Here is a 136,812-nt window from a genome sequence, read left to right on the forward strand (position 1 = left end):
ATATGTGTGAGTGTGTGAGTGTGGTGTGTGTGTCTGTGTGTGTATATGTGTGAGTGTGTGAGTGTGGTGTGTGTGTGTCTGTGTGTGTGGTGTGTGTGTCTGTGTGTATATGTGTGAGTGTGTGAATGTGGTGTGTCTGTGTGTGTGCTCGAGTGCTAGAATCTGGAGCAGCTACGAGAGGGGGCTGGATTCCCTAGAGCTGGAGTTACAGGCAGTTGAGATCCACGTGTTATGTGTCCGGGGAACCAGTGAGTGTGTGTGACTCTGTGTGCTGGATAAACAATTTACTGCTGAGCCACACATGCCCACATGCCCTAACCCTAACCCCATCACCAGTGAGAAAACTGTACCACGACCCGAGCCCTCGAGGTCAGGAGACGGAAGAACCAGGTGGTGTAGCTCACTCACCATGCTGCAGACTTCCTCCGGGCAGCGACTTCTTGGTCACCTCAGCCAGCGCTCCCAGGCCCAAGCCCACAGCCAGCCCTGAGGAGCAGGAAAGGAAGCTCTGAGCCTGCTCACCCAGGACCTTCTCTCAGCCCCTCACTCCTGCCTCTCAGACCGGCATCTAGAGACCTTTTGGTTTCTCATCTAGTAGGCGAGCACCTCCTAGCCACACTGCATCCCCAGCTTTTCTTCTGGAACCTTTGACTGAACACAGGGTCTCACGGATGCTACCAAATGCTCTACATCCTAGCATCTTAAAAAAATAAAAACATGAAGCGGGGGTATTATTAAGTTGGCTGGTCTGGCCTGCAACTGGCTTTTTAGTCCAGGCTGGCCTTGAACTGGAAATCCTGCTGAAGTCTCCTTAATACTAGGGGCTACTATCAGAAATGACTCACACTTAACCTTTCTTCTGACACTCTCATGTAGCCCAGGCTAGCCTTAAGCATTATGTTTCCTTGAATTTCTGATTCTCCTACTTTGACCTCTCAGCGCTGAGATTTTAGGCATAGGCCACTGTACTTGGCCTTACTTTCACATTCATTATACACACACATTTATTTTACTTGCAGTTCTGGGAATAGAACCTGGTACCTCATGGATGTCGACTCCAAGCTCTGTCTTGCTTCTGAGTCCTTCTCTTTATGCCTGAGTCACTTATTTCCCACGTCTCCTCTCCCTGCAATGTGGTGGAACCACCAGGCCTCTTCTCCATCCTCTCCTTTAACATTCTCTTTCTCTTCCCCTCTCCTCCGGTGAATTGGTTGGAGACAAGCTCTCGGTATGCAACCCTGGCTGACCTGGAACTGGCTGTACAGACCAGGCTGGTCTAGAACTTACAGAGACCTGCCTGCCTCTGCCCACCTGTTGGGATTAAAGTCATATACTTCCATTCCAGACTTTGGCTCTTGTTCTTCTTGGATTTTTATTTATTTTATGTTTATGCTACACTTTATGCCAGAAGAAGGCATCAGATCCCACTATGGAGAGTTGTGAGTCACCATGTAGGGTGGGAATTGAACTCAGGACCTCTGGAAGAGCGGCCCGTGCTCTTAACCTCTGAGCCATCTCTCCAGCCCTTGACTCTTGTTCTTAAAGTTATGTTATGTCCCATGCACCATCTCTAGCTTGCCAATGATGGTACGTCCTCCTTTTCTATCTCCAAGCTGTACTCATGCCAGTGTGTGCTATGTATTAACTGGTTTTGTTCTCAGACCTCTGGGAAATGTGTTTGACAGAAAAACTCCTATTTTGCAGAGAGAGAAATTTAGGCTTGGAGAAGTAAATTGCCCAGTCATAATAGGAGGATATTCCTCTCCTCTGAAACCCTGGGCATGCCGTTGCCCAGGTCCTACCCAGAGCACTCAACTGAGCCTTAACGTCTGAGCTATGACCTGTGATGGAGAGATAACCTGTAGAGATTGGGGAGTGTTATCTGAACTCTTGGAAGGTAGAATAGGGAGGCTTGAGGGGTCAAGGCCAGACTAGGTTAAAGGAGATATTATCAGAAAAAGCACTGGGAGTGTGGTGGTGTACACCTGTAATGCTAGCACTTGGGAGGCAGAGGCAGGGGGATCTCTGGGAGTTCCAGACCAGCCTGCTTTCAGGCCAGCTGAGGTTGTATATTCAATATTTCTTTATATTTTCTTGTTATTTTCTCTTTCCTCCTTTATTTTTTTCTCTTCCTTCCTTCCTTTTTTGAGACAAGGTCCATGATGCCCAGGTTCGCCTTAGTTTGTGTGTTCAAGCAGTCCTGCATTAACCTGTCAGGCACAGGGTCTGCTTTCTCAGTCTCCCGGCCTCGGCCCGTTGAGAACAGGGATCACAGGGAAAAGCCTGTGTTACCAAGCCAGGCCCTCCTTTCCCTCTTCCTCTCTCCCTTTCTCTCCTTTAGACAGGGTCTGGTGCGGCCCAGACTGGCCTCAGGCTCACTACCTAGCCAGGGATGACCTTGCACAATTGATCTTCCTGTTTCTACCTACATTCCCAACTGCTGAAATTACACATGGGTATCCTGGCTAACTCCTCTCCTTTTCTTCAACACTGGTTACAACGCATTCCTTTATTTCATACAGGTTTGAACAATCCTGCTACAGGACCTGAAGTCACACAGCTGACCCCCACCCGGGCCTCCACCCCTCCATCAATAGAAGAGTCTTAAGTACACACTGTACAAGGCCTTACTCATTACAGGTGCTCAATAAACGTTAAGGTTTACATTCTTTTTTTTTTTTTTTTTTTTTGGTTTTACGAGACAGGGTTTCTCTGTATTGTTTTGGAGGCTGTCGGTCCAGCCCGGCCTCGAACTCACAGAGATCCGCCTGCCTCTGCCTCCCGAGTGCTGGGATTAAAGGCGTGCTCCACCACCGCCCGGCAAAGGTTTACATTCTTATTTTTCCGGGGCTTGCAGGTCTATCTCTCTTCCCCCCACACTGTCTCCGATTCGTCCTTTTCCTTGCTTCACCCTGCAAACGTTACCTCTGAGCTAGGTCACGGGAAGACCCCCCCCAAGCCACACCTACCCCCAAAGCTGGCCAAGCGACTGATGCGGGAGGCAGGTACCTTGCGTTCCCGAGAGCGATCGCTGAGCTGCGAAAGGGGAGAAGGTGTGGGGTAGGGACAGCGGCCAGAGAGGCGCAAGACCCTGCCAGCCTGCCTCGAGACCGGGGTCCAGGGGCCTCCCAGGGCATTCCGACACGCGGGGAGCAGTGATACCTGGGGCCGGGGTGCCTTCCTGAGCCGGGCCTCCCGTGCCCTGCGAATGTCCTCCTCACTTAGGCCTCTTCCAGGCCGGTCTTGGTGAACATTTTGGGCCCGACAACCCCTACATGGCGCCTGCGGAGAAGTGGATTTTAGGCGAGCGGAGAGCAAGCCCTCCTTTAGGATGCCTCTATCGTTTTACCCGCGCAAGCTTCCCTCAGCCTCTTCTCCTCGGGGGCTCCCCCCCAGCCTCTTACCCACCAGTGGGGCCTAGGCCCCAGGGCCCCACGGGGCAGAATGGCAGTCCTGCCCAGCGGTCCACGGGTCCCCCGCAGCACGGTCCCTAGCTCCGGCCACATTGCCTAAGGGATAGTAAGGGTTACAGCCTGGGCCTCCTTGCTTCGCCCCCTTCTTTGAAACGCCCCCTCCCCGTTACTCGACTTCCAAATTTCTCCTAGTTACCCCCACGTTGCTATGAACTCAGCTTTTCCCTAAGCGCCTCCCCAATCCGCGCCCCCCTCCATACGCCTGGAGGTTGCTGGGACTCTCCCCCGTTGCTAGACACCCACAAGTCCTCCAGGACTACTCCCTACTCCTCAGAACCCCCCTTGTTGCTAGGCACCGCCTTACCCTGGGCTGCTAAGTATCCACAATTCCTCTCCTGTGGCCCCACAAACACTCCGTTACGGGGCACCTCCCCCGTTGCTAAGCACCGGGTCCACCAGGCTCAGGCTCCCGGTGTAGCACACGCCGGGCCTCTTGCACTTCCGGGAGCATGTGTATGCCCGCCCCCCTCCACCAGCTAGCCAGTGGTAGCGCAGCAACTCGCTGACGTGCACAAAATACGCCCCGCTGAGCCAGGAGGCGTGGCAAGGGGGTGGGACCTAAGCATGGGCTCTGTGCCTCTTCTGAGTCAGCCTCGTGGAGGCACGTGAGTCCCAGATATACCCACGGTCCTTCTGAAAACACCGAGGGGAGGAGGGATGCTTTCGAGAAAACATTCCTCCTCCTTCCTGTCCCCCTTATTTTTCCTCTCTTAACCTCCTCCCTCTCTTGTAGCCAATGATGGATGCCCTTGAACTCCTGATCTTCTTCCCTCCACTTCCGCCTGCTGAAATTGCATCCATATCCAGTATGTTTCCCCCCGGCAAGCTCGAAAGCTATCCTATGTGTTTGGATCTCCCCCTCCTTCCCCCACCCCCTCCCCCGTGGATGCACAAACCCAGGGCCGGGGGCACGTGCATGCTAAGCAAGCTTCTCTACCACTGAGGCGCACCTCCAGCAATCTGGACACACACTCCTCCACGGAAACATTTTCCTTGCACGTGGAGCCTCTCCAGTTTGCACCAACACCCGCATCCTGACACCCAGCCTCCCTCCTTGAACATTTCAATCCAATTCCTTGCTTCTGAACTGGTTCCCGGCTCCGGCCTTCAACATAACAACCTCTGTGCCTGCGCTCCCCGCTGCCCACTACTCTCTACTCCCGCCCACTCAAGAGGCGGCCCGTCAGTGGGAGCCCTCTGTTTCCTGAGGGCCTGACATTTCCCAGAACACACTCAGTCAAGATTCCCGGCGCTGAGTCAGGAGCCTTGGCAATTGGTAGAAAACTGACTCACTCTTCTTGTCTGGAATAGAAACAGCTGGTGGTTGGGACATCTTTCCCACCACTGAAGAGGGAGAACGCCAGATGTGCTCCCCACAGCACCCTGCTCTCGGTCGAGCCCCACCCTGTGTCGGGAATTAGGCCTCCCCGTGTCTGTGCCTTGGCTGTGTGACCTCAGAAGAGCCCTCCTCCGCCTCTGGACCTAATGTTCTCAAATGTGTATGATGTGAGTCCCCCTCCGTGACGTGTCAGCCTGTGAAGGGATGACTCATCCTGGAACCTAGGGCCTGTACTCAGAGTCCCTCTTATGGGTGACTCAATTCCAAGACCGAAAGTACCCCCTGTTCTCCTCCAAAGGTGAGGGTCTGCCTCGGGAGCTGCAGGCCATGTCACTGTAAGGGACAGGCTGAAAAACTGCCTCAGACAATAATCCTACAGGGCATGGCTCACAGTGGCCTTATATCACATACCTGAACTCATGGCACACATTACAAACCAAGACTAAGGAAGGGCAGAAGTCTCAAAAGTCCGGGTAAACTGGGACCATGAAGCCTACTATGGTGGCCCATGACTATAATCCCAGCATTTGGGAGACAGTGGCAGGCAGATAAGGAATTTGAGGTCATCCTTGGGTTTGAGGCCAACTTGACCTACATGAGGCCCTGTCTCAAAATAAATGAGAGGGGGGAAAAAAAGGAGCTGGAGGTATAGGTCAGTGACAGAGTCAAAGGAAGTAGGGGGAGGGGAGGAGGGATGGCCCAGCAGTTAAGAGGTTACAGCCATCTGTAACCCCAACTCCAGGTCCAACACCCCCTTCTGGCCTCTAAAGGCACCTAAATGCACCTGCACAGATACACCCATATGTAAGGGAACCTAACTAGCAAACCAATCTGAGCTGTATCGACCCTTACTGCAGAGTGATTGACAGATAGCAACCTACTGTCAGGGTCTGGTACATATGTCCTCTGGACAAAGGATCATCTTTATTTAGTTATTTAAGAATCCAAGGCCTGGTACACGCGCTCTGCACAAAGGTAAATCCCCAGTCTCGAGTTTTTGAGGCAGGCTCTCACCACATAGTCCAGACTGGTGTTGAGGTAGTGAACTTCCTGTGTGCTGTGATTACAGGAGTGCCCACCACCACTCATGGTTTAGACATGGGATTTCTTTGTTGTTTTAACATCGGAATTCCTGTTTTTTTTTCTTCAAGATTTATTTTATTTTTAAGTAGCAATGGGTACATCTGTGTGAGGTCGTCAGATCCTCCAGAACTGGAGTTACAGACAGTTGGGAGCTGCCATGTGGGTGCTGGGAATTAAGCCAGGGTCCTCTGGAAGAACAGGCAGGGCTCTTAACCACTGAGCCATCTCTCCAGCCCCTAGAGTTCCTTAAGAAAGAAGAACCCACCTATTTATTTTATCATTATTTTTATTTTGAGATAGAGTTTTTATATGTAGCTCTGGCTGCCCTGGAATGGGCATAAACTCACAAAGTTCTGTGCGCCTCTGACTGGGCTACCACGCCAGGTTTAAGAAATTCAATTTTTATTCATTTGGTTTCTGAGACACGGTTTCTCTGTGAAGCACTGGCTGCCCTGGAATTTGATCTGTAGACCAGGCTGGCCTGAGTGTTGGGATCAAAGGCGTGCGCCGCCGCCGCCGCCACCGCCACCACCACCACCACCACCACCATCACCCTGGCTTATTTTTATTTTATGTGTATGGGTGTTTGCCTGCATGTATGTCTGTGCAGCCTGTGCATGCCCTGAGGTAGGCAGAAGAGGGTATTCAATCCTCTGGAATTGTAGTCACAGATGACTGTGAGTCCTACATAGGGAGCTGAAAAACAAACTAATCCTCTGCAAGAGCAACGTGCTCTTAACTGCTGAGCCATCTCTCCAGCCCTGAATTCAAAAACGAAAAACCAACGACAAACATTTATTTATCCTGTGTGGTGGGAGCACAAATTTCCTTCTGCCATGTGATCCTGGACTCGAACTCAGGTCATCAGGCTTGATGGACCTGTGTGTGTGTGTGTGTGTGTGTTGATAGGGTCTCTCTGTGTAGTCCTGGCTGGCCTAGAACTCACATAGATCCACCTCCCTCTAGCTCCAGAGTGCTGGGATTAAAAGCAGTACCAACGTGTTCTCCCCGCTCCCCGAGTGTGTGTGCGCGCGTCTGTGTTTTAAGACAAGGAGGGTCTCTTGTAGCCCAGACTTGGACCTGACTACGTAGCTAAAGATGACCTTGGACCCTCGAGCCCCCTAGGTCCGCCCCGGGAGGGCTGGGTTTACAGGCTCGTCCCACCGAGCCCTCCGAGACACTCAGACTTCAGGGTCATTTCAGTTGAGGGTAGACACTCGCTCAGGGGAATGGCTGGGGGACTCTAAGTCTTTGCAAGGCCCACCTTGTCCCTGAATGACGGGTCAGCGCGTGGCTGCACTTGTCACTGGCTGGAGTAAGGCTGGCGAGACGCAGGGGAAAGGGTCCAGCTGCTGCGCGACCCACACCGGGACCAGCAACCCGGAGCCGCTCTTTCCCAGTGAGACCTGCGGTGCCAAGCCGAGGCCCCGCCCCGCGCCCGTCACATCCGGCGGCGGGCGGGAGGCGGTGTGGGCTTTCCCTGGGAGGTGGAGTATCGGTTAACCCCTTCGTGTCCAGTGCGGCCCGGAGCCTCTGCGGGGCCGGAACCCGCGAGTTGGGGCTCCCCAGCCACACCCCTCGTGGGATTTAAAGCGGGGAAGGTGGGGCCGGACGGGCCGAAGCCCGAGCCGAGGGAGCGGGCATGAGGCGCTGCCCGTGCCGGGGGAGTCTGAGCGAGGCGGAGGCCGGCGCGCTGCCCGCCGGGGCCCGCATGGGGCTGGAGGCGCTGCGAGGTGGGCGGCGGCGACAGCCGGGACTGCAGCGACCTGGGCCGGGAGCGGGTGGCCCGACGGGACGGCCCGAGGGGGGCGGGCCTCAGGCCTGGACTGAGGGGTCCAGCCTGCAGTCCGAGGCGGAGAGGACCGACCTCGGGCCTGTGCGGGGTCCCGACGGCCCGCAGGCTGAAGCCCGTGGAGGCGGGCACGCGGTGTGCGAGGCAGCCGGCCCGGGAGCGGAGTCAGAGAAGCCCAGCCGACGCCGGGAGCCAGACGGCTCCAACCTGCAGACGCATCCAGAAGGGAGCAGCCCCCGGGCAGAGATGGAGATGGCCGGTTCCTGGACAGATGGCTTTCGAACTGACCCCCCCAGACCCGACCTCCAGTCTCAGCCGAAGAGAGCCAGCCTCTGTAGCCAGCCAGCGTTTGATGAGTCCTGGGCTGGACCGGAGAGGCTCGAGCCGTGGCAGACTCTGCCAGACAGGGACAAGCCCTGGGTGGATCACCTCCGGACCCACCACAGCACGTCCAAGCTCCAAACTCACCCAGACGGAGTCTGCCCCTCACCCGAACCAAGGGCTGATGGCCCCTGTAAGGGGTCGCCCGCGGATGGTTCCAGGACACCACAGGACACCGACGGCTCCGGGACAGAGTCCCAAACTCATGGCTCCCTCACACGACAGAGTACTCAGACAGCCTGGAAACAGCCTGGAAGGGGTGATTCTCAAGACACTGACGGTGCCTGGATTCAACCTGGCACTGATGGTCCCTGGGCTGCCGGCGTTTTGGGGCAATCCAATGGAGATGATCCATTAGAGGAACAAGAGGCGGGGGAGTTGGTGACTAAGCTGTGCTCCCACCTGGAGTGCAGCGCCCTGAGTCCTGTGCCCCGCCTCATCATCACCCCTGAGACTCCCGAGCCTGAGGCCCAACCGGTGGGACCCCCGTCCCGGATTGAGGGCGGCACTGGCGGCTTCTCCTCTGCCTCCTCTTTCGATGAATCTGAGGATGACTTGGTGTCTGGGGGCGGAGGTACCAGCGACCCGGAGGACAGATCTGGAGTGAGTAGGACCCCATTCATCCCCAGAGCGTGCCCTCCGTCCCACATCCATCCTCTCTGCCCTAGCTTAGAGAGTGGTCTTCCAGCTTCCTCTTAGCTACCCGCCCGCAATTGCATCTCTACATAGCTTTTCCATCCATTGGCCCCCTCCTTCTGACAACCAGGTTACTAACCATTTCTTGAACCCTCTACTCTTTCCTATTCCGTCTCTCCCTCTCCCCCTCGGGTTACTTGTTCTTGGGAAGAGTCTGCAGTGGAGAACTCTGTCCGAACCCATCTTGCCTAGGAACCTCTGACATTGTACCATTATCGTGTGAGTCTATGTCCACAGGTAATGTTACGTGAAGGGTCTGTGACTTCCGTTGAGTCCTCTGGAGGGGTCTAACACCCAGCTCTGAAGGACACCAATAAGGTGGAAGGATGCAACTCGTTCTCAGATGTCTTGGCCTGTTTGTCCTTTTTTTCTTTAATCTCTCTCTCTCTCTCTCGTTTTTTGAGACAAGGTTTCTCTGTGTAACCACCCTGGCTGTCCAGGAACTCTCTCTCTGTAGACCAGGCTGGTCTTGAACTCACAGAGATCCGCCTGCCTCTGCCTCCCGAGTGCTGGGGTTAAAGGCGTGCGCCACCAACGCCCGGCTCCTTTTTTTCTCTTCTTTAGACATTCTCCTGTACCCCGACCTGGCCTCAGATTTCCTACATAACTGGGGCTGGCTTTGAACTCTTGATAATTACGTCTCTGCTGCCCTAAATGCGGGGATTATGGACAAGTTCCTCTGTGCTGCCCCTCCCTCCATCGAGATAGAGTTTGCTGTGTGGACCAGGCTTGCATGCAGCCTGGACTCCAGCTTGCTACTTACTGCCCCTGCCTTTCGGGAATCAAGGACAGGGGCGTGCCACCACACTTGTACGTACATATTCATTGTGAAGCAAGGCTGGCCTCGAACTTGTGGCCATCCTGGTGCCTTAAGCCCTTTCTTTACTTAAATATATTTATGTGTGTGAGTGTTTTGCTTGCATGTATGTACACATGCTGTGTGCATGCATGTGCTGCCTGGGAAGGTTGTGTGGGGTGGGGTTAGATCCCCTGGAACTGGAGTTACAGATGGTTATGAGCCACCATGTCAGCGCTGGGAATCGAACCCCAGCCCTCTGCAAGAGCACAAGTATTTTCAGCCATCTCTTCGGTGCCCCCGTAAGCCTTTCCAAGGCTGTGCTTACAGGCATGAGCCAACACAACCTCTAGCTGTCACTGGCTGTGCAAAGGGCCAACAAAATAGTCGGGAATAGCCAGGCATCCAACATGTGTCTAGGGTAGCCTTGAACTTACGACAGTTTAGCTAACTTGCTTCCTAAAGGCTGGGATGACAGGTGTGAGCCAGCAAGCCCGCCTCCTCCAGCTTTCATTAACTATTCACAGGGGGGCTGCAGAGTTAAGAGCACGTTCTACTTTTGCAGAAGACTTCAGAGTTCCATTTCCAGCACGGTGGGGCAGCTCAAACCACCCATAAATCCTCTTCCAGCGGGATCCAACGCCTCTGACCTCTGGGTACCTGCAGTCACGTATACCTGCCCACACCCACATACCCATAATTAAAAGTACAATCTTTAAAAAAAAATGTTCAAAGGGCAAAAGGCTCACGGATCCTCAGCCTAGTCAGGGATCCACCATGTATCCGGGCCGGCCTTGAACTTGTGATAACGATCTGGCTGCCTCAGTCCTCCAGAGTGCTGGAATTACAGGCATGAGCGACAAGACTGGTTATCTCTGGCTTTTCATTAGATGTTCAAAGGGCAAAATGCTCGGGATCCTCACCCTACCCAGGCATCCGCCCGTCCCCCTGTAATCCTCGGCTCCCCAAGGGCCCCTTCAGACTCTTATTTACATCTTTCACCCTTGCCCCCGGCCTGGGTGTGGCTCTCTTCTGATGAATCAGATGAGCGTGCAGGGCAGGTTCAGGGAGGCAGAGGCAGAGCAGGTGTGGAGCCGAGCCCCAGGTGGGGTTCAGAGTCCATGCGCTTGCCAGCTTCTCTGAGGCGTCCTCCTACTGGGCTGGAGTCCACCTTGACCCCCCTTTGGCTAGTGCACCTCCTGGGGGAGGGATGTGTTGGCACACGTGGCCCCAGCTGTGGGAAGCAGACCTGCCTCGACATGCTGAGGCCCACACATCAGAGCTCGTCCCTGTCTCCCTCTAATCCCCTGACATCTCGGCACAGCTGAGCTGGGACCGGGTGACTAATAACCACAGCGACGGGGATGGCTGCAGCCGTCCCGCTCACGCATGCTCCGCTATCTCATCACGCCTCGGCAGCCCGTGACACATACGCTGTTGTTAGCCCTTCTTCATAGATGAAGAAAGACACTGAGGTGCAAGAGATGAAATCACTCCTCCCAGGAGCACACACACACACACACACACACACACACACACACACACACACACACACACACACACGAGATTTAACCCCCTAGAAGCCACGCGGTGGTGCACGCCTTTAATCCCATAGGCAGAGGTGGGTAGATCTGGTCTACATAGTGAATTCCAGGCCAGCCAGGGCTGTGACATAGGGAGACCTTATCTATAAACAAACAAAGTTTTTTGCCCCTAGGCTTGGTGCTGTGGCTCACACCTGGAATCCCAGCGTTTGAGAGCCTGAAGCAAAAGATTAGCCTACATTTGAAATGTGCCTGAGCTGCTTAGCTGCATAATGAAACTCTCCCCTCCCCTACCCCCAAGTTTATATATTAGAAACTGTAAGTGCCCCCCCCATTTGTCTTGCTATGTAGTCTTGTTTTTGTTTTTTCAAGACAGGGTTTCTCTGTATTGTTTTGGAGGCTGTCCTGGAACTCACTCTGTAGACCAGGCTGGCCTCGAACTCACAGAGATCCGCCTGCCTCTGCCTCCAGAGTGCTGGGGTTAATTAAAGGCATGAGTCACTTTAGTACAGACAGGTCTGGAACTTGCTCTATAGATACAGCCCTGCCTGGTCTTGAACTTAAGTCGGTACTCTTGCCTTAGCCTCTTGAATGCTCTACCGTGCCCAGCTCAAAGTACTTTATGCCTCTTTGCTTTGGTGTTTTGTTTCATTTATTTATTATTTATCTGTGTCTGTTTAGTGTGCAGATACTTGTGTGCTACAGCATGCACATGAAGGTCACCAGACACCTTGGGGAAGTTATTTCTCCTTTTACTGCATGGGACCCAGGGATCGAACTCAGGCCGTCTGGCTTGGCAGCAAGGACATTTTTATCTGCTGAGCCATCTCCTGGTCCCTGGTGTGTGTGAGTGAGTGTGTGAGAGTGACCCTGAGGAATTGAATGACCCTAGGACCTTGTGCGTGCTAGGCAGGCACTATCCCACTGAGCTAAGTTCTTAGTCCTCTTTTCAGTCTTTATTTTGAGGCAGGGTTTTCGCATGTTACCAGGCCTTGAACTTGGTGTGTGTCCCTGGTAGGCCTGAATTTACCATCCTCCTACCTCTGTCAGCCTCCCGAGTCGCTGGGATTACGAGCTGTACACAGTGCTTCCTTGCCTGTTCTCCCTCCCCCCCCCCCCTTCTATTCCCATTTGTTTTGACACTGGGTCTCACTGTGCAGCCTAGGATAGCCTGGAACTCTTAGTCCTCCCCCCCCTTCTGCAGCCCTAGTGGTGTGTGCCGCTGGGTCCCAGCCGTCCTGGGAGGTGAGCATTCTTCTCTCTGTTTTGTAGATGGGGAAACTGAGGCACAGAAAGGCATCTTGTGTTTAGCATTGTCTAAGTCAAGTCAAAACCCACAAGTTCTTACTTATTTCTAGCTGAGTTCCGAGCTTTTCACGTTAGCCCCTTTGGCTGTCTCCATCTCGCCTTATTCCTAAGGCCTCTCAAATTCTTCGTCTTTCCAGAAGGTCCCTGACTCTGCCAATGAAGCCGTTGGGAGTTCAAGGCTATGTCAGAACCCCCTGTCTTCAGATGGTCACCCTCTGCTGTCCTAACGTCCTGCTGCTCACCCCAAGTGCACGCTGTCCCCCATCGTTGCCTTCCTGCTTCCTTCTCCTTAATTTTGAAATTACATCTGATCATAGTGTCCCAACTATGTTCCCCCACCCCCACCCACCCTTGTTTGTTTTTAAAACAAGGTCTCATAGCTCAGGCTGGCCTTGAACTCCACTGTGGAGCTGAAGGTGACCTTGAACTCCCAATCCTAACTAGCCTTCCTTTTCCCCATCCTGTTCTAAATAGATAATAATTATGCTGTGCTGCTGGGGACACTGATGATCAAAATAGCCCCCCCCCCTTTTGTTTTTAATCTTCTGAGACAAATGTGAGACCAAAACATTATCCTCATGACTCTCAGGTTTAACACAGTCACACACCATGTAATCTGGCCTGGAATGCCCACATAGACCAGAGTGACCTTGAATTCACAGGGAGCTGCCTCCCTCAAGACACAGATGGATCTCCAGACACTAGCAACAGGGCAGGATGAATCAGAAGAAGGCTCCCGGGAGGACAGGGCGTGCGATCCAATACCGTGATAAACTGTTTCTAAAGAGCCCTGATTAAGATGTACTTAAAAGAAAAAGGCCTGGGGGTGTGGCTCACTGGTAGAGCCCCTGCCTAGAATCTCCCAGTGAGGGGCTGGGGGCGTGGCTCGGTGGTAGAGCATCTGCCTAGAATCTCCCAGTGAGGGGCTGGGGGCGTGGCTCAGTGATGGAGCCCCAGCCTAGAATCCCCCAGTGGGGGTATGACGGTGGTACAGCACTTGTGGATGAGCTTGTGCCTAGCATGTAGGAGGTCTGGGATTCCATCTCCAGTACTAGTGAACAAGACAGAGAGAGAAACAGGATACCGCATGTTTATGATAATAAAAAGACAGACTCTTTTCCAAGCAGTGTTTCTGAGACACCTGCTGTGTCACACCAGGTGCTGGAGACACACTTGTAACCCAGCAGCCCTCCCTCCTCCCCTAAGCTTCTGTCCAGCTGGAGTGCAGCAGGTAAGCCCCAGGGCAATGGGGTCAGAGTGGAGCCAGAAACCCAGCTCTGTGCCGGGTGCGGGTGACGTTAGGCCAGTGGCTTCACCTCTGAGTCTGTTTCCTCCCCTGTGACACAGACAGCAAGCTTCCTGGGGCTGTTTTTAGGATTAAACAGGGTCTGGCACACAGAGTCTTTGTCATGGTGCCTGGAATGTTCCAGGTGCTCGGTAAACAGGAACCTTGATTAATCATCTCCTCCCCTGGGAGAAAATAGCCCTTCCTGGATCCCATGCTGTCCTACACCCTGACTCCCTGCTTAGCGCCGGGCTCCCTCCAGTTTGCGATCTGCTGGAGAGCTGGGAGAAAACATGCCCTTGACCCTGGGGGCGATGCAGGGTCGGCACACAGCTTCCTTCCCTGAGGAGGACCTCCTCTCCCAGTTCACGCTGAGGGCCACCTCGGGCCAGCACAGACATGTGTGCAAGCACACACACATCTGGGTCGGTTGTGAAGCACCATGGTCCCACTGACTGAAGCCTGCCCGCGTATGTTCCCTTTGAGCGGTGCTGGGGACAGGCCTGGAGCCCTGTGTTGCTGCGTGTCCTCACCCCTGCTCTGGTTTTCTCTCCCACTCCCTCCACCCCCGCCCGCCTCTTTCCCCTTCCTTCCGTCTGTGTTTTCTTTCCACCATTCTTCTGTAGTCTTTTTTTGTTCATTGCATTCATCGTGTGCAGGTTGGATTAAGGCTTCTGGGAGTTGGTTCTCCCTTCCACTGTGTGGGTTCTGGGGGTTGAACCGAAGTCTTCGGTTTGTCAGCAAGCACCCCCGCCCCAGCTCTTTTGCTGGGCCTAGTTTTTGTTATTCTGAACCAGGGTCTCAGGTTGGTGTAGTGGTGCACGCCTGTAATCCCAACACTGAGAATACGGAGGTGAGCAATCGTCATGAGTTCAAGGCCAGCCTGGTCTACATAGATCTAGGACACTGCACAGAGAAGCCCTGCCTTAAAAAATAAAACAAAATAAATTAATATTTTACATTTATTTATTTTGAGGCAGGGTCTCGCTATGTCACTCTGGACAGCTTGGATATGCAGACCAGGCTGGCCTTGAATTCAGAAAATTTGACTGCCAAGTGCCCTGCATGAGATTTTATTTTTTTCAATCGTGTATCTAGGGGTGGAGGTTGCGCATGAGTTTAGTGCCTATGGAGACCAGAAAAGGGTGTCAGATCCTCTGGAGGAGTTACAGGCGGCTGTGAACTGCCCTAGGGGGTATCCAGTGTGGGTAATTGGGGTCCTTTGTAAGAACAGTACACATTCAATGTCTGAGCCATCTCTCTAGCCCCCTGTACTTAAGGTCAAAGTAGACAAAGGTCTTCTGTATTGGGGTTCAGAGGACCTGAGTTCAGTCCCCAGCTGTCACACGGTGGTGTACAACCATCCATAAACTCCAGCTTCAGGCCAGTGTCTTCTTCTGACCTCCATGGATGGGCCCCAGGCATGCATATGGTTCACACACGTACATGTAGGTAAAACTCTGATGAATATAAATAAGTCTAGATATTTTTATAAAGATCTGCTCTAGTAACAAATTGCCCCCAAGTCTGAATGACTTAGAGCAACAGCCAAAGTTTACTCTTGTCCATACTACGTGAGTTAGCTGTGGTTGTGGGCTGGGGCTTCTGCTCTGTGCCGTCCCCCTTAGGGGCCGTGGCCCGTTCCCTTGCCCAGCTCCTGCCTCCAGTATGGAGCTGAGCATGGAGCATCTGAGTGGGCTCTGCGCTCCCCCTGGAAGTCACACTTGCAGTCACACTTCACTGGCACCACGAGCCAGTAACCTCAGTTCAGGAGGACCAGGGGCTGGGGAGATGGCTCAGAGGTTAAGAGCTCTGACTGCTCTTCCAGAGGATCCAGGTTCAGTTCCCAGCACCCACGTGGCAGCTCACACCTGTGTGTAACTCCAGGACCCAACACCCTCACACATACATACAGACAGGCAAGACACTAATAAAATAAAAGTAAAGGAAAAGAAAAAAACTAAACAGAAGACAAGGATCTGTCAGGAAGGGGACAAGCCAGAGCCCTTGGTGACCAGCACTCTGATGGCCTCCTCCATTTTTGTCATCTGTCTCTCTCTGTGATTGGCCTCCATCACGTTCGTCATCTCTCTCTCTCTCTCTCTCTCTCTCTCTCTCTCTCTCTCTCTCTCTCTCTCTCTCTCTCTCTCTCTCTCTCTCTCTCTCTCTCCATTCCTCCACTCCTGCCTCTGTGGTTTGTTCCAGATCTGACTTTATTTAGAGGCAGAGAGGCTTGGCTTCCCATTTGGTGATTAGGTTTTAGGGTGCATGAATTGTGGTGGTTGCATCAGTAACCAAACCTAGCCTCGCCTATCCTTCCTCATGTGACAAAGACACAGAGACAACAAAGAAAGTAATAGAGGCAGACTCTTCCCACCGGGTGGTCTCATGATCGCTGGACTAAGTAGTGAGGTTTGATAACCCCGATAAGCTTGGGGACCATGATCCCATGAAGCCCCAGGACAGTAACCCTGTCTGACCCTGCTCACCCTCATGCTCACCCTCCCTACAGAGCAAGCCCTGGAAGAAGCTGAAGTCAGTTCTGAAGTACTCGCCCTTCGTGGTCTCCTTCCATAAGCACCACTACCCCTGGGTCCAGCTTTCCGGACATGCTGGTGAGGCTGGGGGAACACTGGACAGACAGACAGTGGGCTGGGGGAAACACAGGACAGACAGACACTGGTGAGGCTGGGGGAACACTGGACAGACAGACGCTGGGCTGGGGGAAACGCTGGACAGACAGACGCTGGTGATGCTGGGGGAACACTGGACAGACAGATGCTGGGCTGGCGGGAACACTGGACAGACAGACACTGGGCTGGGGGAAACGGTGGACAGACAGACACTGGTGAGGCTGGGGGAACACTGGACAGACAGACGCTGGGCTGGGGGAAACGCTGGACAGACAGACGCTGGTGATGCTGGGGGAACACTGGACAGACAGATGCTGGGCTGGCGGGAACCATGGACAGACAGACGCTGGGCTGGGGAAACGCTGGACAGACAGACAGTGGGCTGGGGGAACACTGGACAGACAGACGCTGGGCTGGGGAAACGCTGGACAGACAGACGCTGGTGATGCTGGGGGAACACTGGACAGACAGACGCTGGTGATGCTGGGGGAACACTGGACAGACAGACGCTGGGCTGGCAGGAACCATGGACAGACAGACAGTGGGCTGGGGGAACACTGGACAGACAGATGCTGGGCTGGGGAAACGCTGGACAGACAGACGCTGGTGAGACTGGGGGACACCATGGACAGACAGACACTGGTGAGGCCAGGGGACACCGTGGACAGACGGACACTGGTGAGATTGGGGGAACCATGGACAGTCAGGACTGGGCATGGGCGTGTAGTGGAATTGGTGGACGGACAGGAGTTGGCATGGGTGTGTGGACTAGGGAAAGCGCTGCTCTGTAAATTTCACTGCTCTTCCTAGAGGCTGGGTGATAGCCACTATGGGACTGCTATGAGAAACATTTGGCCTAGTAATTATTTTATTTATTTTGAGACAGGGTGTGTGTAGTCCTTGCTGGCCTAGAATTCATTCTATAGACCAGGCAGGCCTTGAACTCACAGAGGTCCACCTGTCTCTGCCTCTTGAGTGCTGGGATCAAAGGCGTGCAACCACGCTTGGCTAGCCTAGTAACTGTTAGGTCTGGTAGAAATGGTTCCTTAGCATTCATTCTGTTGGTTGGTTGAGGCTCAGTTTAGAGTGGACGGGTACTGATTAACGTCCTACTTCTGCTCCTTGTTTGGGGTGACCCTAGACAGGCTTGTGCTTTCCCTTCCGGCGACTCAGTTCCCCTCTTTAATACAGACCAAATCTTGCCACCTTTGCGGGGTTGACTGAAGTTAAGAGCACAACGTTGGGAGAGTAGAAACTGGGATGGGTCCCTGAACCCTCCTATGTCTCGTGCACAGCAGACCCTCAGACCAAAGCTGCATGGCCTCTGTGTGTCTAGGCACACAGCAAATACTTAGGTGGCACAGAAAACACTGCTGCCACCATCTTTGGAGAATAGAAGCTGACAGCTAAGCATGGTAGCACGCATTTATTTTGCTGTTATTTGCTTGTTCGAGACAGGATCTCACTGTATAGCTCTGGCTGGCCTGGAACTCGCTCTGTAGACCAGGCTGGCTTTACACTCACAGAGATCCGCCTGCTTCTGCCTCCCAAGTGCTGGGATTAAAAGATTGCACCACCGTGACTGGTTTGGCACATATTTATAATTCCAGCACTTGGGCAGCTGAGGAGGGGCATTGCCCAGTTAGAGGCCAGCCTGGGCTGCAGAGCAAGACCTTATGTCAACAAAGCAAAACAAAATATCACTTTTGCCTTAAAAACAAAAAGTAGCTTGGATTTCTACCTTAGCCATTTATGTACTCCAGATAATACCAGAATTGTGAAATTTATTTATTTATTTAAATCCTGGAGTCTTGCTGTGAAGCCCAGGCTTGCCTTGAATTCACCGTGTATTCTAAACTGGGCTCAAACTTGTGTCAGTCTTCCTGCCTAAACCTTCTTCTAATTTCTGGGATTGATGAGTTCAAGGCCAGCTGTCTCAGAACAAACAACACAGTGCCCCTGTCTCAAAGCAACACACCAGAAGGGGGGGGGGGAGAGGCCGCTGCTGGAGAGCCCATCAAGATGGCGGTGGCTGGTGTGGTGCGTACAGCGAGGTAGCGAGTGGCAGGTCTCGATCTGATGCGGTCTCTCCTCGGTCTTGTTTCCCCAGGAAACTTCCAGGCCGGCGAGGATGGCCGGATTCTGAAACGTTTCTGTCAATGTGAGCAGCGCAGCCTGGAGCAGCTGATGGAGGACCCCCTGCGGCCTTTCGTGCCTGCCTATTACGGCATGGTGCACCGGGATGGGCAGGCCTTCAACCAGATGGAAGACCTCCTGGCAGACTTTGAGGGCCCCTCTATCATGGACTGCAAGATGGGCAGCAGGTGGGACTGGGGCAGCCATGGGACAACCAGGGTAGGAGGGGGACGGTTTGAAAATATGGCCAAGTCAGCTCAAAGAACCTGCATCGTTGTGCGCCAGTGGTGCATGAGGGCTCGAGGTGTGCCACCGGCTCTGAGGGTCCCAGATGTGCCACCCGCTGTGAGGGTCCCGGGTGGCAGGCCTACTGTTCCTTCTTGGTATTCTTGTTCTGTCTTTGTATCACTTGTTTCATTAATTTATACTACTGAGTGTATAATGGAATTTCAATGTGTTTGCTTTTGTTTGTTTGTTTGTTGTTTTTGTTTCGTTTCTTTTTGCGAAGCTCCTGTAACCCAGGGTGGTCTCAACCTGGCTATGCAGTCAAGGGTAGCCTTGAGTGTCAGGTCCTCCAATCTTCACCTCCCTAGTGTGATGACTACAGACAAACTCTGAGGGCCTTATGCGTGCTAGGCTGTTAGTCTGCCAACTGAGCCACATTCCCAGCCCCTAAGCCAGTTTTACTTCCTTATTTAATTTCCAGTTCCTAGAGTTAAGGACTTGCTTTGGTGGTAGTGGCTACTCCGTCAGTACTGTTCTTTTTTATTTTATGTTGGTGCTGGGAGTTGAATGTAGACTTTGTACGTGCCAGGCAAGTCCTGGTCGCTGCATCACTGAGCTACATCTGCAGCTGGGTCTTGTTTGTTTTTCAGACAGGATCTGCTGTATAGCCGTGGCTGGTGTAGAATTCAGTATGTAGACCCAGCTAGTCTCAGACTTATGACAGTCCTCTTGCCTCTCCCTCATAAGTGTGGTGTTACCGCTGTAAATCTACACCAGCATCTCAGTTAGGTTTATACAAAGGAGAACATTTGATTGTGGCGGCTCACTTACAGTTTCAGGGTCCAGTCCATCATCATCATCATGGGGAGCCTGGCAGCATCCTGATCCACAGGCAACAGGAAGTCAGCTGTGGCACTGGGAGTAGCTTGAGCATAGGAGAACTCAAAGCCTGCCTTCACAGTGAGACACTTCCTCCAACAAGGCCACGCCTCCTAAAAGTGCCACTCCCTTTGGGGGCCATTTTCTTTCAAACCACCACAAGTCCCAGGCCCCATTCTTTCTCTCTCTCTCTCTCTCTCTCTCTCTCTCTCTCTCTCTCTCTCTCTCTCTCTCTCTCTCTCTCTCTCTCTCTCACACACACACACACACACACACACACACACACACATACACACACGGTGATATGTGTGTATTTTCTAACTTTCCCATTTCACTTTCTGTCTCTCTCTTCCCTGGAACTGAGGACCAAACCCACGTCCCTGCAATTGCTGTTTCACCCTCTTAATACCTTTAGACAACTCTAAATAACAACAACGACAACAAAAAGAACAGCTCTGTTATTCTTTCCTGGACCCTCTCCCGGTCTGCAGGTTTCCTCGCTTTCTCGTGATAAATCACCATTGTTTCCTCTTTAAAATGATTCTGTGGCTGGAGAGATGAGTCCCAAGGGAACCTAATGCCTGCTGCTGGCTTCCGAGGGCTCCTTTATGCACATGATGTCCATATATCCACACAGACTCACACATATGTATAACAAAGTAAATAAAGATAATAGTCTCACCTTTAATTCCAGCTCTCGGGAGGCAGAGGCAGTTGGATCTCTATGAATTTGAGGTCAGCCTGGTCCATTCAGTGAGTTCCAGGCCAGGAGGGCTACACATGAGACCCTGTCTTGAAATTAAACTAAATAAGAAAAATCTGGGGTCAGTGAGACAGCTTATTGGGTACATGCTACCCTCCCAACATGACAACCTGAGTTCTACCCCCATGAACTGTAGGTGAACAAACAGCCGGCCCCTGAAAACTGTCCCCTTACCGCTGCATAAGCCTGTTCCCTCTGTCAGTAAAAAAAATACATGTTTTTAAAAACCTGAAAACTTTAAAATCAGAAGCACTTTTGGTTCCAAGTATTTTTATTCATTTGAATTTTCCTTTTATTTATTTTTAACTTTATGTGTAGGGTGTTTTGCTGATACATGCCTGCACATGTGTGTACCTAGTGCCCAAGGAGTCCAAAGAGGGTATCACATCCTCTGGAACTGGAGTTACAGACAGTTGTAGACTGCCTTGTGGGCGCTGGGGATGTTTTTTAATTATGTGTGTGGATGTTGTGCCTTAAGTCCAAGGAGGCCAGGAGAAGGTGTTAGGTCCCCTGGGACTGGAGCTGCACACTCTTGCAAGCCACTTGTGGGGCTGGAACTTAGGTCATCCGAAAGGGCAGGGTGCGCTTAACCACCCAGCCACCTCTCCAGTCCCTGGTCCAAGTATTTTAGATTAAGTGGCAGCCAAGAACCAACAGGCAGACGTCCTTTCTGTTTTGTCAGACGTTGTTTTGGTATTGCCGTTGCTAATGGCCTTGTGTTTGGAAAAATCTTTGCCTGCTGTAATAGCATGAAACTATTCTTTTGTTTTCTTCTATAAGCTCTGTTGTTTTAACTCCTGTAGTTTACTGGGTTTTTTGTTTGTCCTGTTGTTTTGAGAGAGTCTCGCTATTTAGCTCTGTTTAACGCTCACAGATCCACCAGCCTCTGCCTCCAAGTGCTGGACTCAAAGGCCTACACCTCCGCCCCCATCAGGAAGTGTGAGCCTTCCAGCTCTGGGCTTAATGGTTCCCTTTGTCACATCCCCTGTGCTCAGGACCTACTTGGAAGAGGAGCTGGTGAAGGCACGAGAACGGCCCAGGCCCCGGAAGGATATGTATGAGAAGATGGTGGCCGTGGACCCCGGAGCCCCCACTCCTGAGGAGCACGCTCAGGGCGCCGTCACCAAGCCCCGATACATGCAGTGGAGGGAGACCCTGAGCTCAACTTCCACCCTGGGCTTCCGGATAGAAGGCATCAAGGTGAGGGCTAGGAGCCAGCCGGTGTGTTTGAGACGCAGAGGTCGGGGACTGGAACGGTGGACGGGCTTCTTGTGGAGCGGGGGTGACCCACATCTTCAGAGTCACACAGCCTGGTCTGGGGACGGCTCCACTCCCCACCCTGTGTCTGGCGGAGGCAAGCGTTCTTTGTCTACTGGGACATGGTCATACACCAGCTTCTCATTCCCCAAATCCAGCCTTTTCTCTGTCCCAGCCTCCCCGGCCTCCCAAACCTGATCCTCTCCCCTCCATCATGGAATGCGGTGACCGGAAGGATTTTTTTCAAGTTTTTATTTATTTGTTTGTTTTTTCGAGACAGGGTTTCTCTGTATTGTTTTGGAGGCTGTCCTGGAACAGCTCCGTATACCAGGCTGGTTTCGAACTCACAGAGACCTGCCAGCCTCTGCCTCTCAAGTGCTGGGGTTAAAGGTGTGCACCACCACCGCCCGCCTCTTTTTCAAGTTTTCATTTCATAAATTAAATGTACTTGGAAAGCTGAACGTGGTGGCTTACACCTTTCATCCCCATGGAGAGGTTAAGGCAGGAGGATCGCAGCTTCAATCTGAGTTACAGAGTAAGTTCAGGACCAGCCTGGGCAACTTAGAGACACTTTGTCATAAAAAGAAAAAACAGACCTGGGGGATGTAGCTCAGTGTTGGAAGACTTGTGAGCACGTGTGAGGCCCTAGGTTCAATTCTCAGTGGCGCTAAACAAACAAATAAAACAGCTAAGTAAAGCCTGGAGCTGTGGCCTAGTAATAGAGCACTTGCCTAGCATACATGCGGGAGACCCCTGGTTCAGGATCCCCACCCCACATCTGTTTGAATAATTGAGTGAGTAATCACATAGTCAATAAGTCAGAAGGCCAGGTGTGGTGGCTCATGTCTGTATTCCCAGCACTTGGGAAGTCGAAGCAAGGGATCAGGAGTGTGAAGTCAGCATAAAGAACGTTTGCTCGTTTAGTTTGTGGGCCCGAGTCCTCCGTGCCCCGTCTCAGGGAACCCTGGCACAGCTCTAGGAAGTAGGGACCCGCAGGTGAGGCGGCTGAGGCTGAGACTCAGAGTAGGGCTTGTTTAAGCTGAGTGGCATAGTACCCTGGGAGAAGGAGGCAGGAGGTTCAGGAGTTCAAGCCCAGCTTTAGCTATGTAGGGAGATTCTCAGTCAGCTTCAGAAACACAGGACCTGTCCCTAAAAGGGATGGACTCGCTTAAGCCCACTCTGCTAGACAGTAGCAGAAACGGCTTGTTTTGCAAGATGGGCTCAGCCATGACTGTGCTGTTAGGTGTGGCGGGGTGGGGTTGAGTTGGCCAGTCAGGGGGACCATGTCTCCTGAACAGGGGTCATCTAGGTTGGGGGTGAGGCAGCACGCGGGACAGCACTCTACATCTTGCTTTGCAGAAAGCCGATGGGACCTGCAACACCAACTTCAAGAAGACACAAGCGCTGGAGCAGGTGACGAAGGTGTTGGAAGACTTTGTAGATGGGGACCTTGGAATCCTGGTAAGTGGGAGTCCCAGTCCTAACACGCAGCCACGGAAGACAGCAGTGGTGGCTTGCTGCTGCTTCGGAGGCATGCTTCTTTGCTTTGGGCTGGGCTGAACCTGGCCGGCCTTTCTCACTGTCTGCCGTCACTGGTCCCAGCCAGCATGGCTTTTATGTCTGCAGCCTTGGTTCACAGCCTTGGGTCTGTTGAGTGTAGCGGCTAGCTCGCGCTGTTCTCACCAGGGGAACAGGAAGCTAAGATAGCAAGTGTTCCCTATGAGGCCCCCGGTGTCTTAACATGGCCACATTCTGGTGGGCAGGACGGGTCCTATCATGAGACCAAGCCCACCCAGCTCAGGGGGAGGGGGACCTGACTCCCCCTCTCATGGGGGAACTGTGGGGGTTGGTGGGGATCACTCTGTGTGCACACCTTCATGCCAGAGCTCCCTCACTCCTCCGCGTCCTTGGCTCCCCTTACCTCATCTTGACTGACTTCGCTGGATGACGGGGTGAGGTCTCATTTCAAGGCGGCTCACCAAGGCTTGCTGCATTTCTGTGCTAACGACCCACCCTCCCTCTCACACGCAGAGAAAGTACGTGGCGCGACTCGAGGATCTCCGAGAGGCCTTGGAAAACTCTCCCTTCTTCAAGACCCATGAGGTGCGAGCCCTGGGTGCCAGAGGTGTATGGGGGGGGGTCGGAAGGGAGGGAGGGAGTGAATGGGAGCGTGCATTCAAGCCAGGCAGTCTGGAGACAAGGACTTCGGATTCCCCTCCGTTTCCTTTTATTTCTAGGGCTGGGAGTCACAACCAGGGTGTCTCAATCACTGTGCTGAGCACACCCCCAATCCTTGTTGTTTTTTTCTTTGGGAGAGAGGCCTGGTTTTTTTTGATACACAGTCACATATAGCCCAGGGTGGCCTCACCCTCACAGTTTTCCTGCCTCAGCCTCCCACAGCAGGGATTGCAGGGACCATCATCATGCCCGGCCTGCCCCACCCAGACCCACCCAGGCAGTTTCCTGTGCTCCGACAAGGGCGGGGGTGGTAATACCACACTCCTAGGGCATTGCCGGTCACTGGACAGTGACCTCTGGGGCATACAGAGGCATTGTTACTCCGGGTTCTTAGAATCAATGTGTGACTGTAATGGTATGTCTCTAAGGGCCTCCCTTGGTGGGTGGGTAGAGTCTGTGGGTCCTAGAGAGCAAACTCAGGTCACCAAGCTTGGCAGCAAGTGCCCTAGCTCCCTGCACCATCTTGACAGACCACCGGGGGTTTCGATTTGTTTTGTAGGTTTCACATAACCCAGGTTGGCCTTGAACTTGCTGTGTTGCCTAGGCTGGCCTAGAACTCCTGATCTTACCTCAGCGGTCACCAGTGCTAGGGTCATATTATAGTGTGCCACTATGCTTGTTGTCACCGTGACTCTTAGGCGACTGGGTTCCTCAGAGACTGTTTGCGAGTCAGAGAAGTGATGTCTCTTCTCCACGCCCTTCCTTCTGCCCCTCGGCCCCTTCCCCTCTTCTCTGCAGCCCTGAGCTGGACGTCTTGCCTGTACACGTCTCAGTCGCAGCTCTGCTCCTCCTCAGCCCCCTAAACCCAGGTGGCCACCCCGGGGAGGCCGCAGGGTCCCTGGCACCTGGCGTGTGAGTGGCAGCAGCAGTCACTTGGGCACTGATGAAGGTTAAATAGGCTAATAGATTAGAGCCCCGCCCAGGGTAAGCCACATGAGTGCCAGCTGTCATCGTCATGTTTGTTTGGTCAAATGTCACCATTGTCCCTGCTACTATCTTCAGGCTTTATGTGGGAGGAGAGGCCTCTCCTCTCCTTGTGTCTGGATTTGCTGGCCTAGTGTCTTGCTTCCATTTGAGATACGAAATTTCACATAGAAAGCAGCATTTCCCATTTCCCTGACAGTTGAAGAGACATAGCAGTCCTGGACGCTAGGCATATGGCAAGAGCATCCAGGTACGCCTGGTGTCTGCCCCTCTTTCCTGTTTGGCACTGGGGATTTGAACCCAGGCTCTCATGTCTTCCAGGCAATTGCTCTACCATTGAGCTACAGTCCAGCCTCACCTGCACTGTTTTAGTGTAGCCAGGCTGACCTGGGTGTGCTGTGTAGCTGAGGATGGCCTGCACTTGTGATCTGTCTGCCTCCGCCTGCTGAGTGTGGGTGATGGGTGTGTGTCACCATGCCTGGGGGCGACACTACCAACTGGGATGTAGCCCCAACTTTTCATCTTTTTCTCTTTTTAAAGACAGGGTCTTTGGCTAGTCTGGAACTCTGTGTAGACTAGGTTAGCCTCTTTTAGGATTTAGATTGCCCAGGCTACCCTTGAGCTCACTGTGTAGTCGAAGCTACAACTTCCAGGCTTCCTGCCTCAGCTTCCCAAGTAGCTAAGATGAAGGCCTGGCAGCTTATGGTCCTTCATGCAGGCTCCTGTTCACCTGGTCAGGAACCGGGGTCTGGGAGCAGGGCGGAGTCGAAACCTGGCTTAAGACAGATGGAGGGGGCGTTGTAAAACCACAGTTTTTGTCAGAAAGAGTAGCTGCCTGATGTGTTATTTTCAGAATTGTATTTAGCGCACGTGAATGTTGGATGGGGCGTTTTTGTGACACGGTACTCTTGTGGAGGTCAGAACAGCCTGTGGGAGTCATTTCTCTCCTGCCATGTGGGTCCCAGGAACTGAAGTTAGGTCATCAGGGTTAGTGGCGAGTGCCTTTATTATTTGAGCCGTCTCACCAAGCCATTTGGTTTTGAGATTGAGTTTCATTTTGTAGCCCAGGCTGGCCTTAAACTCATAGACATCCACCTGCCTCTGCCTCCTGAGTGATGGGATTAAAGGCGTGTGTCACCGTGACTGACTTAGTGAGCCCCCCCCTCCCTTTGAGACAGGTTTACTCTGTAGCTTTGATAGGCCTGGAACTCACCACATAGCCCAGGTTTACCTCAGATTTGTGACTGTTCTTCTGTATCTGCCTCCCAAATGCTTAGATTGTGGACATGGTATCACCACACCTGCTCAGCAATAACTGTCTCTAAAACAAGAGACAGGAGGCAGAGGCAGGCGGATCTCTTTGAGTTCGAGACCAGCCTGGTCTACAGAGCGAGTTCCAGGACAGCCTCCAAAGCCACAGAGAAACCCTGTCTCAGAAAACCAACCAACGAGACAGACAAAAACAGTTAAACTGAAGTGCCACTGACAATACCCACTGAGGTGTCCTGAGGCAGACGCTGGGAGGCATTTTATGAGCCTGTGGCTTATAGGGTTCTGTGACCCCAGGAGGCAGAGTGCTACCAACTTCCCCATTCTACAGACAGGACACCAAGGCCAAAGGAAGGAAGCCACTTGCCTAACGTCATCAGCCACAGTCCACTAGGCTTAAGAAGCCACTGCCCTATTCTGGAGAAAGTTTTCCAGTTCTTGAGTCCGCTGACCCAGTCACAATTTTGACGACATTTGAGTTTGTGCTGTGACTTAAAAACCATGCCAGCAAATAGCCCAGTGTGCGGGCTCACATTGTTCTAGCACCTTAGAGGAGGAAGCAGTCGGGCTGGGAGTTCAGGCCAGCGCAAGGGAGGTGAAGGCAGGAGGTTCTGGAGTTCAGGGGCATTCCTGGCTGTGGAGATAGGGCAAGGCCATCTGGGACTACATAAGACCCTGGCAGCCAAACAAGAAAGAGAGAGGAAACACACACACACACACACACACACACACACACACGCACGCACGCACGCACGCACGCACGCGTGCGCACACGGTAACTGGTAACACTGTGTATTTGTTGTGTTCTGGGAACCACTTGAAATGCTTTATGTGAGTAAATTATACAATTATCCTCAGTTTGTGTATGTGGGAGCAGAGCCACAGAGAGGGTGAAACGCTTGCCTGAGGCTGCACAGCTCAGAAGTAGTTGGGAGAGGATTTGAACGTGGGCAGCCTCGTTGGGGTCTCTGCTCACTGGGGACTCACTGGCTCGTGCCTGCATCTCTCTAACCGTTTCTCTCTCTCACCGGCTGCTGCAGGTAGTGGGCAGTTCCCTTCTCTTTGTGCATGACCACACCGGCCTGGCCAAGGTCTGGATGATTGACTTCGGCAAGACAGTGGCCCTGCCTGACCACCAAATGCTCAGTCACAGGCTGCCTTGGGCTGAGGGCAACCGCGAGGATGGCTACCTCTGGGGTCTGGACAATCTGATCCGCCTCCTTCAGGGGCTGGCCCAGAGCTGATCTCATCTGCTGCTGCTGATGCTGCTAGGTAGCAGGCCTCTGGCTTGAGGAGCCCTAAGACGCCGTCGGGCCTGCCGCTGATGGAAGACGAGGTGCTTCAAGGGGCCATCCGACCAGTGTGGCCTGAGGAGCTCTGGGGACCTGGCAGCACTGGGCTCCCTTACTGATACGGGGAACAGACAGGTAGAGCTATAGAGTTGGCACAACACGAATGGGGCATCCTGATCAGCCAAGGGAGTGCCAGAGGCCATGCTGGAAGAACCCCTCCCTCCCCGAGCTGGCGTCCTGCACCCAGAGCCTCAGCAGGTTGGCTTCTGTCCCCCGGAGGATCAGGCATCGGTTGTGAAGACCTAAAGGAGCTACTTGTCCGCCTGGGGCAGTGACAGCCCCACTGGAGGCCACCTACGTGCCGAGAGAAGGGTGTGACGACACCGCCCAGGGCCTGCTGCCACTGTGGGAGCACAGCTCGCGCCCCCCCCCCCAGGCCTCTGTGTTCCTCCGTGGACTCTTCTAGCTGCTGCAGAGCCAGACCACAGGCAGCCACCTGTGCCAGCACTGTGACCACCTTCCTTCCTTCCTTGGTGCACCGGCTGCAGCCTCAGGACTTCCTCCTTCTGCCCCTGACACCAGGGCTCTCCTGTCTCAGTAGAGTCCAGTGGCAAGAAGGCGTTTCCGAGGCAGGGGAGGAGGCTTCTTGGGAACAGGAGCTGCCTCGCTCGCTCTGTAAGTGCCCCCCACCCACACGCAGAATGCACTGCCAGGTTGCCCGGAAGCACAAGTGGGTGGGGCTTCTGGCCCTAACCATGGACGGACCACCTAGTTCTAACCAAAGACTCTGGGACTCTGGAATGGGGCAGAAGCTGCTGTCCCCATGCTCCAGCACCTCTCTAGAACCTTGGCTTCCTGGTGAGGGCAGGAACCTACCTCTTCCCTAGGCCCTATGGTCTTCCAGGGCCCACGTCTTCCTTTTCTACTGACTGACTTTATATATATTTATATACGAGGTAGTTAGCTGGGGGTGGTGCCAGGGAAATCGAGGTAAAGTGGCTTTATTGTGCCTCCCGCCCACAGTGACACCCCAATAAACAGGACAAAGTCAATGCTGTGGGTATTTTCTTGGCATCTGGATATGTGGGCCGAGAGTCATACTCTGGGCCTTCACGCTGGGTGGGATAATGGGTTAGTGATCACCTTGGGAGAGTAAGGCAGGCTGAGGGGGTTCCCCACCCATTCAAGACTCAGAAATGCATTTATTTTTTTGTTTAGATTGAAAAAAAAAGATTTATCACGGGGCAGTGTTGGTGCACACATTTAATCCCAGCATTCAAGAGGCAGAGGCAGGCGGATCTCTGAGGCCAGCTTGGTCTACAGAGCGAGTTCCAGGACAGTCAGAGCTACACAGAGAAACCCTGCCATGAAGACACACATGCAAACAAAAAAGAAAAAAAGAGTTGTACTTGTGGCCGGGCGTTGGTGGCGCACGCCTTTAATCCCAGCACTCGGGAGGCAGTGGCAGGCGGATCTCTGTGAGTTCGAGGACAGCCTGGTCTACAGAGTAGGTTCCAGGACAGGCTCCAAAACAACATAGAGAAACCCTGTCTCGAAAAAAATTTTTTTTACTTGTATGTATGCGTATTTTAGTCACTTGTGTTCAGGTGCCTAAGGAGGCTGGAAGACAGCATTGAACCCCTGCCTCTAGAGCTGGCATTACAGGTGGTTTTGAGCTGCCTGGAGTGGGTCCTGGGATCTAAACTCCAGTCCTCTGCAAGAGCATCGAGTGGTCCTAATTGCTGAGCCATCTTCCCAACCCCCTTTCCTGTTTTGAGATTAGGCCTCACTGCAGCTTAGGTTGGTCTGGAACTTGAGGCCCTCTGGTGCTGGGTTACAGCGCCTCCACGCTCAGTTTCTTTTGGTTTTGAGACAGGGTCTTGCTCTGTAGCACAAACCTGCTTAGTACTCACAATGTAGCTCAGGCTTGCTTCAAACTCGCCGTGACGCGCCCACCTGACTCAGCCTCTTGAATACTGAGATGGTATGTGCCACCATGCTTAGCTTGAACTGCTGTTCTCCTGGGCCTGGCTCTATGGCTAGACCATGCAGAGATACAGGGCGCCCAGGCTCCTGTCCAGTGAACCACAACAGTGCCAATCAGATAGCAGGGTCAGGATTCAGACTGGCTGCTGCCCACCCCACTCACTGGTCACTGCATACAACACCACACATCTCTAAAATGTCATCTTTTCCTGGGTGCTGGGAACACTACAGTGACCTAGACTTGTTCTTCTGTGTGGGTCTATCAGATACCTATTATTTTCCGTATGGTTGATTCGTTAGGATGAATGAAGTAGGAGGCAACTGCTTCCTATGTGATTTAAGAGTCTTACATAGATAGCTCTCGCTGGCCCTGAACTTGTCATGTAGCAATGATGAACTTGATCTGATTCTCTGGCCTCTACCCTCCAAGTGCTGGGATTATAGACCTGCACCACTATCCCAGCCTTGGCCAGGATGTAGCATGTCAGGCTAACCTGGACTGCATAACATTACCAGACTTGTCTTAAAAAAAAACACACTAGAGAATTGGCTCAGAGGTTAAGGACATTGGCTGCTCTTCCAGAGGTCCTGAGTTCAATTCCCAGCACCCACACGGTGGCTCACAGCCATCTTAGTGAAATATGGCACCCTCTTCTGGTGTGCGGGAATACATGTAGACAAAACACTATACACAATAAATCTTTAAAAAAAATAACAAAACCCACATCACATTCCTCTCTTCTCGTGTGGAAGGAGAGCGGTCCTGGGGACTCTGAAGAGGGTGTGATACTGGAGCCAAGATGGAGAAGTTGGGGGAAATAAGCTTTAATATTTTTTTTTTTGTTTTCTTTTTGTTTTTCAAGACAGGGTTTCTCTGTATTGTTTTGGAGGCTGTCCTGGAACTCGCTCTGTAGACCAGGCTGGCCTGGAACTCACAGAGATCCGCCTGCCTCTGCCTCCCGAGTGCTGGGATTAAAGGCGTGCGCCACCAACGCCCGGCAAGCTTTAATTTTTTAAAATTATATTTGAGTTTGTGTTGAATGCACACACACCACAGCAACCACGTGGAGGGGACAACCTGTGGGACTCAGTTCTCCCCCGCTACAGGGGCCCTGGGTCACCAGGATTGGCAAGCATCTTTGCCCATCTTACCAGCTCAGGGAGAGTGACCACCACTCACAGGTCAGGGAGAGAGAGCACACTCAGGTCAGGGAGAGAGACCACACCCAGCTCAGGGAGAGAGACCACACCCAGCTCAGGGCTGCTGTTGGCACCTACAGTCTTGGTATCTGAAAGGCCGCCATGGCTGTCAGGCAGGTGAGGAATGGTCTAAGTAGGCCAAGGAGAAGGGAGATGGGTAACAGGGGTCCAGGCTCTTTAGATGTCCACTGAACTGAAAGTGGCCTGGAAGATGTCACATTCAGGTGGGAGGATCACCACTAGGATCTGAGTTACTATCAAGCCTTCCTCAGCAGGGCGGTGGTGGCACACACCTTTAACCCCAGCACCCAGGAGGCAGAGGCAGGCGGATCTCTGTGAGTTTGAGGCCAGCCTGGTTTACGGAGTGAGTTCCAAGATAGGCTTCAAAGTTACATAGAAACCCTGTCCTTAAAAAAAAAAGAGAGAGAGAGAGTGTCTTCCTCTAGGCTGGGGCATGGGGAACACACAGCATATGGGAAGCAAAGTCAGGCAGATCTCTGTGAGGTTAGGGTCAACCTGGTCTACTACATAGGGAGTTCTAGGTCATCAGTGCTACACAGCGAGACCTGTTTTTTGTTTTTGCTTTTTGAGACAGGGTCTCACTATACAGCCCTGGCTGGCATGGAGTTTGCTTTGTAGACCATGATGGTCCTGAACTCAGAGATTCCCCCTCGGTGAGTCCCAACCTTTCGAATGCGTTTCATGGTGTGGTGGCCACCAGCCATGCACTTATGTTTGCTGCTACTTCATGACTGTAATTTTGCTGTTGTGAATCATAATGTAAATCTCTGTGTTTTCCAATGGTCTTAGGAGACCCTGTGAAAGGGTCCCGATCCACAGGCTGTGACTCAGTCCCCAAGTATGAATTTAGACTTTGGTCAATGGTCACGCTTGTGACTCCACAGATGGGGTGATCTTATGATAGATTTCTAGCAGGAGGTCCTCGAGATACAGGCTGGACGACAGACGTCACACGGGATGAAGTGAGGCACGCTAACGGTGATGGAGATAACTTGGAGTCAGGTGCCCCAGCCCCAGCTAATGGCTCCACCCCTGCGGTCTAAGCAGCAGGATCTGGCCACAGAGGCCTGCCTGTACCCCACCGGCAGGTACCACGTACACCCGTCCATCGGCGGCCCTGGCAGGAGAGAAGTCTGTCAGCTGCAGGTTGCTATCCCGGACTTGGTTGTAGTCCCACAGCTGGTAATGCCAACTCTTGCCCTGCTTGGAGAGAAGGAAGATGGCACCTGGGGAGCTTTCCTCTGGGAAGGATGGCGGCTGGTGGGGTGCACCAGGCACTGGGTGGAAGAGGCCTGGCAACTCAGAGTCTTCCATGTAGCCCGGGTCTGGCACACTCCGCACACCTATGAGGACCCCTGGGGGACAGGAAGAGGATGTGAGTTGCCTGGGTTACAGCTAGATGCCAAGGCTCCTGAATCCCCTGTGCCACAAGGTTAGGACTCCGGGTACAGAGCAGGGGCCTCGGGCTCCAAAGTCTCAGGTATCCAAAGTCCTGTCTCTTCAGCACATTGAAAGTGGGAACAGCATTGAAATTAAGACCCCAACATCTGCTGGAGAGATGGCTCAGAGGTTAAGAGCACTGACTGCTCTTCCAGGGGTCCTGAGTTCAATTCCCAGCAACCACATGGTGACTCATAGTCATCTATTATTCAATCTGGTGCCCTCTTCCAGCATATAGGCAGAACACTGTATATGTAATAAATAAATAAATCTTAAAAAAAAAAAAGCCGGGCGTTGGTGGCGCACGCCTTTAATCCCAGCACTCGGGAGGCAGAGGCAGGCGGATCTCTGTGAGTTCGAGGCTGGGCTGGACTGACAGCCTCCAAAACAATACAGAGAAACCCTGTCTCGTAAAAACCAAAAAAAAAAAAAAAAAAAAAGACCCCAACATCTCCAGCTGCCCCCAGAAAGACCCCCACCCCCAGAGCCAGACACATCTGGAAGCCAGGCAGAGCCTCCGTCCTGGCCTGGTGTACAAATCCGCCCTTCTTACAGGCGGGCAGATGCGAATGAGTGCTGGTCACAGACACACGCAGTGTCAACCGTGTTCTGTAGAGTCACACGCCTGTCAGGCAGCTTGGATTACTGTTGGTGTGTGCGCCCCCCTTGGGGTTAAGCGTTCAGTTGGCAGCACTGTTTTGGGAGGGGGGAACCTTTAGGAGGGAGGGCCTTGCTGGAGGAGTGGGCCACGGGGGCGGGGCTGAAGCCAAGTGCAGGGTTACAGTCCACTCTCCGTTTCTGGGTGGAGCTCTCTGCTTCCGGGTCAACAGGAACAAACTGCACCGCAGCCTCCTCCATCACTAATGGACTCATCAGCTGCCCTGCTCTCCCTTCCAGAGGTATCCCTGACCCTCTCAAGGAGCTTCTGTGAGGAAAGCCAACACCTCTACCCCACCTCCTCAATTTCCACCTGGGCAACAGGCCCAGAGATGAGAGCCCCTCGCCCCGCCTGTCTGTGGGAACGCTAACTGGGAGATGCTTGAGGGGCCTGGTGCCTGCGGGCTTTCTGCTGAGTACAGCAGGGGAAAGAGGCGGCCCAGGCCTTGTTCACACCCTCAGGGCAGACACAGGACCACTGGGGTGAAGAGTGGGCGGGGCGCTCTAGGGAGCAGCTTGTGGGGACACAGGTGGGGTGGACCCACCTGCGCTCACTGCCCAGTGGGCCTTATGGCCTTTCTTTTGACACGGTTCATGGTTGAAATCCTCATCATAGCTGGAGCTTGTGTTAAGGTACAAACTGTGGTGTGGGCCTGGTTCCCACCCTTCACCATCCCCGCCCTGCTCCCTCCCGGTCCCTGGGATGCGGGAAGAGCAAGGGATGTCCAGTGATGAGGTGCTGCAGGATCCGATCTCTGTTGGGACCGCCCAGGCCACCACAGAGGAGTTCAGCTTGGCAGTCCAACGTCTCCTGGGCCAGTGTGGCCATGTCAGCCACTGGAGAAGGTGGGGAGGGAGAGAGAGGGAAAGTGCTGCTTGATTGAATGAATGAATGAGAACCATTTCAAAAGATTTGTCATTTGTACAAGTTCAGAATCTGAGGCTCACACTCGGCCTGATGGCATAGACCTGTAATCCCAGCTACTACAGAGATTGAGTCAGGAGGATCAAATATTCAAAGCCTGCCTGGGTTACCCAGTAAGTTCAAGACCAGGGTAAGCAATTTAGTGAGCTCATGTCTCAAAAGAAAAAAATGGCTGGAAATAGAGCTCAGTGGTAGAGCTCCTGCCTAGAATCCCCCAGTGAGGAGCTGGGGTGTGGCTCAGTGGTAGAGCCCCTGCCTAGAATCCCCCAGTGAGGGGCTGAGGGTGTGGCTCAGTGGTAGAGCCCCTGCCTAGAATCCCCCAGTGAGGGGCTGGAAAGTGGCTCAGTGGTAGAGCCCCTGCCTAGAATCCCCTGGTGAAAGGCTAGGGGTGTAGCTTTCTTGTAGAACACTTGCCTTACAGCCCTATGTTCAGTTCCCAGTGCTACAAAAAAAAACAAATACAAAAAAATAAGTGAGGCATAAAGGGTTAACTGTTTAACCACTCTGCCATAAAGATGGCTTGACTTCTCCTGGTAACAACTTTGGTCTACTACTGTAGGGGATGGACCGGGAGAAGGGAATGAGACCCCTCACGCATCTTCAGGGCCCCAGCTGGCCTAGAGAGGAGCCAGTGAGCTTAGCCAACTCACCCGAGAACATCTCTCCCTGCGCCGTGTAGCCTCTCTCCACGGCCACCCGCACCAGTCTTTCTAGAGAGACGCTGTCAGGGGCTGACAGAAGACGGCCTGCCATCCACAGGGCCACCAGTCCACACCTGGGAGAGACAGACAGCACATGTCACGTCTTTACTGAAATCCCGACCTCAGAGGAGGGGGGAGCTGTGCTGTCTGGGGGACCTGCCTCCCCGCCCATGCCAGGTGGGGAGAACAGGCTGAAGGTGGGGACAACCTGTGCTTCCTGGGAACAGGCACCCAAGTGGAGAGAAGATGGACCACGTCATCTGTGCTCTCATGGGAGTTATTCATTTAGCGTTTGAACGGTTCTTCTGTGACACTCTCTCTCTCTCTCTCTCTCTCTCTCTCTCTCTCTCTCTCTCTCTCTCTCTCTCTCTCTCTACACACACACACACACACACACACACACACACACACACACACACGATGTGGAAAATGCCCTGCTTTCTCTCCCTCCTCCCCAGGATGCCTGGGGAAATGCTTGCCCCTCAGTGCCAGCTTGGCCTCAGAGGGCTGGCCTGGCTCTTGCATCAGGGCGATGGGCACTTACTGAGGGCCTTCTTGGATGAGGGAGGGCAGGTCGGCACAGAAGAGGACCCATTGCAAGTCACTTCGAAACCTGAAGCAGAGCGATGACAAGTCAGCAGGGCGCAGCTCTGAGGACACACCCTGGGGACTGAGCAATCTGTCCTAAGGCCTCAGGGCTACTCGACTGCTGAGGCAGTGCTGACCCCGCCTCAGTTTTCCCAGGTGGCAGCGGAGGCCATCATTCTGCCTGTTTCCTGCTGCTTCTCACAGGCCTTGAAAGACAAAGAGCACATGCAGAACCCATGCAACCAGGAGTCACAAAGATTTATATGAGGAAATTTCTAGAAGGTATATGTTTTATACCCAAATGCTAAGATCTCTCTCTCTCTCTCTCTTTTGTACACATTATCTCCAAATGTAGCCTAGGCTAGCCTCCAACCAATGGCAATTTTTCTGCCTTATTTTCCCCGGTGTTGGGATTACAGGTGTGCCACCATGACCAGTGCCTGATCATTCTCCCCACCAGGTCTGGGGGGTGTGGGGTGTGGTGTGTTGGCTCGGTGGACAAAGGCGCCTGCTGCCAAACCTGACAACTTGAGTTCAAATCCCAGGACCCACATGTTGGAAGGAGAGAACTGACTCAGGCAAGGTGTTTTCTGACCCAAACACTGCAGCACACACATAGACATTAATTCAGCCTTGAGTAAAGCCAGCTGATTATATGCTTCAGGCCCAAGAGATCACCTCAAAGATGAATCTGAGCAGGCCCTGCCCTGGGGCACCCACGTGGTTCCTGTGATCTCAGTCCCTAGAGGCTCCTGGCCGGCTGCTTCCTTTTCCTATTCCAAGGCCAGTGGGAGCTAAGCCAGGGTGGTGGCGGGGATGCTCACACAGCACTCCAGCTTCTCAGATGGAGATAACTCCTGAGCACACCTGGTGCTTAGAGGTGCCCAGTCCCCTACTGGAGTTCAATGGAGACCTCTCCCTTCTCCCAGCCGGGGCAAAGTGACTGCCCCTGGGAGCTTCAGCGTTCCTTCATCTGAGACTCCCTTTGACTTACGTGTATCTGCATGAGTGTGTACCACAGGTGTGGGTGCCTGCAGGGATCACAGGAGGCGGCACGCCATGTGGGTGCTGGGAACCGAACTGAGGTCCTCTGCAAGAGCAGTGAGGGCTCCAGACCCCGAGTCGTCTTTCCAGCCCTCCAAGAGTCTCAGCTTGCGGTTGCTGAGAGCAACAAACACGTAGAAACTCGGCCACACGTGGTGGTTCATGCTTGTAATATCAGCACTTTGGAAGCATAAGCAGGACTGTCACTGAGTTTCTGGCTAGCCTGGGCTACACAGACTTTCCATCAGCTTGGCCTACAGAGTATGACACTGGGTCAAAAATTTTAAAAAACAGACCAGTATGGTGGCGCACACCTTTAATCCCAGCACTTTGGAGGGGCAGAGACAGGTGGATCTCTGAGTTCAAGGCCAGCCTGGTCTACAGAGTGAGCTCCAGGCCAGCCAGGGCCCCAAAGAGAAACCCTGTCTCGAACACCACTGAACAGCTGGTGATGGCAATATGTCGGTGTGCTCAGCTACATAGAGTTTGAGGTCAGCCTGGGCTACATGAGAGTCTATCTCAGACAAACAAATACCACCCCCCCAAAAAAAATAACTAGAAACAGCCTAAGAAACATAGCAAAGTAAGCAAACCCTTTTGATCCTTTTAATCACCTATATGGTATGATGGGCTGTCTGCATTCAACGTGCATATGGTGGCTGGGGCACTTGGTGTGCTTAGAAGTGTGGTTGGGGAGTTTAAGATTCCTCCCCCTCCCTCCCTCCCTCCCTCCCTCGATCCCTCTCTCCTCACCCCTCCCTCCCTCCCTCGATCCCTCTCTCCTCACCCCTCCCTCCCTCCCTCGATCCCTCTCTCCTCACCCCTCCCTCCAAGACAAGGTCTGGCCATGCAGCTCGGTGTGGTCCGGAACTCAGCTCTGGGATTACAGGCATGTGCCCTGTGCCAGGCACTGGGCGTCTCTGTACCGGTTTGGACAGGGCCTGTGGTGTCTTCTCTACCCTCCTCCCTGCCTGCCTGTGTCCCTGCTGCCTCACTTTCTTCTTGGGATCCGCATCCCTCACTGAAGTGCAGTTCTGAGCAAAGCCTTTCTCTAGCTCATCAGAGACCCCAGACAGTCCAGATTCCTCCACCCAGCCCGCCCCAGGCTGTGTGGGCTGCTGCTTGTCCTGCTCTGCTAGTCCTCTGAAAACAACACGTCTTTACTGTAGACCTGTGCGGGCGCTGTCGCCCTCGCGGCAGAGGCCTCCACAGCTCGCTCTCCAGCGCCTGTAGCAGCTGTGCTCTCAGGAGCCACCACTGAGACACACACTTCCTTTGGGCCCCGTTATCACCACCCTGGCTACCCTGGGAGTCACTGCCTTAGAACCAGGCACGAGCAGCAGCTGCTCTCTCTACTGCTAGAGGTCAAGCGGCGAAGAGCTAGGTAGGAGACCTAAGGCATCTGGCTGTTTGAGAGGAAGGAACCGGGAACCCTGAGATGGGGTGGCTGAAGTGGTCTGGAGACAGGTGTCTGGGTGAGACCTGGGGTGGTGTGGGGGTCTGGGAAGCCTACCTACCGGTCCTTGTGGAGCTTGAGGAGCCTCCGCACATCGTCCCTGCCTCTGGGGGCTGGGCCAGCCTTCTCCAAGGCCTCCTTCAGGAGCCGGCTCTTCTCCAGGCCGTAGACATGAGGGGAAGCAACCCCCACGGCACAGGGTGGGGGTGGGGGTGGCGGCGGTGGGACAGAAGCCTGGAGACCACAGGGAGGGGGTGGCAAAGCCACGTCCAGGGGACTTGGGGGTAACGGAGGCTGCATGTTGGGGTCTTGGGGTTCCGGGACCGTGGGCCTTAGGGGGAAGGAAGTCATGTGGGGTCTTCGGTAAGAGCTGATGAGAAAGGGGACCCTCTCAAATCTCTCGAGGGCGGAGACTTCAGCTTTTAGAGCAACTGGATGGGGTATTCAGGCCGGCACATAGAAATCTGGATTAGAAACAAGGTAAAAGTCAGCGTTGATTTGAGGGATACGGTGCCTGAGCAGTTGGCCTGGGAGGACCGGGGTTAGTACTTCAAACGGTGTCCACAGGAACTGGGCTGAGCCCAATGATGAAGGCTCCCCAGGGTGGGCTGCGCTACGGGGATGGGCTTCATTAGGAGGGATATGTTGTAGGCGACATCTCATCCACTAGAGCCATCTCGTTTCTCCATTTCTGTAACAAGGAGGCTCAGACCCGGGGTAAGTGTGGGGGTAACGTGCCTCATCTCACGTCCAGGGCTCGAGGTTGGAACCTTATAGATGACCCCAGGAGCTAGAGGTCAAGAGGTTAAAAAAGGGCACGCGGCCGGGAAACCAGCCCGGCGGTGGGCGGGGCCAGAGCTACAGACGCTCAGCGGTCAAGGGTGCCCGTCTGCGGAACGGAACGCGGGCACTTGTACACGTTTCCCGCCGGGAACTAACGGCGTCGGCCCCGCCAGCCTCCAGCGTCCTCTCTCAGGCCGCGGCTGGGCGACCACGTGACCCGAGGCTACTGGCGGAAGGGGAAGAGGCGTGGCTCCCGAAAGGCGGCGCTAGGGCTCCCGCAGCGTCCCGATTGGCCGAGAGCTCGGAGCCGTCTTTGATTGGTCCGGTCACCCTGGGGGAGGGGGCGGGGCTTAGCGCTGAGGCGGGAACCCCTGCGTGCGGGTCTTGGGCAGGCGCCGAGGCCGGGAGCAGCCGGGACTTACCGAGCTCGCGCGCGGAGGGCGTCTCGCGGCGGGGAGAAGCCGGGGACGGGACGCTGTGTGTCTGAGCGGAGTAGCGTGGCCGGCGCGGCGGTTCAGGTGGTGAGTTCCCGCGGTGTAGACGCCCGTCGGCGCTGCGGAGGCGGGTGGAGCGCTTGGCGTCGGGCCTTGGGCCGCTCTTGGAGAGGCCGGGATGTCCCAAGTCGGTCCCTACTTTCTTAACTGGCCCCGACATCCGGGTTCTTCTTTTTCCTCCTTGGCCGCCGTTCGAGCGCGTGGACTAATGGGAATCGCCGCTGGGTACGCCCCGCCCGCCGGGACTCGTGGAGCATTCTGGGATTCGTAGTTGCTCTCTAGATCCCCCCCCCCTTAGCACGCGGGCTGGAGGCGCGGAGTCCTACGCTGCGCTGGCTTTGTCGCCAAGCCGTGCCATCCCTCCCCAGTTCCCGTCTTAACCCAACTCCTCCTGCAAGGATCCCCGAGCAGAGCCCATTAGCCCTTTGAACAAAGAATTTTGGGAAACCGTAGAGCTGAAGTCGCCTCTTTCTCTCCCTTTAAGCCGTCCCTGAGCATCTGAGACCATGGCAGTTCCTGAGACCCGTCCCAACCACACTATTTATATCAACAATCTCAATGAGAAGATCAAGAAGGATGGTAAGTTCTCGGGAAAGCCTGGCCGCTAGGTGATCTCACATGAGCTGACCCCTCTACACCCAGCACCCACTCTCCTTTCTCAGCCTCCCCGTTCAGCCTGTTAAGAGTTAACTTTGGCCTCTGTACCTACTGAGCCCTTGGTTTCCAATACACCCTTAACCGTTTTACACTCTGCTGCTTAACCTGCACATTGCTGATAATTTTGAAGGTTTAAGCTCACCGGCCCCTCCTTTCTGTGAAGCCTTTTGGGATCATTCTATCAAGACCAGCGAGTCTGCTATCATGACGCTGTCTCTGGCCTCTGGCATTGGTCTTAGTGATTAGCCACAGAGCAAAGAACACACGGAAGTGATGGGTAATGAGTGCCGTGTAACAGGATTCTGTACTCTTAGATGTATTTAATTCTCACAAGTCTCTCAGATTAAGACGTTAGAATTCTGGGTGGCATAACTTCCCTGAGATCAAATACCAAGAAAAGTGGTTGGGACATAAGTGTGGGATTCTAGTTAGTTAAGCAAACTCTTGGACTGCTTGAACGGCAGACAGCTATAATTCTGTTACTTAGAGAGAGGGACTCCCAGAGGGCAACACGATCAGAACAAGTGAAAAAGAAACCAAAGACTATGTCTTCTGGTGTGGTGGTGTAGGCCTGTAATCCCAGTACTCAGGAGACTGAGACAGGAGAATCTTGACTTCCGGACCAGCCTACGATACATAGCAAGACCATGCCTGACGCCAAAAGGATTGAGGAATGCAAGTAGTATTAGTCTTGCCTAGCATGGGTAAGGCTCTGGGTTTTGAACCTCAGCAACGGAGAAACCTACTTGGCCTGGAGAGATGGCTCAGTGGTTTAAAACATTGCTTGCTCTTCCAGAGTACCTGAGTTTGATTACCAGCACTCTGGGGAGGTTTTAAGTGTGTAACTCCAGTTCCAGGGGACATATGACATTCTCTTCTGGCTTCTGCAGGCAAAATACCCACACAAATAAAATAAAAATATTAGCTGGGTGATGGTGGAGCATGCCTTTAATCCCAGCACTTGGGAGGCAGAGGCAGTTGGATCTCTGTGAGTTTGAGACCAGTCTGGTCTACAGAGTGAGTTACAGGACAGCTAAGGCTGTTACACAGAGAAACCTTATCTCAAAAAAAACAAAACAACAACTATATGTGTTGTATAATACACACATTTAAAGGTTATACATTTTTTTTTTTTTTTGGTTTTTTGAGACAGGGTTTCTCTGTGGCTTTGGAGGCTGTCCTGGAACTAGCTCTTGTAGACCAGGCTGGCCTCGAACTCACAGAGATCCACCTGCCTCTGCCTCCCAAGTGCTGGGCTTAAAGGCGTGTGCCACCACCGCCCGGCAAGGTTATACAATTTTAAATAAAACCCCACACCAAATAATTCATTTCTTGCCTGGAAATAAGGTCCTGGAGTAGAATATTTACTATTCTGCAAAGGCTAAATTCTGGCACACATACAGAAAGTAAACAGAAGCAAGTATTTTTCTGTATTTAGTTTGTGTGTGTCTATGAATGTGGATGCACGTTTGATCAGGACAACTCTAGGGAGGCAGTCTCCGCTGTGTGTACCTGAGGTCACACTCAGGGTCACGAGGCTGTGATGTGGAGGTTCTGCCAGCATGTCACTGGCCCCTTTGCCCATCACTTTGGAAGTAGTATTCTGAAAGATAGTTGGGCTTGCTCAGAGTTTGAGGTTGTAGTATCAGGCCCTGTCTCAGAAAAAGGGTGGGGGCTTGTCAGGCCTAGGACAGGCCCGGGAAGCTAGCTCAGCTGGAGGCCTGGCGGCCAAAAGAAGGGCTTGTGCTTGTATTTGGACAGCGAGTGTAGAGCAGGTGCTGCTGCTGTCCACGTAAGCAAGCCCGCTTGAGTGGTTCCTGGCTGTTTCTGTTATTGCGGGTTGGTTGGGGGTTTTTGTTTAGTTTAGTAGTGTGTTTTGGCTTTTTAAAAGACAGTTTCTCTGTGTAGCCTTGGCTGTTCTGGAACTTGCTCTGTAGACCAGGCTAGTCTCTGCCTCCCGAGCGCTGGCATGCTCCACCACCGCCCAGCTATTGTGGGTTCTTGTGCTGTAGCATTCTGGGTATTCTGTCAGTTGGCAGTGGTCCCTCATTTGGGCTCTCCATTCTAAGGATAGTGCAGATTCCAGGACACAGTACGCAGGCCTTTTGTCACAGTGTCTTGTTTCCCTGAATGCAGAGCTCAAGAAGTCCCTGTATGCCATCTTCTCGCAGTTTGGCCAGATCCTGGATATCCTGGTGTCTCGGAGCCTGAAGATGAGGGGCCAGGCCTTTGTCATTTTCAAGGAGGTCAGCAGCGCCACTAATGCCCTGCGTTCCATGCAGGGCTTCCCGTTCTACGACAAGCCCATGGTGAGCATCTTGAGTATGGAGGCTGTAGGGAACTAGGAGGGTGTGGACCTGTGGCCTGTGTACTTTCTCTTGCCTGGTCCTTTACATTCGGGGTTCCTTATACTGGGGCTGCGGGGATACCAAATGGTCACGAAACTGAGCATGGTGGCTCTGGCTACGTGTAGGAGGCTGAGGCAGGAGGATCACCAAGAATTCTAACCCAACCTGGAGTATAGAATGGGAGCTTTTGTTGTGATAAAGTGTGAGGGTGACCGAGGCAGAGGGACAGACATACCCGGCAGACAGAGCTTAGTGAGAAGCTCATTATTAGAGGGGAAGCGGGGGGGAGAGAGAAAGGAGGTAGAGACACAGAGAGAGGAGGGAGATAGACAGGAAAAGTTCAGTCTGCCCCAGAGGAACAGTGGGAGAGAGAAGCCAGCAAAGAGCTGGAAAAGACAGCATAAGTGGGCGGGGTCTGTCTTTTAAAGGGGTCCTTTGCACCTGCGTGCAGACTACGCAATCATGGAACCCTGCCTGAGTGCATTCTGCCAGGTGACGGGCGGGCCAGCATAATGCCAGAATCCTAAAGTGTGACTAAAACTTGCAAAAATAGGCCCAAACCAGAGTGAACAAAGGGTTCCCTAAGCCTGTTCTTCTTTATGCCTGTGTGCTCTCCCTGCTGCCTTTGTCACCTGGCTCCACATGTGCTCCCCTCTCCCCCAGGCCTGTCTCTACACCACAGGGCCTTGGAGAGCGCCCATCAGTCATCAACACTGCCTCAGCTTCTTGGAAAGCACAGAGGGTCCCCCTTGTCCATGTGGCCTGTCTTCTCCCTCTCTATCTCTCAGCAGCTAGAGTCCTAGGCCCAGCTTTCCCATCCCTTAGCTTCCATGTGTCCATGAGATCTGGTTCCCCTCCCTTTTCCTAAGCATTAGATCTGAAAAGTTCACTTTGCAATGTACCAGTTCCCCTTCTGAGCATGGGACTTCAAAAAAAAATTATTGCTGGGCATGCTTTTAATTTTAGGGAGACAGAGGCAGATGGGTCTCCAGGCCAGCCTGTTCTACATAGGGGATTCCAGACCAGCCAGCTACATAGTGAGACCCTGTCTCCCTGTCTCAATTTTTTTTTTTTTCGAGACAGGGTTTCTCTGTGACTTTGGAGGCTGTCCTGGAACTCGTGCTGTAGACCAGGCTGGTCTCGAACTCACAGAGATTTGCCTGCCTCTGCCTCCCGAGTGCTAGGGTTAAAGGCATGTGCTACTAATGCCTGGCAGTTTTTTTTTAACTCTTTTTTTAAGTATTTTATTTTTTGTGTGTATAAGCATATGTCTGGGTTCTTCATAGGAAAGTTGTAAGCACTTAGTCTAACTTACAGTTAGTAGCTGCTTATTTAATCAGGGGACTGCTGCTTCCAGGCACTTAGACCTACTAAGTTCCTACCACAATCTTGCCAAGTGGAAAATACTCCCATTTTACAGATGAAGTTGTGGCCAAGCAGTCTATAATTTTTCTTAGCAATTTCCTTGTGAGGTCTCATTTTGAACTCTTGAAGTTTTCTTCTGATTTCCATGGCCTTGACCTTTCTGCTCCGATCGGTAGCGCATCCAGTACGCCAAGACTGACTCAGACATCATTGCCAAGATGAAGGGCACCTTTGTGGAGAGGGACCGCAAACGTGAGAAGAGGAAGCCCAAGAGTCAGGAGACACCAGCTGCCAAAAAGGCTGTTCAGGGCGGGGCAGCTGCCCCTGTGGTGGGCGCTGTCCAGCCTGTACCGGTAAGCCGGGGCACAGGAGTGTGTGTCAGGCCTTCAGCCATGTGGCCTGGTGTAGACTGAGGGGACTCGTCCCAGTGGGCCAGTGAGCCGTGTGGGGGAGGGAATGTAGACTGAGGGGCCAGTGGGCCGTGTGGGGGAGGGAATGTAGACTGAGGGGCCAGTGGGCCGTGTGGGGGAGGGAATGTCGACTGAGGGACCAGTGGGCCGTGTGGTGGAGGGAATGTAGACTGAGGGCCAGTGGGCCGTGTGGGGGAGGGTCTCTTGAGTGCCCCAGGGTACACTTGATGGTTTTTGAAGGTCTGTCCTTTTGCACATGTGCCGCCTGCTTCTCTTGATTTTGGCTTTTTTCTGTGTGTCTTTCCTTGAGAGAGAGAAGGAAGACTGGGGGGGGGGGGGAGAAAATGTGCATTCAGTAAGTCCATGACTACAGAAAGTCAAAAGTTATTATCACCCTACTGTTAGAAATAATAGGCAAAGTTAACTTAGAGACATTAGAAAGCAAAACAATTGATTTAGCCTGTAGGAGGCCCTGCATTCAATCCCTAGTACAAGCATGAGAAAGAATGAAGGAGAATCCGTTGTTTTTGGTGTTAATAAGTAAAGCTGTCGTCCATACAGGTAAATCCAAAGCTGGGTAGAAGGTTGAGTGTCTGAGCACTGATGTAGGGCAAACTAACATGGTCACTGTAGCTCTGCTTTTACCATAAAAGTGTTGGCCTGGCAACTTAAGTTCTGTCATTGGGTCCTATGGTAGGAGGAGGGAACCAATTCTGGAGAGTTATCCAGGACTGTAGAGGGTTCTAGAGTTCCAGCCTTCAAGATGACCTGTCATAGGAGAGGGGAGGGAGGGAGGTTAATGAGGGGTTCAATCCCCAGCACCAGAAATGAAAGAAGGAAAATCCCCTTGTATATTGTCAGTTAACTCATGGCGGGGTGGTAGCCTGCAGTTCTAGCACTTGGAAGGTTGAGATCATGGTGGACCTGAATATGACAGCAGACCCAATAAAGGTTCTAAGGGAACCTTCCAAGTGGCTTTGTGATCTTGGTGAGTACAGAGCAGTGGGTCACTGCGTAGAAGAAAAGATGGCTGGATTTTGCCCCTCCTGCAGTCTCTGTCTCATGGCTCTCAGACTGGGTCATGCTTAGCAGCTAGTGGTGGTGTCTGTGTCCAGCTGATCATCCCTCTGTCCTTCCCGCCTGTGGATTGTTTAGATTACACTTTCGTTTGCTGTGTGTGTCTGAGTGTTCATGCCATGGCACATGAGTGGAGGCCAGAGGACAGCTTGTTGAGGCCGGTTCTCTGCCAGCTACATGCTGGAGGTTGAACGGGGTTGTCAGGCTTGGAGGCAGCTGCCTTTGCCTGCTGAGCCAGGTTGCTAGTTCTCGTTTCTTTCTTTTTATACGTTTGCTGGTTCTCATGTTTGCTTTTAGTGTGTGTGTGTGTGTGTTATTTTCCGTGTATATGCTGGGAATTGAACCCTAGTTAGTCCTCCGGAAGAACGGGCAGTGCTCTTAACCACTGAGCCACCCCTCCAGGCCTCTTTGAAGATCTGAGTTTTGGGCCAGGTGTGGGGTGCATACCTTTAATCCCAGCAGGAAGGCAGAGCCTTGTGTGTTCCAGGCCAGCCATGCTCCATAGTGAGACCATGTCTCGAAGGAAAGAGGTTGCTTTTTACTTGTGACTGATGTGGACATATGTGCTCATAAGTGCGGTGCCTGTGGAGGCCAGAAGAGGGCGTTGGGTCCTCTAGAGCTAGAATCCCAGAAGTTGTGCGCTGCCTGACTGGGTGCTAGGAACCAAACTGTTGTGATACCCCCCTCTTAAACACTGAGCCATTTCTCCAACCTCTCCCTAGTTTCTTTTTAGGCATTTGAACAAAGTGGGGGCATACTCTAATCTTTAACTTTTGCAAATACCTGGTTTAGGATTCTTGAATCCAAGTCTTCAGTTTTGCTTTTTGGTGTTCTTGGGTGTTGTTTTTTACCATTTCAGGTGTGGGTCTTCTCTTTCTGTCTCCTATCTCTGCTCCTTTGCATTGTGGGAGCTGTGACCTTGCTTGACCTGTAAGCCATCAGTCCTGCGCTTTTCTCCACAGGGTATGCCACCGATGACTCAGGCACCCCGCATCATGCACCACATGCCAGGCCAGCCTCCTTACATGCCGCCACCTGGCATGATCCCACCACCGGGCCTTGCTCCTGGCCAGATCCCCCCTGGGGCCATGCCCCCACAGCAGCTCATGCCTGGACAGATGCCGCCTGCCCAGCCTGTAAGTGGCCCGACCCCACCCTAAGGTCTTAGAAGCATGGGCTGGGAGTAGAAGTAGAGGGGTTCCATGGGACTCTTAGGTCAGGTGGGGGTGGCTCTGGTGAGTCGTCCTGGGACAGACACTTGTGTGTTGGTCTGGGGGAGCAGGATGAAGTTAAGTCAAGGTCTGCATCTAGGTGTAGTGCGTGCATGAACCGAGTTCTGTCCTAGTCCTGTCCTAGTCCCTGCACACAGGAGTGTCTAAAGCTGGAAGGTCTCTGTTGCCATCAGCCTGCAGTCTCTGGGGCCCTGGCTGCGGGGGGATGGTTGGCAATGTGTGTGCTAGGGAGCATGTGACAGCCACTCTGCACAGGGTGGTGACAGGGTGCGTTACCAGGCATCCTTCTCGGTACCCCACTCACTGGCAGCCATCTCTCCCCACAGCTCTCCGAGAATCCACCCAATCACATCCTGTTCCTCACCAACCTGCCCGAGGAGACCAACGAGCTCATGCTGTCCATGCTTTTCAACCAGTGAGTGGGGCTTGTGGCTGGGCGGGTGGGTTCCGGTGTTCCCGTGGCCATCCTAGTGTGGCAGGGCCGGCGGCTGAAGACGTGAACAGGGAAGGAAGATGGGCGTAGGAGCATGCCGTGCTGTGGGCACCGCGCTTGGGGGCCTGCGCTGCCTTTGTGTGTGTCGTTGGGAGGCGCAGGACAAGGGGAAGTAAAGAGTAGCAGAATGTGGGCTGGGTTAGCCCTGCGTGGGTTAGCCTGTGAAGGGATCGTCATCCCTGGAGTGTGGAGGGCTTTTAAGGACTCTCTTAGCTTTGTGTTTAATTATGCATGTGTCTGCCAGAGGTGTCAGATATCCCTGAGTTTTAGGCAGTTTTGAGCTACCTGGCCTTGGTGCTAGGGGCTAAACTTGGGTTCTCTGCAAATCAGTTCTTGCTCTAACTGCTGAGTCCTCACCACCCCTCCCCTCTGCTTCTTCAAGATAAAAACAGACAGGTTATATAGCTCAAGCTGGCCATTTTCATGTCTCCATCTCTCAGGTGTGACCTGTACTTGACTTGGATGGTTCTTTTTGTTTTTTAAGAAAAGGTTTCTTTGTGTAGCTGTAGCTGGGTCCTCCCTCCCTCCTTCCTTCCTTTCTTACTTGTGTGTTTATTTTCTGGGACAGGGTTTTTTTGTGTAGCCCTGGCTGACAGCCTCCAAAGCAATACAGAGAAACCCTGTCTCGAAAAACAACAAAAGACTTTCATTTGATGGTGTTTATGAGAGGGATTTTGTCCAGGTAATCTTTCAGTATGTGGTCTGTGCTATGCATCATGGGAAGCTTAGCATCTGTATTCTCTGTCATTTTGTTGGTGCTGAAACGTTAGGGGAATGCTGAGGTGGGTCTCTGAGGTCTGCTGTTCCCTCCCAGGTTCCCTGGATTCAAGGAGGTGCGTCTGGTCCCTGGACGGCACGACATCGCCTTCGTGGAGTTTGACAACGAGGTGCAGGCTGGGGCAGCACGAGATGCCCTGCAAGGCTTTAAGATCACTCAGAACAATGCCATGAAGATCTCTTTTGCCAAGAAGTAGCGCCTTTCCCCATGGGGTATCTCCGTCCCCATTCTGGGGCTGCCCCTTTCCCCCCTTGGCTCAGTCCCTGAAGGTAAGTCCCCCTAGGGGGCCTTCTCAGAGCCGCGTGTGAGTGTGTGGTTGCCACACAGCATTGTACCCAGAGTCTGTCCCCAGACATTGCACCTGGCGCTGTTAGCTTGTGATTAAAGTGGTTTTTTTGCGGTTTGCTTTTTCACCACTATTGTCTGTTTTGTTTTGTGTTCCTTGGATCCCATGGCCTCTGTGGGTTCACAGTCTTGGAAAACACTCAGGAATGAATGTCACAGTATTAACCACACTTAGGGTACATTGACAGCTTTGGCAGGTTTTTTTTTCTCCTGCCTTCTCGTTGAGGGCAAGAAACAAGAGCACTGTACAGAGGGCACATGAAGCCTGCTTCTTTCTGCTCCTGCTTTTGCACTCTTACAGAGGGATGGCTGAGTGGAGACTATGTCCCCATGGCATTTGGAGGAGGAGGACAAAGCTGTTGCTTGCAGCACTAAGGGACTCCCATGTCATTGCAGACAGGCGAGTGGAAACATCTCACCACATTGGCCTAGTGGCTGTGACATGTGGGCTCTGTGGTCAACCCACATCTGGTTTGCAGTCTGGGACCTCCCTAGCTGTCACCCTGTGTGCAGTTAGTGTCTTCACTGTAAGGTTTGTTTTCTGTGTGTGAAAAGAACTCTGTTACTGCCGTGATAATGGTCATGTTTGTTCCCACAGACACCACCATGCACTGCCAGCCATCAGCAGAGTCAGCTGAATACTTAGTAGATGCTGAATACAACTTGAGAGTGCAAGTCAAAGCTGATAGACATGCCTGTGGTCCTCGTACCCAGAAGGCTGAGGCAGGGGTATTGCCCTGAGTTTCATGGCAGCCTGAGCTGCTGTGGTAGGGGCCGTAGATCTGGGAACAGTTAGGGTGATCAGGGGAAGGCTCCTCTGAGGAGGCATCCTAGGGTGGAGCTGATAGGGGTGCTGGGTTTGTAGAGGTGTTCAGTTTCACCTCGGCCCCCCCACAAACTCCTCCCTGTCTAAGGCAGAGTGTGATCATTTTGTGCCTGGCCAGCTCAGAAGTCAGGGTGCCCTGAGTCACTTGCTCTGACCCTGACAAGTGACTGGCTGTGGAGCCAGTTCTTCCTGCAGAAAATGGAAACGAAAGCCCAGCGTGGACTGTGGCGGTAAGGCCCGAAGCAGAGGTGGCAGTGGAAGCTACTTTGTCACATGGGTCTGGCATGAAGTTTGTGTGTGGTTAGTCCTGGTCCTCTAACATGGCTCTGGTGTCTGCACGTTTTAAATCCGTGTGTGTGTGTGTGTGTGTGTGTGTGTGTGTGTGTGTGTGTGTGTGTGTGTGTGTGTGTGTGTGTGTGTGTGTGTGTTTGGACCAGTGACCTGCTTCAAAAGCGAAGTCCCCACCCCATGCAGAGCATGTGTTGACTGAATCCTGAGCAGAATCCTACAGTACTTTTCTCCATCTTTTCATTTTTTAAGGTGGGGCTGGGGTGGGGTCTCAGACACCCCACCCACCCCAGCTCACTATTACAGCCTGAGCTGACCCCTTCCCGCACCTTCCCAGGGTATGTGAGCATTTCCTGTCACATTCGGCCTCTTCCATTTCAGCTAAGTATTCATCACATGTACCAGCTGTAACTTTGGCGGTTTGAGGTGTGACGGTAAAACTAACAACTTTTTTTTCCTTTTTCACAGGCTCTGTTATTTCCTTAGGTCTCTTTTCTTTGGGTTTTTTGAGACAGGATTCTCTATGTAACAGCCCTGGTTGGCCTCGAACTCAGAGATCCACCTACCTCTGCCTCCTAAGTGCTGGAATTAAAGGCGTGTGTCACCACCTGGCTTTCTTTATCTAAACTTATTACCTCATTCCTTGTAGAAAGCATGAAACTTTTTGGCTAATGCCCTGTCCCCGTTGCCTGGGAGTGGAGTGGGGAGTTAGGATCACTTGCTACTCTTCCAGAGGACCCAACTTTGGTCCCAGCACGCACTTTGGTTCATAATTGCCTATAACCCCAGCCCCGGGGATCCGCTACTCTCTTCTCGTGTGCACATATACCCACTCCCAACCTACACATAAATAAAATCGTGGGGGACTGGAGAGATGAGTCAGAGGTTAAGAACACTGGCTGTTCTTCCAGAGGTCCTGAGTTCAGTTCCCAGCAACCACATGGTGGCTCACAACCATCTGTAATGAGATCTGGTGCCCTCTTCTGGCATGCAGGGATACATGCAGGAAGAACACTGTATATATAATCTTTAAAAGGGGGGGCTGGAGAGATGGCTCAGTTAGGAGCACTGTTCTTCCAGAGGTCCTGAGTTCAATTCCCAGCAACCACATGTGGCTCACAAGTATCTATAATAGGGCCTGATGCCGTCTTCTGTGTTGTAGGCAAACATGCAAGTATGGTAAATAAAGTCTTTTTAAAAATAAATCTTTAAAATTTTTCCTGATGTCCTCTTTACATTCCAGATTGATTTCGAATTCTCAGTTCTGCCCAGGACTCCCAAATTCTGGAACTACAGGTCCATGCCAGCACAGTTGGCAGCACCAGTAGTACCGTGCCTTTGAGTCCGGGATAAAGTACAGTGAGGATGGCTTGGACCCAGGCAGTAGGACATAGCCTTGTCTGCTGACATGAATGAAGGTGGTTAACATACAGTGTGGATACACACAACAAAAATTTGATTCACATGCTTGGCAAGCTGAAATGGAACTGAGTGAGATTTCGTTGCATTATTCAAAATTAGTTGTAATTTAAGATATTTCTAGAATTTTCCATGTAACATTTCTAGGTTATGTGAAACCATAGTAATCCAAACCATGGATAAGAATGGTGAAGGGAGGGGGCTGGAGAGGTTAAGAGCAACGACTGCTATTCCAGAGAGAGGTCTTGAGTTCAATTCCCAGCAACCACATGGTGGCTCACAATCATCTGTAATGATGTCTGGTGCCCTCTTCTGGCCTGTGGGCATACATGCAGACAGAGCACTGTATACATCAGAATGGTGAAGGGTGTCTGAGTAGAAAAAGAATGATGAGATGTTCAATTCATTATAAAAAAAGAACAGGCAGTGGTGCCGCATACCTTTAATCCAGAACTCAGGAGGCAGAGGCAGGCAGATCCCTAAGTTTGGGGCCATCTTGGTCTACTGAGTAGGTTCCAGAACAGAAAGCTAAAGAGGAATCCTGCCTCAACAGAAAAAAAAGGCTGAGCCGGTGTTGGTGGCCCACATCTTTAATCCCGGCACTCAGGCAAAGGCAGGTAGATCCCTGTGAATTTGAGGACAGCCTGGTCTACAGAGTGAGTTCCAGGACAGCCAGGGCTACACTGAGGTAGAGGCTGCCTTTTGACTTTGGGGGAGGACTGGAAAGATGACTCAGTGGTTAAGAGCACTGACTGCTTTGGAAAAGAATGGAGTTTGATTCCCAGTACCCACATGTCAGTTCATAATTGTCACTCGGCTCCCAGGGGATCCGAAGACATCAGGTACACCTACATAACCTACATACGCAGCACACATTCAGACAGCAAACCCATAAGGTAAAATTTAAGAGGCCAGGAAAAGTTCCTTGTGTCAGTCCCTCTGAACCCACCTGCCATAGTCAATGCCTACAGTCCAGTCCTATTCCTAAAGTAACTGGATCCTGAAGCAGTTGTCAGTGCTTGGAGGCAGATCTGCCCATGTCCAACTTCTGATGGTGCTCCACCTGTCAGACAGCTCTAACATTTCTGACCCACCAAGAGCTAATGGTAATTTTCCTTGCTGTCACAGTCATCCTCATATCAGGTAAGCATTCTGGCACTGTGTACATTGGAAGCACTGGGTGTTGTCAAGCTACTGCATTTGGAGTGTCTAATGCATTGGTGTTTAAGAAAACTGGATTTTGGGAATTGGATTTCTTTCTACAATGCAAATACGGTGAATGCGCTTTGTAAACACCTGCTGTTTTGTTTGAAGCTTTACGCGCTTAAGCAGATAGCTGTTCTACCACACTGTGTGTGTGTGTGTACACATACACTTTGTGTCTCTAAATCTGTTGCTTTGTATAATGTAGCCTTGGCTGTTCTAGAACTCGCTCTGTAGACCATGTTGACTTCGAACTCATAGAGATCTGCTTACCTCTGCCTCCTGAGTGCTGGGATTAAAGGCACTTGTATCAGAAGTTATTTTTTTAATCTTAGGTTTATTTTTACATTATGTACATGAATGCTTTTCCTTCATATATGTAGAGGCACCACCCTGGTGCTCATAGAGGTCAGAAGAGGGCTTCAGATCCCTTGGAACTGGAGTTATGGATGGTTTGTGAGTCACCATGAGGGTGTTAGGAACTTAATCTGGGTCCTTTGCAAGAGCAGCAAGTACTCTTAACCACTGACGTAGAAGTCAATGTGTAACAGGATGACCTTGAGTGTCTGTCCTCTTACCTCTGCATTGCTGGTGCTGTGGGTGGACCCCAGAACCCAGTAGATACCAGGCCAAGGATTCTACCAACAGAGCTATATCAGCAGCCCTTTATTAGTTAATTGTCTCCCAGAAGCCTTCAGATGTTCATTCCTCAATGAATCTTCACAGCACTAAGATTTGGAACCAGTATAGTGCTTACAGTGAAATAGTGCACGAAGAAACACCTTCCCATTTTAAATTGGGAACTGAAACATGAAGACAACGTTACTATCATGTTCTGTAATGCCAGTTTCACCAGCTTTTGACCAAAGCTTTTCCAGTAAATCTCTACGACCTAAGCACTTATTTCACACCGATCTTACTGGCTTTATTTCTATGGTGTTGGACATTGAGCCCGTGGCTTTGTGCATACTTGACAAACTCCATCCCAGGACTCTTGTCTTATAAATGATAAGTTATGCATCATTTTTCGTGTTGGGGACTAAACGCAAGACTAGCAGGCACTCAACCATATCTTAGTTACTGTTCTATTTGCTGTGAGAGACACTGTGACCAAAGAAACTTAACGAGTACTTGGGATGGGGGCTGGAGAGATGGCTCAGAGATTAAGAGCACTGGTTACTCTTCCAGAGGTCCTGAGTTCAATTCCCAGCACCCACATGGTGGCTCACAACCATCTATAGTGGGATCTGATGCCCCCTTCTGGCATAAAGGTGTAAATGGAGATAGAGCACTCATACTTAAATAAATAAATAAAATCTTTTTAAAAAAAGTACTTGGGGACTTGATTACAGTTCAGAGGATTAGTTCATGGCCATTATGGAGGAGATCATGGCAACAGCCAGGCGTGGTGCTGGTACTTACAGCTGATCTGCAAGGCGGAGGCTCAGAGAGCCAGGGCTGGCTTAGGTTTTTTTAAAACCTGAAAACCCATCCCCAGTGACGCATCTTCAGACAAGGCTGCCCTTCCCTATCCTTGCTAAACAGTCCACCAAGTGGGAACCAGACACTCAGTTATATTAACGTATAAGGACTGTTTTCATTCAAACTGCCACAACCATTCAGGTATGTGATTGCATTTTTGGGCCTCTGTCCCCTGCTACCTGTGAATGATTTATTGCTTCTGAGGGATGTGCCTTGAGACAAATCTTGTTCCCCTTCCTGGTCCAGTTACCTTGGGACACATGTTCTTTTTTTTTTTTTTTTTTTTTTGGTTTTTCGAGACAGGGTTTCTCTGTATTGTTTTGGAGGCTATCGGTCCAGCCCAGCCTCGAACTCACAGAGATCCGCCTGCCTCTGCCTCCCGAGTGCTGGGGGGGACACATGTTCTTTATATACTCCAGTTTCTTCATGAACTGGGTGTAACATGAATAATAAAAACCCAGAGACAGGCCGGGCGTTGGTGGCGCACCCCTTTAATCCCAGCATTCAGGAGCCAGAGGTAGGCGGATCTCTGTGAGTTCGAGGCCAGCCTGGTCTACAGAGTGAGTTCCAGGACAGGCTCCAAAGTAATACAGAGAAACCCTGTCTCGAAAAAAAACAAAAGAAAAACAGAAGCAAAGCAGCCAAGCCACTAGAGAGCTCTCACCTCTACAAAGGCTGGGGCGATCCTGACCGCAACAAGGCTGTAGACTAACTGTCCAGAATATGGGACCCTGCTCCTGGTTTATATTTTCTCTAGTGCTGGCATCGAAGGTGTGAGCTGTTTCTCTTTTAGACTGATTCTCTCTCATGTAGCCCAGGGTGGCCTTGAACTCAAAGAGACCCATCTGCCTCTGTTTTCTGAGTCCTGGGATTAAAGGTGCATACTACCACTGCCTAGCCTCTATGGTTGTGGCTAGCTTTGCATTCTGATCCCCAGGCAAGCTTAGGTCATAAAAGTATCACCACAACTGGGCTCTTTAGAGCAATGAAGAGTATCCCTAAGGAAAAAACATACTTGATTCTAATCCTGCATGGTAGTCCATCACCAGGAAGACAGAGGCAAGTAGAGGATCTCTTGTGACTTTGAGGCCAGCCTGGTCTATATAGGGAGTCCCAGGTCAGCCAGGACTGTATAGTAGAACCCTGTCTCAAAAACGGGTGGGCTGAAATGATGGTTCAGCAGTTAAGAGCAAGCACTGACTGCTCTTCTAGAGCCAGGTTTAATTCCCAGCACCCATGTGGTTGGTGGCTCACAACTGTCTGTAGCTCCAGTTGCAAAAGATCCAACACCCTCTTCTGACCTTCAAGGGTACCAGACACACATGTAGTACACAGATACACTAAAACAAACAACCCTCCACCAGTAACAGCAACACTTGATAGATGTTTGCTTTCATTGCAGATTAGGGAGTTGAGGCTGAGACTAGAGTAGCTTAGCTCATGTCTTCCTGTGGGGAATGAGTCTGTGGGCATGCATAGTGAGCTCGGCGGAGCAGTGCCTAGCCCGAGACCAGATACTCAGTGTTTGTTCCATACCTGGGACCTGTGGCTAGGGCTGGTAATCAAAGAACTGCCTTGTTCTCAGGCCTCTCAGCACAGGAAATTCCAAGGTGGTTTTCTATGCTGACCCCTCTTGTTAGGTCTCTGGAGGATCCTGGTACCTAAAATGACTTGAAGAAGGAAATCAGATAGCCCAGCCTGCCTATCCGGGTCTCTGAATATCAAGGGGGTGCTGCTATTTGGAGTGGCCTGGCTTGCTTTGGGCTCAAGTGGGCATTTTCTTTGGCCCATAGCCCTTACCCTGTCTCTGAAATGGTTCTGGCTGAATAACAACCTTGGGGGAGTGAGTGGGGGGTGTAATTTGGTTTGGGGCGGAGACAGGATTAAGAACACAGTTTTCCTTGTGACTCAGCACGGAGGGAGAGGGCAGGAGGAGTCTGGAGACCCTGTTTCTCACTTTGGTCATCCTCGGCCCAAGATGGTGTGGTTCCCAGTGCTCCTTGGTGTCATCTTGTCTGTTTCCCCAGGGCCTACTGAGGCTGAACGTGACATGCCCAAGCTGGCTGACTGGAAGCTGTGTGCGGATGAGGAATGCAGCCGTAAGCCTCGGGGAGGAAGGGTGAGGGGCTGAGGGCTTGGAAGGCCGGTCTGTGTTCAAGTTGCTGTCATTCCCTTCTCCTCCAGATCCTATCTCCATGGCTGTAGCTCTTCAGGACTACATAGCCCCGGACTGCCGCTTCTTGAACATATATAGGGGCCAAGTGGTGTATGTCTTCTCCAAGCTGAAGGGCCGTGGGCGGCTCTTCTGGGGAGGCAGTGTGAGTCTTCAGAGTGAAGGGTATGGGGTATGAGGTATACCCTGTTTTCCATCTGAAGGGGAAATTTGGGTGGGTGGGGGAAACAGAAAATTGGGGGATAAGGTTATTTTATCACCTACTGCATTTTTACTTTAGCAGCTCCAGGGCAGCTTGGTTCCCAGCTCTTTTCCAGGCCTCGGATACAATAGTGAACAAACAGTCCCTTTCAATTCTATGGGTAGAGGCAGGCAACCAGAGAGCCATCAGAAGTGGCAGCAAACGCGCCCCCGTGAGGATTAGTTATGGAGGCTGCATTCTGCCCATGAGCAAATAACATTTAAGCTGAGATTCAAGTTAGAGAGAGAAGATTGTGTCCTGGAGTTCAGCAGGCATGAGTACCATTTTTTCCCCAGATGGACTTATAAGTTCTTCTCCAGGTTCAGGGAGATTACTATGGAGACCTGGCAGCCCGCCTGGGCTATTTCCCCAGTACCATTGTCCGGGAGGACCTGATTCTGAAACCTGCCAAAATTGACATGAAGACAGATGTGAGTGTCTTGTGCTGGAGGTGGGAGTGGAGGGTGAGGGCTCCTTCACTTTCTCACCTGTGAGAAGTAATTAGTTTTGTTATTGTTAGTAATATTTGTATATATTTTTCTTGAGACAGGGTATGTACCCAGGCTGGCCTCAAAATCACTAGCCTTCGGCTTCAGCCTCTTGAGGGCTACTTCGTTTTCAGGCTGCTTCGTTTTCAGGCATGTGCAACCAGGCCCTGCTCAAGTGATTTCTAATTGGGAAAAGTAGAGGTTACAGGGCTTGAGAAGATAATTTGTTTATTTCTGTGAGAGCAAACCTGATCTACTGTTTCCCCCTTTTTTTCAGAAATGGGATTTCTACTGTCAGTGAACTCAGCCTACTGTTGTCCCTCCCAGCTTTGGCGTTATTCAAATACAGCAGCCAACTGCAAACTGTTTGTCTCTTTCATTCTTGAGGTTGGGTACACCTTTGCAGAGGAAATAGTTCTCGGGTTCCGGAATGTAACCAATCAGTGCCCTGGATGTGGCAACGTCAGTGGTTGCTAGGCAGAGTTTCACTGGTGTAAACCCTTTGCTCCCAGCAGGTCTGGGGCCCCGAGCAAGGGAATAAACTAAACAGAACAATGCATGCTTTTCTCCCTTGAGAAGGACTTAACTATTGGTAATGAGCCAGTTGGATCCTTCGTGACGAGGGCACAGATCGCACAACAGACCTTTTCCTTTTTTTTTTTTTTTTTTTTTTTTTTTTTTTTTTTTGAGACAAGGTTTCACTGTGTAGCTGTGGCTGGCCTGGAACTCACGCTGTAGACCAGGCTGGCCTCGAACTCGTAGATATGCACCTGCCTCCCGCCTCCCGAGTGCAAGGGTTGAAGGCGCGCATCACCATGCCAGACCGGCAGAGGTTTCCGTGCCGATGGGGAGCAACGTGTGCGTGTCGTCTCAGCTTTCCCCCTTCCTGCCTGTGGAGCTAGAAAGCGCACCCAGCGGCTTGAGACCCCTGTACCAACTCTGTCCACCCTGCCCTTGCCACTTTTGGCATTCGTGTCCCCACCCCCAGGTTCACGTCTAACCAATCCGGAGTCTCGTCTCTGCGCCCGGAATCCTGACCAAATCCGTTCCTCCGCGGGGCGCAGCATCTCTGCCTCCGCCCCCTCCCGCTGGCTCCGCCAATCGCCCGTCCGGGTTACGCCCCTTTCGACTCGGCCCCTTTCGTGCCACCAATCCGCGTGGCGCGTCCCGCCCACTGCCTGCCGAATCCGCCAATCCCGGCGTTGGGCAAGCGTGGCCTGGTATCCGCAGCTCCGGAGGCTCGCGCGGGAGTGGGGGGCGGGGGCGAAGGCGGAAGTGGCGGCGCCGGGTCCGGGAGTGGAAAGGAGCTGAGGCTGCAGCCCGAGTGGAGCGGCTGCCAGCCGAGGAGCAGGCGCGGCCGCGGCGCCATATTACGGCCCTCAGCGGTCGCCGCCGAGCCATGGCCGAGACCTACGGTGAGGCTGGTGGTTCGAGGCGGGGGGGGGCTGGGCCCGTGGAGGATGCGGATGTGGAAGTGGGGCGGGGCTTTCTGGCCAGTGGGCGGGGTCTTCGCGTTGCGGGGCAGGACTAAGTGGGTCTGGGGCTGAGCTTAATCAATTTGGGTGGAGCTTGGGAGACCGCTACCTGAGTTAGAAAAGATTTAGGGCGGGATTTGAGGGCGCCAGTGATGGTAGATTAGGGTAGGGGGTTAGGCCTCAAGGAGGGAAGCAAGCCTTCCTGGGCGGAGCGTGAGTGAACAGGGCGGGGCTGACGGGGAATGGCAAGGGTCGGGCTTCAAGGGGCAGAGAGAGAACCCTGCACATCCTGTGGGGCTCATCTGGCCCTCGAGGGCTGAAGTGGTGTCCTGGAGTTAGATTTGAAGCTTAGCGTCAAAGGATGCGGCTTAAGTTTGAGGATAGTGGCCAACTGTTCTGGGCAGAGGATGGGGAGAAGAGGTTCATGGTTGGAAAGTCAATACGGATGTACAGTGTCACGCGGGTGGAGAGAGGTCAGAGGGCAGGGGAGACCTCTGACAAGAATCAGAGGCAGCTACATTCATTCAACACACATAGAAAACTCAGAGACCCTGAGGAGGAAACCAGGTTAGGAGATAGGCCGAATGTCAGGGGCCTTGACAGAGTGAGGTTGCAGGGGGGTAAGTGAAGAGGAAGGAGGCCAGATTTAGTCGTGGTTGGAATGACTTTTGAACTACATCAGCTAAGGCTTTGCATTGTGGAGGCCTTTATTTAGTCTGGGTCTGCATCTTAGCTCCGCCTAGCTGTGTGGCCTTGGGCAAGTTGGTTAACCTTTCTGGCCTCATTCTCCTACTCTAGAGAGTAGGGTTGCTTAATCTACACCCCTCTTTAGATCTTTATTTGGGATTAAATGAGCTTGACAAACACAATGATCTTTAGGACTGTGTTGGGCACATATATGGTAAGCAGTATTCAAGAATAATCTTGTGTTCTGTAATCCTCACATTTGGGAGACTGGGGCAGGAGGACTGCTTCAAGTTACAGGTCTGCCTAGACTATAGGGTAATATTATTTTTTTGTTTTGTTTTTGTTTTTTCAAGACAGGGCTTCTCTGTATTGTTTTGGAGGCTGTCCTGGAACTTGTTCAGTAGACCAGGCTGGCCTCGAACTCACGGAGATCCGCCTGCCTCTGCCTCCTGAGTGCTGGGATTAAAGGTGTGCGCCACCACCGCCCGGCTCAGGGTAATATTCTTAAAGTAAGAAAGAAAGAAAAGTGGAGTATGCTGTAATCACAGAGTGGGGAGGCTGAGGCTGGGGGATTGGAATTCAAGGCCAAAGAGTGCTACACAATGAGTGCCTGACTAGAAGAAAAAGAAAAGAAATACAGGCTATGGCAGCATATAACTGTAATCCCAGCATTCCTTTTGAGGCTGAGACAGGAGGATTGCTTGGAGTGTGAGGACAGCTAGGTCAGTGTGGAATACATAGTGAAACTTTGTTTCAGTAATGATGATGAGTAAAAGTGTCATCTTGGGCTGGGTTAAGGGTCAATATGGAAAAACACTTGCCTGGCACACAGAATGCCCTATGTCTTATCTGCAGCACTGTAGATGTTTTTAAAAAGCAGAGTTTTACTGTTCGTTATGTATGACTGTTTCTGCTTTTGTGTATATCTTCCCTTCTGACTTCCTATTTTTTTCCTCTTATTCCCCGCGTCTTTCTCTCCCTGTGGGTATCCTCGATCTTGGCGCCACCTGCTCAGACTTCCTCTTCAAATTCCTGGTGATTGGCAGTGCTGGAACTGGCAAATCATGTCTCCTCCATCAGTTCATTGAGAATAAGTGTGAGTCTCCGGCGGGACCCTGGAGGTCCGCGTGGGTCAGTGGGCAGCAGGTGGGGGGAGCAGGTATCACTGGTGCAAAGCTGGGGCTGTGGGTTTGCCTCTGACCTTGGTGGATGCTCTCTGCCAGCCCCCAGTGAGGTTTGGGTTGCAGAGACGGGGAGGAGGCCAGCGGGATGGGGGGGATTCCAGGGGCCCCTGCACTGCCTCCTCCCTCCCTCCCACCCCCAGTCAAACAGGACTCCAACCACACCATCGGCGTGGAGTTTGGATCCAGGGTGGTCAGCGTTGGGGGGGAAGACTGTGAAGCTACAGATTTGGGACACTGCTGGCCAGGAGCGGTTTCGGTAGGTGGCCTGGGCTCCCTGGGAAGGGAGAGGGGAGGGCAAGGTGTGAGGAGTCCCTCGGGATTGAAATACGGACACCGGGGCGCTGAAAGGGCAGGGCAGGCAGATGGGGAGAGACAGGACCCCTTGTCACAGGGGGCAGGGATCCCGTGAGAGAGGAAGTCCTGCAGAGAGAAGGCTGAGTGTGGTGGTTCAGGGCTGCAATCCCAACACTGCAGGCTGAGGCAGGAGGAGCAGGAGCTGGAGGCCAGTCTGGGCTGAGGTGAAAGTGGAAGAAGGAAGGGTGGGAATCGCAGTTTAGAGGGAGAGCATGAGCCCAAGTAGTATAATAAGGTCCTGGGTTTGATTCCCAATTAGGAAGAGTTGGAGGGGGAGCACAGGGAAGCATGGGATGTGGTAGTGCTCAGAGCTGGCCCCATGCCTAGAATCCTCCAGTGAGGGGCTGGGGGCGTGGCTCAGAGGTAGAGCCCCTGCCTAGAATCCCCCAGTGAGAGGCTGATGTGTAGCTCAATGGTAGAGCCCCTGCCTAGAATCCCCCAATGAGGGGCTGGGGTGTAGCTCAGTGGTAGAGCCCCTGCCTAGAATCCCCCAGTGAGGGGCTGATGTGTAGCTCATTGGTAGAGCCCCTACCTAGAGTTCCCCAGAACTCTTGCTTACCTTACACAGGACCTTTGGTGCCATCCTCAGGACCAGAAAGAAGAAAAAAAGAAATAAGACTTAAGGGTTTAGATAAGCAATACAGTTTTATTTTTTTAATTAGTTAATTAAGTAAATGTTTATGTATGTATGCATGCCTAAGCATATGTATGTATACTACATATATGTAGGAGCCCCCAGAGATCAGAAGGCCATATCAGATACCTTAGGGCTGGGACTATAGGTAGTTGTCAGCTGCCATTTGGGTGCTGGGTATGTAACCCATGTCCTCTGCAAGAGCAGTAAGCCTTGTTAACCAACTGCTGAGCCATCTCTTCAGCCCCAAGGAGTAGTGCAGTGTTTGAAGAGGAATTTTTTTTTTTTGGTTTTTTGAGACAGGGTTCCTCTGTGTAACAGCCCTGGCTGTCCTGGAACTCACTTTGTAGCCCAGACTGGCCTCGAACTCACAGAGATCTGCCTGCCTCTGTCTCCCGAGTGCTGGGGTTAAAGGCGTGCGCCACCATGGCCTGGCTTGAAGAGGGATCTTAAAACAGGCAGACACTGAAACCTCACAGCCTTAGAGGGAAGAAGAGACATAGACAGGGCAGATGAAGATGAAGATGAAGGAGTAATCAAGGTGAGACTGGGCACTGAAGGACTAGGTCAGAGGCAGAGAGGTTCTGGAATGGTCGGACAGCTGTAGCTGAGAAGGAGAGGTGGGAAATGTATGGGGCACCTAGTAAGTCTGCAGAAACAGAAACCTAAGAGCGGGAGGAGAGAGAGAGAGAGAGAGAGAGAGAGAGAGAGAGAGAGAGAGAGAGAGAGAGAGAGAGAGAGAGAGAGAGAGAGAGAGAGAATATTCAGCCCATGGAGAATCTACCCTCAGCACATAGCAGCTGCTAGTTAACGCATGTGCAGATTGACTATGTGAGGTGCTTAGAGCCCAGAGTCAGAGAGAGGGTGGAAGAGACAGGAGTGTGGCATGGCCTGGGTTTGCAGTTAGTACATGCATTCCAGAGGGATCCAGCTTGGTGACAAAGGGAGTTGGCCACACAGGAAAGGGTTCCTGCGTCAGACAGCAGAGAGGGACAAGTAGAAGCTGTATAGCACTTGGCCAGGACAGACAGATGGGAGACTGAGAAAATGCTGACTGACTAACCCAAGGAATGAGCGAGGGAAGGCAAAAGTGAGCATGGGGGAGACACAACAAGAAAGAAAATTAGGGAAATTAGGAAAAATTATGCTGGGTGTGGTGGTCCATGCCTATAATTTCAGTTCCTTGAAAGGCTTAGGCAGGAGGACTTCAAGTTCATGACGTGATCTTGTATGATGTCTCTGGGGTAAGAGCGCTTGGTGCCCACCCAAGGACCTGAGCTCGAGCTCAGGAGAGAACCAGTCCCTGCAAGAGTCCCCTGACCTCCGCATATGCACTGTGGTACAGGGTACACACACCCACAGAAAAGAAGTAGCTAAATAAGAACGTTCCAGGCTTGCCTGGGATACAGTGAATTTGGAGTCAGCCTAGGTAAGTTAGCATATCATCGAATTGAACTGAACTAAAGGGCTGGGGTGTCACTTTGTGTAGACCGCTATCTAGCATGTGCCAGGCCCCTGGGTGTGGTGGCTGAGGCAGGGGAGTTGCCTTAATATTGAAGCCAGGTGGGCTGCTTAGTCAGGTTCAGGCCAGCTTGGACTAGAGAGTGAGACTGTCTCAAAAACAAACCCAGATCGTAGCAATAATTGAGACAGCCTGGGAGGCAGAGAAACTGTATCTCAAGATGAAGGTCAGGTCTTAGGGGATGGGCCAACAGTAAAGGGGGGCCTCCGAACCACTAGCCTCTCTCCACAGAGGGGGGCAATCCCGGGGCAGATCCCAGCCTTGAGGTGACTGGGTACCCCTGGCCCTGCAGGTCGGTGACGCGGAGTTATTACCGAGGGGCGGCTGGAGCCCTGCTGGTGTACGACATCACCAGGTGGGTGCAGGGTGTGGGGGGCGCGGGAGAGGCTGGGCATGGACGGCCCACTCCTGTGCTGCCTGTCCCTTCTGTCTGCTCTCCACAGCCGAGAGACATACAACTCGTTAGCTGCGTGGCTGACCGATGCCCGAACGCTGGCCAGCCCCAACATCGTGGTCATCCTCTGTGGCAACAAGAAGGACCTGGACCCCGAGCGGGAGGTTACTTTCCTAGAGGCCTCCCGCTTTGCGCAGGAGAATGGTGAGGGCCATGCTGTGGGCCGGGCGCTGGGTGGAGGGATGGGCCAGCAGCCCATTGTGACCCGTGTGCCTCTTAGCTGTGGGTGCGTGGTGGGACCTTAAGCATGGAGGCTCCAGCAGGTCTCCTCTAACTCGGAGCACTGAGTAGTCCTCAGGTTGGCTAGAAAAGAGGATTGAACAGGTGGGAACTGCCCACCGCCCCCTTGGCTCCTCCTGGTGCAGAGTAGCTGCTGGTCAGTGTCCTACACGATGGGATGGCTTATGGGGGCCGCTGCAAACCCAGGGGCGGTCGAGATAGGGACCTCTGTAAGTAAAGGCTAGCTTCAGCCTCACTATGCTGGTCAGGCTGATCCACTCTCTTGACCTTCTGTGTGGCTTCTGCCTCCACGGGGACTGGAGGATGCGCAGGCGTGGCCAGGTCATGGCCGCCTGCTATTCAGGCCCCAGAATAGAAGAGGTGTTGCTGCCAGGCAGATGTGGGGGTGAGGCCGTGTCATGTGACCTCTGGGTAGGTGCGGTGGGCTTGGGGCTGTGCTGAGTGAGTGGGGCCACTGATAAACTCAAGCTTGTAGTGCCGTGGCAGAGGCAGGGAGGCAGACCATTTGCTGACAGTGACATCGGAGAGATGTCACTGCTAGGACAGGGGAGGCACAGGGGACCCGGGCTGCGTCATCAGGGTTTTCTGGGGAAGGGCCCTGGGAGCTGAGATTTTAAGGATGAGGTAGGTGTGTAGGTAGGGAGACAGCATTCCTCGCAGGGGCGCATGTGGCCAGTGTCTGAGGTAAGGGCCAGCACGGGTAGAGCTTTCGAGGAACCCAGAGTTGGAGTGGAGGATGGGACCTGACAGAGGCCCTGCCCCTCCAGAGCTGATGTTCCTGGAGACCAGCGCTCTCACGGGTGAGAACGTGGAAGAGGCCTTCCTGAAGTGCGCGCGCACCATCCTCAATAAGATCGACTCAGGTGAGGTCCATGTGCTCAGAGTGAGAGATTGGGGGGCTGGGGGCTGGTTAAAGACCGTCTCCATGGCCTCTGAGGGACACTTCTGCCTTCTCCCCAACCACAGGTGAACTAGACCCGGAGAGGATGGGCTCAGGGATTCAGTATGGTGATGTGTCCCTCCGCCAGCTGCGGCAGCCGCGCAGCGCCCAGGCCGTGGCCCCTCAGCCCTGTGGCTGCTGAGCCCTGCGGATCCAGGTGGGATGCTGAGGGCGCAGGAGGCAAGAGGGCTTTTTGGATCGGGTGGGACAGGGCGCAGAACAGCCATCAAGACTTGGAAAACGGGACAAGAGAAAACGGTGACAAAGACAGACATAGAAGCTCACGAACCAAAGGAGCCGCTTTCCCAGCCCCAGGGAACCCGGGGGCCTCTGCACCCCAGACCTCTGCCAACCTCAGCTTAGACTTGGCCCTGTGCTCAGTCCTGGTGAAGCCTCTGGGGAGACAGCAATGGATAAAACAGACCCAAACCAAACAAACAAAAATCCTTGTTTGTATGGTACCTACATTCATTGCCTTGGGAGAAGACACCCCATAGATGAGATCCTGTCATAAATTTTGTAGTCGTTAGGGGCAAAGAGCGTGGAGGAAAGCAGTCTGATAGGATGGATAGGATGCGGAGTGCCCTTTTAAACAGGACACCCAAGAAGGCGACATTCAGGTGAAAGTCCAGGCCGAGGCTCACTCGTGGTGTGGCCTGGCTGAGGAAGGCCCAGGAGGCTGCCTGCCGTGGCTGCAGTGGGGTCTGTCACAGCATGGGCTTGGGGGACTGGCTAGGACGTCTCTGAGGCTCTGGGGAGGTCTCATCTGTACCCTGGACGCTGCAGTAGGTAGAGGGGACGCCTGAGTGGTGGAGGGAGAGGATTAGACTCCCTGCATCCCAGGGTTCCTCCAGCCAGATGGAAGGAGGAGACTGGGGAGCAGGGCTGATTGCTGGGTGCCGGGGAGTGGGGGGGTGGAGGGTGGGGTGGGGGGTGCTGGGGACTGGTGTGAGGAGGGGTGGAGTTCAGGTGATAGAGGGCTTGCCTAATGTGCATGCTGGGAGCACCGGCTTCCATACTGTGTTACCTGGTGGTGGTCATGGGAGTGAGTAGGAGGCCAGCCTGAGATACATCCCTTGTTGGGGATAGGGAGAGACAGACAAACAGCCTGGGGGAAGTAGAGGGAGCCCTGACTTCTCTCTCTCCAGTCTTGTCCCCTTTTATGGCACCCAGTGGCTCTGTTTAAAGCTCAGGCCCGTCCGTGTCCCTTCTTGAGAACCACCCATGCCTCCTGGGGTCCATAGGACTCTGCTGAAGGTGCTGAGCCTGGTTGACCCTCTGCAGGGCCTGGGCCCTGACACCCTGCCCCAGCAGCTCTTACGTATGCTCCTTCTCCTGTGACTGCCCCAGTCACAGAAAGTTCTTTGTTTCTTTGGGTCCTTTTTCCCAGCCTGTTTTCTTTCCCTTTGCCCTGGTAACCTCCTCCTCCCAGAAGCCTTGTTGGTTTTTCCATTAATGGTCCAAACTCCTTGACAGACCTGCAGGACCCTGCAGGGCTTGGTCCCTTCCTTACCTCTGTGACTACGGTGTTCTTGCTAATTCTCCCTCTGTACTTCAGGAAGTTCAGCCCTCTCCTCTCCCTCCCAGCTGCTAGCAGGCCTAGGGTGACTGTGGGGGAAAATCCTTAGGCTTGGATCTGTTTTAAAGGGAGAGCCAGCATGGTTTTCTTTTCTTTTTAAAATTTATTTATTTATTATGTATATAGCGTTTTCTGCATCTATTTCTGCACACCAGAAGAGGGCACCAGATCTCATTATAGATGGTTGTGAGCCACCGTGTGGTTGCTGGGAATTGAACTCAGGACCTCTGGAAGAGCAGCCAGCCCCATGGTTTTCTTTTCTTTTTTAATTTCATGTGCATTCGCGTTTTGCCTGCATGTACATTTGTGTGAGGGTGTCAGATCCCTGGAACTGGAGTTGCAGACAGTTGTGAGCTGCCATGTGGGTGCTGGGAATTGAACCTGGGTCCTCTCAAAGAGCAGCCAGTGCTCTTAACCACTGAGTTGTCTCTCCAGCCCCGACCAGCATGGGATTTGAAAGACAGAAAAGTCCAGGGTGAGCACTTTAGACAGTATTCTTGGTCTCTGCACTTGCTGGTTTGAGCCTGTTTCCTAACCCTGTAGAGTGGGGTCAGTCATAGTCCCTCGTGGGCGTGGAGGAGAGAGGCATGTAGAGTGTCTAGAGCAGAACCTAACATTTGCCAAAAGCTTGACCACAGGGCCGCTCACTGCTTTTCTTCTTGCCCATCTTTTTTTTTGTTTGTTTTTGTTTTTGTTTTCCGAGACAGGGTTTCTCTGTGTAGCTTTGGAGGCTGTCCTGGAACTCGCTCTGTAGACCAGGCTGGCCTTGAACTCACAGAGATCCGCCTGGCTCTGCCTCTCGAGTGCTGGGATTAAAGGCCTGCGCCACCACTGCCCGGCTCCTCTTGCTCATTGTAAAGCCTCGGGGAGGGTGTGTCTGTTGGCTGTGTAGCTCAGTAGTAGGGCGCTTGCCTCACATGCAGGTGGCCTTCTTGGGTGTGGTCTCCAGCACCGCACACACACACAAATAACAAAACAAAGCAAAAGGAACGTTTGACTGTGTGGAGATAAATGGGTATCCCAGAAATCAGCAGAGTCTTTTCCACAGTTTACCCTCAGTGGGCCACATGTAATCAGTGCGTGGAGTCCCCGTTGACCATTATATCACATACTTATCTAACGTAGTCATACCTGCAGAGAAACTAAAAAAAATTTCTTTCACTTTTTTTAACCCCACTTTGATTTTTTTTGGGGGGGTCTTGCTATGTAGCTCAGGCTAACATGGAACTTGTATATACACTAGAATAGCCTCAAACTTACATCAATCCTCTTGCCTTAGCCTTTTAAGGGCTGAGATTGTAAATTTGTGCCACCATGCCTGGTTACCAATAAATACTTCATTACTTTTGAGACAGGGTCTCTCTACATAGCCCTGACTGTCCTGGAACTCACCTTGTAGACCAGGCTAGCCTCAAACTCACAGAGATACATCCACCTGCTTCTACCTTTCCAGTGTTGGGACTGGAGTGTGACCATGTCTGGCCTAATATTTTCTTTTATTGTAAAAGTTTTATAAGAAAAGTATATCACCCCCATACACCCTTTCCCTTTTTTATTTCTTTTTTTGTTTTTACTCTGAGACATATAGCTCAGGCTGGCCTCAGACTTAACTGTGTAGTAGTAGTCAAGGGCGATCTAGATCTTTGATCCTCTAGCTTTTACCTCCCAAGTGCTGGAATTACAGTACCTCACTGCACTTACGCGGTGCTGAGGATGGAACACGGGGCCACAGGCAGGCTAGGCAAGCAATACCAGCTGAGCTGTAGTTTGCTATTTTGCTCTCCTCCTCTTCCTCTTCCTCCTCCTCCTCCTCTTCTTGAGGCCTCTAATTTACTTCCTGAGTGCTGGGATTATAGGTGTGAACCACCACACCCTCTGATTTTACTTCATTTAGACAAAAATTTAGTCTGGGCCAGCCAACATTGCCCTGTCTGGAAATAGCACCCATTAGAATAAGGCCGGAAGAAGGCATAAAACATACTGAAGCCAGGATCTACGTCAGATAATTTCTAGACATGTCTAGGTCGTGCTGTAAGTCAAAGCCATGACCACTAATCTATTCTATCTCTGCAGTTTGAAAAGCATTGGAATGAGGCTTAGCTTGGACCAGTAGGGATAAAAAGGGACACAAACATTTACAAAGGTGGGGACATGTACTTAGTTTATGATTTGTGTTGGGGTTTTTCTGTTTTTGTTGTTTCTGTTTTTTTGGTTTGTTTTGTTTTCGTTTTTTGAAACAGGGCTTCTCTGTGTAGCCCTGGCTGTCCTGGAACTCCCTCTGCTGACCAGGCTGGCCTTGAACTCACAGAGATCTGCCTGCCTCTGCCTCCTGAGTGCTAGAAGGTGTGCCACCACTACCTGTCATGTTTTGTTTTTGAGACAGGACCTCACTATGTGCCTCAGGCTGGCCTCAAACTCACCACCCTCCTGTGTGAACCTCTCAGTACTGGGATTCTGTGTGTGAACCACCACCTGGCAAGGGTCGTGGTAGTTAGCTATTGAAATGTCCCTTTACAGATGCACACAGCTATCTGTGGCAAACAGACAGGGAGATGTTCAGAGAATGAGACCCCGAGTAACCTGCAGAGGGCCAACAGAGTCAGACAGTGCATAGACTGGGAGAAACAAGGGTACAGGCAGACACAGGTCGTGAAGATACCTAGCAAAGAGACAAGAGACTCCAGCTAACAGACCCAGGGCCCCTCCAGGTCATAATACCCTTCTCTTTCAGCTCATCCGTTCTCCTGGACCAGCCCTGCCCGAAGGCTGGGGCCCAGAACCAGGCCCCAAGAGGCTAGGCCCCAATCTGTCCCAGCCCCCAGAAAAGCTGCCCCATTCCCCACCCCTCTTCCCTGGCCTGGTGGGGCCTGGCTTTGGGGCACGATTGAGCCACAGGGGAAGGGGGAACCATACCTGCTGCTGTCTCCTCTGACTTGGCTAACTCTTCCTCCTGAGCCCCTAACCATACCTGAAGAACTCCCAGAGCTTGAGACCAGGGCCTTGTGGCCCCACCTTCCTGCCTGGCCCTGCTGTTGCAAAGTCTGTGTTATTTATTACCTGGAGGCCTGCTCCATCCTGTCCCGGCCCTCCATAAAGCATCGTTTACACCTGTGTTTTGGCCTCTGTTATTCTGAGATGAGGAGATAGAAGAGGTCCATGGTGGAAGTAATAAGAGCGGGTCTTTGCGTGAGAAACCATGTTTCTGGTGGGACTTGGTTTGTGGATATATTGGGGTATACACATACTCACTGAGGCCTATCTTTTCTTTGGTTTCTTCCTACACCCCCCCCCTTTTCTTTTTAACACAGGGCCTTGTTGTAGCCCAGACTAACCTGGAATTTGAAGTCTCCCTGCCTTAACCTCCCACATGTTGGGGTTACAAGTGTGTCCATGCCCAGCTTGTGTAAATACTTCCTGACAGTCACATTCGATTGGAGCTGGTGTGTGCAGCAGTGACCTCCCTATGTGTCTTTCGTGTATGGATCAGTGCCATCAGGGACATGTGATGCTGTGGCACATGGGTGGTCATTGTCCTGGTGACTGTGTTGGTGAGGCTGCTGCTGTGTGCAACAAGACCAAGGGATTGGAGACTGTAAGGGGGGCTTGATCCTGGGCCTGGTTCAACTGCTACATATCTCCTGTCTGCAGGGACAGTGGCTTACTGTGTGTTCCTGAGAACATGCGATCCTGAGATTTGTGTGTGCTCTGGTGTGGGTTTGTTTCCGAGCGCGTGCGTGTGCGTGCGTGCGTGCGTGTGTGTGTGTGTGTGTGTGTGTGTGTGTGTGTGTGTGTGTAAATCTCTGTGTCACTGTGGTTTTTTTTTTTTGTGCAACCCGGACTTCTGCTGGTGCTTGGTGATGTGTATCTCCTTGTATCCTGGTCTTTATTATATGGGCTTTTGGGGACAGGTGCAGCCCCTCCCCTCAGGACAGCTTCAGCTGCTCTCCCAAAATGTCAGCAGCCCATTGACTGCCCACCCGGCAGGCCCAGAAGTTGGTGGAAGGGGTGGAGCATCCGAGTAACCCTATCCACGTAGCCCTCCCAAGAACAGTGGCATCAATGCTATGTGTAGCTAGTGGTAGAGCCTTGCGTTGCCCGTGCGAAGCTCTGGATTCCGTTCCCAGAACTGCATAAACAAAAAATCTGCCTGGACTTCAGAGGAGCCCGGTTTTTCAAACGTCTCCTCTAAGAGGAGGCTGTCCCAGGTTGCTTGGATCCAACTCCTACGTCGCCCTGAGGGAGCCGCGCGGAGAGGGTCATGCAAATAGTACATATTTGTTCTACCCGACTTCGCTTTCTGAGGACATTCCGTACTCACCGTTACTTTTTTTTTTAAAGTGCTTATGTAAATTACTGACGTAGGAATTTACATACACTTCCCAACTAACTGCACAGTCATTTCTCAATATCCTCTTGGGCTGTGTGGAGGAGCCGCCTATGTAAATGAAACATTTGCATAGCAAATGTCCGCAGCGCCGCCACTAGCCATCCGGGGGCACTTTCTGCTCTTCGGGGTGGGCCTTTCTATGTGAAACGCCCCATTTGCGCTTCCCCCCCCCCCCCACCTCCACGGGGCCGTCTTAAAAATTCACAGAACTCCTTTTCCTGAGTCTGCGGTCCTGCGTTTGGCGTGGAAGGGGCGGGGCGCAAAATGCAAATGAGCCTCGCGTCCCGTCCCAGCTCTCAGGGTAGATCCTAGGGCGCCGGGCAGCGTCCAGCTCGCGCATGCGCAGTCTCCCCCCGGCCGGGCTGCGGTCACGTGCCCACCGGGCGAGGCGGGGGCGGGGCGTCGCGGGCGGTGGGGGGCGGGGTATGGCGCGCTGCGAGGCGCAGGGCGGCTGGCACAAACGGCGGCGCCGAGGCCGGAGGAAAAAGCTCGGTGAGGAGGGTCGTGCGAAGGGAAGGAAGGAGCCGGGAAGGAGAAGGAGCCCGAGGTCGGGCGGTCGGGCGCGGGCGGCCGGGCCCCGGGCGGGAAGCAGGAGGCGGGGCGCGGGCGGCGGCCGCCGCGACCCTGCGCTGGGCGGGTGGGGGTGGGGAGGGCAGCGCGCGCCCGGCGCGGCGGGGCGGACCCTGGAGGGCGGCGGGAGCGCGCGGCCGCCACCGAGGGGAGGGGCCGGCCCGGGGCGGCCCCGCCTCAGTCGCCCCGCGGCCACCGGCGGCCCCTGGGCGGCCGCGGAGGGGGTGGGGAGGGAGGCCGGGCGGCCGTCGGCTCTGACCGTCGCCCCGGCCTCCGTCCCGTCAGGCAGCACCTCCCTTCCGTCTGGGTGTGTGTCGGCCCCCGTAGGCTTCCTCCCGGGGGGCGCAGGTCGACCCCACCGGCCCTCCCGCTCCCCTGCCGGCTTGTCTTCCTCCCTGTTGTCTTTGTCCCTGGACTCCCGGTTTCCCCCCGCCTGCCCCTGGCTCCCGGCCTCCCACCCAGGCGACCCGGTCCCCGCAGACGCGGCCGTGCCCGCCGGCTCCCTCCCCACAGCCCCGACTCTTCCCCTAGAGTGCTCGCTCCCGGCTTCTGTGTCGTTCTCTATGGAAGCCTCAGGCAGGCACCCATTTCCCACCTCCCACTGTCGCTTTCCTTCCCCGGATCTCTTCGATTGTCTGCAGTCTTGGCTTCCTCGTTGCCTTCCTCGCAGCGTTTCCCCTCTGCACTTTGTCTGTGTTCCCCTGCCGGCCGCCCGTTCCCTCTCCAAGTCCCGAGTCGCGCGCCCCGGCTTGCCTCAGTGTGTGTGTCAAGGGTTTGCCGCGGCTGTGTCATCTTCTCCCTGCCGGGGCCATCCCCGCCCCTTCCCACCTGCTCGCCTCCAACTCCGCTCAAGTCCTTTTCCCCCTCTCTTCCAGCCACCCCCACCAGTCCCTTCTCAAGCTCCTAGGGACAGCCGTGGACTTGGGGACCAGCGAGCACCCCCGGGGCACTGCTACAGGAGCCCCTGCTGCCTGCCCTGCCTCACCCTGCCCCACACCAGGCCCAGCGGCCCCCGGCTGCACCCAGTGGAGGAGGAGAAGGCGGAGGAGGGTGGCACCATGGGCCCGGGCCGTGCCCTCCATGCCCGGGGGACGAAGACGCTGCTGCTACCATGGACAGCCCATGCCAGCCGCAGGCCCTGAATCCGTCCCTCCCTCAGCTGCCAGGGTCTGTGTCAGAGTCCTTGGAGGCCAGCCGAGCCAGAATGGGGGTGGAGAGCTACCTGCCCTGCCCTCTGCTGCCCTCCTGCCACCATCCAGGAGCGTCGGGCGAGGCCTCGGCCGGCAGCGGGACTCCCAGAACCACAGCCACTGCTACGGCTACGGCTGCCAGCCCCCTTCGCGAGGGCTTTGGTGGGCAGGACGGCGGCGAGCTGTGGCCGCTGCAGAGCGAAGGGGCTGCGGCGCTGGTCACCAGGGAGTGCCAGCGACTGGCGGCCCAGGGTGCCCGGCCTGAGGCCCCCAAACGGAAGTGGGCCAAGGATGGTGGGGATGCCCCTTTACCCAGCAAGCGACCGTGGGCCAGGCAAGAGAACCAGGAGGCCAAGGGGGAAAGTGGCGTGGGCTGTGACGGCGGCGGCGGCGGTGGCAGCAGCAGCAACGCTACCAGTAGCAGTGGCGAGGCACGGGCTGGACTGCAGGAGGAAGCCCAGCCCTCCGCCCCCGAGCGCCTGGCCCTGGACTATATCGTGCCTTGCATGCGGTACTATGGTATCTGCGTCAAGGACAACTTCTTGGGGGCAACACTGGGTGGCCGCGTGCTGGCTGAGGTGGAGGCCCTGAAGTGGGGCGGGCGTCTGCGGGACGGGCAGCTGGTGAGCCAGCGGGCGATCCCACCGCGCAGCATTCGTGGGGACCAGATTGCCTGGGTAGAAGGCCACGAGCCAGGCTGCAGGAGCATCGGGATCCTCATGGCTCACGTGGACACAGTGATCCGCCACTGTGCCGGGCGGCTGGGCAGCTACGTCATCAATGGGCGCACCAAGGTGAGGCACTTTTTTGGTGAGTGCCTAGTGCTTTGGCGTGTGGGTTTGGATGCAAGGTTCTGGGGCTATGTAGAGTAGCCCAGGCAGCCCCACCAGAGGGTCTACAGTTACCTGTGGGGACCGGAGTTTCTTCCTCCCACCGGACTTTGATTTTTGTTCCTGAAGAGTAGTTCAGATGGCATTGGTCCTTGCCCTTGGGAGACGCAGAGCTGCTGACCAAGGGTGGTTAAGGTTGGCAGAAGTGTGTTCTTGTCTGCTGGCAGACCCAGAGGGAGGGGTGGCGGGGCTGAGGTAGCCTAGGCTGACCGTGAGAGCACCTGGCCGGCCCCTGTTCTGCCCTGTGAGCCTGCTCTTGGCATCAAGAGCAGCTTCCCGGAGGTGACGCTGGTGACAGTGCTGGCCCAGGTAGAGCGCTGTCCACATCCTTCCCGCTCCTCCCTGCCCTGGTCCCTGTTCTCCATCCTCTGACTGGTGGTCACTTCCTACCTGCTTTGCTCTGGTCCCTTTCCCTGACCCTCTGCCTTCATTAGGTTTTTCTTCTCCACTCCGTTTTCTTCTTGCACAGTGGTAGTTGTTGACACTTTTGGAGCCAAGGCTTTTGAGGTAATCTGCCAGGAGCCATAGACCTCTTCGGGAAAGGCGCGCGGTTTGCCTGGTGTTTGTGGGTGGTTGTCAGGGAGCCGGGACTAGAGTGTGACCTCCATGGCCTTTCGGGTCTGTTGACATACCGCCCTCTTGCTGGTGGGGCGCGCGAGTGAGGCTTGGTGTCATTTGTCTGCAGTCTGTTGAGAGTACCTGCTGCTGGCCAGCAGTGGTTCCTGGCTGGTGAGGCTGTAGGCTGCGCTCTGCCTGTGAGCGGGAGGCTGTGCTCCTCCTGATGGCCCCTCCCCTTCTCTCGCTTCTCTCTCGAGTTCTGCCTTGGTACAGCTTTCTTTCCTGGCTGGAACTGGCTTGGGGATCAGGGTCCCCAGCCCCAGGGGGAGTCAGGCATGTTTCCTCCCCACCCCAGCTGGAACTTGTCCTACGTCCCTCCTGTTACTTGATAGCTGAAGCGCCAGAGCCGGCCCTTCCCTGGGTTGGCTCCTGTGCAGGCAAGATCGGTGTTGCTTCCCTGGCTCAGCATCGGCAACTGGTGCCCAGTGTCCCCACGGGAGACCAGGAGAGCTGAGTGCCCAGAGCGTGGGAAAGCTGCCTCAGGTGCCTGGCTGCGAGCACGCTGGGAGAGGGGTGGAAGGCATAGGTTGTTTCCCCTGTGGTGTCCCCTCCCATCTGGATGTGGTCGGTGACGGAACTGAGCTAGGACTGGGAAGCTCTAAGCGGCCTTATCCACCAGGAGGTCAGCACAGGTCAGGCTGGTGGAGAGAGCAACTGGACACAGCACCTCGTGCTCTCCCACGTACAGAGGGCAAGGGCCACCTGTAGCTTCCCGTCTTGTGCTCTAGAGCGGAAGTGTGGGGTGTTGAGGTGTTTTATGGCAGTGGCGGTGAGGACACCAACTACCAGTGTGGCCCTGAGCAGCAGTGACCTAGGTCATTCCTGAGTGACGCTCCTCTGCCTTCCTACCTGCCCTTCTAGCCTGCTCTTCTCTGTGGATTCGGAGCTGGAGGAGTTGAGTCTCTGACATCAAGAATGAGAGGAGGCGCCTGGGGAGGGTCCGTCTGGTTTGGCTTGCCCCTTTAAGAGCGGCTTGGAGGCAGGGCCTGCTGTCTGGTCCAGTCACTGGCTTCTGATATGGTGTGTGTGGTGGTACGGTCCTTGGCACATTTTTACCAACAGCAGTGACTCCAGAATCCTGCAGTGATGACCTCTCCCTGCTTTTGAAGGGGGATGGGTGGAGAGTAAGTTTCTTTGTCACTCTACTGCTGTCCCTGTGGTTGAAGCTTTTCCTCAAGGGGGTGAGGTTCAGAGCAGCACGTTGACATAGCAGGTAGTACCCTGGGTACTCTGGCTTGACCCAGGGCTTCTTGGACAGCCGGCTATAAGCTTGAGAGGTAAGCCCACCAGAGACCACCACAGGGACACTCTTTGTTTTTTTTTTTTTTGTTTGTTTTTTGTTTTTTCGAGACAGGGTTTCTCTGTATTGTGTTGGAGGCTGTTCTGGAACTCGCTCTGTAGACCAGGCTGGCCTCGAACTCTCAGAGATCCACCTGCCTCTGCCTCCCGAGTGCTGGGATTAAAGGCGTGCGCCACCACTGCATGGGGAGTGTGCCCAGGTCATGCAGCCCAAGCCCTATGCTTTGTCTTACGTGTAAAAAGCACATCCTGGTTGTTGCACTCAGCTGGTTGTAATAGTTAGCAATAAGCAGCACCACAGAAGCCGAAACACAGGGTTAGTACAGTTAAGGACTCTCCTAGAACTGTGGACTCTCTTTGTTCCCTCTGTGGCAGTATTGGGGCCTATGTGTTAGGTTTAAGGTAAAAATGGTATCTGTAACATGGCCTCAGTTGTGCTAAGGTCTGGGGACCTGTTAACAGGCTTTGAGGTAGGGGGGAGGTAGGTCTGTTGAAGCCTAGGGCAGAGGAAGGGTCCAGGCCCTGCAGGTTGGTGGTCTTGGTGCAGGTGGTGGGAAATGTACTTTTCTGGATGTGTGGTGCTGTGTGGTGACTGGTTAGAGGCAATACAGCACCGCCTGCCCTCCTCCTCAGCGTCCAGAACCTGCTTGAGGGCTGATTGGCTTCCCAGCTCAGGAGGCCTTACCCATCTCTAATCAGTGACTCACTGATTCCAGGCCACCAGGCCACAGCCACATTCTTTCCTCATGTGAGCGGTTGCTTAGCGTGCCATCCCATCTGCAGGGGCAGAGCGGAGAAGATTCACTGCCCTCCTGCGCTTAGAGGCCAGGGCTTTCCCTGGGGGCCTTCTCACTTACTGTTTCCTGGTGCTGAAGCTCTCTGCTGCTCCGTAGCCTTAGCTGGTGGCAAGCCTTCTGGTCTCTTGGGAAGGTAGGGTCTGTGGTGGATCAGGTGTACGGATGGGAGGCAGAGGCCTCAGGCATCCGCAGTGGGATGAGCCCTGGGATCACAGTTGAGAGAGGAGCCTTGGGAAGGAGGCTGTAAGGCTGAATCAGCCTGACCTTCATGGAGTGCTGGGTAAGCGCTTTGTCTTGGCGGCAGACAGATTTTGTGTGTTTTTCTATGCTTGTCTTGCTGGGCTAGACTGGACCCAACCCGAAAGTAGAGGCGAGCATTGTCAAGGAGCCCAGACTTGCAGAGTGGTACCTGGATGGCCGGGCCAAGTGAGATGGTTGCTGGGTGGGAAAACCAAAGGGTTTTTGCTCTGTGTGAACTCTCCCAATGGGTTTGGGTAGAGGGGTGGCCCAGGGACCTTTTCCTTTAAGTAGCATTTCACCTCGTGCTCCAGTTCTTTATGCTGTGGCAGCAGGCATTGTGTCTTTGCAGATGCTCACAATCTAGTTCACTTCTCCAAACAGCCTGTGGAGCGAAGTGGTGTTACCCGCAGCGGGGAGCTTAGTTTACCTCCCCAGTGCCACAGCTCGCTCACTACAGACGCTTGACCCCGAGGATTGCGTCTGCAGAGGTAGCTGGGCCTTGTCCTAGTAGAGCCCTGGCTGCCCGGATGGGAGATGGGGGAATGTGGAACTCCAGCCAAACCCGTGCCGACAGAAACCAGGCCCAGCAGAGGCCTGCCTCTGAGATGTGGGGACCACCGTGTCTCAGAGTAGTTAATGCTGGGCATGGAAGGTGTGTATCGGCCCCATTTTCAGTAGGGCGGTGAGGCGTGCTCAGGTTCTGGGGTTGCCAGCAGTGTGCAGGATGCTTGGAACTGGAACTCTATCTAGGTCAGGTTCCCGTCCGCGCGCGTGTGTGGGGCAGGTTATGCAGCTGGAGTGTCTGTAGTCAAGTGTAGCAGTTCTCAGCATGATGTCACATTGGAATACCTGAGGGCACCTTTAAATACCCAGGCGCGAGCCTCCGTTTCTCAGACCTCATGGGAGATTCTGTGCGCTTACTGAGTACTTCAAGCTGACCTCAAACGTGTGTTTCTCCTGCCTTGACCTGCTAAGTGCTGGTTCACAGGTGTGCACCGTGCTCCTCTACACCTGGCTAGGCTTAGGATCTCTTCAAAAGCCACAGCCATGGTTTACACATAGAGTCCCTCTGGTTCTGGGCTGGGGATGGAGGTGGAGGAATGCATTGTCCAGGCCAGAGAGGATGGAGTGTGACTGGGTTAGGGACATCTCTTGGGCTGGAGCTCACATAGCCTAAGGTGAACCAGAACAGACCAGGGGCAGGGATGGTGAGCCTGCTTCCTCAAGGGGTCCCTCTGGTCTCAGTAAACCACCTTCCTCCATTTCTGCCAGGCCATGGTGGCGTGTTACCCAGGCAATGGGCTTGGGTACGTGAGGCATGTTGACAATCCCCACGGCGATGGGCGCTGCATCACCTGTATCTATTACCTGAATCAGAACTGGGATGTCAAGGTAGGGTTTGGGGGTTGGGACGGTGTGCTTATATCCCAGCTGGGATTCTGTCCTCCGCCCTCAGCTCACAGGGCGGGGAGATCTCCAGGCTCCTCTTTAGCTGACTGTGGGCCTCCCTACTTTCCAGGAATGGTGCCGTCCTTAGCCCCACCCAGACTTGTTCACCCCCCCCTTCCTGTCTATAGTAGCTTCCTGCCCATCTCCATGGCAATGTAGACTCTGGGCTGTCATTCATTTTAAGCACCTGAGTGGTAGGAGTGGTGTGTGTTGGTGCTGCGCCCCCTGGTGGGCATGTGGGTGCAGTAGATGGCCGCGGCTGCCGGCTTCACCAGTAGCCTTATCTGGCCTGCCTCCAGGTGCATGGCGGCCTGCTGCAGATCTTCCCTGAGGGTCGGCCAGTGGTAGCCAACATCGAGCCACTCTTTGACCGGTTGCTCATTTTCTGGTCTGACCGACGGAACCCACATGAGGTGAAGCCAGCCTATGCCACCAGGTATGACCTGTGCTTCAGGAACGTGCCCAGCTGCTTCCCCGTGCCAAAGATCCCTTAGATTCCCCCGACCGTCAGAGGACAGAGTGAAGAGAGGGCCTCAGTGGGACCCAGAATCAAGTGGCCTAAAAGGGTGGGTGTGTCACCGGCTGTGGCAACTAGAACTGCAGGAAACTGATTCTGACTGCCTGATTTCCTAGGTACGCCATCACTGTCTGGTATTTTGATGCCAAGGAGCGGGCAGCAGCCAGAGACAAGTATCAGCTAGGTACCTGTTTCCCTCTTCCCTTGGCCTTCCTAGTCCCTGTGTGCTGCGGGTCACAGGCCTACCCTTTTTTCTGGTGCTGAGAGTGGTACCCAGGGCCTTTGGCACACTAGGCAAGCACTGCCCGCAGCCCACCCCCACGGCCCTTCCGTGAGTCCTCACCCAGTTGTTGCCTCCCTGGGGCCTCCAGCCCAGACGGGGGTCTCCAGCCCAGACGGGGGTCTCCCACACGCCTCACTGTTCTCCCACCCCCAGTGCTCTTTTGGCTTCTCTGTCCCTTGCTAGTGTGACTCAGTGTCTTCTTCCTTTCATCCTCAGCATCGGGACAGAAAGGTGTTCAGGTTCCTGTATCACAGCCAACTACACCCACCTAATGGCAGCCCAGAGCTGCATGGACCAGCAGCTGCCTGCCTTCAGGGGAGCCCCGGGCCCAGCTGCAGCTCAGCTCGCTCGCCTCAGCGCCTGCCCCTTCCCCGCCACTGCTGCTGCTTCTGGCTTGCCTCGGGACTGCGTGGTGTGGTGTGGAGGTAGACGTGTCACTGAGGACCAGCGAGGAGAGACTCCTGCTGCCCCATGATCGGGCTGGGTTGTGACCTGGGCGGTGGCCGGTGCCCTGCCATGGCTGGTCCATTGCTTGTTGAGCTGAGAGGAGGCAGGATTTGGGGTTGAGGTGAGTCATGGCCTCTTGCTGGCAAAGGTCTATGGGGGGGCATACTCACCCCCTCCCCATCCTCCAGCCTGGAATGTGAAGTGACTCCCCAGCCCCTTTGGCTGTGGCACTTTATGGACTGGGCTGCCACTGCTTGGGCAGAGTAAGGTGCCATGAGGAGCATGGGTGTGGAGGGCCTGCCAGCCAAGAAATAAAAGTTTACCTCAGAGCTGCACACATTTGTGTTCTCCTCTGTACAGAGATTTACACATACTGTAAGGGCAGCCAAGGAGATCAGAGCAGTGGGGCCCAACCCCAGCGGGCCACCAGGCAGAGCCGGAAGGCTGGTGGCCCATTGCCCAGGCACTGTGGAGTAAGGCTGATGTTGGCAGGACTTCCCACAGGGAGCAGGCAGGACTTCTGCAGGGTGACAGTGAGGAAGAGCTCAGAGCCGGCCAGGCCGCACCCAGGCACACCTGCCAGTGCCAGCCACTCGGTCCCTCCCTCCTGACGCAGCCCTGGGCCAAAAGGCATGAAGGCGTCATTGTTCAGGAACTGGCCCTGGGTATTCAGGAAGTTGGTGGGATTGAAATGGCCAGGGTCCTTGAATTGGGGGGGATCCCGGTGTGCAGACAGAAGCAGGGGAGTCACAAGTGTGCCCTGTGGGGGTTCAGCTACCCACGGGCTGAGTGTGAGCACCTTACCAAGACCCTTCCTGTTCTTGAGCTTGGCACCTAACCCTTGGAGGTGCTGGGCAAGTGCTGCCACAGCTGCACCCCAGCCCCTGAGATGATAGAGCCCAGGAAGGGAGCCCCCAAGATGCTGACCATGACTGAAGCCAGTCTCCAAATGGACACTTAAGCTCCCTTCTCCCAGTGCAGTTCCAAGGCTCCCTGTGCACCTTGTGCAGGGAACGGTTCCTGAGGTGTGTGTCTCGGGTGACAGCCCGCCGGTAAAGCGCTGGATCTCATGCAGCACTGCGTTGGTGCAGGGCAGGCGGGCACGGTCCTCCAGTGCGGGGCACTGGGCCCACCTGTGGTGGTGTCCAGCCCCTCCTGCACCTTGGCTGGGGTCATCAGAGGCCCTGAGGTGTCCTTTATTAAGTCCCACCCCAGCTACCCTCTCCTCACTCAGGCTCCGGGAGGACCCAGCCCCTAACCTGCCACCTCTGGGTACTTGAGCATGATGAGCAGCCGTAACTCAGAGTGGTGCTTGTGGTCCCAGTGCCACCGAAGAAGAGACTGTGAGTCATCATCACCAGGGTCTCATCCTGGAAGTGGCTTTTCAGGTCCTGTTGTTCCTGCAGACAAGGTTCTGCGTTAATAGTCCTAGTTGTCCTGGAACTCACTTTGTAGACCAGGCTAGGCTGGCCTCGAACTCACAGAGATCCACCTGCCTCTGCCTCCCCAGTGCTGGGATTAAAGGCGTGCGCCACCACTGCCTGGTTAGAAGGAGGTTAATGCTGGTTGGCCAGATGGGTAGGGTTAAGGGCAGCAGGAACTTGTACCTTATCCATCTGGTCAAGAAAAACGATCAATGAAGTCACGGGGTTCCCCGGCCTGTTGTGACTGCTGGTGCCACTGAATTTGCTCAGAGATGAAGAGTCGGAGCTCTTGGAAGTTTTTGAAGATTCGGTGGTAGGGACCAGGGATCCAGTCCATGAAGGATGGGAACATACTGTATGTCTGGAGAGACAGAGTTCTGTTTTTTGGTTGTGTCTGTTTTTGAGATGCCTCACTGGGTAGCCTTGGCAAAACCTGTACCGCAATATGTTAGACCAGGATAGCCTCAAACTTAAGAGATTCTCCTCTCTTCCCAGTGCTAGGATCAAAGGCATGTGCCACTACCCCCTGTTGAAATAGTCTTAATAAGTGCTTGGACAAGGTGAGGTTTCCCAATGGGGAGATTAAATGAGGATTTTATGGGTTATAGAACTCTTGTCATTCAAATGACAATCTTGAGACTTCATCTTAATGAGTCACTGCACGTAGGAGTATATATGCCCCGGGGTTTGGCATAAGGCTGTTTGTTCCTAAACGGCAACAATTGGAGCCCATTCTCTCACCTCACCCCATCGGGAACTCATGATGTGGAAATCATCCCTGAAGAGGTCCAGGAGCCTCAGGAACTCCTGGTCCCCATAGTTATAGCGCTTTCCAAAGACCACAGAACAAATGGCATTGGATACAGCGTTATCCAATAGCTGCCGGGGGTCAAATGGAGCTCCTGGGGGCGAGAGCAGCTCCGTGCAGTAAAACTGTGGTCCCCTAAAGGCTAGAAAGATCTGTGGAGGGGACCCCTTACCCTCAAAGCTCCGAATAAGAGCCGGGCTGTGGTGGTGCACGCCTTTAATCCCAGCACTCAGGAGGCAGAGGCAGGCGGATCTCTGTGAGTTCGAGGCCAGGCTAGACTGACAGCCTCCAAAACAATACAGAGAAATCCTGTCTTGTAAAACCAAAACCAAAACAAAACAAAAAAATCCTCCGAATAAGATGGTTTGATACCCTCACACAGAAGCTGTGGTCCCTCCACCTAGATCCTTGGGATCTGCATTGCACCCAAAGCATTTTGGCGCTCCATCAGTCACCCCCGCCCCCACCAGGCACTTAGTCTTTCCCTGCCAGGCTGCACCCATGGTGGCCTGAAATTCGTCCAGCACACAAGCCGCCTCCTCCAGGATGCCATCTTCGATGGTCCTGGTCCCCACACCAAACTCCTTCAGCACCCCAAGTGCAAAGTTCGTCCAGCGCGGCCCATTAGAAAACACTATACCTACGAGTGGGAACCAAGATTCAAGTTGGCCTCGCAGGGTCCAATCACTTGCCACTCTGAGGACTTAATTGCTTTGCTGGTTTCCCAGCCCATGTGCCCTGATCCCGCCTTTGTGGGTTCGATCCTCGACCAGTGCTTGGTCGCTAGGGCTTAGGCATTTAGGATCCTATTGGCTGCATTGTGAACGTCAATTGAACCACACAGGCCTAATGGTTTGCCCTCTTTAGCAGCGGTCTCCACTAAGCCCCGCCCATTTTGCCCGGCTGGTGTAGCACCCTGAGCCTCACAGTTTCCTTGGGTGAAGCGTTCAAAGACAGCCATGGCGTGGCCGGAGAGAGCATCCGCCTGCAGCACTAATGCATCCCGCAGTGCCTTGTAGCCGCACAGCACCGCTGCAGGGCCCGAGACCAGCCACGCGGTGAACACTGGGCCGCAGCGGCTGGAGAGCTATGGGGAGTTTGCTCAGCAAGAGTCAGCCCAGGCTTCTGATCTCCATGGAGACCACAGAGTCCTCATCTTCCTCAGACCCAAGTTTCTGTCTCATTTCACAGGCCCAGCAGTTCTAAACCCCTGCTTCCTTTTCAGACCCAGGAGTCTAGGCCCCAGTTCTCAGACACAGGGGTCTAGACCCTAGCCCTGCCCGGTCAAGGAATCCAGCCACAGCTCTCCTCCCTCAGACGCAAGGGTCCAGACCCCATCTTCCTCCCTCCAGACACCGGAGTCCAGGCTCTGCATCCTCTCAGCTGTTGCATTTCAGTGAACCAGGACTCCAAACCCCTATTCTTGGCATAATAGCACCTTCACAAATCCAGAGCTCTGCTCTCCCAACCCAGCGCGGGAGCTACCTCCAGGAGCGCACGGTCCAAGTGTCCGGACTGTAGCTGCAGCAAGTTCCCCAGCAACGGGAGCGGCTTGGGCCCGGGGGTAAGTCTCTGCAGCAGAGCTCCGCGGACCACCCAACCCCACCAAGCAAGCAGCAGCGTTAGAATCGGCGGCGGCGGCGGCAGCAGCAGCGCTGCCAGGCAGGTGACCGTCTGAGATCCTCGATGCCTGGAGCCTTTGGCGCCTGGAGCCTTTGGCAGCGGTTTAATTTGCAGGGAATTTTAAGGGGCGGGGTAGCAGGGTGGAGACCGGTGTGGGAGGGGTGAGCGTCTGGGGCTTCTCTGTTCCCCAATACCTAAACCCACATCTCCACCTTGCACGCTGCCCCAGGAATACTTCTAGCTCTCCTCACGCCTGTTCTCCCCCAGGCGCCACCCCTGCCTCCCCCCACCCCGGTGTGTGTGTGAGTGTGTGTGGACTCGAGTGCGGCTTCAGCCTGCCATTTTCATGTAGTTACTTTTATTTATTTGTTTGTTTGTTTGTTTTTTTACGAGACAGGGTTTCTCTGTATTGTTTTGGAGGCTGTCGGTCCAGCCTGGCCTCGAACTCACAGAGATCCGCCTGCCTCTGCCTCCCCAAGTGCTGGGGTTAAAGGCGTGCGCCACCACCGCCCGGCTGCCTCAGCCTCTTGAGTGCTGGCATTAAAGGTGTACCCACTATGCCTGGCTCTTTGCATTGCTCCTGGAAGCCTGCATGCTGTCCCCCCTGTACTTGGCCCCGATGCTTGCTGCTGTTCCCTAGGCTCCTGGTGCCACCGGCCTTGTAGCTTCTGGGTGCCTCGTCACATGCAGCTCGGCTTGTCCCTTGCCCGGAACTTTGGCCACCTCTGTCCCCAGGCACCGGCTTTCAGGCCCTGCCGCGGTCCCAAGTCTGTTACTGTAGGACCCGGTGTGCAGCCCCACGGAACCCTCAGGAGACACCCTATCCGAGGCCAGGTCAAGACAGCGGTGTACGTCTCCTTATTATCCCCTCGCTCTGGGGGCACAGGCTGGAGGGGCCCACTCAGGCCTGCAGCAGCCCCTGGGTGGGGCCGGGGTCAGTTCTCGAGGACAGACTGTTCGGGAATGTGGTCCACCTTCCTGCCCCTCCCTTGCCGGTTGGATCCAGTTTTCCTGCCTGGCAGGGAGCCCAGCCCTGGGGGTAAGGTAGGGGCCCTGTAAGAGGCGGATTTGTTTCTGGGAGTGTCTCAGCGTCCCTGTCTTCAGTCCGCTTTCGCCTCCCTCCCGTTTCTGTGTTCCTCTGCTCTCTGCACCGCCTCTCTCTCCATCGGCCTCTGCCTCTGCCTCCATTTTCTCTCTCCTCCTCCTTCTTCCCCCCACCCCCACAAACCTCTTTCCCTCTCTGAATGTCTCCAGTTTTATCTTTTTTTTTCTTTTAGATAATTATTTTATGTGTGTGTTGGCTTGCGTGTGTGCCTGGTGCCTGGGGAGGTCAGAAGAGGGCGTCATACCCCGTGGAGCTATAGTTAAACTGCCAAGAGAATGCTGGGCATCGAGCCTGGGTCCTCCATAAAGACAAGTGCTCTTAACTACTGAACCATCCCTCCAGCCCCCAACCTCCCCTTTTAAAAACAGGGTCTCAGGCACCCTGGGTGCCTCCTTATGTAGTCAAGGATGACTTCAAACTCCTGATCCTTCTGTCTCTACCTCCCAGTGCTGGGCTCACAGGCATCGTCACCACAGCCTTTTATACAGCGCTGGGTGATGGAGCCCTGGTGTCTGTGCATGCTGGGCAAGGATCCAATCAGATGAACAGCATCCCCAGCCGCCAGGCTCCGCCTCATGCTCCTGCGTCAGGGGTCTGCCTCTGCAGCACCCTCCTTTTGAGGGGCAACACCCTTACTCAGGGGCGGGGCGGGGTGGGGCTAACCGCCCTGAAGGATGAGATGCTCTTCCTGCCCAGCCCTGCCCCCGTGGGTCAGAATGATGGCTTCTCTATATCAGAGTCTGGGTTTCTCTCCAACTCCTGACCCCTGTTCTCCTTGTGTTGGGCTGTACACTGGAGTACCAGCTGTTCAAACCCAGGATTCATTCTTTAGAACTCTGTTTTCAACTTGAAATCATTCTAATTTCTCCCTTTAATCAAGTTTTTATTAGCATATGTTGTACATATTAGCAGGTTTCGTCGTGACATTTTCATACATACATACATACTTGCATACATACTTACATACATACTTACTTACATACACACATACATACTTACACACATACATACTTACATACACACATACATACTTACATGCATACATACTTACATACATACATACTTACAGACTTATATACATACATACTTGCATACATACTTATAGACTTATATACATACATACTTGCATACATACATACTTATATACATACATACACACATACATACATACTTACATACACACATACATACTTACACACATACATACTTACATACACACATACATACATGCATACATACTTACATACATACTTACAGACTTATATACATACATACTTGCATACATACATACATACATACTTACATACTTACATACATACATACTTATATACTTACATACACACATACATACTTACATACATACATACTTACATACATACACACATGCATACATACTTATATACATACATACTTACATGCATATTTACATACATACATACTTACATACATTCATACATACGTATATACCTATATACACACATACTTACATACATACATACTTACATACTTACACACATACATACTTACACACATACACACATATACACACATACATACATACATGCGTATAATGCATTTTGATCACATTCTCCCGGCCCCCCACGCTCTCTTGTCCCACCCCTCTCTCACTGACCCCCATCCTCTTCCTGGCTAGTCCTTCTATTTTCATTTCTTTTTTTTTTTTTGGTCAAACAATGAGTTGTTAGCATCACAGGCAGGAGCACGGACAGCTTACTTGTGGGGATGCACTGAAGACGCCCTCTCCTCTCCCAGTGACGGTTAATTGCCTGCAGACCCCCAGGGAGGGCCAGGGCCCTGTGAACTCCCACCCCTTCAGAAGCAGGCCGGCAGGCGTCTTCCAACCCTTAATTTGTGCCAGACATGGTGGTGCACGCCTTTGGTCCCAGCGCTCGGGAGACAGAGGCAGGCGGGTCCCTGTGGTTAGAGGCCAGCCTTCTTCCTACCTGATTCAGCCTTTCTCTAATCTCTCTCTCTCTCTCTCTCTCTCTCTCTCTCTCTCTCTCTCTCTCTCTCTCTCTCTCTCTCTCTCTCTCTCTCTCTCTCTCTCTCAGATTTAGGGTAGAGATATGGATCAGCGGTTAAGAGCACTCCAGAGGACTCAGGTGTGGCTCCCAGCACCCACACGATAGCTCATAACTGCCTATAATTCCATTCCAGGGGTTCCGACTCCTTCTTCTGGTCTCTGCAGGCACCAGACATGCACATGGCGCACACTCATACCTATAATATAAATCTTAAAAAGTTTATTATTATTTTTAAAATGTGTGTGTGTGTCCATGCGTGTCACATGAGTACGGATGAACATGGAGTTCAAAAGAGGATATCAGATCTCCTAGAGCTGGCATTCCAAGCGATTATGCATCACCCAACATTATGCTGGGAAACAGATAGGTTTCCTGAAGCAAGCAAGCATTCTTAATCTTGAAGCCACCTCTCCAGCCCACGCCTTACGCATTCTAAAACAGTGTTCTCATTGGTGGATTCTGGGCAAGCGCTCTACCACCAAACTGCTCCTGCAGGTCTCATGGGTGGATTCTGGGCAAGCGTTTCCCACTGAGCCACCTGCCCTACTCTTCCAATTACTTTTTTCATCGCCGTGAACAAATACAAAGGTGGCCAAACACGAAGCGACTTAAGAAAGGAAAGCCAGAAAAGGGTGTTGGAGAATATTTTAAAAACCCAACTTGCATGCTTTCAATATACAAGGGTATATATTAAAATTCACCATTTGGGGTAGGGAAATGAGAGCATTATTGAGGGAAAGTTGGACCAAAACAATACCCAAACCCATGAAGGAAATGCTAAATTCTGAGGCTCCATGTTCAGCATCTAGAGTGGTTCTCAACCTGTGGGTCCCGACCCCTTTGGAGGGTCAAAATGACACTTTCACAGGGGCCGCCTAAGACCTTTGGAAAACACAGATATTTACTTTATAATTCATAACAGTAGCAAAATTACAGTTATGAAGTAGCAATGAAAATAATTTTGTGGTTGGAGTCACGACAACATGAGGAACTGTATTAAAGGGTTGTGTCGTTAGGAAGGCTGAGAACCACCGCTGGAGCTTGTGGTGACATCGTCTGGACTCCAAGGGTGTGGTAGTCCCTCACCTCTAGTTCTGGTACCTGCTGCGGGCTGGACCCCATATCTGCAGCATGTCAGCATCCTGGGGATAGATACCACAGACACTTGGGCTCCTCCCTTCAGCCTCACACAGTGGTCCCATGGGATCTCCTCGATGGGAGTCTGACCCTGCTAAGAACTGCTTGCCTTCTGTGGCTTTCTGGAACCGTGGTGCAGGACTCCATGAACCCATAACACATGTATTCCTGAATGCCTCCCGAATCAGGACCACACGGTTGATTCTGCCAAATTCTGCTGCCGGATCGAGATAGTGTCTAAGTGAGGGTTTTTATCGGTGTGCTAAAGCTCCATAATAAAAATCATCTTGGGGTATAAAGGGTTTTTTTCAGGTCGCAGCCCTCACTGAGGACTGTCAGAGCAGGCGCTGCAACAGAGGCCGTGGAGGAACCCGGCTTACTGACTTGCTCTCCACGCTCATCCAGGACCAACCTCCCCGGGCGGGGTGGGGGTGAAGTACCAGACCCTCTCCCAGCAACCTCATGGAGGAAGTCTCAGGCAAACATCCCCTTTCCCAGATAACTCTAGCTTGTGTCAGGCTGATGAGACACTGCCCACCCTTTCCCTCAGCTGTAGTGGCCTCTGTGTGCCTGGGCTGCTGAACCTGGCAAAGACTTGTTCCGATGGTTGCTTCTCAATCCTCAGCCGCTCTCCTGTCAAATGAATGTGTAGTTTCTCAAACTGGAGCCTTCACTGAGTGGAGTTTTACATTCAGGTCACCGTTCGTCCATTTGTCGAGTCAGGCTTCTTTAATTGCTCTCATCTCTTTAACAACTGTAGCTGGATGACAGTGGCGCTCGCCTTTAATCCCAGCCCTCAGGAGGCAGAGGCAGGAGGATCTCTGTGAGTTTGAGGCCAGTCTGGTCTACAGAGTGAGTTCCAGGACAGCCAGGGCTACACAGAGAAACCCCATTTCAAGCCCCCCTCCACAAAACAAAAACAAGAACCAAAAATCCCCCACAATTACCGATGCTTTGTCCGAGCCCTCCTCGTAGGGGACTATAAACTGCCCCATTCTTTTCCTCGCCAAACTGCACATTTTTTGCCATATATATTTTGGTTTGTGCCACTGTAGAAATGAGTAAGTGCAGTCTTCACACTACGGCTGAATGTTAGTACTATCCTGGAATTTCCTTCACCAAAGTAGCATATTACTTTAAAAACTAGATACTTATTCATTCTTTTGTTTATTTGTTTAAAGACAGGGTCTCACTGTGTAGATGAGGCTGGCCTTGAACTCAGAGATCCACCTGCCTCAACCACTTGATTGCTGAGATTAAAGGCAGGAGGAGCCATGACTTGTCTGTTTTAATTTTTTACTTTTATTTTATTATTACTATTATTTTAGTTTTGGTTTTTCAAGACGGGGTTTCTCAGTGTAGCCCTGGCTATCCTGGATCTCACTATGTAGACCAGGCTAGTCTCCAACTCAGAGATCTGCCAACTCAGAGAAGTGCTAGGATTAAAGACATGCACCGCCACCATCCAGTCATCTATATTTATTTATTTATTTATCTGTTTGTTTGTTTTTCGAGACAGGGTTTCTCTGTATTGTTTTGGAGGCTGTCCTGGAACTCACTCTGTAGACCATGCCTCAAACTCACAGAGATCCGCCTGCCTCTGCCTCCCGAGTACTGGGATTAAAGGCATGCACCACCAATGCCAGGCTTTATATACGTTTTAAAGGTTTATTTATTTGTTATGTATACAGCATTCTGTCTGCATGTATCCCTGCTGGCCAGAAGAGGGCATCAGATCCCACTGTAGATGGTCATGAGCCACCATGTGGTTGCTGGGAGTTGAACTCAGTGTTCTTAACCTCTGATCCATCATCTCTCCAGGCCCTGTTTTTACTTTTATTTATGGGTATACTTGTGTGTGGGTATGTATGCCATGCATGTGCAGTGCCTGCATCGCCAGAAGAGAACATCAGAGCTCTGGGGCCAGAGTCACAGAAGGTTGCCAGCTGTCTGGCGTGGGTGCTGGGAACCCAACTTGGGTCCTCTGCAAGATCAGTACGTACTCTTAGCCCTGAGCCATCTCTCCAGCCCAAGCCCATTCATCCTCATTCAAAATGTTCCAGTCTGGGTAGAAAGAGACTTAGATGGACTGCATCTTAGCTAGGGCTGATGTAGCTGTGAGGAAACACCGAGACCAAAAGCAACTTGGAAAGGAAAGGGTTTGTTTGGCTGGCATACCCAGCACCGCAGTCCATTGAGGGAAGCCAAGGGAGGAGCTCAACCTGAGTGGGCTCCCGGGAGCAGGGGCTGATGCAGAGGCCACGGAGGAGAGCTGCTTACTGGCTCGCTCAGCCTGCTTTCTGACAGAACCCAGGACCACCAGCCCAGGGATGGCACTGCCCACAACTGGCTGGGCTCCCTCCCCTCAATCACAGATTAAGAAAAGTCCTATAGCCTTGCCTGTAGCCAGACCTTACGGAGACATTTTCTCAAGAGAGGCTCCCTCCTCTCAGATGACCTTTAGCCTGTGTCAGGTTTACATAAAACTAGCCGGGCACAGGATGCGACACAGATGGCTTCCAGCCCAGCTCCCCTCTGAAGCGGAAACACACCTTTAGAAACGGAGCTTGCTGAAGAGCGTCTACTGTCCAGGTTGCCCTACAAGTGTCTCCTTCACTTTGCCTGAAATAGTGGGATATCGTTCTTCACGAGTCACCTTGGCACCCTCGCCACAGGGATCAGCCTTCAAAAGGGCTGCGCCTGGGGCAGGCGGGATCGGTCATCTCGTAGGTGTCAGGTGGTTCCGGTCCAGCATGACAGTGAGGCCGACGTCTTTGGGACTGCCTTGCAGAGTGAGAACAGAGGCAGGGGAACAGGACCACACCTTGGCCAGTTAATAGTGCTGTAATTGTGCCCATTTTCTCTCCCTTGCTTGGCCTTTGCTGTTCCTGTCCCCTGTGTTTAAACCTGAAGTCAGTATTGTATGCCAGTGATGAGCGAAGAGGAAGGACACGTGAAGGCTTTATTTGCTCCTCTTTCCGATGTAATCACACGGAGTAAATTTCTCACTTTCATTACTGTGGAACGGTGTCTGAGCCTAGCTTCCTTCCTTCCTTCCTTCCTTCCTTCCTTCCTTCCTTCCTTCCTTCCTGTTTTTCTTTCTCCCCCCCCTTCCCCCCAAAGACAAGGTCTCAACATGTAGCTCTGGCTGTCCTGAACTCACTGTGTTGACCAGGCTGCGTCTTGACAGAGATCCGCCTGCATCTGCCTCCCGAGTGCTGGGCTTAAAGGCGTGCACCACTGTGCCAAGCTGAACCTAGCTTTTGGGGGCTGCTGGAGCCCAGGCTTTGCCGTAAAGAACTTGCTAGGGCTGTGGGCATGGCAGCTCATAACGGTCCATGACTTTAGTTCCAGAGGATCTGACGTCTTTTTCTGACCTCCATGGGAACCAGGCACACACGTGGCGCACAGACCCACGAAGGCAAAACACCCGTGCCTAAAACAAAACAAATAAATATAAGAAAAGCAAAACAACAACAACCCCAAACCAAGAGCTTGCTGCAAAACTTTGTGCACCCAGCCTCCATTACTGTTTGCCTTTCTCTCGGCTCTTTGGTCTCCCAAACTCCCTCCAGAAGGCTCCGCTCCGGGCTTCCTCCATACTCCACCCACAAAGCAGTCACAGGGCCCTGGAACCACGAGTCCTAGTCGGTCACAGCATCGACCCTGCTCAGCGCTACTTTCTGTCTAACTTCCTTGTGTCCATGACCAGGCATCTGGGAGGAAGCCTCCAATAGAGGAAGTGGGGGGGGGAAGGCGTACAGGAACAAAACAAGCCTTTGGGTCTTTACAGGTAGCACGTTCAGTGGTGGCGCTTGCCTTTAATGCCCGCACGCTGGAGGCAGAGGCAGGAGGGTCTCTGTGAGTTCGAGGCACAGAACCTAGAGCCTGCATAATCCAAACAAATAGACAAATGTGTCGTTACTTAGTCACCCATCTCCTCATTGGTAAACTCTAGGCAAGCACTCCATCACTGTGCCATGCCTGGGCCCCTCACTGCTTAATTTTAGGCAAGTGCTTTTCAGCTGAGCCACCCTTCTAGCCCTCACTGGGGGATTCTAGGCAGGGGCTCTGCCACTGAGCCACACCCCCAGCCCCTCACTGGGGGATTCTAGGCAGGGGCTCTAACACTGAACCCTCCAGCCCCTTGTTGGGGGATTCTAGGCAGGGGCTCTGCCACTGAGCCACACCCCCAGCCCCTCACTGGGGGATTCTAGACAGGGGTTCTACCACTGAGCCGCACCCCCAGCCCCTCACTGGGGGATTCTAGGCAGGGGCTCTAACACTGAACCCTCCAGCCCCTTGTTGGGGGATCCTAGGCAGGGGCTCTACCACCGAGCCACACCCCTAGCCCCTCATTGGGGGATTTTAGGTAAAGGATCAGCATTCTTTTTACTTTTTGTTTTGAGACAAGCTTTCGCTGCATTGCCCAGTCTGGCCTTGAACTTGTGACGACCCTGCCCCAGCTTCCTACATATCTGGAGTTGTAGACCTGTACCAACAGACCTGGTTTCCGAGAGTGAGCCCCACTCACGCTTGCAGCCCATGCTGGCCTCCAGGTCAGGACCACTTGTCTCAGCCTCCCAAGTGCCAAGATTCTAGATGCACCACCACGCCTCGGTCTCGTTTGCATTGGCACGTGTTTCTCCTCGTCTGCTCTCCCCAAGCTTCTTTATGCCTGTTTGAGCTCTGAACGGGGCCTTGTGATCTCCCTGTAGGGATTAAGAAGTCAATGTCCCATGTCAAGATCATCTATGGGCCTCACCCAGGCCAGCCTCAGGCTCTGTAGAGCGTGTCCCAACTTCTGATGGCTTTGGGGAGACTCTTTTCAAGGCGGGTCTCTCTACCTTAGTGCTGCCTGTGGCTGGGAGCCAGACTCGCTGTGCCTGCAGCTTGGGAGGAAAGCTGTCATCAGCAGAGTGTCAAGTTGTCAGGGTCGGTACTGAGCTGTGAAGCTTCGTGCCTGAGACGGTAGCCCCACCCTGGAGGGAGAAATTGCAGAGCAAAGGAATTGGCCTGTGGGGGTGGGGGTGGGGGTGGGGATGGGGTGGGGTGGGGTGGGGTCTGGGAAGTGAGAGTCTATCTTCCTTCATTTCAACATTTCCACACATGCTTCTTATCTTTCCTCTTTCCTTTTATCCTTTTGTGTTTCCAGCACTAGGAATTGATCCTAGAGCACTGCACATGCTAGGCAGTGAGCTACCATTGAGCTATGCCCCCTCCCTGCCCCTCACTGGGGGATTCTAGGCAGGGGCACTACCACTGAGCCACGCCCCCAGCCCCTCACTGGGGGATTCTAGGCAGGGGCTCTACCACTGAGCCACACCCCCAGCCCCTCACTGGGGGATTCTAGGCAGGGGCTCTACCACTGAGCCACACCTCAGCCCCTCACTGGGGGATTCTGGGCAAGCTCTGTACTGTAGAGCAACATTTCAAGCCTGTGTTTGTTTGTTTTTTTTCCTGAGAGGTGGGGCAGGGTCTTATTATGTAACCTTGTTTGGGCTGGGACTCACTCTTGTAGACCAGGCTGGTTTCTACCTACTGAGTTCTGGGATTAAAGACCACGCTTAGCTTCCAAGCCCTTTTGCTTTTTGAGACTAGACCTCACTATGTTGCTCAGGATGTCTCTCGAACTCACTCAGTAGCCAGGCAGGCTTTGACTAGTGACTCCTGCTGCAGTCTCTGGAGTCACCCAGATTGTGGGCCTGGCTTTCCAGGCCTGCTTTTCTCTTTCTTTGCTTTTTCCTCCTCTACCTGCCTCTTGGGTGCTCTCTCTCTCTCTCTCTCTCTCTCTCTCTCTCTCTCTCTCTCTCTCTCTCTCTCTCTCTCTCTCCTCTCTCTCCTCTCTCTCCCCCCCCCTCTCTCTTCCTCTGTCTTCTTTTTAAATTGGGGCATAATGACACACACCTTAATCCCAGAACTCAGGAGGAAGAGGCAGGTGGATCTCTGTGATTTTGGGGGCCAGCCTGGTCTACAGATTGAGTTCCATCCAGGACAGCCAGGGCTACACAGTGAGACCCTGTCTGGGAAAAACAAACAAACAAACAAATAAAAAACCCAAAAGCAAAGCAAACAAACAAACAACAACAAAAACCAACTAAACGGAAAACTTTATAAAGTGTATGTGCGCCACATACATGGCTATGTGCCTGTGGAGGCCAGAGAGGGTGTTAGATCCCCTGGAACTGGAGTGAACAACCGTGAGCCGCCATAACCAGTGTCATTTGGAAGAGCAGCAACGGGTACACTGAGGCAGCTCCCCAGTCCCCGTTTTCTGCTTTGGTTTTGGCCTCTCCGCTCTCACCCACGGTTGACAATGTTTTCCTGTGTCTCTCTGCGCCCTCTGGTTTATTAAAAGGCAGTGGTCAGAACAGCGATCTCTGTGGCCTTTGCCACCGTGTTCAGATCCAGCCCTACTCATTTCTGACGCCGCGGTCTGGGGCAAATCACCTCACCTTTCTGAGACTCAGTCTGGTGTGTGATCAGGTAATAACAGCCCTTCTTTTTTCCATGGAGGGCTAAAGGCGGCACCTAGAACCCTTTCCTTAGGAAGCATGGTGTAGCGATTGTAATTGTTCCTCGGCCTGTCAGCTTCTCTGGCTTCAACCCCACAGGCCCCTGGCTTAGTATCGCTCCTGGCAGCCTTTCCCTTCTTTCTTCGTTTCTCTGCTTCTCTTTTCTTAGGACCCCATATCCCTTGCTTTCCAGCTGGTCTTCAAGAGACATTAGCTCCGCCCCCCTCCGTTTCTGTTTGCTGTACTGGAGACCGGACCAAGGGCAAGGAACATCAGTGAGCTATATCTTCAACACTTTCAAAAACTTAACCAAGAGACAAGGTCTAGTTAATCTGGCTTTGAACTCAATCTGTAGTTCAGACAAGTCTTCAATTTTGTAACCCGCGACTCCAGGAGGGGTTTAGGGTAGGCGGAGCTTAGGATGGGCGGGGCTTAAGGAGAGCGTGTCTCCCATTCTTCAGGCATCCAAGACCTCTTCCTCACCGCAAAGCAGTGGTTTTCAACCTTCCTAACGCTGAGATCCTTTAATACAGTTCCTCATGTTGTGGTGACCCCAGCCATAAAATTATTTTCGTTGCTGCTTCATAACCGTAATTTTGCTACTGTTATGAATTCTAATGTAAATATTTGATACGGAGATGGTCTTAGGCGACCTTTGTGAAAGGGTGGTTCAGGCTGCAGACAGAGAACTGCGGCCATAAAGGGTTTTTCTCTTCTATTAATTCAGCCAAGTCAGGTACAAATCTATTGCCAAGATGTTTATTAGGAAATGATACAAAAAGTCTGGAAATGATGGGTCCATTACAGAATAGCTTCTGTGGGTATAAGGCATACATTTCCCCTTTGTCGTGTCACTCTCTTCTGGAAGACAGGCTTAAGACAGGAGGGGTAAAGGACCGACACGTGGCAGGCCCAGTGTTTGGGGAATGTGAGGGACACTGGACACCGGGCCCTGGGTGCGGCACTCAGCGAGCGCGCACACACAGCTGGAAAGGCCTTGGCAAATTGCCCAGCCCTGAGCTAAGCGGGGTCAGGTCGATGTCCTCGGGCTCCACCAGCGGATGCAACGTGAAGTTCTGCAGAATGGAGGTGAAGTATAGGAAGAGCTCCATGCGCGCCAGTGGCTCCCCCAGACACAGTCGGCGCCCTGGGCGGGTGGGAGGGGCCAGGAGTAACGGTGAGATAGGAGTCTGGGGCTGCGCCCTCAGACGCTCAGAGGAGGATAGGTGGGCTTGAAGATAACGGTTGGCGGGAAACGAAGCCAAAGTAGCTGTCAAATCCTATATTGGAAGGCTCCCACAGCTGGGACGCAGCTGGGTTGCAATCCAGTATGATCTGGCTACGGAGCCCAACTCTCAGCCGCTGCCCCTTCTCAGAGGCACCCAAAAGGTTACATGGTAGTTTATCTGACATTATCCTTCCTCCTCCCTGAGTAAATAGGATTCCCGCTCTCTTTTCCCTTCCCCGACCCCTTCCTCCTCCCGCACTGCCAGCCGGGCAAGGTAGTTAAGGAAAACCAGACCCAGCCTCGCCACCTAGTGGCGAGTCTGATAATAATCCTCCTTAATTAATTGGTTTCCACCTGGGTGTTACAGGAGCCAAATTGGAAAAGGGAAATCTGGGCCTGTAAAGCTAAGAAAGGGGTGGGATCGAGAAGGCTTGGCGAGTAGAGTTAGGGTTATAGTCCAAAACAGTGACTCCATCTCTTACCAGCCGAAAACGGCATGAAGGCAGGGCTCTTCTTGAAGCATTGATTGGCATCCAGAAAATGCTCGGGATTGAATTCATGAGGCGTCTTGAACTGGTCGGAGTCATAGTGCACGGTGTTAAGAAGCGTGATGACATCTGTGCCCTGTGTGGGTGAGGGGACAGAGTCAATGATGTAGACTCACTGAGGATTTAAAAATTACGTGTATGCGTGTTTGCCTGCATGGGTGCAATGGCCAAGGAGATCGTGAGTTGCTATGTGGATGCTGGGAATCCAATCCGTGTCCTCTGGAAGAGCAGCCCGTGCTCTTAAAGCTGCTAAGTCATCTTTCCATTCTGGAAGAGGGTTGTTTTGTTTCCCTCAAACTTTGGTTTCCATGCTGCAAAGAGGGAGCTTGTAGGGGCTTGAGAAGGAGGCCAGGGTGGGGTGCAGACTCCATCCAGGGTTCCTAGGGATAGGTTCGAGAAGCTGGGGCTGGGTGTTTGAGAAACAGGAGGGGCCGCCCTTGGCCCTGAGCTTTGTAGAGATGTAGGGTTTCTGAGGGAGGGGTCCTCCAAGAATGGCATTTTGGTCTCAGGAGATGTTCAGATGAAGTCCCAGACCCTGGTGATTCTGGAGCGGGGTCCAAGGAAGGGTCTTGAGGTGGGGAACAAGTATAGCATTCCAGTTCCTTCTGGTATGAGATGGGGTTCTGGGAAAGGACTCTGTTTTTAAGAGTCTAAGATGGTTAAGCCTGGGGTGGGGTGGCCTACGCTTGTAATCCCAGCTCACAGGAGGTGGAGGCAGGAGGACCAGGAGTTCAAATTCATCCTTAGTTACATAGGGAGTCTGGGCAAACCTGGGATACAAGAGACTTCTGACTCAAAAAAAAAAAAAGTAAAAAACAGGGGGAGAGATGGCTCAGGTGTTAAGAGAACCGGCTGCTCTTGAGGAGGACTTGGGTTTGAGTCCAGCACCCACACGGTGATGCTCAACTCTAGCTCTAAAGAGTACAGCACCCTCTTCTGCCCGCCTCGAGCACTGCATAAATATGGTGTACAGACATACTTTTAGGTAAAACACCCAGTCCCACACATACAAAATAAAATAAAAAATTTGGAAAAAAATGTTAAAAAATTTTCAGAAACGAGCAACTTCTCACCTCTGGAGAAGCTGATTGCTAAGGCTAGGGGTACCGTTTAGCCAATTACAAGAGCCTGAGATACCTCTTCCTAGGTAACCCCATGTCGTTTCGGGGACCCTGCACACCTTGGGTATCAGGAAGCCGCGGAAAGGCGTGTCCCGAATGACGCGATGCGGCAGGTTCATGGGGATGACGTCCGCGAAGCGCTGCACTTCGTGGATCACGGCGTCTGTGTAAGGCATGTTCGCGCGGTCCTCCAGCAACGGCATCCGCGAGCGTCCCACCACGCGGTCGATCTCCTCCTGCACGCGGGCTGGAGGTGGTAGGGGAAGGCAGTGGATGATGGCTCCCGGGGAGCGGCGGGGAGCGGCACAGGTTTGTGCGAGAGCCCGGGAAAGGCTCAAGTCAAAGCTGTCCTAGCAGCCTTCAGTGGACCGTAATCCTTGTACCCGGGAAGCTGGGGCGGGAAGATTGCTGCGCGTTCGGGGCTAATCTGGGGTTTCCAAGTATTCGTTTTCGAGAGAGGGCAAATAATGGTTGCTGCAAAGGTTTCTGGGTGTGGGTTTATAAAGGTGGGCTTCAGGGCTGGTTGGATGCCAGGACCCTCATTTGATTTCTCAAAGGGCTTTGAGGCTCACGGATCCAAGTGGATGGTGTGTGTGTGTGTGTGTGTGTGTGTGTGTGTGTGTGTGTGTGTGTTAGAGATCTCCCACAACGCCAGGGAAATACCCAGGGGGGCGGAGCCTGGGGAGGAGGCGTGGTTCACATGCTTGTGGTTCAGGGGAGGTTCGTGTCTTTAGCAGGCCTCGTGGCTTGCGCTCAGGGGTGGGGTTTTGAGAGGACAGAGGGAACAGGACTCAGAGTCCTGACAGCCACGCGCGTTGCCAAAGCTACCCAGGCATGATCTGAAGGAGGACCACCACGCAGGATGTGGACCCCGAGGGCCATGAAACTGGGGTCAGCGTCTCGGTGGGTTTGTATAATAAGAGAAGCTGCGCTAGTAGAGGGAGACTCTTTGGGCGGGGGCGGGGGGTGGGGGGGAGCGGAGCCGGGGAGTGTAGAGAGGCCCCTTGCTGCCCCTGTACCTTGCACTTTGGGGTACTTCATGAGGATGAGGAAGGCATGGCGCATCGTGGTACCCACGGTCTCCGTGCCACCGAACAGCAGGTTGTGTGTGGTCATCAGCAGGGTGTCCATTTGGAAGTGGCTCAGCGGGTCTTTCTTCTCCTGTCCGGGTCGAAGAGTGGGGCTATGAGCCGGGGTCTGGGGGAATCCTCTACTTTGGAGCCTGTGTGACCCGCTCGCCTGCTACGGACCAGTCGTGTCCCTCTCTTGAGCTGACTTCTCTTTGTGGGAGCAGAGGAATTCAAGGGAGAGACTCAAAGGGGCCCTTGGTGAACAACTTGACAAACCACAACAGCTTAATGGTTTGTTAATTGGCAGTGGCTCTGGGCAGCAGTTCAGCAGGGCCGGGTGCCACAACTTCCCCTCCCGGGTAAGTGCCTGGATCCTGCCCAAGCTGATGTACCTGCAGGTTTGAGGTCCCAGGGCAGCAGCAGGAGGGGTTTGAACCAGCCCACAGGGAGGATTTTTATCTCGTGGCTACCTGTGCCATCTTTGTGAGGAAGCAATCGATGAAGTCCCGGGGAGAGTTAGGATCTAGGGATTCCTGGTGTTCACGGACGCTGCGGGCGATGAGCTCTTTCATGCCTCGAAAGTTCCGGAACATGCGTCTGTGCGGCCCTGGCACCCAGTCCAGGAGACTCGGGAAGATGTTGTACATCTGGGGACCAGAGTTGGAGGGGCTTCGTGAAGCCAGCCACTCAGCAGGGTGTGTGATTGGGGGCTCCTGAGCTAAGTCAGGCAAGCAGATCACATAGGCTTTGACTGGGTCTTGGCTGGGGCAGCCGGGTTCTGAAGGGTGGAAAGAGAGTGGGAGGGAGGAGCAGGGTGGGGGAGGACAGATGGAGGAGGACGGATGGAGGAGGACGGATGGAGGAGGAGCAGGGTGGAGGAGGACGGGTGGAGGAGGGCAGGTGGAGGGGGAGCAGGGTGGAGGAGGACGGGTGGACTGAGCAGCTGCGGGTGGGATTATAAAGTAAGAATGGGGGCAGGACGGGTCAGTTAAATCTCTTCTCTGTTGGTTTTACTCAGTTATTTTTCTGAGACATGGTCTGCCTGGTGGGGCTCTCCCTAGTTAGTCCAGGCTGATCTGGAACACACAGCAATCCTCCAGCCTCAACCTCCTTAGTGCCGAGATGACAGGCACGTTTGACCTCACCAGCCCCTGCAGCTGCTTTCTCCATGGTTGGACCCTGTGGACACCCCCTCCCCGCATCGGGCTGACCTCTGAGTACTGACCTCACCCCAGGGGCTGCTCATTATCTGGAAGTTGTCGTTGATAAACCGGATGATGGTGAGCAGACGCTCATCATCATAGTCAAAGCGGCTTCCAAAGATGACAGAGCAGATGATGTTGGACACTGATCGGCTCAGGATAAACACAGGGTCGAAGGGCTTGCCTGAGGGCACAGGCGGAGTGGGTCAGCGTCCAGCTTTGGCAATGCGACATTTGCAACAGCCAGACCAAGCGCTGCCACAACTCCCATTTACTCAGTGCTCACCCACCCATGACACTGTGTCCTGCAGTCCAGAACACTCACATGTGGCCGCTCAGCATGCAATATGACAACACTTCCAAAGTATTTGGCAATGTCACCCGCCACAGAGAACTCACCATATCCTTCAGAACAAGACTACCTACAACACAAGGACGGGTTGTTCTTGGACACATGACACTTCCCGCAGAACAGCACACGCCATCACTAGGTATCCTAACAAACATTTGCTCACAAAACCAACAGGAAGTATAGCCAAAGAGTCTGCAAGGGCAGCAAGCACCTGAAACTCCAGGGGAGAGGCTGAGGCAGGAGGATGGCGGCAAGTTTAAGTTCAGCCTGGGCTATACGCTCAAAGTTGTCTAAAAAATCAGACAGTTGGGGACTGCAGCTTTGACTCAGGCAGACTACATCAGGCGGTTAGCAATTGCCTGTAACTGCCTGCCTCCAGGGCACCTGGCCCGTCCTTCTGGCCTCTGAGGGCACCCCGCCCCCCATACTTGCCATACACTCGAATAAACACATGTACACACAAATAAATCCTAAATTAAAAACAAAATGACATTTGGTTACAGTGGTTGACATCTGCAATTTCAACTCTTGGGAGCTGGAGGCAGGAATCAGGGGTTCCTGGTCATCCCTGGGCCTCGTCTCCACGAAAGAAACAAAACACTCCAAACCAACTAGACAAACAAAACACATGCCAACACAGTCAGCCCACAAACATCCCCAGACACAGTCACAATGTCCTGCCTCGTGATGGCAGCCTACGGCTCCATCCCCCTGCCTCACAGCACACAGCGGTAATTCATGGCAGCTCACTGGATAGCGCAGAACGCACTGTGACATCATGAGACACACAGCCAGGCCACAGAAGAGGTGACACACAGTAAGTCAACACTGGGTCTCAGCAGACTACACAGTGTAGTCCCACACATAATGCCTGAGGACAACCACAACCTTACCCCAGTGCAGACCACAAACATAGAGTCAGCCTCGAATCAGCTAACAGCCAAACATACTATGGGATACAATAAAAGCAACACATGCTAGGTCTGGCAGTGCAGGCCTGGAATCCCAGCACTTGGGAAAGCTGAGGCAGGAGGTTCACTATGAGTTCCAGGCCAGCCTGGGCGACAGAGTTTCTGTTCTGAAAACAAACAAACCAACCCCATATTTCAGCACAACGTCTAAGACGGAAGGGCACGGTCCAGAAAGTGGGATCTGGAGGTACACTTTGCTTCAGTTCTGGTGTGAACTTAGTCTTTATGTCTTCCCTTTCTCTGAACCTCAGTTCTCATCTGTAAAATGGGCTTGGTGACAGTCCCCTCCTCATGGAGCCGTTATGAAGAATCAGGTAATGTGTAACTGGGAAATTCATAGCTGAGGCCTTAGCCATTTTGGGGCCACCAATGGACATCATAGGTGTCCAAATCCCCACTCCCAGAATCTTACTTTAGATGTAATGTTATTAAGAATTTTGCGGTAGGGGCTGGGGAAGTGGCTCAGTGGTCTGGGATATGTATTGCTCTTGCAAAGGACATGAGTTCAGTTTCTAGTACCTGTGTCGGGCAGCTCAAAGATGTTTCTTATCTCCAGGGAGATCCAAGGCCTTTGGCCTCCCCAGGCAGTTGCATTCACTGGCACATAACCCCCCCCTCCCCAGACACATCATTAAAAAGATCTTAAAAAATCTAAAAAATTAATTTTGTCATAGGAAAGTTATCTGAATCACCTGGGTGGACCCCTGGAAGGTCCTTACGAATAAGAGTTAAATGGGTGTAAAACAAACTGTGTTAGCCAGGCGGGGGTGGCACACACCTTTAATCCCAGCACTGCAGAGGCCGAGGCAGGTGGATCTCTGTGAGTTCGAGGCCAGCCTGGTCTACAGAGTGCCAGGACAGCCAGGGCTGCACAGAGAAACCCTGTCTCGAAAAATAAAAAGTGTGTTGATGGAGAAAAGAAGGAAGAGGAAGAAGAAAGAAAGAGAGGAGAGGGAGGGAGGGAGGAAGAGGGAGAGGGAGAGGGAGGGAGGGAGAAGGAGGGAGGGAGACGGAGAGGGATAGAGACGGAGGGAGAGAGACAGAGAGAGCACAAGAGAGCATCCAGTTGTGTACTTCAGACCTATAGAACCGTGTAAGAGAATGAACCTGGCTGGGTGTGGTGTCTCACACCTTTAATCCAAGCACACTGGAGACTGAGGCAGGAGAATTGCTATGAGTCCGAGGCCAGCCTGGGTTACAGAGTGACAACCTAGCTAAAACAAACAAGCAAGTAAGCAAACAAAAAAAAACCTAAAGAATTTGTGTTATATTAAGCTTCTGTATTTGTGTGTGATGATGCGAATGTGGGTTTTGGGACTGAACTCACGCTAGGCAGTGAATGGTTTTGTCAAGCCATTTCACTGGTGCCATTGTGGCAACATGTCAGAGCACTAAGAAACCAACACAAGCAGTTATGATTTCACTCACATCACATGCAGTCCCTTCCTCATCATATGCTATATTATCATGATTATTTTCTCCAAAGCCAGTAAGATTCGGAAAGCAAGGAAAATGTTGCAATTTCAGCATTCCTCATCTTATGTCCTTCTGTAAAATGGGGGCAGATAAGGAGACTTCATCGGCTCATGCAATTTTCTTTCTCCCCCAGGACCTTGATGTGTTAGACTGGCTTTGAATTCACTATCCTCCTGTCTCAGCCTTCTGAGTGCTAATGAGTTTTCAAAGCGATAACCATACCCGAGAATCTTGGTGCCATAGGCAACTCTGATTTTGTTAGTACTTTGTAGTGCTGAGATGGAACGGAAGTCTTGTGCACACTAGGCAAGTACTTCACCCCTGTGCCAAGTCCCCAGACGGTTTCTGTGGATTCTAGGCAGGGGCTCTACCACTGAGCCACACTCCCAGCCCCTCACTGGGGGATTCTAGGCAGGGGCTCTACCACTGAGCCACACTCCCAGCCCCTCACTGGGGGATTCTAGGCAGGGGCTCTACCACCGTGTCATGCCCCCAGTTTTGTGGTGGTTGTGTTTTCTTTCTTCAATATTTTTTTCTTTTAAATAGTAACATAACTAATGAATAGAGGGGTGAACCACATGAAGTCAACAGGAAATGCCCAAAGATAGATTGTTCCTGTGGGGTGTCTGAAAAACAGAAAGTACCTGGTATATGTGAATGTATGCTAGAGGTTATTCAGGGTCTAGGGTGAATTAATATGTATGGGCTCTATTTTGAAATTAAAAGTGAAGTAATTATAAACATCTTGAGAAATAAAATTAGAAAAAAACCCATTTATTTACTTTAGTTTTTAGCTATGCATATGTTTGTGTGTGTCTTTCTGTGTGTATGTGCTCAGAGAGACACAGCAGGTGTTGGCCCCCCTGGAGCTGGAAGTGGTGCAGGAACTGAGCTCAAGTCCTCTGTAACATGCTTCCCCTTCGCCCCCTGTCATTTATTTTTGTTTTTATTTTTATTTTTGAGTCAGGGTCTCATGTAACCTAGGCTGGTTTCAAACTCACTACTTAGCCAAGGATGATCTTGGACTCCTGGTCCTCCTGCTTTTTTTTTTTTTAACCAACATTTTAAATTAGATTTATCCAGTTTGTTTTGTGTGCCAGTGTTTTGCCTGAGTGTATGTATAGGCCCCATATGCACGCCTGATGCCTGTGGAAGTCAGAAGAGGGCACTGAATTCCCTGGAATGGGAGTTATATGTGGTGTTGAACCACCGTGTAGGTGGCGAGAATTGAACCTGGGTCCTCTGCATGAACAACTGGTCCTAATTGCTGAACCACCTCTCCAGACCTGTGTCGAGTCTTTGAGAATGACATCATCGTTACCCACTAGGAACACACAAGCTGGGCCCCGAACGCTATAGACAACACAACAGCGCCGTGACCCTAACCCCTTGTCCATTAACCCCCAGGAGGGACAGTTCCCACTAGGGACAGAGTGAGAGGCCCCCAGGAGTTTCTGTTCACACCCAGGCTCTGGAACCTCTGAGTAGGACGGAGGCAATCCCGGGGTGTGGTCTGATCCCGGGGTGTGGTCTGATCCCGGGGTGTGGTCTGACCTTCCGTTTTCCGTAGCACCTCTATCAGAAAGCTGCCCTCTTCCAGGATCCGCTCCTCGATGCTCCTTTTTCCCATCCCAAAGTTCCGCAGGATTTGGACCGAGAACCTTCTGAGGGCCTTCCAGCGTTCTCCATTGGAGAAGGCAATGCCTGGGAAGAGGAAGGAGAATGGCAGCCTCAACTGCCAGTCAACCCATCCCGAACCACAGCCACCATCTCTTCCTGATGCCTGCCGGAGGAGGATTCGGTTTAGACTCTACCCTGATTCTTCCAGCAAACCCTTCCCGACCCTTGGGGCTAGGCCTCCTCATCACCATGCCTCCATGTTCACTGGAAAAGACCTGGCTTGGCGGCTTTGGGCTATCAGAAAGGCAGGCGAAGACCTGTATCTCACGCCACTTGATCTTGGTATTGTCAGTGGTTGCTTATTGATTACTGAGTCCACAAATAAGAGAGATAAGCAGGACAAAGTAAATACCAGACACAAGGAAGTCACCGCAGAACAAACCTGGTCTCTGAGCTTTTGCACAACCCTCCATGGTCAATCTCTTCCCCCTGCTTTTTGATTTTTGGTCCTAGGGTTAATTGAACCAAGGACCACACAGGCATCAGGCAAGTACTCTGTCACAGAGCCAACTCTCAAATTCTCCTTTCACTTTTTACTTTTGTTCTTTTTTCTTTTGTTTCTGGATTTTTCGAGACAGGGTTTCTCTGTGGCTTTGGAGGCTGTCCTGGAACTCACTCTGTAGACCAGGCTGCTCTCGAACTCACAGAGATCCACCTGACTCTGCCTCCAGAGTGCTGGGATTAAAGGCGAGCGCCACCACTGCCCGGCCTACTTTTGTTCCTGACAGTGTCTTCCTATGTAGCCCTGGCTGGCCTGGAACTCATCATGTAGACCAGGCTGGGCTTAAATTTGTGGAGATTCCTGTGTTTCTGCCCACCAACTGCTGGGATTACGCTTGTTACCGAGCCTGGCTTTCTTTTTCACTTTTGCTTTCATTATTATTATTTGTTACATTTATTTACTGTGTGTGTGAGTGTGTGAGTGTGAGTGTGGGTGTGTGAGTGTGAGTGTGTGAGTGTGTGGGTGTGTGAGTGTGAGTGAGAGTGTGAGTGTGGGTGTGTGAGTGTGAGTGTGGGTGTGAGTGTGTGAGTGTGAGTGTGTGAGTGTGGGTGTGAGTGTGTGTGAGTGTGTGGGTGTGTGAGTGTGAGTGTGTATGGGTGTGTGAGTGTGTGTGAGTGTGAGTGTGTGTGAGTGCGTGTGAGTGTATGTGGGTGTGAATGTGTGTGAATGTGGTGTGTGAGTGTGTGTGAGTGTGGGTGTGAGTGTGTGAGTGTGTGAGTGTGGGTGTGTGAGTGTGGGTGTGTGGGTGTGAGTGTGTGTGAGTGTGGGTGTGTGAGTGTGTGTGAGTGTGGGTGTGAGTGTGTGAGTGTGTGAGTGTGGGTGTGTGAGTGTGTGAGTGTGTGAGTGTGGGTGTGTGAGTGTGGGTGTGTGAGTGTGAATGTGTGTGTGAGTGTGGGTGTGTGAGTGTGAGTGTGTGTGAGTGTGGGTGTGTGAGTGTGAGTGTGTGTGGGTGTGGGTGTGTGGGTGTGTGAGTGTGGGTGTGTGAGTGTGAATGTGTGTGTGAGTGTGGGTGTGTGAGTGTGAGTGTGTGTGGGTGTGGGTGTGTGGGTGTGTGAGTGTGGGTGTGTGAGTGTGAATGTGTGTGTGAGTGTGGGTGTGTGAGTGTGAGTGTGTGAGTGTGAGTGTGTGTGGGTGTGTGAGTGTGAGTGTGGGTGCATGTGTGCCATGGAGACCAGAGAATAGCTTGCAGGAATCAGTTTTCTCTTTCTACCACGTGGATTCCAGGGAATTAACTCAGGCAGCCAGGCTTGACAGCAAGCACTCTTACCTCCTGAACCATCTCACAGGCTCTATGTTGTTGTTGTTATTATTATTAGTATCATTGCTCTTCTCCAATCACCTTCCCGTCTGTTTACTGAAGCAGTTCCTCTCATTTGAGTCCAGAGTCTGCCAACCTGGCTACTCCAGCTCTGGGGACCCCTTATCTCTGCCTCCCCCGTGCTGGGGTTACAGACAGCAGCTATGCCCACTTGGCATTTACGTGAGTGCTGGGGATTCGAACTCCCAACCTCAAGCTTCTGTGGCAAGTGCTTTATCCCCACAGTCATCTCCCCAGCCCTAGAACACTTTCGCTCCTTCCTGACCTGACTTCACCATTTTAAGTATCAGGTAGGAGGGCCTCTGGGGCCGGAATTCCTCCCTGGATGGGTCAGGTGTTTCCTGCAGCTCCCCACCCATTTCTGACCATGCTGGGGTGTCACAATCTCAGGATGGCCTGTGTTTCTCGTTGAACTGTGGGTAAGGCGCTTGCCACACAAGCATGGGGACCTGAGTTCTATCCCCCGCACTCACGTTTGCTGCTGTGGCCATGACTGTATTCCCAGAACAGGGGCGCAGAGACAGGTGGAGACAGACCCTGTCTCAAACAACATGCAAACGAAACCCCTCCTCCTCCTCTAAATGGAGATGGGGTTTGAAAATGGGGAGCTTGGAGGTAAGCCTGATAGAGAGTGGGGTTGGGTTGAGGTAGACAGGTGGGGACAGAGGCCAATACTTGGCTATTTGACGGAGTGGAAATTTGAAGACGTAGTTGAGACAGAGTAAGCATTGGGATGAACATGGGGTTGGACCCAGCAGGTTGGTACGGCTGTTCCATTCAAGGTGGGCGTGGGAGTTAGAGGCAGGGTAGATGCCACTCCCTCCTCAGGACCGCTTGCCTGCCTCCTCGATGAGGTCACTAGTGAGATCTGCTGCTCTGAACGTCATGGAGATGGCAGTCTCTCACCCTTGATTCCCTCCTCCGCTTGCAGAAGGCTAGAGGGTGGGGGAGATGGGCACAGGCTTACCATTGCCCTTGGTGAAGTTGAAAAAGACGGGGTATGAGCCACGGCCACTGAACTCCTCGCCTTTGTCCACGAGAGCCTCCTTCACAGTTTGGTATCCGCTGAGGACCACCACTCTCCTGGGCCCCAGGTATACTGTGTACACGGACCCATACTTCTTAGTTAGCTGGAGGCAGAAGAGAGGGTTTATAGGGGGCTTGGTGCTCATGGGACCCCTTTCCCTCCCCATGGCCTTTTCCCAAAGGCCAGTCCCCTGCACCTTGGTGAGTGAGGTCAGCAAGTCTTGGGAGCGAAACTGCAGCAGGTTTCCCAGAATGGGGAGAGGTTTGGGTCCTGGAGGCAGCTGGCCCTTGCCCCATGAGTTGAAGGTCAGGGCTAGAGAGATGACAGCCAGGATGAGAAACAAGATGGCTGTGCTCACACCGTCCATATTGAAGGCAGCTGCAGTGCCTGGAGGGGGTGGGAGGGAGAGGTGGGGAGTGTTATTTAGATATTTCTGGAATTTTCCTCCCCAGGGTCCAGGCAATGGGGGTAGTGGAAAGAAGGAGGCACAGAGTGAGACCAGAGGGCTAAGAGGGAGGGGAGGAGGAGCGAAAAGGGGAGAAGGGTGCTTGAAGACACCGGCAGATTGCCAAGGTGTCAACGTGAGAAAGGAATGCGGAGACAGACAGCTACCAAAGAAACAGAGGTAAGGAATACACAGGTGATGAAATGGGAAACAGCAGAATCCATATCTTATCTGTTCATGTAGCTGTATTGTCTATCTATCTATCTATCTATCTATCTATCTATCTATCTATTTATCTATCTATCTGTCATCTGTTTATCTTAAACCATCTATCAAAGCACTGACTCTCACAAAGAGAAATAACAATAGACAGATACAGACAAATGAAGACCTAGAGGTAAAGTCACAGGAGAGAGACTGACAGATGAGGGAGAGAGAGAGACAGATAGACAGCAGACAGACAGACAGACAGAAGAGAGATGGCGTTGAAGAGACGATACACACACTTTTTTTTTGCTGGTCTAGTAAGATAGGCTCTTACTCTGTAGCCCATGCTGGCTTTAGATTCATGCCAATCCCCCAGCCCCAGCCTCTTGAGTGTTGGGATTGCAGGCATGCACAACTCTACCTAGCTCAGAGATACGCACCAAGAAACCGACAGGCCAAACATAGAGCTGCATGCCTGCAATCCAGTCCTGGGGAGGCCGAAGCAGGACGATCCCTAAAGGCTTGAGGCTAGCCTTCCCTAATATAGTGGGTTTCCAGCCAGTCAAGGGCTATGCCTCAAAACCAAACCAAACAAAACCCAAACAACCCCTTCAAATAAAAACAATAATAACCCCCAAACAAACAGGCTCAAATCAAATCAAACCAGACAACTCCAAAACAAAACAAAACAAAACAACAACAACAAAAAAAACCAAACCAAAAACCTGAAACCTCCCAGAGTTATACTGCAGAATAAAGGTTCCTAAAAGACATGTATTAGAACCACCACATGATATTGCTGTCTGTCAAGTTGAGAAGAAGAAGGAAATAGGGAATAAAATGGAGGGATGAATGGGAGAAAGAGAGAGTGACAGCCCTGCTCCTGACAGGACCCGAGGGAGGGCAGATGACAGCCCAGCTGAGACACAAAAGCCCCGGAAGAGATCCCCAGAGATGGAGTCAGAGCCCTCAGAGCCCTCTCTTGGGAGGCACTTCTCACCTGCGACCCAGTATTCTGCAAGAATGTTCTGGAGCTCTTGTGTGTGCCAGGGCAAATGGGGGGGTCCCCACTCTTAAATCGTCCTTTTCCACACCCTTCTTCTGCCCAGCCCCCTTCCTGGTTCTTCCAGTGAGCTTAATCCCCTCCTACCATCCCGTCATACCTTTCCTGTAGACCCTGGGCCCTCAGCCAGCTGGCATGGTAGGGTGAGTGGGCGCCACACCTCTAGAGGCCTCGGTCACTTGGGGCCCGACGGCTGACCTTAAATCTCCTCGCTGTGGCCAGGGCTTGCTATTGGCCTTGGACTAGGGCAAAGGCTTCTCAACTCTGAGCCTGGTTCTCGAGGTGGGGCTATGGGGTGTTTGCCAAGAAAATAATGGGCCAGGGAGGGAGGAAGGGTGTGTGTGGATCCAGTCCTCGACTGAGGCCTATTTTGGGCTCTTCTGCTGTTCTGTCTTTCTAGGTTCAAGTCCAGTTTTGCCGCTCCAGCTAAGAGGCCTTGCGTAAGACCGGTTCCCTCCCGGCAGAGTCCTCATTTCACCAGTCTCTTCTTGCAGGCCTCCATGTCTTGTGATTGCCTCTGAAATTCTCTATGAATTTTATCCTCTCTCTCTCAGCGTCACAATGAAAGATCCCAAAAGACGTGTATTAAAATGAAATGCACGTGTGCACGTGCGTGCGTGTGTGCTCACACACACACACACACTATTGCTGTTTGTCAAGTTAAAAACAAAAAAGAATATGGGCGCATTGCGGCCAAGGGTCTGGGAGGTCTCCGGAAGTGTATCCAACTTCGCTGTCCTGGGAGCGTGGGGGAGGAAGCGCTTGGAGACCCCCTTTCTCTTTCAGATTTGTTTTTAAGTTTCCGTGATGTGCATGGCTGTGGTAGGCGCATGTGAGCGCTGTTGCCCGCAGAAGTCAGAAGAGGGCTTTGGATCCCCCGAGCTGGGATTATAGGCAGTTGTGACACACCAGATGTGAGTGAACCGGACTGGAGAACTCCGTGAGAGTGGTACAGGCTCTTAACCACCCAACCATCTCTCTAGCCTGTCTCTCTCTCTTTTTTTTTGGGACAGGGTCTCATGTAGCCCAGAATGTCTTAGAACTTGCTATGTAGCCAAGGGTGACCTTGAACTCTTGAGTCTTTCAACTCCTATCTCTGGACTGATAGTAGACACTACAGGCATGTACATGCATATATATATATATTTTTGTGGATATTGAGGATGGGAGCTAGGGCTCCATGCCTGTCAGACACTACCAACACAGCCAGGTCCCCAGCCCTTCCTTCCTTCCTCCCTCCCTCCCTCCCTCCCTCCCTCCCTCTCTCCCTCCCTCTCTCCCTCCCTCTCTCCCTCCCTCCCTTCCTCCCTCCTGTCCTTCCTTCCTTCCTTCCTTCCTCTCTGTTTCTCCCATCCTTATGCCCTGGTAAGCTCCAGGCTGCTGCCTCTTCCTGTCTCTCTCCATCTCTGTGGCCCATGCTTCTGTGATTGTGAATACAGTTGGCCGAGGATAGACGACTAGGGAGAAAAGCAGGGCCACAGAAAAGGGACTCAAATCACGCTCACTCCCATCTTATATAAGGTCGTATAAGGTCCTCCTTCCGCTCTCCTGAGTCCCCCCCCCCTTCTCCCCCACTACCCATGTCTGTTCTTGGCTCTAATTTTGGAAACTGGCCTAAGTTTCTCAACTTCATTCCAGGTCAGAAGGAGAGTGTGTCGAAGCCAACGTTGGCGCAATGAGGCCAAGGGTCTGGGAAGCCCTTGGAAGCATGTATCAACTTTGCTGTCCGTGTGCGAGGTGGCGGAGGAAGCCATTCAACACCTCAGGTCTCAGGCACGTGTTGAACAGAGGTGGGGTGGATGGTATTGTTACAACCCTGGAAAGGCTGGTTAGGGCAGGTCCTGGGAGAGGGGTGAAAACTTCCTTGTGGGATTAGGGGCCTCCCGTTTCCCATGGCATCAGCCCCTACTTCTGGCGGGGTGTGTGTGTGTGTGTGTGTGTTGCTGAATCCACTCCAGGGTCTTGACTGTGAAACTGGTTTGTTTGGGAGGCGTCTCGTGTGATGGCCTCAGGGGGTGTGGGTGGGGGGGGCAGGATTTATGAAGGGTTGTTTTCAGGGACTTTGTGTTCTGACTTGCCAGCCTGTTCCAAGTGGAACTCGGCCTCAAGGAGGGATATACTGAGTCTCTGAACTTGGAGCCATTGATGTTTTGGGGTTACTAACTCATGTGGAAGGCTGTGCCACCTGGGGTAAGATTCTAGGTTTCTGGATGCCAAATCCGTTTCCATCCATCCAGTCGTGATAGGACCAAGTGGCCCCGGAGGGTTTTTGCTGGCTTGTTTTTGTTCTAAATATTACTTTTAGATTCATTCTACGTTATATGTATGAGTGTTTCTCCTGTTTGTATATCTGTGTAGCCCACGCATGCTTGGTGCCTGGGGAGGTTAGAAGAGGGTGTTGGATCCCCTGGAACTAGAGTTACGGATGGTTGTCAGCCACAGTGTGGGTGCTGGAAACTAAACCAAATCTACAAAAGCAATCTCTACAGCCTTAGGTATATTCTTTTTCTTTTAAAATATTTATTTATTTAGTGTATATGAGTGCTCTATCTTCACATATACCTTTATGGCAGAAGAGGGCATCAGATGCCACTAGAGATGGTTGTGAGCTACCATGTGGTTGCTGGGAATTGAACTCAGGACCTCTGGAAGAGCAGCCAGTGTCTTAACCGATGAGCCAACTCTCCAGCCCCTCTTTTTCTACTTTTGGTGCTGGAGCTCAAACCCAAGGTCTTGTGTGCCAGACAAGAACTCTACTGAAAAGAGTTCTACCACTGAGCCACACCCCCAGCCCCTCACTGGGGATTCTAGGCAGGTGCTCTACCACTGAGCCCTTACTGGGCTCAGTCCCTTACTGGGGGATTCTAGGCAGGGGCTCTACCACTGAACCACACCCCAGCCCCTCACTGGGGATTCTAGGCAGGGGCTCTACCACTGAGCCACACCCTCAGTCCCTTACTGGGGGATTCTAGGCAGGTGCTCTACACTGAGCCCTTACTGGGCTCAGTCCCTTACTGGGGGATTCTAGGCAGGGGCTCTACCACTGAACCACACCCCAGCCCCTCACTGGGGATTCTAGGCAGGGGCTCTACCACTGAGCCACACCCTCAGTCCCTTACTGGGGGATTCTAGGAAGGTGCTCTACCACTGAGCCACACCCTCAGTCCCTCACTGGGGGATTCTAGGAAGGGGCTCTACCGCTGAGCCATGCCTCCAAAACCTCACTGTGGAGTCTAGGAAAACATTCTACCAATGAGCTATGCATTCAACCCATCAGTGGTGGATTAGACTTATTCCTGTTTTTCTAAGACTTTGAGGTGCCTCATTAGGTAATTTAAGACCTCATGAACATTTATTTATTTGAAGCAGGCTCTCACAATGTAGCCCTGACTAGCCTTAAACTCACAGAGATCTCTTTCTCTTTGCCTCCCATGTGCTGTGATTGTTTTACCTGGCAACTTGACCTTAACAATATTTTATTATTTTTAATTGTGAGTATGTATGTGTGTGTGCGAGTGTGTATGTGTGTTTGTGTACATGTACATGAATTCTAGCTCCTGCAGAAGCCAGAGGCATCAGATTTCCTGGAGCTGAGTTACAGGTGGTTATGAACTGTTTGATGTGGGTCCTGGTTCACCATACTTGGGTCCTCTGCAACAGAAGGATTTTTTTTCTAGTTAAATTTTTTTCATACACTATATTTTGATCATGTTTGTTCCCCTCTCCAAATTCTTCCCTTATTCTCCCCACCCCTGTGTCTACCTAGCTTTACATTCTTCCTTAAAAAACAAAACCAACAAAAAAGTAAGAAGCAACCCCACCTCTTGACAAAACCTATAAAACCAAAAATCAAAGCAAAGAGGCAAAAAAGATCAATGAGACAAAAAACAAAACAAAACAAAACAAACCCACCCCAAAGCCAAAATACCCGCCTCATACCCGCCTCCACCAAAGAACCCAAAAAGCAAAACGAAACAAAAAAGACTACAAAAGCGCAGTCGAGTTCCTTTCGTGTTGGACGACCGTGAATTCCTTTGGCCTGGTTCTCTTTCTTCATCAGTCATGGCTGAGAGCTTTGCTGAGTGTACCAGTCTGGATTGATAGTTGTCTTTCAGAAGTTGAAATGCATCCTTCTTAAGCCCTCCTAGAGTCTGAAGTTTGAGCTGAGTCAGCTGTTATACCTGGCTGTGTAAGCCCTCCTAGAGTCTGAAGTTTGAGCTGAGTCAGCTGTTATTCTGATGGAACTTTTCTATACCTGGCTGTGTGTCTCCCTCCCGCTCTGTTTTCTTTTCTTTTCTTCTTTTGAGACACGGTTTTTCTGTGTAGCCCTGGCTGTCCTAGATCTCACTCTGTAGGCCATACTGGCCTTGAACTCACAGAGATCGCCTGCTTCTGCTGGGATTAAAGTCGCGAGCCACCATGCGCGGCCTCTTCCTGCTGTTTTCCGTGCCTGCGTTCCTGGTTCTGTACTTAATGGCTTAGTTGTAGCATGACCAGGGGTGATTCTGTCTTCCGGGTCTGGTTTGGCATCCTGCTCCTTAATGTCGGGGAATTTTCTGCCATGATTTTGTTTCAAATGTTTTTCTATGATCCGAGAATGAAATTCTTCTATTTCTATACCCAAGTTTCTTAGCTTTGTTCTTTTCAGTGTCTGAAAGCCCTGATAGCCCCCCTTAGCCCCCCCTTTTTTTAAAGTTTACTCTTGTTGGAGCATTCTAACTCCTCCCTTGTCTTGGGTCTCAGACCTTCTGTCTTCTCTTGGATCCATTCTGCTGGGGGGGGTTTCCATGGAGCTTTTGCTCAACTTACTGTGTTTTTAATTTCCAATATTCCAGTTTGGATTTCATCAAGATTTTGAACTCTTTATTGAATTCCTCTTTTGTATCTTGTGTTGACTTGTTATTTCATCCAGCTGCTTATGTCATTTTGGAATTCCTTCTGAAGTTAATTTTATTTCTTCTTAAAATTTGTTTGAGCATGCTTGTAATAATTATGTTTGAGTTCTTTGCCTGAGATTCCATCTAAATCATTCTCACCGGGGGCCGTTCCGTGGTATTGACAATTTTTTGGAGGATTTATATTGCATCTTTTTTGTTTTTCATGTTACTTATGCTTTTATGTTGGGACTTGGCTATCTGGAGTTAGGTCATTGGTTGAATTTATTAATTTTAAAATATTGATTTATTAAAAATCACCACTATTATTTTACAGGCAATATTTGCACTTACTCAAGAGGGACTGGGGAAGGGGGCAGGAGTGGTTTACAGTGCGTACTGTGGCTCAGTGGTTTAGAATACGTACTGTGGCTCAGTGGTTTACAATGCCTACTGCCCTTGTGGAGGACCTGGGTTTGGTCCCTAGCTTTTATGCTAGCTGGCTCACAACTGTCCACAGCCCCGACTTCAGGAGATCCAGCCATCACTTCTGGACTCTGAGGGCACCTGCACTCATGTGTGTGTGTGTGTGTGTGTGTGTGTGTGTGTGTGTGTGTATGTGTGCCTGCACACACACACACACACACATACAACTTAAACAAATGTTTAAAAATGAGAGGGACTAGGATGTAGGGCTGTGGTGTTATTTTACTTACCTAGAATGGTTGTTGGGGCTCCAGGCATGACCCTCAGTGTAATTTGTTGTTTGAACAGCATCTCAAAAATCAATGATTACCAAAGGCCAAGAACATAGTGACAGGCCAGGAACACAAACAAAATTGAATTGCTTTTTTTGTGTGCCAGGCATTTTATGATGTAAAGGGTTTCTGATGGTGCTGTGTGCACTAACATTTGAGTTGCTTTAATTATAAGTGACAAGACAATGACAAAAAGAAAGAATAATTATTATATAAAAAAGGAAGAATAAAAGGGGAAGCCGGAGAGATGGCCCTGCTCTTCCAGAGGCCCTGGGTTCAATTCCTAGAACCCATAATTTGGCTTCAGCCATCTGTAACTCCAGTTCCAGGGAGTCTGGTGCCCTCTTCTGACCTCCAAGGCCACCATATACACATAGTGCACAGGCGTTATACATAGATAAAACACATAAAGGATAATTTAAAAAGAAGGAAAAAGCTCCATCAACAACCGGAAGCGCCAAATCCCAAAGAAGCAGATGAACAAACACGCAACAAAAGCCCACATTGCAGTGGCTCCCAACCTGCGGGTCGTGTATTAGCTATCCCCCTTATCATATAGTTACATTATGATTTTGTTTTTCCAGACAGGCTTTCTCTGTGGCTTTGGAGGCTGTCCTGGAACTAGTTCTTGTAGACCAGGCTGGCCTCGAACTCACAGAGATCCGCCTGCCTCTGCCTCCCGAGTGCTGGGATTAAAGGCGTGTGCCACCAACGCCCGGCCACATTATGATTTCTAACAGCAGCAAAATTACAGTTATGAAGTAGCAACAAACTAATTTTATGGTTGGGGTCACCACGACACGAGGAACTGTGTTAGAGGTTGAAGCCTTAGGAAGGTGGAGGACCACTGCCTTACTGTAAGACTACAGGTTACTATTGGCATAACGGAGAGAGGGCGGATGGGGCAGAGATGTGTGTAGAAGGAGCTGAGGGGCAAAAGGAAGGACAGTGAGGCCGTCTTAGCTGAGGTTGGCTGAAAAGGGAGCAGTAAAAACAATATGCTCAAACAGTGTCTGCCATATTTAGCTCTCAGGAAGCTTTGGTACAGATATCCTATGAGCCTGACCATCCTATACTCTTGGCTAGAGGAAAACGGGACAGGAAAGAGTAAGGAGGAGAGAGGAAGGGGTACAGGAGGGCGCCGCAGAGAGCGAGAGCAGTCTAGTCTGTGCTTTGATTTGCTGGAGTCTGTCTTGAGTGGTAGAGTTCTACTGTCCTGATTCAGCTCTGAGCGTCCCAAGAAGGTGCCCAGAAGGCCAGGGCTAAATGCATGCTGGGTGCAAATGCGCCACCACCGGCTCGGCCTCTGCACTTGGTGAGAGCATTAGCCGTGTTTGGGTCCCCAGATGGCTCTGTTGATGTTGTGCAGAATGTGAAAATCCTCCAAAGGGCCAGCCCCCTAATTTCAAGTGAAATGGAGCATGGTTTGGAGGCCCTGGACCCTGAAACAGCCACAACAGGAGCAATCCTATGGAACTAAAGTCTACAGGCTTCAGGCATGCTGGTAACTATAACGAAGGGAAACCCAGGCCCTCTGGAAAATGGAATGTTGTGTATGCATCCCAAAGAAGCTGAAGTTAGTCAATATCGCCGTCATCTGCAAAACCAACAGCAAGCCTGTCGTAGTGGCTCATGCCTGTAAGCCCAGTGTTCAAGAGGCTACAGAGCAAAATCCTGTCTCAAAAAGCAATCCATCCATCCATCCATCCATCCATCCATCCATCCATCCATCCATCCATCCATCCCACAGACAATAGCCCAACTAAAGCTAATGGACCACTTAGAAGATGACTCCTGGAATTCTACAATGAAGCCATGTTTTCCAGAACAGTCTTCCAGGGCAAGCCCTGATAGTAGCCTTTTAGGGGTTATTCTGGTCCTTGGTCTGTGCACCACCTGTATTTACTGTAGGTGTTGGTTTTGTGTTTAAAGCATCTCATAAAGCTAGGCCAAGGGGATTTACACGTGACCTCACCTTTCCCATACCCAGGAGGAAGAGGTAGGTATGTGAGGTTGTGAAAGCCGGACAGGGAAGCAGAGAGCAGGTGCCTCTAGTTCAAACTGTCTGCCTCCCTGCCTCCCTCCCTGCCTCCCTCCCTGCCTCCCTCCCTCCCTGCCTCCCTCCCTGCCTCCCTGCCTCCCTTCCTGCCTCCCTGCCTCCCTCCCTGCCTCCCTGCCTCCCTGCCTCCCTGCCTCCCTCCCTCCCTCCCTCCCTCCCTGCCTCCCTGCCTCCCTGCCTGCCTCCCTGCCTCCCTGCCTCCCTGCCTCCCTCCCTCCCTCCCTCCCTCCCTCCCTCCCTTCCTCCCTCCCTCCTTCCCTGTCTCCTCCTCCTCTTTCCCCTTTTCTGTTTGTGATGAAACTCAGGGCTTCCTATATGCTAAGCACATGCTCTGCCACCGAGCTACATTCTTTTTTCCAACCAAGTTGTGGAGAGGCTTGACCATTCTGTGACCTGCCAGCTTTATGTTTTCCCAGCAGGCCTGAGCCCCTGCTTGAGCCTTGAAAGGCAGGAACTGACAAAGGGACATAGGTTGTTCAAAACACTTAAAGAATCTGGTCCTGAGCCAAACTCTTTAAGCTTTTATATAAATCCCATAATTGCCTCTCTCTGCCTCCCTCCCTGAAGACACACCTAGGTCACTTTTTGTTTTTGCCTTCTTTATACATGGCAGGAAGCTATAGGGCACTCAGTAAACACGTCCCTTAATATCTGCTTTGAATGCATCTCCCTGGTAGTTCTCTGGCATTTCAACTGAGGTCTTCTTTTGTGGAAATTCCCACAGTACTGATTTTGTGGCAACTCCATCCACTAGGTATGAGGGAACAAAGCATATTGCAACACAGTTCTTCAGAGGGTTGGCAACCTAACAGAGCTGTGTGAGGATAATAGGCCTTCTCTTTCTCTGTTTTTATCTATTTATTATTATTTTTTGTGTAGTGTTGGGTACTGAAACCAGGTCTTGTGCATGCTAGGCAGGTATTCTATCACTGAGACACGCCCCTCGCCCCTCAATGGGGGATTCTAGGTAGGCGTTCTGTCTCTGAGCCACACCCCCAGCCCCTCACTGGGGAATTCTAGGCAGGGTCTCTACCACTGAACCACACCCCCAGCCCCTTACTGGGAGATTCTAAGCAAACACTCTATGACTGAACCGTACTTCCCAGCTCCTCTCTGATGGGTTATAGGCAAGTGTTCTACTAGCTCCTTTTCTGAGCCCTTGAACCCACACTATTTTTTAACTTCTGTTTAATTCTCTGAGCTTCTTGATTCATTATCTTTGCCTTCTTATAGTGAACGTTTTTAAAGGATACACAAATGTGAGGAAAAATATGACAAACATCCATTATTACATCACCTGGGTTTTTTTTTTAGCATCTCACCAGCCAAGTTTTATCTTTTCTTTTGCATACTTCTCCCCAGTCTTCCAGCTAGACTATTATACATTTCTTTATCTACTTAGAGATGAAGTCTTGCTGTGCTGCTCAGCTCCAGTGATCTTCCTTCCTCAGCATCAGGACCACAGATGCTTGTTACCACACTTGGCTTAATCTGAGCACACCTTTAATCAGAACCCTAGAGCCTGAGGCAGGGAGACCATGGGTTTGAGGCTGGGCTGGGCTTCATAGTAAGACACTATGTATGTATGAATGAATGTATATGTATATGAACATATAATTTCACAATACCCTTGAAAATTACTAATAGAGTAAATTTTTCATGTTCTTTATATATACAGAGGGACACCAAGCGATGAATATTAGTTTGATTTAGTCAGTCCATGATGTACATAATCTTTAAAAGCATCATTTTATACATGATAAATATTCATGATAAATATACAGATTAAAGTATACATGATAAATATACATAGAACAAAACTATGGGCTCATGGGATGAATTAGTGGGTAGACCCTGGCTTCCTGAGTTTGATCTCTCAGAACTATATAGAAAGAGACAATCAACTTTCACAAGTCATCCTCTGCCTTCCAGGACTGTGCTGTCACGTGCATACACACACACACACACACACACACACGCCCATAGAGAACATCTGTGGTTATCTGCAGAAGATCAAGCTGGAACCAGCATGGGTTGGGGTGGAGCCCCGAGGCTCCCCATTGGAGGAGCTGCTGGCAGTTATTGACTGCTGGAGGAGGAAGAGTCATGCTTTTAGGGGTGTGGCCACTGGAAGGTTGCTCATGTCTCAGTGGATGGCAGGCCACACACCCATGCCACTGAAGGCTGAAGCAAACAACCCAAAGGACAAGGATTATGAAATCTTCACACATGTATGTAAGGCACCTTTGACCTTATCCCCCTCACCAACGTCCCTCCTCCCTTCCTCCCTGGCTGCTCTCTTTCCTCTTTCCTAAAAGACAGCAGTATTCACAACAACTGACTCATGGGCTGAACCTAAGTGCCTGAGGAGGTTGGAATGAAAGTCTTCCTCACAGGCTTATGTATTTGAAGGCTTGGTTACAAGTTGGTGCTGCTGTTCGGGGGTGTTGGTTTTACTGAAGGAGCTGTGTTATGGCAGTGGGCTTTGAGAGCTTCAAGACTTGGCCCACTTCCAGCTAGTCTCTCTCTCTACTTCATGCTTGAAATTGAGGATCCGAGCTCCGAGCTTGCCTAGTCATGCCTGCTGATTCCGCACCACGACAGACTCTTATCTCCTTGAACCTAAGCCCAGATAAACTCTTTCTTCTATAAATTGCCTTGGCCATGTTATTATAACACAGTTGCAGGAAAGTAACGAATACAAGTGCCCATCAATGGATGAGAAACTGTGGGTTTAAAATTTTTAAATGATTCCCTTTTATTTTTTATGTACATTGGTGTTTTGCCTGTATGTATATTTGTGTGACAGTTGGATCCCCTGGAACTGGAGTTACAGACAGTTGTGAGCCACCAGGTAGGTTGGTGCTGGGGACTGAACCCAGGTCCTCTGGAAGAGCAACCAGTGCTCTTAACTGCTGAGCCATCTCCCCAGTCCCAAGAAACTGTGGTTTTTAAGCTAGATGTAAGCACAATCAGCAGCACTGTCACTTAAAGCCTGAGGTAAGAGGATTAGACGGCTGAGCCACTACAGAATATCTGGTCATAGACATCATGCAAGTCAGTCACTTCTGTGTACTTTGGTCTGTATCTCTGTCAGAGAAAACTTAAAAAAAAGAAGCCTTGATGCCATTGTTACAAAGTAACAGTAAATAAAAAAGTTCGTAACATTATATAAATTCCAGGACCAGTTTCAATTTCCACAATTGCCTAAAAATTTTTTAAGTCTTTGTAGCAATCTGTCAAAGAGTCTGGTCCTCACTACCTCCGTGGTTTTCCCTCATGTTTCTTTTGAATCCACTCAGTGATGCTCTGTCCTCCATATCCACTGAAGCTCGTCTCCTTTGGGTTGCCACTGGCTCCCAAAGTGCTAAGTCTAAGTTTGAAGATGAGTTTTGTGATTCAGGTCTGTAGTCTCAACTACTTGGAGGCTGAGGGAGGAGGATGAGAAGTTCAAGGCCTGCCCAGGCTATTATAGAGTAGGCTCAATACCAGCATGGGCAACTTAGTGAGACTCTGACTCAAAGAGTAAATGGAGGGCTAGGAATCTATGTTGTAGAGTACCCATCTAGAATCCCCCAGTGAGGGGTTGGGGCATGGCTCAGTGGTAGAGCGCCTGTCTAGAATCCCCCAGTGAGGGGCTGGGGTGTGGCTCAGTGGTAGAGCACCTGTCTAGAATCCCCCAGTGAGGGGCTGGGGATGTGGCTCAGTGGTAGAGCACCTAGAGTACACCATAGAATGCATGGCTAGCATGTGCAAATCCCAAGGTTAAATTTTCAGTAAAAACAAGGTGGCGACTGCCAGTACTCAGGTTACTAATCTGATTTCTTTTTTTTTTTCGTGCCTGCATTTTATTTTATTTATTTTTTTAATTTTATTTTCCAGTTTAAATTTAGATAAGAAACGAGGTTGCTTCACAAGTTAGTTCCAGGTCCCTCTCCCATTCCCTCCCTTCCTCCCATGCCCTCCCTCCAACCCCCCCCCCCCCGTTATCCCCTCATTTCCCCAGGGAGGGTGAGGCCCTCCATGGGGGTGTGCATAGTCTGTCATTTCATATAGGGCAGGGCCTAGACCCTTCCCCAAGAGTTCAGGGTGAGAGTGCACCTCACATTGTTCTATGGGAGTCCAAAGTCCGTGTGTATACTTGGGATGGGTACTGATCTGCTGCCCAAGGCTCAATAGATTCCCTAGGCCTCTTCACTGACACCCAGATTCAGGGGGTCTTGATCAGTCCCATGCTGGATTCCCAGGCTGATGCCTGGGATTCAAGAGCTAACCTTTGTCTGGTCAGCTGTTTCTGGGGGTTAAACCAGCCCAGTCTTAATCCCTTCGATCATCAGTCCTCCCTCTCTGTTACTGGCTTTCTTGAGTTCAGCTCAGTACTTAACCAAGGGAGTCTGCCTCTTCTTCGATCAGCCACTAAATAAAGTTTCTGTTTCCCAGACTCTCTGGCCATAGGATTGTAGGCTGGCACTCCCCAGATCTATGTCTAAAATCCATATATGAAAGAGTACATGCCATGTTTCTCTTTTTGTGACTGGGTTACCTCACTCAGGATGGTTTCTTCTAGTGTCATCCATTTGCCTGCGAATCTCATGATTCCATTATTTTTTTTCTGCTGAATAGTACTCCATTGTGTAGATGTACCACATTTTCTCTATCCACTCTTCGGGTGAGGGACATCTAGGTTGCTTCCAAGTTCTGGCTATTACAAATAAAGCTGCTATGAACATAGTGGAACAGACATCTTTGTTGTATGAATGGGCGTCTTTTGGATATATGCCTAAGAGTGGAGTTGCTGGGTCTTGTGGTAGGTTTATTCCCATTTTTCTGAGGAATCTCCATACTGATTTCCAAAGTGGCTGAACCAGTTGGCACTCCCACCAGCAATGGAGGAGTGTCCCCCTTTCACCACATCCTCTCCAGCATAAATTGTCATTGGTGTTTTTGATTTTAGCCATTCTGACAGGAGTGAGATGGTATCTCAGAGTTGTTTTGATTTGCATTTCCCGGATGGCTAAGGATGTTGAGCACTTTCTCAAGTGCCTCTCAGCCATGTTAGACTCCTCTATTGAAAACTCTCTATTTAGTTCTGCAGCCCACTTTTTAATAGGGTCCTTTGGTGTTTTGGAGACTTGCTTCTTGAGTTCTTTGTAAATTTTGGAGATCAACCCTCTGTCAGATGTGGGATTAGTGAATATTTTTTCCCATTCTGTGGGCTGCCTTTTTGTCTTGCTGACTGTGTCCTTTGCCTTACAGAAGCTTCTCAGTTTCAGTAGGTCCCATTTATTAATTGTTGATTTCACTGTCTGTGCTACTGGTGTTATGTTCAGGAGGCTGTCTCCTGTACCAATTCGTTCAAGGGTACCACCCACTTTCTCTTCTAAGAGGTTCAGTGTGGCTGGATTTATGTTGAGGTCTTTGATCCATTTGGACTTAAGTTTTGTGCATGGCGATAAACATGGATCGATCCGCATTCTTCTACATGCCAGTCTCCAATTATGCCAGCACCATTTGTTGAAGATGCTTTCTTTATTACATTGTATATTTTTAGCTTCTTTGTCAAAGATCAGATATTCGTACGTGTGTGGGTTAATACCCGGATTTTCAATTCGATTCCATTGGTCTACCTGTCTATTTTTGTGCCAATACCAAGCTGTTTTCAGGACTATAGCTCTATAATAGAGCTTGAGGTCAGGGATGGTGATGCCTCCGGACGTTGCCTTGTTGAACAGGGTTGTTTTGGCTATCCTGGGTCTTTTGTTTTTCCATACAAAATTGATTATTGTTCTTTCAAGGTCTGTGAAGAATTGTGCTGGGATTTTAATGGGGATTGCATTGAATCTGTAGATTGCTTTTGGCAGGATTGCCATTTTTACTACATTGATCCTACCTATCCAAGAGCATGGGAGATCTTTCCATTTTCTGAGGGCTTCTTTAATTTCTTTCTTTAAAGATTCAAAGTTCTTACGAAACAGGTCTTTCACTTGTTTGGTTAGCGTTACCCCAAGGTATTTTATGTTGTTTGTGGCAATTGTAAAGGGTGATGTTTCTCTGATTTCTCTTTCAGCCCTTTTATCATCTGTATATAGTAGGGCTACTGATTTTCTTGAGTTGATCTTGTAGCCTGCCACTTTGCTGAAGGTGTTAATCAGCTGTAAGAGTTCCCTGGTAGAGTTCTTTGGGTCATTGATGTAAACTATCATATCGTCTGCAAACAGTGAAAGTTTGACCTCTTCCTTCCCAATTTGTATCCCCTTGATCCCCCTTTGTTGTCGTATGGCAATAGCTAGAACTTCAAGCACCATGTTGAAAAGGTATGGAGAGAGTGGACAGCCTTGTTTTCTTCCTGATTTTAGAGGAATTGCGTTGAGTTTCTGTCCATTTAGTTTGATGTTGGCTGTTGGTTTACTGTATATAGCTTTTATTATGTTTAAGTATGTCCCTGTTATCCCAGATCTCTCCAAGACCTTTATCATGAAGGGGTGTTGGATTTTGTCAAAGGCTTTTTCAGCATCTAGTGAGATGATCATGTGATTTTTGTTTTTCAGCTTGTTTATATGGTGGATTACGTTGATGGATTTTCATATGTTGAACCATCCCTGCATCCCTGGGATGAAACCTACTTGATCGTGGTGAATGATTGTTTTGATGTGTTCTTGGATCCGATTTGCCAGTATTTTATTGAGTATTTTTGCATCAATGTTCATGAGGGATATTGGTCTGAAGTTCTCTTTCTTAGTTGTATCTTTGTGTGGCTTGGGGATCAAGGTTATTGAAGCCTCATAGAAAGAGTTTGGCAAAGACCCTTCTGCTTCTATTGTGTGGAACACTTTGAGAAGAATTGGTATAAGCTGTTCTTTGAATTTCTGGTAGAATTCTGCACTGAGGCCATCTGGACCTGGGCTTTTTTTGGTTGGCAGACTTTTGATGACAGCTTCTACTTCCATAGGGGTTATAGGTCTATTTAAATTGCTTATCTGTTCTTGATTTAGTTTTGGCAATTGATAGCTGTCCAGGAAGTCATCCATTTCCTTTAAATTTTCGAATTTTGTGGAGTACAGGTTTTCAAAGTATGACCTAATGATTCTCTGGATTTCCTCAGAGTCTGTTGTTATGTCCCCCTTTTCATTTCTAATTTTGTTAATTTGCGTGTTCACTCTCTGCTGTTTGGTAAGTTTGGATAAAGGTTTGTCTATCTTGTTGATTTTCTCAAAGAACCAACTCTTCGTTGCATTGATTCTTTGTATTGTTTTCCTGGTTTCTACTTTATTGATTTCAGCCCTCAATTTGATTATTTCCTGGCGTCTACTCTTCCTGGGGGAGTGTGCTTCTTTGTGTTCTAGAGCTTTCAGCTGTGATGTTAATTCTCTGGTATAACTGTTCTCCTGTTTCTTCATGTGAGCACTTAGCGCTATGAACTTCCCCCGTAGCACTGCTTTCAAAGTGTCCCATAGGTTTGGGTATGTTGTGTCTTCATTCTCATTGAATTCGAGGAAGTCTTTAATTTCTTTTTTTATTTCCTCTTTGACCCAGGGATGGTGCAGTTGAGCATTATTCAATTTCCATGAGTTTGTAGGTTTTCTGCAATTTGTGTTGTTGTTGAATTCTAATTTTAAAGCATGGTGGTCTGATAAGATGCATGGAGTTATTCCAATTTTTTTGTAGCTGCTGAGGTTTGATATGTTGCCAAGTATGTGGTCGATTTTTGAGAAGGTTCCATGTGGTGGTGAGAAGAAGGTATATTCTTTTTTATGTGGATGAAATGTTCTATAGATATCTGTTAATCCCAGTTGGGTCCTTACTTCTATTAGACCTTTTGCTTTTTTGTTGAGTTTCTGTTTGGTATTCCTGTCTAGTGGTGAGAGTGGTGTGTTGAAATCTCCCACTATAACTGTGTGGGGGTTTAGATGAGATTTAAGTTCTAATAATGTTTCTTTAACGAATGTGGATGCCTTTGTATTTGGGGCATAGATGTTCAGGATAGACACTTCATCTTGGTGGGTTTCACCTGTGATGAATATGTAATGACCTCCTTCATCTCTTTTGATTGATTTTATTTTAAAGTCTAGTTTGTTAGATATTAGGATTGCTACCCCTGCTTGTTTCTTGGGTCCATTTGATTGAAACATTTTTTCCCAACCTTTAACTCTCAGGTAATGTCTGTCTTTGAGGGTGAGGTGTGTGTCTTGTATCCAGCAGAAGGAAGGGTTCTGTCTTCGAATCCATTCTGCTAGTCTGTGTCTTTTTATGGGTGAGTTAAGGCCATTAATATTGAGGGATATTAATGACCATTGATTGCTCATCCTTCTTCGATTTGCGATGGTTGTTGTTGGTGGAATTATGTGTGGAATTTCACCCCTTTGTTCTTTTGGCTGTTGGTAGAGAGGGATTCTCTAATGCTTATGTTTTTCTGGTTGTAGTTAGCTTCCTTGGGTTGGAGTTTTCCTTCCAAAATTTTCTGTAGGGCTGGGTTAGTGGACACATATTGCTTGAATCTAGTTTTGTCATGGAATATCTTGTTTTCTCCGTCTATAGTGATTGAGAGCTTTGCCGGGTATAGTAGTCTGGGCTGGCATCCATAGTCTCTTAGTGTAGGTAGAATATCTATCCAGGACCTTCTGGCTTTCAGCGTTTCCATGGAGAAATCAGGTGTAATTCTGATAGGTCTGCCTTTATATGTTACTTGACCTTTTTCCTTAGCTGCTCTTAATATTCTTTCTTTATTCTGTATGTTTGGGGTCTTGATTATTATGTGGCAAGGGGATTTTTTTTTGTGGTCCACTCTATTTGGTATTCTGTAGGCTTCTTGTACCTTCATTGGCATGTCTTTCTTAAGGTTGGGAAAGCTTTCTTCTATGATTTTGTTGAATATGCCTTCTGCCCCTTTGAGGTGGATTTCTTCTCCTTCTTTTATACCTATTATTCTTAGGTTTGGTCTTTTCATGGTGTCCCATATTTCCTGGATGTTTTGTGTTAAGGATTTGTTGGATTTAAGGTTTTCTTTGGTTGATAAATCCATTTCTCCTAGTGTATCTTCAACACTTGAGATTCTCTCTTCCATCTCTTCTATTCTGTTGGCAATGCTTGTATTGGTAGTGCCTGACTGTTTGTCCAGCTTTTCTATTTTCTGCCTTTCTTCAGATTGTGTTTTTTTTAATGACTCTATTTCAGTTTTCAACCCTTGCAGTGTTTGCATTGCTTCTTGCAATTTTCTGTTTATCTGTTCGTCCGTTTGTTGCCTTTTATGAATTTTTTGGTTTGTTCTTTCTTCCATTTCTTGCATTTTTTGGTTTGCTTTTTGTTCCATTTCTCGGATTTTGTGCTTTGTTTCTTCTTCCATTTCCTGCCTTTTTTGGTTTGTTTCTTCTTCCATTTTTTCATTTTTTGCTTTGTTTTTTCTACCATTTCTTGCATTTTTTGCTTTGTTTTTTCTACCATTTCTTGCATTTTTTGCTTTGTTTCTTCTTCCATTTCCTGCCTTTTTTGGTTTGTTTTTTCTTCCAATTCTTGCATTTTTTGCTTTGTTTTTTCTTCCATTTCTTGCATTTTTTGCTTCATTTCTTCTTCCATTTCCTGCCTTTTTTGGTTTGTTTTTTCTTCCAATTCTTGCATTTTTTGGTTTGTTTTTTCTTCCATTTCTTGCATTTTTTGGTTTGTTTTTTCTTCCATTTCTTTGAGGGATTTTCCAATATTCTCTTTTAGGGCCTCTATCATTTTCATGAAAGTGCTTTTAAGGTCGTTCTCTTCTGCTTTGTTCGCATTGGAATGTTGGGGTCTTGCTGGTGTGGAGTCTCTAGAATCTGGCGGTGTCATATTTGTTTTTCTGTTGCTGACTGTGTTTTTGTATTGTCTCTTTCCCATCTCTTCTTCTAGTGGGTGCAGAAAGAGCCCCTTACTGGTCTGGGGACCAGAGTTCCCTTTTGGTGGGTGCTAGCAAGTCCAATAATCTGGTGGTTCTTCTATTCCTTGTCCAAATGCTGGTCCCGTGGGTGGAGAAGAAGAACAGGAATCTGGGGCGCTTATCCTCTTACCTGGTCCCCTGGACCCTATGCTGGGTCCTGTTGTACTTGGTCCAGAACAGCTACTCCCCTGGTCTCCCTGGGTCCTCTGGTTTCCTGGTCTCGTTGGTGGCAGAGAAGACCTGGGGTCTGGGTGCTTGGCTCCCGCCGGGATTGGGAGCTTTGTGCAGTTCCCAGGCGATCTGCAGGCACTGGAACACAGGCCGGGAAGAGGAACAGCTGCTTCCCTGGACTCCCAGCCTCCTCTCTTTTCCTGGTCTCGTTGGTGGGAGAGAAGATCTGGAGTCTGTGGTGCTTGGCTCCCGCCGGGATTTGGAGCTCTGTGCAGTTCCCAGGCGATCTGCAGGCACTGGAACACAGGCCGGGAAGCCTGCCTGTTTACCTGATGCTTCTAAGCAGTATTTGAATTAATTCATCTTCTTCCTTGTTTGTAAAAAAAAGTGAGCTAGAACTTTTCCCCCCTTCTTGTTTTGAGAGAGGCTCTCAATATTTTATAGTTCCAGCTGTCCTCAACCTAGCAATCCTCCTGTCTCCACCACTGAATGCTGGTATCACTGGTGTTACAATGCCAGACTAAATAACTTTTAATTACGGTAAAATACAGAAAGCATAAAATTTGTTACTGTATTCATTAAAAAATATAACACTTAAAAAATTCTAGCTGGGCGTGGTGGCACATGCTTTAATACCAGCACTTGGGAGGCAGAGGCAGGCAGATGTCTGAGTTTGAGGCAGGCAGATCTGAGTTTGAACAGAGAGATCTAGGACAGTCAGGGCTGTTACACAGAGAAACCCTGTCTCGACCCCCCCAATTCTCTGAGAACTTTATACAACGTATTTTAATCACAGTCATCTTCCCTCCCCCCCAACTCCACACCAATCCATCCCCACCTGCCTAGTACCCCAATTTTGTGCTCTTTGTTTTTGTTTTAAAGCAATGTATTTGCTCCATCTTGTGCTGCCCAAATACGCAAGTGTGTTGGGACATCTACTGGAATGTCGCTGACCTACCAGGCGACATACCATTAATGGAAACTGGCTCTCCATGCCCACCCAGACACCATCAGCTGCCCATTACTCCTCAGCTAGCGGTAGGGACTCTTGCTCCTGTCCCTCTCCCGTGTTTGAGTGTTGGCTGGTTTGGTCTTGTACTGGTGACCACAGGTGTCATGATCTCATGAGTGTGGCAATACTGTCATATCCAGATGACACTGTGTCACCCCAGTCTTCCCTGACCTCAGGCTCTTGCAATCTTTTTTGTCCTGTTTTCTTCAAAGGTCCTTTAGTCTGGGTCTTAGAGATGTCCTATTTGTGGCAGAGCACTTCCTTGATGCTTACTCTCCTGCAAGGTTTTTTGTTACCCGTCCCCTCGACCAATTTCCACGGCACAGTTCTGTGGTGGGATTGCCCTTCGGTGTTGTGTAAGCAATTACCAGAAGTCTTCATCTTGCCCGACGGACATCTGATACTAGTTAAATACAGCTTTCCCTCGCTTCAGCTCCGAGAAACAACCATTCTGCGTATGTCCTTATGAATTTCATTGCCCTAGTAAGTGGAACTGCATAGTATTTGTCTCTTTTGGAGGTTATTTTATGTCTGTTGGTGTTTGCCTGTGTGTCTGTATGTGTCTGAGGAGTTCAGAAGAGAGTGTCGGATCCCCTGGGACTGGAATGACAGATGTGAGCCACCACGTGGAATCTGGGAATGAGCCAGACTCCTATTTGAGAGCAGTGAGTCTCTCAACTGTTGATCCATCTTTCCAGCCTCTGCATTTTAATTTTTGGACAAGACCTCATGTAGCCGAGGCTGGCCTTGCATTCCTGATCTTCCGTCCCCCTCCCCCCCATCTCGTGTGTTGCCAAGCCTGGTTGTGAATTTCATAGATACTTCTTTTTTGGTTAGGCCAAGGAAATTCCTGTCTATTTTTAGATTTGGAATTAAAAAAGCATTTATTTATTTTTATTTATGTTTTTCCTGTGTGTATGTCTGAGCATCACGTTCATGCAGTGTCTAAGAAGGCCAGAAGAGGGCAGCAGATCCTTCGGAACTAGAGTTCTGATGGCTGTGAGTTGCCATGTGTATGCTGGGAACTGAATTCAAGCCCTCCGCAAGTGCAGGATTGTTCTTAACCACTGAGCCACCGTTCCCAGGCCCCAATTGGGATTTTTTATAAAGAGTGAAAGGTGGATTTTTTTGAGACAGGGTTTCTCTGTGTAGCTTTGGCAATCCTGGAACTCATTCTGTAGACCAGGGTGGCCTCAAATTTGGAGGTCTGCCTTTCTCTGCCTCCAAGTGCTGGGATTAAAGGCGTGAGACACCACTGACATGCTGAAACTGGAATTTTTGGTCAGATGTTTCATCTGCACCTATTGGGAAGACCGCATTGGACTTTTTCAGTGTGTTGACAATTGAACAAAGGAGGATCGGGAACACAGTCTGTCCCTGAGCTCTTGGGACAGAGTCAGGGTCTCACTAGAAAGCCCAAGCTAGCCTTGAATCATGACATCCCTGCCTTGTCCTCTGGAGTGCTTAGACTGTAGGCATACATTACTTGGCTTCTTTTTTCTTTTAAAGATTTATTTATTATGTATATCGTGTTCTGCCTGATGTATGCCTGCATGCCAGAAGAAGGCACCAGATGTTATTATTGATGGCTGTGAGCTACCACGAGGTTGGTGGGAGTTGAATTCAGGACCTCTGGAAGAGCAGCCAGTGCTCCTAACCTCTGAGCCATTTCTCCAGTCCCCATTACTTGGCTTCTTGTTATCACTATTGTTTTTTTTAAAAAGAATGCCTGGGGCAGGCTCTTGATAAACTGCATAGGCTATATTGAATTCACAAGGGCCTTGCCTCAGCCTCCTGAATGCTGAACGGTTGTACCACCACACCAAGCCTGCTTTTTAGCACTTTAAAGATTTAATTTTAGCTATAAGTACGTTTGTGACTGTGTGAGGATGTGTGCATACAGTGGCATCAGATCCCACGGAGCTGGAGTCACGGACAGTTGTGAGCCGCCGCGCGGGTGCTGGGAGTTGAAACTTGGTCTTCCGCAAGAACAGCCAGGACTCTAACAGCTGCGCTATCTCTCCGGTCCCTATACTCACTTTTTAAATCTAGATTTTGAGACAGAGTTTTGCTCCATAGCTCAGGCCAGTTCTCCTGCTTGTCTTCCAAGTGCTGACCCGACAGGCACACACTCCCTTTTGCTCCTGAAATGCCTCAGGGTGATAAGAGACACTGGAGTAGTTTTGGTCACACTAGTAAAAGCACGTTCAACAATTCCTAAGCATTTTAAACTTAGACGTAGTGGTTACACGTCTGTAATCTGAGGCTGAGGCTCACAAGTTTAGGGTAGAGTAAACCTCTGGGTTCGGTGTCTAGAACTGTCAAGATCTCCCCCCTACAGGAACACTTTTTCATTGCTGGTGGGAGCGCAAACTTGTACAGCTACTGTGGAAATCAGTATGGTGATTTCTCAGAAAATTAGGAAACAACCTACCTCAAGACCCTGCAGTATCACTTTTAGACATATACCCAAAAGAGGCACACTCACACCACAAAGACATTTGCTTAACTATGTTCATAGCAATGTTATTTGTAATAGCCAGATCTTGGAAACAACTTAGATTCCCCTCAACTGAAGAACTGATAAAAAAATGGTACGTTTTCACAATGGAGTACTACTCAGTAAGAAACAATGACATCCTAAAATTTGCAGGCAAATGGACAGAATTGGAAAAAACCATCCTGAGTGAAGTAATCCAGAACCAGAAAGACAAACATGGTATGCACTCACTCATAAGTGGATACCAGACATAAAGTAAAATTTTTATTTTATGTTTGTATCGTGCAAAATCTGTATTGTATTGTATATTATTTTGTCAATACTTATTAAAGTTTCTATTATGTGGTTCATGATTAAATATAGAAGGCTCTCTAATTAAGATTTTAGAAGCTGGCTGGAGATGTAGCTCAGTGGTGAGGCCCTTGCCTGGAACAAAGCCCTGGTTTAATCCTTAGTAGCACACATACACATTCTCACTCAAACACACTGACACACACACACACATCTGTATACATGCACACACCCACACATACTCATATTCACACAAACACATTCTCATTCAAACACACTGACACATACTCCCACACATCCATACATACACTCACACATGCACACACACACTCACACACATGCACACAACTACACATGCATACACACATTCTCATTCAAACACACTGACACACACATTTGTACACACATGTAGACACCCACACACATTCATATTCACACAAACACATTCTCATTCAAACATACTGACACACACACTCCCACACATCTGTACGTACACTCACACATGCACACACACACTCACACACATGCACACAACTACACATATCCGTAAACACACATTCTTATTCAAACACACATCTGTTTACACACACATGCACACATGCACACACACAAACTCATATTCATACACACATACATTCACATTTACACAAGCACACAAATATACATTCACACACACTCACACATATATGCACATACCCTCACACACACTCACATTCACACAAGCACTCACATGCATTCATACAAGCACACACTCACACAGAAACACACATATTAACACACACTCACAGGCAGATACATGCCCGTGATCTTAACACAGTGGTTTATAACCTGTGGGTTGTGACCCCTTTGGTGGTTGAATGACCCTTTCACAGGGGTCACCTAAAGCCACTGGGAAACATAGATATTTACATTATGATTCATAACAGTAGCAAAATTACAGTTATGAAGTAGCAACGAAAAGAATTTGTGATTGGGGTCACCACAACATGAGGAACTATATTAAAGGGTCACAGCATTAGGAAGGTTGAGAACCACTGTCCTAGCATAAAGAAGGAAGAAGAGGAGGATGAGGATGAGGAGAAGGAGGGAGAGGAGGAGGAGAAGGAGGAGGAGGAGGAGGGGAAGGAGGAGGAGGGGGAGGAGGAGGAGGGGAAGATGAGGAAGAGGAGGAGGGGGAGGAGGAAGAGGAGAAGGGGGAGGAAGAGGGGTAGCAGAGTTCTAGGGCAGTCGGGGCTACCAAGCAAAGTCCTTGTCCACCCCATCGCCCATCAAATGCTGTATATAGTTCTAGACCTGTGGATTGGATCAATACCTGTTTTTGCATTTTTATGGTCTTTTAAGACAGGGTTTCTCTGTGTAGCTCTGGCTGTCCCAGAACTAGTTCTTGTAGACCAGGCTGGTCTCGAACTCACAGAGATCCTCCTACTTCTGCCTCCCAAGTGCTGGGATTAAAGGCAAGTGCCACCACCAACCGGCCTGTTTTTGTTTTTAATTTAGATTTAAATTTTTTTGTCTGTTTTAAGTATCAGTCACTAATGTTTACATCTCCTCTTATGATAGCAGATTTTGTAAATTCTTTTAAATCCTCCGTGTTTTGTTTTACATAATTTAGGGCTATTTTATTATGTGTTAGACTCTGCTCCTACCCCCTCTCCTCTTCCTCCTCCTTGTGGTGCTGGTACGAAGCCTAAGGCCTCACACACGCCAGGTGTCTTAGTTAGGGTTACTATTGCTGTGATGAAACAGCCAGCCTGATCAAAGCAAGCTGGGGAGGGAAGGTTCATCAGGCTTACATTTCCATGTCACTGTTCATCAGAGGGAAGTCAGGACGGGAACTCAAACAGGGCAGGAGCTGATGCAGAGGCCAGGCAGGGGAGCCGCTTACTGACTTGCTCCTCATGGCTTGCTCATTCTGTTTTTTTATGGAGGACCAGCAGCCAATGTCAATCACTAATTAAGAAAATGCCCCACAGACCTACCTACAGCCTGATTTAATTTAGGCATTTTCTCAATCAAAGCTGTCTCCTTTCCAGTGACTCTAGCTTGTGTCAAGTTGTATAAAACTAGCCAGCACACCAGACAAGCAGTCAATTGCTGAGCCACACCCTAGTGCCTCCTCACTGGGGGATTCTAGGCAGGGGCTCTACCTCTGAGCCATTTCCCCAGACTGTTAGGAGTTTGATAGCATCTTGCATATTTTCCCCCTCCAATATTACTGTCACTGATGGTAATTTTTTTTTATCAGGTCAAGTTTTGTCTCATAAGTATAGCAAACAGCTTTTCCTTCAGCAAGAAGTAGGCTAATATACAATTTCCCACTGGAATTCATTTGTTGGCGATTGTAATCATTTAAAATTAACAAAATACATTGGGGGTGGTGGTGCATGCTTTTAATCCCTGCACTCAGGAAGCAGATCTCTGAGTTAGAGACCAGCCTGGTCTACAGAGCAAGTTCCAGGACAGGCTCTAAAGCTACATAGGGAAATCCTTCTCGAAAAACCAAAAACAAACACCCACCCCGAAAATTAACAAAATACAGATTCACATAGACTTATGCCTAAAAAATTATTGTGTGCTTTCTTTCGTTTTGGAAAAAATCTCCGCTGAGTTAGGTAAGGTCTCACCCTGTAGCCCAGGCTGGCCTTGAACTCCTGATCCGCTTGCCTCTGCCACTACACCCGGCTTTGTTTGGGGTTTTTTATGTATTGTCCTTTGTTTTCTATTCAAACTCTCCCCTTGCTTTTCCATCACTTTATTAGATATCGGTTCTTTTATTTATATCTAGTCCCTCAACTGGACTAGAAATAGTCTTCCTTCCTTCCTTCGTTCGTTCATTCGTTTGTTCCTTCCTTTTTTTAGTTTTTCTGAGACAGAGTTTCTCTGTGTAACAGTCCTGGCTGTCCTGGAACTTGCTCTGTAGACCAGGCTGGCCTGGAACTCACAGAGATCCGCCTGCCTCTGCCTCCCGAGTGCTGGGATCAAAGGTGTGCACCACCACCGCCTGACTAGTCTATTTCCTTTTTAGTGGTTGCCTTAGCACCGTAAGCATTTTAGTAGAAGATAATGTTTGCATTTTCCTGAGCATCTGTCCAGCTGCTGGGTCCTGAGTCTTCAGAGCAAACCAAGGAGGTCTTGGGGTGAGGGCCTCAGTTCATCTGTAACTTGACACAGAGTGAGGCATTTGCCAACACCCACTCGCTTGGTTTCTGGGTTGACTCGCATCGAAGTTGTCCTCAGGCTCAACCTTGAATTCATGGAGAAGTCACAGAGAGTCATGGAGAATAGGATTACCCCCCTACCCACTCCCGTTAAAGTAGCTGGGGTAACACTGGAGCTTGGCTTGTTTGCAGAAACCCTGGCTAATGTCAACCTTGTGGGCACCAGGTTCTCTGCAAGGCTGGGCTTGCTTTGGTGGCTGGTGCTGAGCCAGAAGTAAGTCCCTATCGTCTGCCATCACCCTGCATCCCAGAAGGAGTAAGCAAGGAGAGAAGAATTTGAGGAATCTGACTTTGTTCTTTGGGATCAAGTGAAGAAACGCTGAGTTATTAGGCTAGGCACTGTGGTTAATCCCAGTGCATGTAGGAGGCAGAGGTCACTGTGAACGATTCTTTAGAAAATATTTACTTGGTTTTTGTTTGTTTGCATGCTTATGCATCTCTCTCTCTCTCTCTCTCTCTCTCTCTCTCTCTCTCTCTCTCTCTCTCTCTCTCTCTCTCTCTCTCTCTCTCTCTCTCTCTCTCTCTCTGTGCACATGCGTAGAGGCCAGAAGAGGGTGTCAGATCCCTGGAGCTGGAGTTACAGGCATTTGTGAGCTGCTTGACCTGGGTGCTGGGACCCAAACTCCAGTCCTCTGCAAGAGCAGTAAGTGCTCCTCATCACCGCGTCATCTCTTGTCCTGAGGCTCTGCTTCTGAGATGTTTTCAGAACAGCGCTTGACCTGTGGGGTGCACCCACACATGCCGCTGTCCCTGCCTCTGCAGCCACTGGCGGTCCCAAAGCTGTTGTCCGTGTGGCAGTATGTTTGGCTTTTCCTGAAAAGTAGGAGGCTACACTCATCATCGTTCCCATGATTGCGTGAGGACTCATGCAGAACCCCAACAAAAATCTCCGCCCCATCTCTCTCGAGCCCTAGGAATGCCCGAGACTTACACTGAGAGTTGGGTTTGGCTCTGTTGCTGAATGGGAATAAATAGCACTGGTTTGGACAAGTATGATCTGGGAGCCGAAGGGCGAGCTCTCTGTTATTCCTGGTGCTGTGTGCAGCCACGCCTGCTTTCTCCGCTAGCTTTTGGTCTATAGGGATTGACCTTTAGTCTTTCTTCTCTGTCACCTGTCCCTGGGAGGCAGTTTGCCAACCAGGAACCTTTCCTCCCAAACAAAACAACTTCAAACAAGCTGACTCCACCATCTCCTCCTTCAGCAAGCTGTGGATGCAAATGTTTATGATGGGTGGAGAGAAACCTCAGCTTCTTTGGAGAGACTTGTTTCCAAGGAGAGGTCATGGCGTTGCCTGTAAACATGAACGTACAAAAATCTCAGCTTCTAAAGTTCTAGGTGTCCCCAATTTTAACAGCAGGGCCTTCTGAGATGCTTACAGTCTTTTACTTAGCTATTTTTCTTTTACAAACATTTATTATTTCATAATTACACACACTTTGATCACATCTCTAAACTTACTCATTATGTTCATTGGTGTTTTGCTTGCATGTGTGTCTGTGTGAGGGTGTCAGATCCCCTGGAACTGTAGTTACAGACAGTTGTGAACTGCCATATGGATACCTAAAGAATCGAACCCAGGTCCTCTGGAAGGGTAGTCAGTGTTCTTAACAACTGAGCCATCTCTCCAGCCCGACCAAGCCTTTTCTATTCCCTCCCGTTGCACTGATCCTCATCTTCCTCCAAACTATTTCCCTCCTACTCACACGCCTTTATGAATGTTAGAATGAGCGTGTGTGTGTGTGTGTGTGTGTGTGTGTGTGTATGTGAGAGAGAGATAAATAGATAGAGATAGAGAGAGACCCACTGCATTTAATTAGGATTTCTTATTTGAGTGTGGGTGGTCAGCTTTTGTATGGACAGTTTACCAGAGACTATATCACTGAAGTGCGCAGCTCCTCAGGGAGGAGAGGGATCTTGTGACCCTGCCCCATCCATGAAGGACTGTCCAGGGCCCAAGCCCCCATGGTGTGCCAGTCCTGTGCAGTGAGGTCGTGGGTGCAGCATCCGTGTCATGTGCGGAAGTTCTAACATTCTCCCCAGCTCCTCCTCCGTGATGTTCCCTGAGTTCTCGAGCTTCCGAGGGTGATAATGTGTGAATGTGTGTGTATGTGTGTGTGGGGGAGATAGATGTCCCGTTTGGGGCTGAGCACTCAACAGTAACTTATTCTCAGCTTTGCCCAGTTGTGAGTCTCTGAATATTTTGTTCTCATCAGCATATATTCATCGTATAAGGTGATGGGTTTCATTATGACACTTTCTTTAAAAATGTTTACTTATTTTCTTGTAGACCAGGTTGTTCTAAAAAAATGTTTACTTATTTTTGTGTGCACCATGTGTGTTCCTCATGCTTGAGGAGACCAGAGAGAGCATTGGATCCCCTGGAACTGGAGTTGCAAGCAATTGTGAGCCACAAAAGGGGTGCTGGGAACCAAATTCGGGATCTCTGTAAGACAGTGAGCCCTGTCTCTAGCTGCTGGGATATAATTTTTTTTGTGGCTGGCAGATGGCTTGGTTTATATGCCAATCTCACCAAGCACATGAATAACATGTGCTACAACTTTAAGTCGGGGATCAGAACTTTCCAGCTCCATTACAACCATGTGGGACTACCACTGTGTGTGTGGTTGCGTGAGAATACATGGTTTTAATTGCCAACATGACACAACTGGCAAGAGAGTCTCAAGAAGGATTGTCTGTGTTTGGGATGGCCCACGGGGCTTGTCTGTGGCGATTGTCTTAAGTAAGTTAATGGGCGTAGGATTCCCAGTCCACTGTGGGCAGCACTGTTCCCTAGGCAAGCGGTCCTGAGCTGTGTAAGAGTGGAGACATTGAACTGAGCACAGGCAAGCAAATGCACTTCTCTCTGCTCTTGACTGTGCGCGTGATGTGAGCGGCTGTTTTACGTTCCTGCCACACTGACTTCCGTGCAATAACGGACTGTAACCTGGAATCTCAAGCTCAAACAAACCCCTTTCTCTCCCAAGCTGATTTTTGCCAGGGTATTTGATCATAGCAACATAAACAGAACTGCCAAGCAGGTCTTCCCATTCCTTGGGAGTAACTCTGTTTCAAAGCAAATCACCACGTAGCTATTCTAGTCCCTAGACTACAGCAAAACAAGCCGCCCTTTCTGTCCCCGTGTGTGCCTTGTGTTGTCTGAGCCCAAAGCCACTTCTGCCACTTTAACACTGGGCAGTGCTCTGAACCCAGGTTTGCATAAACTCTAAAGTGTTTTGGTACTTGGTAAGCAGGGAGTTGGAGATGGAGAAAATGCAGGTGTCTGCAGACCTCTAGGGCTCCGTGGGTAACCCATAATAAACCCATTTTACTCATGCTGTCCCAGTTCGAGGGAAAAATGCCAGTTTTTACATCTCTCCAGACAAATGCTGCGAGACAGTGTTTCATCAATGAAATGCCTGCTGTTACGTGGTACATAGTGATTGTGATAACGTTTAGGTCGATCATGGTCAATCTAGATGACAGTTTACTGTAGAATTCTCCCGATGGTTCTGTACTCCTCTACACCATCATAATGCCGTACGGGAAGAGAGGGTGCCAACGGGACTTTTAAGGAGACAGCTGACTCTTTTAGGAGGTGTCACTGGCTGTGATTTATCTGACTGAGGTGGCCCTGGAATCTGGCAGGAGCGTGTGACAGAGTTTGACAGTACTTTCCACCCCTCCCCAGTTCTGGAATTATCCCTTTTGTCTTCTCAAGTGGCAGAAATAGAACATGACTGCGTATGTGGGGCAGGCCAAAGTGGACATGCTGGATCTAGGCTTGCTTTCTTTATTGTTACTATGTGTTACGTGTGTATGTGTGCAATATGCTGTGATACACATATGTTTGAGATCAGATCTCTGTATAACACAGGCTGGCTTCAAATTCTTAATCCTCATGCCTCAGTTTCCTGAGTGTCATGCTGGTGTCGTGCAAACACACACACACACACACACACACACACACACACACACCTAAAAACATGTTTTTTTTGAATAGGGTTCTCACTATGTAGTCCTGGCTGGCATTTGATACCAGCATACAGGAGGCAGAGGCAGTCAGATAGATCTCTGTGAACTTGAGGCCAGCCTGGTCTACACAGTAAGTCCCAGGACAGCCAGGGCTGCACAGCGATAGCTTGTTTCAAAACTAGATAAAAAGCAAACAAAACTGGGTGCTGTAGTGCACACTTTTAATCCCAGCACTCGGGAGGCAGAGGCAGGTGCATCTATGAATTTGGGACCAGCCTGGTCCACAGAACGAGTTCTAGGACAGTCAAGGCTACACAAAGAAACTCTGTGTTCAAAAACCAAAACAAAATAAATAAATAAAAGAGAATGAAGAGGAGGAGGAGGGCAATGAGGAGGGGAGTTTGTGGGGGAAGAAATGAAGTGGGAGGGGAAAAGAGAGGGTGCTGGAGGGTGAATTTAATCAATATACATTATGCAAATGTGTGAACTTGTCAAAGAATGAGTGAAAATAACCACAACCAATTGAGGAGAGCAGAGGGCTTCCCCCGGTGCTTGGCGCACGGTTGAAAACTGATGGAGCACTTGGTAGCCTTATGTTTGTTAAGGAACTAATGTGACCTGGGCTCTCTGTCAGCCTCTCACTCCTCTGCCCAGGCAGTGGGAAATGCGCAGGTCCAAAATCGAAGCCACTGGCACAGACCTGGAAGCAGACTGTGTTTGCAGAGTCGACATGAGATTCCCAGGTCCCCAGGGAGTCAAGGACTTCACCTTGACTGTATCTGCTCCTTGTAGAATTGGAGATGGCAGCAAGAAGTAAGCCAGAGGTAACGCAATTGTGGGCACTGTCTTATTCCGCTTGCCTCTGAGACTCAGTGCTCTCTCTCTCTCTCTCTCTCTCTCTCTCTCTCTCTCTCTCTCTCTCTCTCCCTCCTCCTCCTCCTCCTGCTCCTCCTCCTTCTTATATTTTTGGTTGTGAGCCTAGCCTTTAACTGCTGAGCTATCCCTCCAGCCTTCCTCCTCCTCCTCCTCCTCTTCTTCTTCCTCTTCCTCTTCCTCTGGATTATTATTATTTGGTTTTGTTTTGAGACAGGGTTTCTCTGTGTAGCCTTGGCTGTCCTGGAACTCACTCTTATAGACCAGGGTGGAATCAAACTCACAGAGATCCGCCTGCCTCTGCCACCCAAGTGCTAGGATTAGAGCGTGCACTGCCACAACCCGGCAATTTATCTTATTTTTGATTACGCGTATGTGCGGGTATGTCTGAATGTGGGTGCATGCCAAAGGTATTGAGTTTCCTGGAGCTGGAGTTACTCGTGGTGGAGAGTTACCTATGTGGCTGCTAGAAACTGAATTCAGACCTTTGGAGGAGCAGGATGTGCTCCTAGCTGCTGAGCTGTCTCTCCAGCCTGAGAGTTCGTTTTCTCACTTATACAATAGAGGTGACAGTAATTGCAGACACCAGGCACAGCAGTCTCAAGACTCTGGATCCTGAGGCGGGAGGATCATGAGTTCGCAGCCAGCTTGGGCTACGTAGCAAGATCTGGTCTCAAAATCAAACCAATCTTCTGAACAACAGGAAACTCCCAATAATAGTTGACATGGGATACGACAGCTCTTCGTGAAGTAAAAAAAAAAATAGGCAAATTCTGTCTTGAAAGTATAACATTGCAAGAATCTCTTATTTTATAATTGCAGGTGTGAAAACTAAATACAGTTTAATTAAGTGGGAAAAAGAATATAGCGGAAGATGTTACATTTTTATTTTTATTTTTACTTTTAAAATTTTGTGTATTTGGTATGTTTCCCCTTTTGTATAAACAGCTGGGTTTCATTTAGGTGTTTTCATATTACTGTGTTTTTGAGATTTATTTACTTATTTGTTTATTGAGATGGGGGTTTCTCTGTGTAGCTCTGTCTACTCTAGAACTTACTATATAGACCAGGCTGAGGTTGAATTCTTTCTTTCTTTTTTTTTTTTTTGGTTTTACGAGACAAGGTT

The 136,812-nt window shown here is 51.1% G+C and overlaps 9 protein-coding genes and 2 long non-coding RNA genes across 23 annotated transcripts in view; 5 read left to right on the top strand and 6 right to left on the bottom strand.

The window, feature by feature from the left end:
• Positions 1-3,935, bottom strand: part of Coq8b (coenzyme Q8B) — a 24,290-nt gene extending 20,355 nt beyond the window's left edge. For both annotated transcript variants that reach the window (XM_040734688.1, XM_040734689.1), the window contains exons 1-5: positions 3,778-3,935; positions 3,405-3,509; positions 3,163-3,282; positions 2,970-3,036; positions 409-486 (exon numbers count right to left, since the gene is read on the bottom strand). In XM_040734688.1, coding sequence (XP_040590622.1) covers positions 409-486; positions 2,970-3,036; positions 3,163-3,282; positions 3,405-3,506 — 367 coding nt within the window. In that variant the 5' untranslated portion in view covers positions 3,507-3,509; positions 3,778-3,935. The remainder of the gene's footprint in view (positions 1-408; positions 487-2,969; positions 3,037-3,162; positions 3,283-3,404; positions 3,510-3,777) is intronic.
• A 3,224-nt stretch (positions 3,936-7,159) lies between these two features.
• On the top strand, positions 7,160-28,365 carry Itpkc (inositol-trisphosphate 3-kinase C). Its single transcript, XM_005086573.4, has 7 exons — positions 7,160-8,671; positions 16,210-16,312; positions 18,441-18,654; positions 21,329-21,533; positions 22,950-23,051; positions 23,622-23,693; positions 27,062-28,365. Exons 1-7 carry the CDS (start codon positions 7,538-7,540, stop codon positions 27,263-27,265), a joined length of 2,034 nt encoding a protein of 677 aa, XP_005086630.1. The 5' UTR covers positions 7,160-7,537; the 3' UTR covers positions 27,266-28,365.
• A 1,938-nt stretch (positions 28,366-30,303) lies between these two features.
• CUNH19orf54 (chromosome unknown C19orf54 homolog) lies at positions 30,304-38,674 on the bottom strand. Of its 3 annotated transcripts, XM_013125606.3 has the most exons (8): positions 38,537-38,674; positions 37,393-37,795; positions 34,788-34,856; positions 34,193-34,317; positions 33,325-33,454; positions 33,163-33,233; positions 31,747-31,875; positions 30,304-31,637 (listed from the first exon to the last, which is right to left on the bottom strand). In XM_013125606.3, exons 2-8 carry the CDS (start codon positions 37,680-37,682, stop codon positions 31,519-31,521), a joined length of 933 nt encoding a protein of 310 aa, XP_012981060.1. In that variant the 5' UTR covers positions 37,683-37,795; positions 38,537-38,674; the 3' UTR covers positions 30,304-31,518. The 3 variants fall into 3 exon arrangements, with proteins under 3 accessions (XP_012981060.1, XP_005086631.2, XP_040590250.1); XM_005086574.4 differs by having other exon boundaries at positions 30,304-31,875; XM_040734316.1 differs by lacking the exon at positions 38,537-38,674 and having other exon boundaries at positions 30,304-31,875; positions 37,389-37,565.
• Snrpa (small nuclear ribonucleoprotein polypeptide A) lies at positions 38,496-47,381 on the top strand. The gene is made up of 7 exons (XM_013125607.3): positions 38,496-38,635; positions 39,093-39,187; positions 41,402-41,574; positions 43,155-43,331; positions 45,428-45,601; positions 46,024-46,112; positions 47,005-47,381. Exons 2-7 carry the CDS (start codon positions 39,115-39,117, stop codon positions 47,162-47,164), a joined length of 846 nt encoding a protein of 281 aa, XP_012981061.1. The 5' UTR covers positions 38,496-38,635; positions 39,093-39,114; the 3' UTR covers positions 47,165-47,381.
• A 6,359-nt stretch (positions 47,382-53,740) lies between these two features.
• Positions 53,741-55,796, top strand: Mia (MIA SH3 domain containing). Of its 5 annotated transcripts, none has more exons than XR_002381502.2 (5): positions 53,741-54,630; positions 54,716-54,876; positions 55,266-55,376; positions 55,496-55,583; positions 55,711-55,796. XR_002381502.2 is itself a non-coding variant. In XM_021223331.2 (4 exons), the coding sequence occupies exons 1-4, from the start codon at positions 54,510-54,512 to the stop codon at positions 55,732-55,734; spliced, it is 417 nt and encodes a 138-aa protein (XP_021078990.1). In that variant the 5' UTR covers positions 53,743-54,509; the 3' UTR covers positions 55,735-55,796. The 5 variants fall into 5 exon arrangements, 3 of the variants coding, with proteins under 3 accessions (XP_021078990.1, XP_040590425.1, XP_005086634.1); XR_001197526.3 differs by having other exon boundaries at positions 53,753-54,630; positions 54,716-54,849; XM_021223331.2 differs by lacking the exon at positions 55,496-55,583 and having other exon boundaries at positions 53,743-54,630.
• A 918-nt stretch (positions 55,797-56,714) lies between these two features.
• Rab4b (RAB4B, member RAS oncogene family) lies at positions 56,715-67,613 on the top strand. Its single transcript, XM_005086576.4, is given in 9 exon segments — positions 56,715-56,848; positions 58,611-58,691; positions 58,920-58,978; positions 58,980-59,035; positions 61,582-61,644; positions 61,733-61,887; positions 62,751-62,846; positions 62,950-63,080; positions 67,234-67,613. Coding segments are annotated over 8 exon segments (642 nt in total). The 5' UTR covers positions 56,715-56,832; the 3' UTR covers positions 63,066-63,080; positions 67,234-67,613.
• LOC121135585 lies at positions 64,845-72,689 on the bottom strand. The gene is made up of 3 exons (XR_005872688.1): positions 71,930-72,689; positions 71,555-71,652; positions 64,845-66,433 (listed from the first exon to the last, which is right to left on the bottom strand). It is a non-coding gene; the product is annotated as an uncharacterized LOC121135585 (long non-coding RNA).
• Positions 69,297-77,524, top strand: Egln2 (egl-9 family hypoxia inducible factor 2). Of its 5 annotated transcripts, none has more exons than XM_040734659.1 (6): positions 69,297-69,381; positions 70,335-71,443; positions 75,766-75,885; positions 76,242-76,378; positions 76,576-76,643; positions 76,959-77,524. In XM_040734659.1, exons 2-6 carry the CDS (start codon positions 70,571-70,573, stop codon positions 77,012-77,014), a joined length of 1,254 nt encoding a protein of 417 aa, XP_040590593.1. In that variant the 5' UTR covers positions 69,297-69,381; positions 70,335-70,570; the 3' UTR covers positions 77,015-77,524. The 5 variants fall into 5 exon arrangements, with proteins under 5 accessions (XP_040590593.1, XP_040590596.1, XP_040590595.1 ...); XM_040734660.1 differs by having other exon boundaries at positions 69,328-69,436; XM_005086578.4 differs by lacking the exon at positions 69,297-69,381 and adding an exon at positions 69,636-69,766.
• A 59-nt stretch (positions 77,525-77,583) lies between these two features.
• LOC101833562 (cytochrome P450 2F3-like) lies at positions 77,584-82,726 on the bottom strand. Its single transcript, XM_021223327.2, is given in 13 exon segments — positions 77,584-77,949; positions 78,191-78,240; positions 78,243-78,305; positions 78,308-78,355; positions 78,449-78,481; positions 78,484-78,589; positions 78,797-78,820; positions 78,822-78,974; positions 79,355-79,515; positions 79,921-80,061; positions 80,349-80,508; positions 80,907-81,127; positions 82,609-82,726. Coding segments are annotated over 13 exon segments (1,644 nt in total).
• Positions 82,727-88,467: 5,741 nt separating this feature from the next.
• On the bottom strand, positions 88,468-90,306 carry LOC121135598. The gene is made up of 3 exons (XR_005872705.1): positions 90,179-90,306; positions 89,838-90,043; positions 88,468-88,767 (listed from the first exon to the last, which is right to left on the bottom strand). It is a non-coding gene; the product is annotated as an uncharacterized LOC121135598 (long non-coding RNA).
• A 2,283-nt stretch (positions 90,307-92,589) lies between these two features.
• On the bottom strand, positions 92,590-106,273 carry LOC101825629 (cytochrome P450 2F2). Of its 2 annotated transcripts, none has more exons than XM_021223328.2 (10): positions 106,157-106,273; positions 104,538-104,728; positions 104,282-104,444; positions 101,369-101,518; positions 97,039-97,199; positions 96,284-96,460; positions 95,763-95,904; positions 94,803-94,990; positions 93,557-93,698; positions 92,590-92,993 (listed from the first exon to the last, which is right to left on the bottom strand). In XM_021223328.2, the coding sequence occupies exons 2-10, from the start codon at positions 104,706-104,708 to the stop codon at positions 92,812-92,814; spliced, it is 1,476 nt and encodes a 491-aa protein (XP_021078987.1). In that variant the 5' UTR covers positions 104,709-104,728; positions 106,157-106,273; the 3' UTR covers positions 92,590-92,811. The 2 variants fall into 2 exon arrangements, with proteins under 2 accessions (XP_021078987.1, XP_005086636.1); XM_005086579.4 differs by lacking the exon at positions 106,157-106,273 and adding an exon at positions 105,994-106,133.
• Positions 106,274-136,812: the final 30,539 nt, after the last annotated feature.

The sequence above is a fragment of the Mesocricetus auratus genome, unplaced genomic scaffold (assembly GCF_017639785.1).
Source record: "Mesocricetus auratus isolate SY011 unplaced genomic scaffold, BCM_Maur_2.0 Super-Scaffold_100038, whole genome shotgun sequence".
Taxonomy (NCBI): Eukaryota; Metazoa; Chordata; class Mammalia; order Rodentia; family Cricetidae; genus Mesocricetus; species Mesocricetus auratus.

Coding starts and splice junctions, on each gene's coding strand:
- Itpkc (XM_005086573.4), top strand. CDS start 7,538: ATGAGGCGCTGCCCGTGCCGGGGGAGTCTGAGCGAGGCGGAGGCCGGC. Junction 16,313..18,440: donor CCAGCTTTCCGGACATGCTG/GTGAGGCTGGGG, acceptor TTGTTTCCCCAG/GAAACTTCCAGGCCGGCGAG. Junction 23,052..23,621: donor ATGGGGACCTTGGAATCCTG/GTAAGTGGGAGT, acceptor TCTCACACGCAG/AGAAAGTACGTGGCGCGACT.
- CUNH19orf54 (XM_005086574.4), bottom strand. CDS start 37,682: ATGACTTCCTTCCCCCTAAGGCCCACGGTCCCGGAACCCCAAGACCCC. Junction 34,857..37,392: donor CTCAAGCTCCACAAGGACCG/GTAGGTAGGCTT, acceptor GCTCTGCTTCAG/GTTTCGAAGTGACTTGCAAT. Junction 33,455..34,192: donor GCAGGGAGAGATGTTCTCGG/GTGAGTTGGCTA, acceptor CACCTTCTCCAG/TGGCTGACATGGCCACACTG.
- Snrpa (XM_013125607.3), top strand. CDS start 39,115: ATGGCAGTTCCTGAGACCCGTCCCAACCACACTATTTATATCAACAAT. Junction 39,188..41,401: donor TGAGAAGATCAAGAAGGATG/GTAAGTTCTCGG, acceptor CCCTGAATGCAG/AGCTCAAGAAGTCCCTGTAT. Junction 46,113..47,004: donor CTGTCCATGCTTTTCAACCA/GTGAGTGGGGCT, acceptor GTTCCCTCCCAG/GTTCCCTGGATTCAAGGAGG.
- Mia (XM_021223331.2), top strand. CDS start 54,510: ATGGTGTGGTTCCCAGTGCTCCTTGGTGTCATCTTGTCTGTTTCCCCA. Junction 54,877..55,265: donor TTCAGAGTGAAGGGTATGGG/GTATGAGGTATA, acceptor GTTCTTCTCCAG/GTTCAGGGAGATTACTATGG. Junction 55,377..55,710: donor AAATTGACATGAAGACAGAT/GTGAGTGTCTTG, acceptor CCTTTTTTTCAG/AAATGGGATTTCTACTGTCA.
- Egln2 (XM_040734659.1), top strand. CDS start 70,571: ATGGACAGCCCATGCCAGCCGCAGGCCCTGAATCCGTCCCTCCCTCAG. Junction 71,444..75,765: donor TCATCAATGGGCGCACCAAG/GTGAGGCACTTT, acceptor CATTTCTGCCAG/GCCATGGTGGCGTGTTACCC. Junction 76,379..76,575: donor AAGCCAGCCTATGCCACCAG/GTATGACCTGTG, acceptor CTGATTTCCTAG/GTACGCCATCACTGTCTGGT.
- LOC101825629 (XM_021223328.2), bottom strand. CDS start 104,708: ATGGACGGTGTGAGCACAGCCATCTTGTTTCTCATCCTGGCTGTCATC. Junction 96,461..97,038: donor TGAGCAGCCCCTGGGGTGAG/GTCAGTACTCAG, acceptor TCTGGTCCCCAG/ATGTACAACATCTTCCCGAG. Junction 94,991..95,762: donor GAAGTACCCCAAAGTGCAAG/GTACAGGGGCAG, acceptor TACCACCTCCAG/CCCGCGTGCAGGAGGAGATC.